Source organism: Toxotes jaculatrix, chromosome 20 (assembly GCF_017976425.1).
Source record: "Toxotes jaculatrix isolate fToxJac2 chromosome 20, fToxJac2.pri, whole genome shotgun sequence".
Lineage (NCBI taxonomy): Eukaryota > Metazoa > Chordata > Actinopteri > Toxotidae > Toxotes > Toxotes jaculatrix.
In genome coordinates this window covers 9,706,618-9,828,513 of record NC_054413.1, presented here as the reverse complement: position 1 = coordinate 9,828,513, position 121,896 = coordinate 9,706,618, and the positions used below count along the sequence as shown (strand labels likewise).

At 41.8% G+C, this 121,896-nt stretch overlaps 3 protein-coding genes across 4 annotated transcripts; 2 read left to right on the top strand and 1 right to left on the bottom strand.

Annotated features, from left to right (window-relative positions):
- Window positions 1–253: 253 nt before the first annotated feature.
- LOC121200755 (potassium voltage-gated channel subfamily B member 2-like) lies at window positions 254–72,767 on the bottom strand. The gene is made up of 2 exons (XM_041066237.1): window positions 72,186–72,767; window positions 254–2,242 (listed from the first exon to the last, which is right to left on the bottom strand). The coding sequence occupies exons 1-2, from the start codon at window positions 72,765–72,767 to the stop codon at window positions 254–256; spliced, it is 2,571 nt and encodes an 856-aa protein (XP_040922171.1).
- Window positions 72,768–92,122: 19,355 nt separating this feature from the next.
- Window positions 92,123–111,857, top strand: trpa1b (transient receptor potential cation channel, subfamily A, member 1b). The gene is made up of 28 exons (XM_041065923.1): window positions 92,123–92,176; window positions 94,241–94,396; window positions 94,924–95,086; window positions 95,300–95,475; window positions 96,204–96,311; window positions 96,515–96,623; window positions 97,191–97,336; window positions 98,129–98,265; window positions 100,120–100,168; window positions 101,713–101,812; window positions 101,919–102,019; window positions 102,515–102,690; window positions 103,934–104,098; window positions 104,222–104,336; window positions 104,515–104,681; window positions 105,002–105,092; window positions 105,219–105,278; window positions 105,418–105,510; window positions 106,655–106,725; window positions 106,851–107,007; window positions 107,150–107,239; window positions 107,588–107,757; window positions 107,840–107,969; window positions 108,791–108,973; window positions 109,169–109,237; window positions 109,978–110,079; window positions 110,218–110,336; window positions 110,742–111,857. Exons 2-28 carry the CDS (start codon window positions 94,301–94,303, stop codon window positions 110,953–110,955), a joined length of 3,357 nt encoding a protein of 1,118 aa, XP_040921857.1. The 5' UTR covers window positions 92,123–92,176; window positions 94,241–94,300; the 3' UTR covers window positions 110,956–111,857.
- A 2,727-nt stretch (window positions 111,858–114,584) lies between these two features.
- Window positions 114,585–116,142, top strand: LOC121200612 (musculin). 2 transcript variants are annotated; one of them, XM_041066000.1, is made up of 2 exons: window positions 114,585–115,260; window positions 115,461–116,142. In XM_041066000.1, exons 1-2 carry the CDS (start codon window positions 114,868–114,870, stop codon window positions 115,539–115,541), a joined length of 474 nt encoding a protein of 157 aa, XP_040921934.1. In that variant the 5' UTR covers window positions 114,585–114,867; the 3' UTR covers window positions 115,542–116,142. The 2 variants fall into 2 exon arrangements, with proteins under 2 accessions (XP_040921934.1, XP_040921933.1); XM_041065999.1 differs by having other exon boundaries at window positions 114,585–115,269.
- The last annotated feature ends 5,754 nt before the right edge of the window (window positions 116,143–121,896 follow it).

The following is a 121,896-nucleotide window of genomic DNA, read 5'->3' as shown; positions in this document are numbered from 1 at the left end:
AGTCGATGAAATCCCTCTGTTTTAAAAGAGCCTCCTCTTTGAGCCCACTGTTAGTCCCAAAGTCATTCTTGAATCTGCAGGAAATACTGCAGTTTCTTTTTCAGCAATACACAACAACACAAGTAAAAGGGACTTGTCATGCCATGCAAAAATATCTTTCACTACAACTGCACCCTTGTCTTTTCTTGCTGCTCTCCTACACACCAGGCTGAGGTTGCAGTGGGTCTATTGTCCCTAAATACTTCCCTTACAGTCACATGCTGGTTTCACAGGTCGGAGAAAGGCTGCCATCCCCAGGTATCAGGTGGATATCAGATGTAAACATGTGGTTCTCTACTTTGTGTCCACTTTGGTTGCTGTCAGCCTTGACTTCCTCGCCTGCTCCAACCACACCTTGGGTGCAATTTTGTGCTGTCTTGGGTGACAAGGGTGCAACTGCAGCACCCGCCACCTCCATCAGATGCTTCTCCTCGTGGTTCCCTGTGGATTGATCTTCATCACCGGGTGGGGTGTCTACCACCAGCCTCTTAGGGGTCAAGGGGCAGGTCTCCTCCTCTGTGATGGGGAACAGCTCTTCTGAACTGGGGATGAGCGGTGACATCTCTCCCTCCGGGGACTCGTCTTCCATGATGCTGGAGCTGATGTCTCCAGGAGAGGTAGTGCTGGGCGGTGTTAGTGGGCCTTCAGCAGAGGTTTTGGTGGAGTTGACCTTTAACCCCTTTATTTTAAGAGGGTTATTCCCTCTTGGAGAGCTATGGATATTTTCCACAGCACTGTTAAAGCTCTCCCCTTCTTCTATATGGAGCTCTGATCCATCCCCTGGATTGACGGATTCATAGAGGCCATCTTTGAGTATGATGTCAGGAGAGCTCTCATCATCAATGGCCTTCAGTTGGCTTAGATCAAGAGGTGGTGGCGCCCTGGGGTGTCTGATTTGACACTGCCCAGCATCTTCCTCACCTGAGTTGGAGCCCTGTTTCCTAAGGTCTGTTGAGCAGCCCGCAAAGTTATCTAGTGAGGAGGTTTGGACTTCCTTCATCTCCAGCTCCACCTGCTCTTTTAATGTAAGATCAGGGCTGTGAGATTTCTTCGGTGAGACGGGGGCAGTCATAGTTGTGCTCAGAGTGCTCATGGAGCTTGTGGTGTTGAGGTTAGTGAAGGACTGTGACTTGGTCATCTGGTTGTACATCTCCTCCAGTTTCTGAACATTAAGGTGCTGAGGGGTCTTGTTTGTCTGCTGTGGACTTCCAGTGGTAGTGATGGTTATACGATGAGGGGAGCTTTGCGGCACGGACTCTGGGTTTCTTTTATCAGGGGACTTTAGGTTGATTTCGGAGGTGGCGTGCCGGGTTGAGCCGCCCCAGCGGTTAGGTGACAGGTGGTTGTCAAGGGAGGTTTTGTCCTCTCCTTTCTCTACCACCACATCCATCAGTTCCATACTGCGGGCAAAGGCATCTTTTAGGTTCATTGACACAATGCTGCCATTCCTCTTGGCTCTCTCCAGTGCCTCCCTCCTCTTGATGGCCTTCTCCTGCCTCTTCTGCTCCTTATAGAACTCAGAGAAGTTGTTGACAATAATAGGAATGGGTAGAGCAATTACCAGCACTCCTGCAATGCAGCAAAGCCCACCCACAATTTTTCCAAGCAGAGTCTGTGGGTAAATGTCCCCATAGCCCACTGTAGTCATTGTAATGGTTGCCCACCAGAATGAGGCAGGGATACTGGTGAATTTGGTGGCATCTTCGTCTTTCTCAGCAAAGAACACCAAGCTGGAAAATATCATGATGCCCATGGCAAGAAATAGAATAAGCAGCCCTAGTTCATTGTAGCTCCTCCTCAGGGTAAACCCTAGAGACTGGAGCCCTGTGGAGTGCCGGGCTAACTTCAGGATCCTCAATATTCTCATGATCCTGAATATCTGCACCACACGGCGCACATTTTGGAACTGCAGCACGCTCTTATTGGACTCCGTTAGGAAGATGGTGACATAGTAGGGTAGGATGGCCAGCAAGTCAATGACGTTCAGTGGGCCTTTAAAGAACTTCCACTTATTAGGAGAGGAGAGGAAGCGAAGGAGGTACTCCATGGTGAACCAGGCAATACACACAGCTTCCACGTGGGCCAGCTGGGGGTTGTCATTGGCCTGGCCAAACTCGTCCGTGACCTGGAGCTCTGGTAAGGTGTTGAGAGACAGAGCAATGGTGGAGAGGACGATGAAGAGGATTGATATGATGGCTAGAATCTGAAAAGTAAGCACAGACAGGAATACTATATTAGCACACAAAAAAGTGTGTCCAAGTTAATGTGAAAAACTTTCATTGTCATTATTAAAACAAAGTTGATATAAAACATAGTATACATGTTGGTAATGCCAAATGGCCATAAAGTTTCAAAATGAGTAATTAAATCTCTAAATGAATGCAAAATTACATGAGAGATTATTAAACTAGGAGGAAATGTCAACTAACTAGACCAGAAATCTATTTTGGAAATACTGTAGAGGAGTGTGTTTGTGAGCGATCTCATCTGTGATAGATAAAAAGATAAAAGGATTTTGGCTCCACCTGTTGGCAACAGTCTAAAATTCCCTCTCCCTGCCTTAAACCTTTTTTAAATTGCTTTCAGTTCAAAAAGAAAAGTGACTGCACAAAAGTTTTTGAAAACTATTGTTTGTTCTTGTGAAATTTTCTATTTAAAATCAGAAAATATAATGCTTTGATAGTGTTTCCTGTGCCTTCTGCTCAGTGAGGGGATGGGTAAGAACATCCTGCATAATCCTATGAGGTCAGCACAGCATGAGGCAGCGTTTCAACTGTAGCTCTTTACCTTGACCAGGATTTATTGACCTCAGTAGATTAAATCTGTCCTTAGATGTTCTGACGGAGGTCTGGCATTTAGAAAATGAGTGCATGAGCAATATATGGCCAGGGGAAAGAGCGTGTTTGAATGTCTCCTCATGGTATGTGATGAATACGCGTGTTTTGCTGGTCCAGAGTGAAAAGAATTACATGGCATCGAATTGCATTACATCGTTCATCCCTTTACTCCTCTTCAATAGTACCACCTTGATATTTTATCTCTGCCTCTGCCTTTGCACTAGAGCCACAGATATAACTCCTTACAATGCTGCTGGGATTAGTTGATGTCCTTTTTCCACAGCTCAACTCAGTGTCTCAACCCACACAGGTGAAAAGTCTCTGTCCTACACTCTACAGCATTGTAGCACAACCTCAAATATCAACTGAAGTCCAGCGTAGAGAAAAATCAGTATTCTTTTGTGTAAAGTCCTCCATGACCTGTGCAATATAAAACCTACTGAAATCTAATGAACAAAGATTGAAGAGTCTTAGTCAAGAAAGGAAAACAAGGCACCTTGAATACTAATCACAGACCACTCTAAGTTGTAGAGAACACACTGATTATCTTACACAAATTTACACAGTGCAGTCCTGAGACACTCACTGTATCTCCTTGGTGACTTCATTAATTTAGCAAATATCACATACTAGCAAATATCATGTAGGGATGAAGCTCAAGGATTTTTGCGGTGTTCAGGGCTCAACCATTTCTATAGTCTATCCATTAGCCCGTAGATAGTGCTGACACACTGGAAAAAGTGGCTAATAGGTTAGCAACACTGCCTAAAAGACAAATATAAGTGAGGGTATGAAGAAATGCTTATGCTTATTATTTAGTGAGTAAGGCAGAAAAAAAACAAAACAAGAGACAGAGAGTGGAATAGAGACAGGGCGGTGTCATGGCTCAACAGAGGAAGTGTTATCACTAAATGAATGCTGGTGCTGATTAGGTTAAACCTATTAGCAGCTAAGTGAGGCAACCTGGGCGGGCCTGGCACTGAGCTGAAAGACTGTGGAGTCACAGTAAGGACGGAGATTGCTTCCATACCTCTGAACTTTTTGGCAAGCTCGTTTGAGGCTCACCCCTCTGGTGCCAAGTTACTCAATCAGAAGACCTTTGCTTGTGTCCCTGTTTGCTGAGCACCTTGGCACTAAGTCAGCTCCAAAGATAAAGGAGTAGATTAGAGCACGCGAGAATGATTTTGCTCAGTTTATAGGCTTATTGATGGTAAACTGCGCAGCTCATGCAGCTGATTTTTCAGACACACACAGTAGCATATACTCCATAGAAATACGGGCAAATAGTAATGGATTCTTTAGAGGTCAACTATTCTATATTTAGATTCACATTAACTGCCTCAGAGGAGACAGTTAATCTTCTACTGTTCCACACTTTGGAGCAAGAGAGTCCTTTAAAACTACACTATGAACAGCTGATTGAATGGACATGTGGGCACGCACACAAACACACTCACGCACAGACAGAGAGGCAGAGAAAGTGATTAATGGTTTCACTGATCCACACCCATGCGATTTCACCTTCCTACACACCCATGCACCCTTTGCTCACGGACACCAGCGAATGGCATTTGAGCGCGAGGATGAGCAATCCCGAGGTGAGGTGGCTTGCATTAACCTACTGTAACTGAGTAGGAGTAGTTAAGAAGATCAATTACTTGGGCTCACTCGTCTTTACCCCTGATTTGCATGTGCGGTGGCATTAAGTTTAGCATCGGATGCCGTGAGAGGTGGATTAAACAACTGAAAAAAGCGCAGCCAAGCCAGCTGACCTGGAAGTGACCCAGTGAAGAAAAGTTAGCAAGGAAAAGGAAGTGAAATAAGATATTCCACTACTTTCTAATCTGTGGAACAGTTCTTTGAATAGGAGTCCAAAGAGTAAGGAGAATGCAGCTGAAATCACTGTTACCCTGATCATTTTACTGAACTAATCAATGCTATATGTAGACCGAACTGCCTGCATACATGCATTAGCTAGAGAGCATCATTTTACTGTGATTTCTTTGGAATGTATGTAAAGGTTATTGATTCTGCTTTTATGAAAAGCAGTTTTAGTGAGACTTGAGTTGTCTCAAAGGTGAAGATGACACAGGTTTTGCTGTATGTAACCACTTTCTATCCACTTCCTCTATCTTTCTCCCTCCCTGTCTGTGTTCCTGTAAAGGTTTTGACCTCAGGATGCCAGTCAGGTCATGGTCAGGCTAGTCATGGGACCTGATTGGCTTAGACAGGACGGTAATGTCTTCAGATGATTAGGCAATGTGTGACATGCCTTAGTTGTCCATGGCTACTCCGGCTATGACTGTGCTGAAGAGCTACGTCGCTCTGAGATTTGCAAACAGATGAAAGACAGATGGAAAAAGAATTATTGAATGTCACGTGACTTTTATTTTTATACAATACTCAGAGGATTTCGTTTAATACTTTGCTCTTTACTCCTGAGCACATTATAAAAGACATTATGAAAACATAAATCACTTGACAAATGTCCTCACAAAAACAAAAACCAGCCGGCTCAGTTCCTTAGGGGACAGCTTAATAAACAGTGCCAGCGAAGGTTTGGGCAGCAGATTTGGAGAATATATCTCGTGTATCAAGGGAACAAATGTGCTTTTGCCACAAACTCCCGCACCCACCATCACAATTTCATTCCACTGCTCTTTTAAGGGTAGTATTAGATCCTGTGGGAGACCCGAGCGGGAAGTGTGAAGTTGATCCAGAGGAGAAAAGACGCAGCAGCCGCTGAGTTAAGAGCTCTCTTGAGCCTCTCGTGATTTCCATCTTCAGGCGCCTGTCATCTCAACCACCACTCTTGAAATTGCCATGCTGGCCTTTCCCCATCCTCTTTTAGTTCCCACAGGAAGCAGTCAATAGGGGCACTAACTCCTCTCTAAAAATCCTGTCATCAGTGACAGCCCTGTGGTTGCACGGTTACACCCTGCTTCTTGCATCACCTCCTCTGCCCGCATCCCCATCATTCCTTACTCTGAGGGAGGAAAGATGCTGTGGGGAAGAAAAACAACCCGCACCACACCAGTGGCCCATCTGACAGCTTGAGGGAGGCTATTGATTGTGGACACATCACATTATGGACACTGAGCCGGGCCCAGCGAGCCCCTATTGATCTCCCTGCTCAGAGCTCTTATGGACCATGATCCACCTCAGAGGTCCCCACTGACGCCCACCTCCTCCCACTTGTGTCATCAATTTGTGTGCCGGACAAATTGAACCATTCCTCAGGTATGATAATTTTTTGCTGTGGAATCAATCCGGGTGATTATGGCTATGGTAATGTGGATTGATCCCAGGACTTGTGTGGTATTTCATCTTCTGGGGCTGTATCTCTTTAGCATATGATGAGCCCATCAGAGAGTGCACGAGTGTTGGGTGTCACATGGTTACACAGCTTTGTGCAAGTATTAAAACATTACTTGTTAATTTAATGAATGACGTACATACACTTAGTCCTGAAATACTACGTGTACATGTACCAATGGGCGATTCTCCTTTATTATTCAGCCCAACGGCTCCATATGGGTTTAGGAGGACCCAAATGGCAAGGTGTGACTCCTAAATGTGAACAAATTCTGTTAGAGAGCAATTACCAGCCGTTAATGATGACACAGAGCAAATATGGCATTATTAAAAAACTTGGCTCAGGTACCTTAACAGAGATTTATAAGGCATGGATAGTTAGGGTATGACTTGAATACATGCACCCTTAGAGAGCCTCAACATTAATCAACAAAGGAGGAGAGACATCGTCCCACCCACTCTGTCAAGATTCTGCTGGTTGAGTGCCTTTTCTATGGCTGGTTTCCAAAGACTTCACAGCGAGAGAAAAGCAGAGAGGGGATTGTGATATTTGGTGGCCGTCCACTGTTTTGTCCCGCAGCTCCTCCAAGGTTCAGAGAGGTTTGGAGAAATGCCACAGTCATTATGATGTGGGCCTCAATTCTAAAGCCATTAGTCTGTGGACAAGATAAATGAGTTCGTAAAACATTGGAGAAAAAAAAAATGACAAAACTGATTCAGCTGAATTCCTTGAAACTGGTACAATATGTATTGCAACTGAAATGTGTCCCAAACCCTTTTTTTTCCTACTGCTTTGCAACAAAATTAGATAAAACTCCAATGTCCATCTGGTTAACTATCTCTGGCAACTCCACTGGGGGGTTTAGTGCATAATAATGAAGGCTTATTATTTCAAGAAAAACTATTGAGCTGTTCATATACCTTTGACAGCTTTCAGTGCAGTCAATAATTGCAGTGGATATAACCCATTTGTCTTGGCATAACGCAGCATCGCCATACCATGTCACTTACAATTTAATTTGTCATCAGTCAGTGAGACTATACAATGCGTCCCTCTGTGCTTGGCAGCCTTTGTCAGGAGTATTGGCATGATGTGATTATAGTCACAATTTCAGGGTCAATCTCAGTGAGATGCCTTTACAATCAGTGTGAGAGACAAACTCTGCATATAAATTATTTTTCTTGTTGATTTTTTTTTTTTTGGTGTCACATCCATAAGAGATGCAGAACCCTCTCTCTCACTTTCACGTTATCCTTGCCAGAGGCATGCAACAGCAGGTGTCCTGAGGGCTTCAGCCAGTGTTTTATGCTGAAGGTGTGAGGTTCGCTCAGCAGCACAAGAACTGCTTGAATGGGAATTGACAGCATATGCGAGAAACCTCTATCAATAATCCGTTCTTATATTCTTGCAGGTCACATGAACCTTTTGCTTGCTGAGTTCATTTTTTAGCCACAATATTAGAGGAGGTTAAAAACCTTTATTGTGTTTCCTTTTCATTCTTATATATATGTTGTTCATGTGCTTTTCACCCTCCCCCTCAAAGCCCTTCCACTTCTTTCCAGGCTTTATTTACACTGGAGTGATATTTGTTTGTGTGTTACTTTCTTTTGTGTGTGTGTGGTTTTTTTTTGGAGAACCCAGGAAGAGGAAAGTGGGCTAGTATGAAATATTTATAGAGTGCGTTCATCTGTCAGACCAGCAGTTGCACAAACACGCCTGCACAGAACAGGCAACACAGCCGTGTGTGTGTCAGCATGTGGCACAATTCATTACAGGTTAGAGAGGAGTTTGGGCTAAGAGACGCACCCACGATTAGCAAATTGAAATATCATACATCGAAAAATAACGTCTTAGCTGACACATTGTAATGACGGTTCTCCCTTTGGTGTTTGTTCAAATGACACATTACCAGAACCCCCGAATGCTGCCAATTCATTGCAACAATAATGCTGTCAGTGTATGAATCCCTGTGTGTCCTGAGAACTGGAGAACAGGATAAAGAAATCCGACTTAATTTTTGATGCTGGATTTTCATTGTGGTGATATAGAAGAGACAGAAAACCCAAAATTTGATGTTTTCAAGAGAAGAATGATTCTGGTAGAAAGTGCAAACAACAACCCGCAACTCTGAATTAATTTTCCGAACTTTTAGTAAAACTGTCCACAAGGGACTAAACGAAATGCGAACGTGAAGTTCTAAAGTTCAGGAAAATCAATACGACGCTATGTTTGTCCTGTCAAATAAACACCAGCTGAATGTTAAAAAGTCCAACTAATCCAACTGTTGTCAACCATTTTGTGGACAGAAGATGAAGCAGACAAAATTCGCAGTTGTTTCTTAAACACTGGGTCTTCAATTTTTTACAAAGAAGTAAAGAAAAGGAGGCTACACATTTCTAATTGATGACTATAAGGATAAGTTCAAGAAACACAACTCTCCAAAGCCTCTTACTTTATTAATTTTATGCAAATTATACAATGGGTTTATGCATTGTATAAACCCATTGTATAATTTGCATATTATTATTATTTTTTTAAAATTAGGCCATAACACAGCCCAGCACAACAGCACTCGGGTGAACTTAAACATTTATGGGCTTATAGTTGCCACGCGATAAATTGACAGTCATAATTATGACACTGATGCTTCACATGCTAAACTTTACATCACAGCTTAGTGAAGCCATTTGTGGACTCAACCTTGAGAGGAATTCAGTAACGCTCGCTCTCAATCAAGTGTATTGATGAATTTATTTAAAGCTCTGATCGGATCCTTGAGACATCCACTGACTGAAATAGATACCTAATGCTTGGTCCATGCTCCTGTATATCCTGTAACATAGCCCTCTGTGTCTGTTATCAGATTTCTACACCCAGTATAGTCTTCAGGACAGATATGATTGCAGTTCAACAATACTTCATCAGTGTATTAAAAAAAGACACACCCCCCCCGGTGTGGTGATGCTATTTCTGTGTACGACTCAGCAGTTTTGTGAATTAAGCGTTGGATGTGAAAGTGGTTTCCCACTGAGACCGAGCCTCCTTCCGCATGAAGGGCAGTGAGGAAAGTCATGCACACTGCTCCACAAAGCATTTAATGCAAAGAACAAACCGAGATTTAAGACAATGTCTTGTTTTGCTTGAGCGAGATTAACACTTTAAGATCTTTCCCTCTTTTGCCAAACCTGTCATCACACCAGTCTTTGTTGTGCTCTTTATCTGGCCCTCTCTGTAATCTGTCCATCACTATTGCTCCCTTGTCCTCCCGCTGTTGCAACCTTGCAGCCAATCAGGGCTTGTGACTTTCACGACACAAATGTCAGGGAAAAAAAGAGAGAGAGAGAGAGGGAATTAGAGGCAGACCTGGTGGTGCAGGGGAGAGCAGGTTGTACTAAATCTGAAAGGCAGACACAGAGCTGTATTTCCTATTACACTGTCAAAATTCCAAAGATACAGGAACAAAATTCATTTATGAAATAAAACTAATTTATAATAACTTTAAAACTTGCAGTGATAAACAAAAGACACAACTCCAAGTGGGAGAAAATCCAATAAATAATTCCTCTACTGGTAAAATATGTAAGAACTTGCCATGAGCTGTGCGAGAGCCAGAGCTGAAGGTTTGCCTGTGTCTAGGCCTTTGGCTTCTGTTAACATTACTTTGTTGTTGTGTAATTGCTTTGGCAATGTCTTAACATGACAGTAAATCTTTCTGATGATGATGATTTGGATATATATATATATATTTACATTAGAAACCAATTTAAACAGTGTCCTTCCTCCACGTCCTTTCACTGGCAGTAGAAATGGTAGAGGACATGGAAAAAAGTCTGTGTGTATGTATGTGCGCATGTTTCTGTGTGTATGGTGTGTGTATGCGTTTCGGGTGTTCGTGTGTGTGCGTTTCTGAGGAGAACAAGCCTTCGGCCCTTATGCCGTGACAACATTATTAACCTATATGCCTCTGACATCCCCCCCTGAGAGAAGAGAACAGCAGGCAGACCAGAGATACAGCCAGTACCCTCCAATTCACTCACACACTGATGCACATGTACACACACGAGGGCTTTTCCAGTATGCCTACATATGTGCAAAATTCAGCTACACACATGCTTGTTTTACTAGTTCTGCATATGCAAAAGATTAATCCATAATAGTGATGTAAAACTTCACAATTGCAGTAGATAACTTGCTTATGTTTTGAGTCATTTTCAGCTGAGCAGCTCTGTGTTCCCACAGGGGTGTGTGTTTCCATGTGTGACAGAGAAAGAGCCGGAGAGAACAGTCAACAGGGCTAAGTGTAATTACCGCTAAGTGCGCTAGCCCCTGCGCCTGAGTAGCGATCACTGTGTTAATCACCCGGCCAAGGCACCATAATCAACACTTCCTCAAGCCACAGACCAGAGGACGGAAGGAGAAACAAACACGCACCCGTGGACCATGTAACAGTTAATATTCATGATGCGCTGAGCGCTGCAAATAACTTGCTCCAGAGCTTCCCTGTACGTATGCAGATAACATATCTCCTGATAACATCATCCATCTCGGCTTGGAGGCTGAGGGAGGAAGGGAAGGCGGGGTAGAAGTGTTGAAGATGCGTAGGTGTGTGTGTGTGTGTGTGTGGTGCTTTCCAGAAATTTACTCAGAATAAGAATTACCCTCCTGCCACCTCTCCTGGGTGCTTTTCCTTCACAGAGAACACCAGGAAAACCTCCCAGGAAAAACTCAACTCTTCCCTTCACCTCCCACACACATATGCACACAAGCAAATATGCACGCACACACACACACACACACACAGATACCAAGACATACCGTACAAATGCTTGTATAATGCCCCCCTCCCTCCACATCCCTTTTCTCTCTTTCCAAAACACACACTGTCGCATTCAGCTGCACTCAGCAGGCTCTTATAGCTCTTGGCATCTTGGCACTACACCCTCACATGAAAAAGAGAATCCCCCCCCTCTTCCAGCCCTCAGCCCTCCCCTCGTACCTCTATCTGTTATCCTCAATGACTACGCGTCACCTTGCTGTCTGAGTCAAGGAGATGGAGATGTCTCCCAGCACTACTAACGCAAGTCGAGCAGAAAGCAGCTTTGTGACTTAAACATTGTTTTTTTCTGTGATGCAGAGCCTTTACCATTCAGCCGAACGATCCGCAGAAGCCCTTTGAGCAGCGGGATGACGGAGACAGATTTCAGGGTAAAGAGAGGTTACTTGGCGCATTGGAGTTCAAAGCAAAAACTGTCAGCCTCGATGAACGCTACCATGAATTCTAACGATATGAGATAACATTTGCCATTCAGGGGAAAGTTTTATTTAAGGTGGCTTACAGCGCTACAAGTAGGAACATTTTAGGATGTCACAAGCTGAAAAGAACCCCAGCATTACTCCAGTGGTCACTCACTGTGCTGTAAGTGACCTCAGGTACATTAGAGGGCGCAGTACTTTAGTGAAAACTGACTCATGAGTGCCTGATGCCCACAAGGGGGAGCTCCTCCTCCCTCTGAGGATGAATTCAACTAGTGAAAATGTCTGACTTTGTGATTTCCTTTTTTTTCTTTCTTTGCAAATAGGTCATTTGGAGGTCGAGAGGAAACTCCAGTTTCAAGCTAAGTTTTGATGCGCAAAAGGAGGAGTTGAGATAATCCCTTGGCTATTCCCTCTATCCTTCACGCAGAGAATGAGAAACACACCCTTCTTTCTCTCGCCGTCTCCTTCTCTGTCTCTCACTTGGGACTGCAAGAAGACTAGGGGGGTCACCAAGGAGCAGCTAATCCTAATCAAGTATAAAGAATAAAGAAGAAAGCACAACCCTGAGTCCTGAGTGGCCTTCCCCTTCATTTATATTCCCCACGACATCACCGTCCAGTATCTACCCCAGCACCATCACTCCAAAATGTGGACTGTTTGACTGTTGGCTTCAGATGTGCACATTGTGTCAATCTCAATTGTACCTCTCACAAAGTCTCTTTCAAGTTATGTGCTGGCGGTGCAAAACTCTCAATCGTGGCTTGGCGGATTTATTGTTATTCAGCTTCACTTCCAAGGACAGACCTGTGCCTCCATCACGGTCTGCCTTTAACACTTCTACCATACAAACACGTATCTACACTCACTCCTGCTTTTTTGAATTCCCTGCTTTTTTTTTTTTTCTGGGAATATGTTTTTCTGTCTCTCCTCTGGGAAACTGGGTTGAATATGAACCAAACTCTGTTTACCATGAGAAACACACCCAACTGACAACATGTTTCCCTCTCTAATGAGATTCACCCTGATGATTTTTGCATGAATATATTCATGAGTGAAACCGATGCGGGAGGAGAAACAAGACAGGAAGAAGAACAGCCAAGTAAATGAAGAGTCAAACAACAGACAAGCAAGTCCCACACACAGAAAGGAGGCCAATTTAAAAAAAAAAACAAATTAAGAAATACAAAAAGACACAAAAACCCATCTTTTGATGAAATTGTGTCATCCTGCTACATGTGAAGTGATAATTCAGAGTCTCTACATGACTGCCGTTGCTTCTTCTCTTGCACTAACTTGTTCCATTCACCATCTTGGTCCTATTTTATACCAGTTTCGGTTTCTCTTGATCCCAATTACGAAACAACACCTTGACATTGCTGTCTGCCTCTGGGGAAGGAGAGAAGGTTAGCGACCTTTGTGTCAACAACATATTGACGCTTGTCTCCGTAACCATAGAAACTTGTGAATGGAACCCCCCCCCCCTCAGTTTTCTGTCTGGAAGGCAGCAGTCATCACAGGAAAAACTGTAAAACTAGAGGAAATTTTGTGCCTTTGATATTAAATTTTTGCTTCTGAGCGTTTCTAACACACACTTAAAATCACACACAGGCTATACATGCATAAACACACACCGCACCTGTTTTAATAAAGCCATGGATCAGCAGAGTGATTTCAGCAATTATCTTAGCTGAGGCAACCCCTTGCTTAGAGCAACACATGCTGCTCTCTCCCTCGCAATGTGCCATGATGTTTACTTTAGTAATGACTCATGCTGGATCATAGTGGTCGTCAGCAACAAAAGAACAGTCAACATACCACAATAGAAATGTGACTTTGAAAAAAAAAAAAAAAAGCAGTATGAATGACTGAGCAACTGAGCTGAGTGCTGCTTCATGGCAGAGGCAAGGAGGGAGCGCTGATAAGGGAGCAGTGATAACAGACAAAATTTCACAGCCTTTGTTCCACGGCAAATGAGAGTGATGATTACCAGGCTTGGGAGCGGTGCTGGGTGACTGTTTCCATGGCGTTAGAATGATATATGCCTGTGTGTATGTGTGTGTACATCTGAGTGGGTGGTGGTATTGTGTGTAGGTTGGGGTGGAGGCTGGGGTATTATCGATAGGTTGTCTGTCCTTGAGAAGGCCAGATTGGGACGCCCCCACTCTTCACGGGAGATTTCCTTTAATTAATCCAAATGAGGACACACTTGCAATTCACACAGGCACACACACACAAAGAGATGACTGCAAGCAATCACCACAGTTGTGAGGGAGTGGATGAAAGTGTAGGACTGTGAGAACAAATCTTATAGACTTTAGCTGTGCTAGCTGCTCTGTCAGCCTGCACATCAACAACATGCTGCAGTGTGTTTATGGTGGACCAGGTCTACTGTCTTAGTTAGCGCTTTAGAATGCTAAGATTAGCTAATTGGCATTGAACATTAAGCTGAGCATCTGAGGATGACAAAATGGCTAATAGTTTCACTGGTATTTAGTCACAAACTAAATAGTTGGACAAATGTATTTGACATGTTGGAGTGGAGGAAATCAGTCAGGGGATCACCGAACTCATTAGGGTCCATCTTCAGGGAACCATGAATGTCCAAAATGTCAAACCAATGGCAACCCAGCCAATAGCTTTGATTTTGAAATGGCTTTTCTGTGTTTGTGTATGTGCGTGCTTGCTTGTGTCAGTTGTACTGGCAGATATTTCCATGAGATGTGTGTCAGTGTGGCCATCCGGCTTATGGCCCAGTCAGATCAGGTAATCAGCACAGCTGCGTCGGAGCAGGTATAGGATTAACAAATCTGCGTGTATAAGATGATAAGCTCCCACAACATTTCCACAAACACCAGGGGTGTTTCCATGCAGGTGGAGGGGAAACAGCTGAAAATGAACAGCTAGGTGTGAGGGAAAAAGTGAGTAACTACTTACAACCGTCTTTATATCCTTACTAAAGATAGACTTCAAATCCTATTACAATCATCCTGAATCATCCTCAGATTGAATGGTATGAATGCCCCTGCAGATTCAGCACCCAAAACCGAGGGTCCCCCGCTGGAAGCCGAGGACTGAAAGGAGACCCTCTGGTATTGCACCAACACGCAGATGGTGAATTATCAACACTTGAGATGTTTCCTTTGCTCAACATGGGTTAAGTACACTGCTGCACAGTTATTAAAGCCAAGTGTGTGGGCTGAGGGTGGGAGAAGAGAGAATTGTAGGGCTGAACACACATGAGCAGACACAGCAAGAAACAAAAATTACAGCTGAACATTTGCTGATAATAATATAGTCATCATGCCTTGGGGCTGAATCACTTGCAGATGCACAAATCAGAGCACATGAAAAATTCACATGTGCGGGTATATAGTGGTTTAGTGAGAAGAGATGCTGGCCTCCATGCAGAAAACCCATTTTAAGCCCACATGAATATGCTGAATATGCAAGACACCAAATCCCAACCAGCTCTGTGGCTGACCATGACCTTTGAACTCCTTATGGAGGGAAGTACTGGCAGTATTAGTACTAATAGTATCTCTTGTGTCTCGCACAGGCTGTGTAGTAATAAATCAAGATGAAATCCCATAACAGTGTACAAACAGAGTCTATAAACTGGGCAGATGAGAGCAGTAACTTGAAAGTGCATACTAACGTTCTGCTCTGAAAGCCCATTATCCAATTGGTCAATTGACAGAAGATCAACATCAACATGGACCACTGATTTATCATCCTTTTCAATGTTTCATCATCTTTTCATTGTAAAATGAATATGTTGATTGGAAGGAAAAAAATAGAAATATTTCACTATTTTCTAACATTTTGTAGGTTAAACAATTAATCAATCAGATAAATCAAAAAAGCAGAATCAATAATGGAACTGCTCGTTAGTTAGCAGCTCTTCTACAGTAATGAATTTCTATCTCGCTGCAACGCCGCATGTAAATTATTACATGCAGTGTTGCAAGACACTGCAGAACAGAATGCGGGATAAAAATGTGTAAATAACAAAATAATACAGGAACAGAGTAAATAGTAATCAGTGCTCATGCTGCTGGGATGACACAGTTGGAGGATGGGTGGCATATTGTGCTCATACCCAAATTCAGTGAAGAGTGAACAAACAATTAAACTGTTACACACTGACATTCCTGGATGTGTAATCCTATTACTGAGAGAACTCCTGTGCGACATTAATGTACTGTGAAGAGGATCATCTGTGAGACAAAGATGATATTGACTTAGGAAATGACTTTCGTTGTACAATTGTGTCAGTGACTCAAGATCACGCTCAACAGAATATAGATATACAGAAAACAGACGACGCTGCCTGTAGATGACACTGAGAAAATAAGAGTAGGCCGACTCTGCTCAAGCTACTTCTAATGTTCCTGAGAACCTAATACTATCAGGACTATCAGTATGACCCTGGCACTGACCCAAAATGATGTTGAAGTATGGCAGGAGGTCTTCTACTTTCATATCATCAAGGTGACAGTTGAGATCTCTTTTGCTGCCATCAAAACTTTTGGAATCCTTTCAAGATTTTATGAATCAGCAGCTCTTTCAAGTCTGTATCACTGCTTTTAGTTAGGACATTTTGTTGATCAAAACGTGTCACCAAGTAGTCAGTGATCAGCTAGCGTGCCTTTTTTTTCTCTATAGTTTAAAGCTTTGTGATATCATGACAAGCAAGCACAAATCTTTCATCACTGTCAAATGATAACATATTTTGTTGATGTAACAGAGCACTGGCAGGGTTCTGAGTGTCTATTAATCATTTTTATGACACAGACTAATAAAAAGCAAACACTGTCACCTTGTAGGGAAGTATTACATTTTTAAAAGTCTAATAATTCCTATGTACCATGGAGAGAAACACCATAAAACAGGCTAATGTGGAATCAGGGGTAAATTATGTCTTGATTAAGAAGGAAGCCGGGAGCATTTCTTCTTTGGCTTGCGTTAAGGTTGTAAAATACAGACCTTCTCCGGTGACCTAAAATTCCTTTTTAAATTTATAAGCATCTTTGAAAACAGTCCATCTCAAACAGCCGTATAAGTTATTCCAAACAGTAAGAAGTGCAGTCAAACTGAGGTTGACGTAGATAACAGGTGAATTTCTGTGCTTAACATTTAGATTTTTCAGATGTTGCACCTGATTCAGGTGATAAACCAATGACATCTTTGTATGGTTCATTGCTGCCAGACATATTTAAAAAAATAAATATATATTACCATATTGCACTGCAATGAGAGCTGGAAGGGTGCTGTGAGACCAGAGTTAGTCGTTCTTTTAAAAGATAGAAATCTTTGTACTCTCATGAAAAGTTTAATGGTTACGCTTAGTATGTATAATTTATAACTGTGGTTTTAGTTCTTACTGAGCATGTGAAAAGGCTGAAAATTATTAGCAAGAGTTTTCAAACTTTCAGGCTTGCAGTAATTGGCCTGCTTTTTGAACTTTTATTTTTCACTTATTCGCTCCAGCTCTGCAAATCTGAAAACAGCTGCACAACACTTCAGGATGTGATGCAGACTTAGCTGGAGAAACTCAAGGTCAAAATAATTGGCCGTGTCTCTTCTGCTGTCACTGATCCTATTCTTTTTTTTCCGCTATGTTGTCTCAGCTATGAAACAGCAGGTAAACAATTTATTATAGTTACCTCCCTCTAACAGCAGGGGAGCACTTCCTCTTCATAATTTAAGCCAGGGTACAAGAACAAGTCCCCTCTGTCTCGCCCTGCTAGTGATGCACATCGAGCTAACACCTCACAAAGTGATTCTTCGCTGAGTAAACAAACATAACCACTCTCCACAACACTTAGCTTAACACGATTGATACGCTTGGGGCAAGTCTTAGGAAGCTCTCTCTCTCTCTCACAGACACAAACACACACAAAACCTGAATAATGTACAATATAATGAGTGTAAACCTCTGCCCCCGGCTTACAAGGCTGAATACATTCACATTTCATTATGAGAAATAGCATGGCGAAAGAACTCCCGAATTACTGCAGTCATGATACCATAACAAATATTGTTACAGGATATTTGTACTTGGATTTGATGCTCTTTAAATCTGACTACATTGCATGACATTTAAAGTATGTCAGGTAGAGCTGACTAAATCAACAGGACCATCATTCTCTATGTGGGAATATAAATATCTGCGCATATGCTTTCGCATTAGGGTATGCGTGTGAGTGACAGTGAAAACCCTGCTGTAAATCACCCAGGTCTTAGTGACTGGCCCGTTAACAAGAAGTACTAATGAGCAGCATTAGAAGCCTCTTACTTCCTGTGTCAACCTCCGCTTACTGTTCAGCTTTGGCTAAAAAACTAAATATTATGCTCGTAGAATTGGCCATTGTGGCACAGCATACACCCAGAAAATCCCACAATCGATGCCAACTATTGATTCTTTTTCACTAAGGCCCATCATGTGACTTTTTCTCACAATTAACGGGCATTTGTTTGTAGAGAAATGTGGTCGCGTAAACTGCGAGGTGTATGCTTGTAATGATGGATTTAGGGCAGCGGAGTGACTGCTCAGGTGTACTACGGGGATTACCGGTCCAGTGAGTCAGATTTCTTTTCGTTCCGCAAATCACAATTTAATCCCTCAGTGCAACAACTTTCTTGCCAAGCAAACAAATCATTTCTTTATTTCTCTCAGTTTGTGTCGACACCACATTTACCCTCACTGAAGAAGGAACACCGACTGGACTGTGACATGACACCACTGTAACACAAATAACATCGACTGCAGTTGTAAAGATGATATTCCTGTAGGGATCCTGAATGCCTGTGTACTGGTGTATGTATGTGTGTGTGTGCATGTCTTTGGTTTAAAAGCTTTCCTGTGCAGCTGAGTGATGATGTCATTGCTGGCATCAGTGGTTCCTGCTTGACAAACAGGAACAGTGGATCCTATGGCTGCCAGCGCTTGTAGCTAAATTAGGCTCGGGGACAGCGGACCACACTCTGATGCCACTAGGGGTCTAAAGAACAGTTGCCACATGAACAACAGCGGCTTTAACCTTGGCACCCAGATTACATTGCATTCCATCACCGCATTCTCCTCAAACCATCCCCTCGCTTTCTCTGTCTCATTCAACTCCCATGCTACAACCTCTGTGACAAACAGAGGTTGTAGCACCAACTGTGTCTTTTCTTCTTCTTTCTCTCCATTGTAGAGCTCTTTGTGTCTTGACACCAGCTCGTAATAGACCTGAAGATTACTCAGTGTACTTTTTTTTTCTTCCACCAGGTTATCACACTCAGTATCAGCACTGCTTTCTAGGAAATCCTTGGCGCACATATCAAAGACAAACTGGAACTGAAACCCACAGAAACTAAACACTCCACTTGTGACCCCTGGAAATCCTGTCTTGAAACTGCTCTAATACATAATGCTGATGGCGCCTTGTTCATTTGTAAAAATAAAACATATTTAAAGTAATTTTAATAATAACAGCTGTTGGCAACACTATCAGAAGGCAAATGAGAATCATAGCACCACATACTATGATTTTTATCTCCTGACTATCAACACCATCTGGCAGAGACTTGATCCAGCTTAGTCTGATCAGTCGAGATGCCCGAAGCATAACTATAATAAGCTTAATATAGTTATGCTTTAGATATCACGAAATAGGCATCGCCTTATTAGTAGTGATGGTTGCTTCCCCCCCTCCCCCCTCTTCTTCTTCTCCTCCCACTTTTCCTCCCGATTCATCTCCTCATTTCAGTCCAGCTCCCAACAGTAGTGTCTTGTCTCCAACTAACAAATCATCACTTGTGATTGATTGACTGACTGAATGAAGAATCAACAAAGTCTGACACAGTCTTTTCTCTCTCTTGACGTCTCCTTTCAGGACAAGAAAAGAGACGAGTTGCCTGAGCCATCTGCAGGAGGATTGAGAGTAATCCTGCCTGACAAGCAAACCCCTAATGATTCTGTGTGGCACAGTCAAGTTTGTGTGCGAACAAGGCAGATATTGATGACAGTAAGTGGCACCACTCATATGCTGCATTGCGCCGGAGCATGTGGCTTCACTGTGGGCTGCTGGATAAACAAGCAATATTCTTTTTCATGTCTGTGTGATGATGTGTGAGGCTATGCGGGAGAAATGAGGCAAGGCAGAGAACACAGAACATGTGGATGCCTTTGGGGCAAAGGGGGTTGCAGCATTTTAGGCACTTGAAAGGCTATATACTGCATGTGGGTGCAAAAAAACACACAAAGAAAGCATGCACACACGCAAGGCACCATAAATATGCTGAAACGTTAATTTCTTCTGCTCTGCTCTTTCTAATTAGCTAACTTACTTTTTCACATAATGATCGTGAAGTCGACCCTTAGGACCTTTAGAGGACCAGACACTGATTATCAGAGACAAATGACCAATTAAAATAGAATGTATGACACAGATTGGTGAAGCCGTCCTTATTTAATGATCAATCTCTCTCAATTGTTAATTTGAGAAGAAACAGATGCAGCTTTCTGTCTTTGTATCCCAAGTGTACCATTACTTTGGTCTTAATGGATACACAGACATATAATGCTGATCCCTTTGTAAGGAAATGTTCGAAACACCCTCAACTAGCTTTATCTTTATTTGGAGCTGCCTGTTCTGGGTCAGCACTTTGGGCAGATGGGCTGTTTATGAGAGTGTAAATGTTCAAAGACTGCAGGGCTGTGAAAGGTAAATGGTGGATCAGGTGGATAGTGGAGGGACTAACACACAAAATGACCGTTACCTCAAACACTGCAATAGAGATGTATTTGAAAAGAAGGATCCTTGAGAGCTTGCATTTCATTTATTTCTTTGGCGGGTGTTTTTGAGTGACTGATTTATGAATGAAGAATGAAAATAAATCTTCAAAGAGAGTAAATCAGTCCTAACCTCTTGAATGCTCCTGTGAGCAAGACAAAAACATGAAGAATGAAAGACAGATGAGGGTAGACAAAAAAAAATAGGAAAGTAGAGGATTGAGACAGTGAATCAGAGAAAGATGTGAGGAAAGAGAAGGGAAGAAAAGAGTCGGGGTCACGTGTGTGACTGTCTGAGGACTGAGTATAAATATCCTTGGACACTCCTTCTTTCATGACTAATGAGCTACACACACACATTGACAAAAATAGGCACTACTTTTTAAGCAAATTTCTCCAGTCTCTCATTTCAGATTCACTTCCTGACACATTACATGACCAAACAGTGTAAGAGATCTGCAGCGGGCGTGAAAGTTTGGACGCTTTACTGCGCTGCATATGTGCATGCACTCACGTACACAAGTGTGTGTGTGAGTGTGCCGGTTTGGAGGAGTGAGGAGTCACACATTACCACAAAATACTGCAGATGAGAGTACATGTGGGAGGACCAAGGAATCTCCCCAAGAGTCTGTGCCGCATCCACGCCATATTTGGTGCTTCAGACTATCGCTGTCAGTCAAGCCAAGTTTCAAAGTACAGTGTGTACATTCAGTGGACCTTGGATAAAAAGCCTTTCCAAATAATTTGTAGTGTTTGTTTTACCCTGGTTGGACTGCCCGAAGGTTGGCATTTTCGGTATCAGCATTATTCTGATGTGCCAGATGTTATTGTTCACAGAAAAGTATAATAAATTGACTTTGAAATACTTTCCAGTGATAGCCTAAACTTTCTGCAACTCAGCCTGGTGCTAGTTGCCTATCTGACAAATCCAACCCATTTGGCACCTAAAATACAACAAAGTCAGCTCAAACAAACCATAACAACCTTTGTGTGACATTAAACCGCCCTCAGCAGTAAATAAGAGACCAGTCCGAGCGTGCTGGCCCTCCTGAAAGAGCCATTGTCCTCCCAGCTGCTTAAAGTATGCTCCAGGCATCCTGTAGCCTGGCTTATGATCCCTGACCAGAAACAAACTCAATCCATGGTATCTACTTTATGATCTACCCTCCCAAAGACACACACTGTCTCTCTCACTGTTTTTCTCTTTAGAGCAATAGCTCAGTGTAGGAGCACAAGTTAGTATCTGTATTTGTGCATCTGTGTGTGTTTGTGTGTGTGTGTGTGTGTGTGTGTGTGTGTGTATGTGTACTGCAGCTCCTCCTGCCTGCTGCTCTCTCCTCTGATCTGCAGCAGCGTTGGTGGGGCCGCCTACACGCCTTCCTCATCATCAGTTGCATCCTGACTCCTCTAAAGTAGTAAGTCCTGTGAGTGAGCCCATTACCGATGCCAACATTTTGCCACCATAAGCCTTCACAGTGGATGTTTGTAGGGTTGAGAGTAACTTGACATCAGGGGAACTGTTCCATTTTTAGACACTTGCATAGTCACAGGCCATTGCCGCTCCTCGGGATGTACTGAGTGAACTATCATTTCACATGGGGATACACCTATATAGATTGGAACCAGCCTATAACAGGAAATGCAAACTGTTCTCACACAACAGCAATGAAAGCCATCCGAAGATGCTGAGCTCTTGTTGCTGTGGGTTATAAAAGCCTGTTGGATGGAAAACAAATGAAATGAAGGGGAGAACCTATATAGTGCTGCAGCAGGAGGAGGACAGATTCCCCCATAGACATATTGCCTGTCTAGTGATGCATGGAGCAGTAAGGCCCAGGGAACCTCCTCTTAACTTCCCTCAATAAAGACGAAAAGAAATCCCCTCCAGATGACCTTCCCCCTGCTACCCTTCCATCCTCTACTCCTCCTTCTCCTTCCTTTGAAGAAGCCACCTTTAACCCAGCAACCAGAAGAAGATCCATTGTTTTCCTCCCTCTTCCCCCACACCTGTCACTGTCCGTGCTTACAAAAAGATCTTGTTGATGGGGAGATTGCTGCCTTTCATTTGTCTAGCCCACTGCACAGCTTACTGTGAAGCAGTAATTAGTGTCAAGAACAAATTTGTTGGTGCTAATAAGGCTGCAAGCTGTGGTGCTAGCAAACACAACATGGCTACACACAGAGTGGAGGGACCAGATGTGGCCATAGCTGGCTGATAGATAGGTAGGCTAGCATCTGAGCAAATGGCATGAAGTTTTTGGCCTTTCTAGAAGCGTTGGTCTAGGGACGGCAATGTCAGCTTGTCCAACCTGACATGGCTCAACAATTACTGGATGGGTTGCCTTGATATTTGTATGTTAGCATACTTGCATTGTCATTGTGGGCATGTTAGCTCACTGTCAACAGCTTTTAGCTCAAAGCACTGATGTGCTAAAGAACAATCTTACAGTACAGCTAGCACAATAGACTCTTATTCTGGTTATGAGAACACCTTCTTTCTCACATGACAAGACACTAAATCTGCAGCAGCCTCTACTAGTCACAGTGAGTTCACGAAGGTCTTATCATAACATGCATGTGTTGCTGATGTAGCCAGAATTGAAAATCAGTGATGAAAAATGTGTAGGTAAGGAAGAAAAAGCATATCAGAACTATCTAGAGTGATTTATTGGAACGCCCATGGGAATTTAACATAAAAAGCAAGTGAGAATGAGAAATAATAATGGTGCCATGCGGATGAATATGGCTGACGTACTTGATTTAAGATTACATTGTGACACAGAAAGGAAAGCCTTGATGAAAAGATTTATGTACACTGAGATTTTCTCTAATCCATACAATGATCCTTAATGAGAATGCAGCACATATAGGCTGGCTGAAACCCTTAATGGAAACCCTAACAGGAGAATTTTCCAGAGTCTGGGGCAGCAAAACACAATTTTATTTCCTATAAGATTTAATAGCCAAATCAATCATTTCCATTTGCAATGAGGAGAAACATACAGGTTTAATCTATCTTTCTCTGGAGTTGTAAGCTGTTTTTACTCAAGACACTTTTTTTCACACCCTAAATATAGTTTGTTGTGAGAAAACAGATCTATGAACATTTCCAGCCGAAGCAATACCAATGTCATGCCTAGGCCGCCTCACAGAGGTATGTTATCAAAGGGGTATTACTCCAGCGTATTCAGGAAGAGATAATCCAAATACGGTGAGCTCTCAGCAGATATATGCCTTAGGAAAAGCCATTTCATACACCTATCACAATTTTATTGCTTATGAAAGAAGAACTAAAATCCATTATTGTAGACTGAGGTATTAGGAAAGTTCCGGTGTGCTCGATTGAGCAAAAGCAACAGTGTTTATGCAGTTCAATTCACTTTGTTATTTGGAAGATGAGCATAATTCACAAATGGGAATATCCACTGTGATGTGTAGAGCAATTCTTTAAAACAAAACCCAGCTTATTGGTTGAAATAACTCCCATTAAAGTAAATAACACGGCATTTGTGCAATTCCTCAGTGTTCTCAAAGTCTATGTGCTCTCTGAATATTGGGCTTGGTTGTCTATTCTTTTTGCCTCCCTTCATCCCACCCACTTCCCCCTCCTGTCCTCCCTCCCTACCTATCTGATATCCCTGTCAGCACTGTCCACCTGAAATAAAGTTAGCCTGTTTATCAGATAGTGGAGAGGGTGTCAGAGCTGATTAAAGCTCTGCTGAACAATCTCTATTCTTCAGGAACACAAATTGAGTTGTAGATTACAGCCTTACCCCCCGCCTGAGAAGAAGGGGGTTCCTAGAAATATGAGAGACCACTGCTGTTTGTTAAATTGCATTGTGCATCGGAAAATAATGAGGATAGGAGTTTCCCGCGTCGACATGCAGAGTGGCTAATCATCTGGTATTCATCATTGCACGAACAGTTTTGCTTTCCCAGACCTGATTAAAGTCCGAGATGATCTCTGCTAGGTGAGGAAGTGGACTCTGCTTCTTTGTCTGTGCTGTTTAGTTAATTGGAAGGCTGAGTGCGCCTCAGGGTCTCTTGGTTAGAGAGAAGGAGGAAGACAGGGAAGGCCTTTTTCCTTTTTATTGACTGCAGGTACTGTAAAATTCAAGAGGTTACACTCTCTGTCTTCACCTGCTGTCATTCATGGATGTTCAGGAATACGACCTTCCCATCTTAGCACAAAGCAACCCACACCTTTGTCTTCTTATTAGGATTAGGAACCCATTGTGAGTTTTGGTGAAATATTGAAAAATGAGCCATTTCTTGTCTCATGCTTTAAATCATGAGACTGACTTTTTTGTGTATATGTTTATTATGAACACTTTGCAGCTTTGCCTATAAAAATGTTTCCTCATTATTTTTGTTAAAATTGTATTTAGGTTTGGATCATGTTTCTTTCAGAATCTACTGTTTTAGCTGTTTCAAATTTGAAGTATTTACCATATATACATGTAATTTTTTCAGGACAGGGTAGCAAATGTACCCATAACTAAATGAATGTTCTAATTTACCATCATAGCAAAGTAGGTGCAGGAGATTTGGACACAATCTTCTCAGGGTATATGTTATTTCCAAAACTGAAATATACCCGTTGCGATTTTATACATTGCCTGGAAATTGGTTTAGAAACCATTTAAAAAAAAACAGCACTGGGTGATACTGAGAAACTTAAATAGTGTGATATTTTAAAAGAAATACTTTGATATCAGTATATAACAGTCATTTGCCTCGGGAAACAAAAAAAAAAAAATGTAATGTGAATATTATATCCAGGCAATTAAAATGATTCACTGTTTATTTAACTTTACAGGTTCAGAGGTTCAAAAAAATTCATCAGAAAATAACTGTGAAGAAATATGTGATATTTGGAAGTATGACGACCAGCTCAAACTGACTCTGAGTCTTATATAATAACAATTATATTGCATTGATTCATTGCCCAGCTCCATGGAATAGTGGAATACATTACATTACACAATTATTTGGCATGTCTAGTGATCAGTGGTCAAGGATGAGTAATTTTCTAAGGCACAAAGACAGACTCTGAGCATTACTGGCATCAGTGGTGAGTTATTTGTGCCCCTCAGAGCCCAGATGGTTGGTGTGGATAGAAAAAGAAGAAACAGAAGAAAAGATTTAGACAAGGTGGCTGGAAGGGCAGAGAAGATTACGTAGAGGGTATGTAACAACACTGGGGCAGCGATGAAGTTCTGATTTCTTTTTTTTTCACTCTTTATTCCCCCTGTCTATTTATTTCTCTGACCTGTGCCCTGCTGCAGTCTCTCTAACATCTGCCCACAGGGAAGCTAAAGCAGATTAATTGAAAGATTTGGATTTCTCTTCATTTAGCTCGGCCGACTCCAAGACTTTCTCCTCCTTTCTCCCGCTCCTGCTCACAATCTCTCGACCTTTTCTCACACAGCCCCCTCCGCCTCCTCCGGCTACACGTATCACTGCTCAGACTGGAATGAAGAAACCCAAAAATACTGTCACAGGATTGTTTATAGCAACATATCCCGCTGCAGATTTGGAAATCCTCCTCTGCCTCGCGCTAGGAGTGGAGAATTATGTTTATCGTTTATAGAGGAGATAAAAACAAGCTGGCAGGAAAAATTACAGGCCTGTGTGTCTGGGTGTGTGAGATGAGGACACAATGGGCTAAATAAAAAATATCAGTCATATGGGACATAAACTTACAATCAATCCTTATGTCCCCACAGTACAATGAAATGCTAGTTTGCCACATTGCTAATGTGCTAATGAGACTTTAGACAACAGCATCACTGATTCTGTTACAGAGTAGTGATGCTGTGATTGCAAAAACAATGACACTATTCATATCTGTAAGGCTCTGGCATTTCACATGTACACAATGTACACGATGCAAATCTTAGGTGCATTTCCTGCTTTCGTTGATGTGATATTCCCAGACAGCAAGGTGACGGGTTTCGAGGACATGCATGAATTACAGCAGAGGTAGATGGAAAAACTGGGGAACAAGGAAATAAAGAGAGCTGAGGAAATCATAGGAGAGGGAAGAGGTAGGTACAACTTGTAATCTGGAGTTTTGAAGGTGAACCTTCAAGGTAGCTATTACTGGCTCTGGGCACTTGGCTGAACTCTATTCTTCCAGCTCACACGCAGTGCTGCATGTCCACACACACATACACAAATGCAAGTGCATGTAGACCTACACGCATGCGCGCACACACAGAAAAAACAAAATCTCACCAACGCACAAACTTTCCACTTTCCATGAAAAGGTCAAGTTGCTTGCTACCGTTTCTGAGGCAATTGATTGTCGTTCATTCAACATTAGAGGCCTTAGACTAAAATTTGCTGATGAACTAAAAGAATGGTCTCAAAGAATGTCAAATGTTATGGCTTGTAAAAATGACATTTTGCTTGAAAATCCTAATTTCATACCATATTAACAGCAGTGAACGTCTTGAAATGTCAACTGAGACAAATCCAGCTCAGCAAACCTTAAATTACGTTAATTTGATATGTCTTATGTGAGCTAATGTATGAGCAAATAATTGCCTTACCAAAGTGAGACCAGTACGCACATACAACCATATGCACACAAACACGCACAAACCTCAATACATACAATAATACAATGCAAAATGTTCTTATACGTAAAGTACACCCTTTACTAAATTAAATCCTGCATGACACACATGTACAGACACACACACACATGCCCATGGGTACCACAGTGAGACTGTCTGATTTAGTGTATCGATCAGGTGTGGTAAGCTGCAGAGGGTCCTTGGAGAGCGTGGCATCACATAAAAGACAACATTACAGCTTATCAGCTGGGGCCAAACACAAGGTGACCTTCCCTTTACTGCCTCATGGTCCAGTCTGTTACAATTAGTTGCATGGGTGGAGAGATAAGTGCATGTCCCAGGATTTTTTCTGTGTGCATGCAGTCTACGTGTGCATGGACACATATGTCAAGAATGCTTTTACAAACAGAAGTTGAAAAAAACAGGTTGAGCAGGTGTATATAATATTGAGAAAAAGCTATGAAATTGTTAACTATGTGTGTGTGTGTGTGTGTGTGTGTGTGTGTGTGTGTAATGAGGGCTACAGAGACTGTTAGCTTAGCTTAGCATAAAGACTGGGAGCAGGGTGAAACAGCTAGAGTGGTTCTGTCCAAAGTCTACCAGCATCTCTAGAGCTCTCTAATTAAGAACTTGTATCTAGTTTTATTTTATACAAACACCTAAGTTTACCATTTGATGTCTCCGCTGGTTGCCTGGCAACCTCGCATTGACAACAAGACTCTAGGAAGTAACTGATCCCAGCCAAGAAGCATTTGTACTCGTGTCGAGTGTCATGACTAGCCCCTAAGGGGGCTGTTTTCTGAGCCTTTTTGTTATGTTTTGAACTCTTTTGTGGACTTCTGGACCTTTTTGGACTCTCATTTAGTGTCTTAAGTTCTGTTAGTAGTTCCTGTTTTATTTTGAAATCATGGCCCTTGTGTATCTTGTCATAGTCTACTTCTTGTCTTTGTCTAGTTTCCCGCCACTTGTGATTGTGTGCCCTGCCCTAATTGGTGTCACCTGTTTCCCATTACCTTGTGTCTATATATTGTCTGCGCCTCCCTTTGTTCTGTGCCAGTTGGTCTTGTCTCTCGTCTTGTCTCCTGTCCAGTGGACTAATATTTTGTCTCTCGTCATCGTGTCTCAAGTCAGGTTGTGTATTTTTTGTTACTTTGTTTCTTGTGTCTTGACATGGAAATCATAAATTATGGCTGTGTGTGTGTTAAAAACACTAACAACAGGGTTGAAGCTGCATGCTGCAACCAACCAGCAGTCATTACAGGCTCAGAATTACCGTGCACATGCAGTTTCAACATCCAGTATCATCCCAACACAGCACCGTGCCTGCCCTGACATCATGCACAGACTGGGCCGAACAGTCTGTCCATATAACATCCTCGTACAACAAACAGCATAAAGCAGCATCATTAGCCTGCTGCTGCAGGAAAGCTGAACATTTTTGTTTTCACCCTTTTGCACTCTCTTGTACTTCCAAAGAACCATATGGCTTGTGCATACATTTTGAATGTATCACTCCTACAAAGCAATCTTGTTCCTCTCCCACACTGCGAGGCGTAGAGTCACTGTGGAATGAGATGTTTCCACTTACTCAACCAGCAACCATTTCATTCAGATTGTTGCTGTGTGTGTCACCACAAATGAATTCAATGTCAGGCACCAGAGAAGCCAAAAAAACAAAATCACTGATGTAAATAAATATAATCCTCCTTGTGTCATTTATCCATGCATCTCGACACATACAGCCCATTTCCAGATGAAAGGAAATATGGGGAGGAGAGGTATCTCTCTCTCTCTCCATGACCTATGCTCTGACAGGGGTTTAGATCTGCATCGCTTTATAATCCCTCCTGAGGAAATTACAGATCTGAGGGGTCATCAGGAGACAACATTTTGTCAGGGGACTGCAGTGTGTTGCCAGTGGGAGCTCTGAGTAATTTTATAGATTTTTTTTTACTATGCTAATACAGTATATTCTGTGTGGTTTGTGTTTGAGCTGGAGCTGCTGAATCCTTTTGTTTCCAACCTATGAATAAAATTTTGTTCTTCAGTAAAATTCCAGCGACATCCAGGTTAACACAGCTCTACTCAGAAGTCAGTTTATTTCCCAAGCTTATCTGTCAACTTTTCAGCAACAAAGAAAAATCGCCTTGTTTAAAGCTCCATGTCAGTGCAGTTCCTCTTTTTGGTGAATAGAGATATGGATATTAGAGATACCTAGTTTTACTGGGCAGTGACAATATGCTATATAAGAAGTAAACTTGTGTAGACTACTATGCCTTTGGAATACTTTAGGTATTGAAAACCTTGATGTAAATGGAAATGATACAGCTACAATACATGGTTATATGTTGCAGTTACATTACATGACCGTCTTTGCCACTTAGTTCATTAGGATTTTTTTTTTCAACAAATTTTGTTAAAAAGTTTTCCATTTCATATTCCCTAAAGGGGCTGATTAAAGTTTAATCAAATCTAACAATGGTGAGAAATATAGGCATTCCTTCAGCTTCATCCATCTTGATTTTTCCAAACCATTTCAATTATTTATTGGTTGTGGAGTATCTGTGCAGCAGGCTCATAAAATGTCGGATTTACATTACGGGCCACAGCTTTACATTAACATGTACCACCTGTACAACACGCTGATAGTAAGATTTATATCCATTACTAATATCAAAACCCCCAAAATGAAATGATATAATCATTTGACTGCAGGCTTCTTTTAGCCAGTCCAGTAGAGAGGATGAAGGCTGAGGGATGGTATATTTTGGGGGAACACTTTTTTTGAGTGCCCTGTCCTCCAGAGTTAGAGACCAGTACTCCTTGCCAAAAACCAAAGAGTACCATGATCGATACTGCCACAGCTATTCCAGGAACAATGACAAAGTGGGCATATTGAATTTTCCACATTTTGGTCCAAGACAGGTGATACTATTGGAGAAAAATACAAAGTATTTCCCAGGAACGTTCCAACAAGACTTTCTTTTGATAGGCTTGTGCAGGACACGCTCGCTTCTGCAAGCTCAATTCTAATAACACCAAACTGCACCTGTCGTATAGATCTAATATATTTGTTCAGTTACCAGCGGAAATATCCCTGACCCCAAGTCTCGCAATTGAGACACAGCGCTGACATCACACCTTTCAATACCTGTAAAGTACTTACTTAAAATAACTCGCATTTAATAGTGTGGCAGGTATTTATGAACTCACACGGTGCTTGTGAGTGTGTAGGTGCAGGCATGTGTGGTATTTTGTGGAGCTATAAGGCTGTCTCTTCTCTGCTATGATTTTCTTTTCTCTTCCTCTGCTACTTTAATGAGGTGACCATGGTTATGGTTTCCTCCGGTCCATGGAGTGAGAGGATGGATAAGGTGTCCATAGTAGAGTATAATCTATCATACCTTATGAACTGGTGGCTATAGTTGGGTATTACATCCTGTAAGAATGAGCAAGTAGCTAGAATATGGACTATGACAGTCATATTTCTTTAAATGGCCAACTTTTTATTGCCTTTTCTTATATCAAGCTGCTGGCAGGGTATCTATGACTATGAGGTAATCTACTCTAATATTAGGCTATAAGGTTGGGCGCTTTCTTCCCTCTTACTCTTACCTCTTTTCATTTCAAGAGAAAGGAGGAAACGTAAAATATGTCAACTCTAGTTTGAGGTGTCTTTTGGCTGAGAAGGGTGAGCCATTTGCTGGGTTACTGGAGTGCTTGCACATATTGTAGGTCTCGTAGTGGCAGCCCTCCATTTTGCTTGGCCCATTGAGCTTTATTTCCCACACATATCAAATATTACTTCAGTCCACAAAAAAGTGACATCACATCCTTTGTCCTACAGTCTAATGTTGATAGGAAATAGTGTAATATGTAATATGGAACATAAAATGCAAAATGTATTCTAGAGGCAAAGCAACAAACACTGACAATCACATTATAGTTAGATGAAACCTGCCACAGTGATTTATTAGTAACAAACATCACAGTTAAAGCCATGCTGACTTTTGCCTCCAGTATGCTAAGCCACTGTAAAACAGCACTGTGCAAGTTATTACAACTTGGCTATAGGACTGTTTTTTTTTTTTTTTGTTTGTCTGTTTGTTTTTAAATAACCTTCATGATGTTGTCAGAGTTATGTGGAATTTAGCTTGGGACATCACATCTATAACACAAAGCTTGCATCTCAAACTGTAGGTGTGGAGTCTGAAAGACATGGGTACTGGGGAATGCCTAACAAAAGGCTCTATTGAAATGCATTATGGGTATTGTAGGATCCAGTGTTTTTGGAATTTGACTATAGTTCAGGATTCTTTTATCAAATCAGTTTCTTATGAGTCTCTTAACTTTATAGAAGTTCAATACTAAATTGCTGGATTGCCTCTTTAATTGCACGTTCCTTGGTGCCATTACAGAGGACAACAAAATTTTGTAAAATGGCAACATGATATGATCACATCATCATGATACAATTCCACTGAAATACAATCATTGGTAGTATTGATTTCCTGTCCAGTCCTAAATTATGGCCTTTTAAATTTGGCAAATTTGATCTTGGAGTATAACACTCCATCAGTTTTGGTAAAAGCCAGATCAGAGTACAAAAGGAAGTGAATCTCATCAAAATTGAGCTTTTACTTTAAAAAAAAAAAAAAAAAACTTTCTCTATGATGTCCTCATTACTCTGTCAAGTATATATTTTTTAAGCTGCACCAAGCAATTTTTAATAAGTATAAGTCATAAAGATTCCACACACTCCCAAGTATAACCCTTATACACTCCATCAGTTTAGATGATGTTCAACCTATTTATATGAGCTGCTGCCCTGAGCTTTATAGGGCCTGGAACTGACTTGGTTTGTTGATTTTTACAGAGTCATTTGATCCAGTGTTGATTGCGACATATAGCTTAATGCAGCTTTAAATACCACAGCGCATTGCCAAGATACATCATCCTTCTAGGTTTTGTTAATATCAGAGCAGATAGACAGACAGACCAACACAGCTCAGCCCTCATATCCCAGCGCCAGAAGATCACAATATTAAACTGTAGCGATAACAGTCATAAATACAGATTTGTAGCACCACTGTTACTTGCTCCCCAGATAGTGCTTTTATCACCTGCTTATATCTGGATCAGTGTTTAACTCATGAGGCACCACACAGCAAAACAAAGCCCTCAAAGTGGTCTTACTGTTTATACTGAGAGGTCTTCATGCTTTACATAACGTTGTATCTCTCCATTTGGCACTGCATTGTTTCAGTTTAAATCAAAAGTGAAGGTTATAAATATTACACACCCAACCAGCAATATAAATAGAGTGAGTAGACGCAGCTATGACTCTTCATGCCAGCTTGATTTGCATAAAATGCTGCATAAAATTTTCTTGTTTTACGATGATAAGCTTGTCAAAAGCAGCTTGAAGCATGAATAGAAGATTAACATTAGTTCTAACTAAGGAAAACGCAATTCCAGTTCAAAACTTAATGTTTAGGTTGAGTGGAAATAAGTAGCAGAGGCCTTTTTTTTTTTTTTCTTTGAAGCTTGTGGGTGTTAAAGAAAAAGACTTGTTTGTCTTTAGGAAGACATTGCAGTGTGTGCTGTGTACGGTCTATTGGTGTTTACTCAAAAACATAACCACAAAGATGTAGCCACTGCATGTAGGAGCCCAGTCAGTGACATTTACAGAAAGATAAGGAGACTGCAGGAAGACAGATGGTAGCAGAGTAACTCAGAGATGCAATCGGGCCCGCAGGCCAGAGACTACATGACAAGGTAGGAGGTCGAGGCAGGTCAGATTGTCAGGGACATGACTGCAGGGTAGTGATTAAGAAGATACAGTCAGTGATATGGAAATGAGAGAAGGATTAGGACAAATTGAACTGTTTAGGTGAGGTGAGAGTAGGAAGTGAAGTGAGTGAGGGTGAATGTCTTGGACCACAGAGGGAAGAGGTATGGTTAATTAAAAGTTATGGTAGTTTTTGCACCCGTGGTGAAATACCAGGAGGAAGCGGTTTAGTCAGATAAGACATCTCCAGCCTTCTTTCTGATCATAGCAGAGTCACAGCAAATTTCATCTGTGTGTCTTGGTGAAATATTAGGTTCTGGAAACTTGGTGACATGGTCACTATTTGCAGTGCTGGCTGGTAAACCACTGTAGCTGGTGAGTTCCCCGAGCTTGTTTTTATTTCCTCTGTATTGGGTTGTTTACTTCCCCCCCCCGGCACTGTGATCTGAGGTTAGTACATGGTTTCATTCAATGAACAGTTATAAATGAAGGAAAAATGTGCCCCGGTCTAAGAGGCTTCCTAATAGAGGCTATACATATACTCTGACAAATGTTTATTTTAGGTTACACTATATCATCTCTCCCTCTCTTTGTCTAAAAACTCTATAAAGTGTAAAGTGCACAACCAGAGAGCACCTGACAAAAACCAACCATAATCTGCTGTGACACCCAGCACATTCCCTCCATCCTAACACAGCTTTTACGTGGTTACATTACAGCCTCTCATGTATGTGATTAAATGAAGAGAGTCGAACGCAGCCACTGTCACTTTGTGCTTGTTGAACTTTCATGCAGCATCCCACGAGACTTTGTTCAAACGGCTGGCGGGTGATTATTCGAGTATGTTTTTCTTTGTAGGGAGGGACAATGGATGCATACAGAAGTAAAGTAAAAGCAAACATTTTCCTCAGCTGCAGAATGACGGCAGGATTGCGGTGATTGCAATGCATTTACTAACTCACTTCTTTAAAATCTGAAAAATAAGTTTTATCTTTCAGTGTTTTTTAGTGATGCAGAGCATAAACAGCAAAACGTGAGGAAAAGGAAATTATGCCTCCTCCTCACCCTCCTCCTATCTTCCAAGTTCAGACAGCCTTCCGTCTTCTCTTAGCTCACACCCCATGAAATTGAAAGATAAGTAATTACATTGATTAGGAGCCAATCAATGAGTTTAAAAGCTGGCGGAGACGACTTGCCTTTGCTTCCCACACTGCCACCTCCTGTCAAACGCTGCTCCTGTGCTATGACGTGAAGAAGCAATGGGAACATCATGTTGACAGCAAGCACTGCAACACACACACATACATTTGTACACACACACACACACACACATCCAGACCAGAATTAATGAGGTAAGAATGCCAGCTTATGGCTTGCTTGGGATAAATCCATGTATAGATGGAAGCAAAGCTGAGGAAATTCAATCTGTTGTCCTAACCTTTGCCACCAGGGCTAACACACAGGCTTTCCTCTCCTCCCCTTTTCATTTGTGATCACTGTCCACTGGACATTGGAGGGTTTAGCCAATATAGTTTCCATCAAGTCCACTCTAGTTACTGAGGGCGAGCAACCAAGCAAAAAAAAACAAAAAAAACAAGACTACCTAAAGCCTAATGTAAAAGTCTTTAGACTGACTTACTGAGGCTTACACTGGAAACACCCCTCTACATCATCTTTCTAATAGTAATAATAGTATTATAGTTTCAAGAGGTTGAGTTGCCATTGAAACTAAGTGAGAGAAGCGAGGGAGTAAAAGTAGGACAAAAAAATAATCTTTCTGCCTTTTATATTCAAGACTGCAGTTCAAGCACACTTCAGGTCAGTTCCATAGCGAGGTCTTATGTAAGGCCCATGTTGTCAGAAGTCAACAAGTCCAACATTGATTTGTACTTGCAAGAGTACGAGCAGTCAGCTGAGGAAGTTTGGAACACAGAACTGAATCGTATAGTCGCAGGGTTTCTCTGATGATCCACTAACCTTAAGGAATGGAATCTATTTGAACTAGGTTCCTGAAATTGGATGACAAGGAAGAATGTGTAACAGAATAGCACTGGGATCAGGTTCGTGTCATGTTCTGTCAAGTGTTCAATGTCATTTCAGAGTTCAGTTTCAGATCGGAAAGGATGCGAACTAAGTGATCTTACATATCCTATTAAAGGAAATGTTAATGTACCAAGGAGTTTATTTCACACTGCAACTCTTACATCCTCGCTATCACAGGTTTCATCTTCAAACTGCAGTTAGAATTCACATTTAAGTTCCCCATCTCTGAAATGTGAACACTATTGAGATGATAGAATTTTGCTCAGCAGATGAATAAAAGTAAATTAAAGCCATGCGGGTCAAACACAGCTATGACATATAAGTCTGTAAGAAGCTTAAGGTATTGTTGAAATGTTTACATGAGAGAGCTTTCTTTTCTGGGAAGCTTTCCACAAACATCTGCCCACACCAGGCCAAGAGGAACAACTAAGCCGCTGCTTGATGTACTCACATGTGAACACGCACATGCACACACACGAGCGCTAACACAAGCCCAGGTACGCACTTGTGCACAAATGCACTGCTTGCACAATCCACAACCGCTGTCATAAATCTTTTCCTACGTCTTATATTTTTATTTCTAACTTTATTTCATGCTTTTGCACCCCACCAGGGACCCTTTCCATCGACCCGGCGACAATCCAAGCATTACTGTTAAACAATGGACATTTCATGGTTCCATACTCCATTGTGGAAACAAACTGCTATATCTTCCACCCTTCGGAAATCAATGATCCCCTGGGATCATTTCACCAATCACCTTCTTTTCGCCCTCCTTTACCACTGTGTTTCCCCACTGCTGAAAAAAAAAAAAGAAAAGAAAAGAAAAGCCTGCGCCACCAAGCGTATCTATGGATATGTATGCATGGCAACAGTTGCCCGGAGCTACCAAAGCTAAGAATAACTCGATTTTGGAGCAAGGGCTGGAGAAAAATCATTCACAAGAAACCTTTATAGTTCCACTTAATGAGTCTCTGCTCTCATGCTGACAGTTAATTTTAATGAAATGCAGTCCTTTCAATTTGCATAATGATACCTTCACAACAAAATTAATAACAATGATGCAGAGAATCAATCACTCCTAATTACGATATCAGAAAGTAATTTGACTCCTTATCTTTATGTAAATATTCTTATTTGAGCAGGAGGTGGTCCAGAGTAGCAGAGTAAAAAGGGCAAAAGGAAAGCTTCATTTATGGATAAAAATCTTAACACTCCTTGAAAACTTCATTTCACACGCATCTTAAATTGTATGTGAGAAGTTCAATGTGGAAGACAAGTGATAAGTAGGCACACATAAGCCTGACCCTGGACTTAGTATATATGCACACACACACACACATGCACAGCTGTCAAGAACTCACCGTGGCCTGCAGTCGGTAAATATGGTACACGACCATGGCAACAGCTAAATGCCACAGCACAAGTGGAGCACATTTACCCACTGGGAACTCACTCCACAAATCCAACTAAATGTCAAAAGAATATTCAAATAAAGTATCTCCCATCTCGGAGGAAATAAAACAAACACCAGTGTCCTTTTTAGCTGTCTTTAACAAATCTGGAATGTGAGAAAATCGATTTGGAGGGCCACATCACGTGCCAAAGACAGATGCTGGGCAAGTCTAACTCCAATCTGAGGTCATGGGAAGGTGATGGAAATATTGGAGAAACCATCTTTGTAGTAAATACTGATTCAATATATAAACACAACAGCAACTTATTGTAAACGGATGTGGTATGAACACCATAAGTCCCTGTAAGCATTGATGTCTTTCACCATCTGTCCCTTTCTCTTCCTCTCTTTCTCTTCCACCCTCTCTGTTCCTACATCTTTCTTTTCCATGCCTGTTTATTCACTGTTGCACTGTCTCCCCACATGGCCGGTTGCTGTCTACTCAGTGGGATGCTCAGTGAAGGTCCATGTAACCGTCGCTGGTGCTTTTGGACCCTCCTTGTCCTCTCATACACTAGTATGAGCAGACTAGGTGGGCACAAAGCTGTGTACCTGACTCTCCTTGTGTGTCCATGCTGCTATGATTAGCCAGTGCCTTTGTGTGAGAGCTGACCCTCATTTCCCTATGTCCCCCTCGTACCCAGCCCTCCTCTCCAATTCCCTATCATTCGCTCACCCACCTGGGAGCGACAATTAGGGAAGCATTAGACTGGTGAGCCAAACCACCTCTCTGCATGACCTCGCCCATGGGGAAGGCCAGTGAGCCAGGAGAGAACGGAGAGCTGAAGAGCTGCCAACACGCAGCTGTACCCCTTCCTCAAAGGCTGCAACCTCTAAAAAAAAAAAAAAAAAAACCACCCAGGTTGAACAGAGGGAGAAGCTGGCTGGAAAAAGATAGAGTGAGTTGCATGACACCGTCTAGTTGTCCAAGCGTATCCACAGTGGAAGGTGAGCGGGTACGTCAGGAGGGTGAAATAATCCTCTGAAGCCCCAGTCTACCTGACTGCACTTGTCTATGAGTACACCTGCTGCAGAAAACCTGACTACAGCCTAACCTGTCTCGTTGTGCATTTTTATAAACAACCCATGTTGTTTATGGCTTTGCCCTCAGGCATTCTGGCTTTCGCTAAGCAATAAACTGACAGAAAAACAAACCAAAATAAGATGAAAATTACTTGAAAACCTTCCTGTGAGCCTCTCTTATTAGTTTAGTTTTCTATTGCACCATTTACACTAAAAAACAAAGTGATGATTCACACTAAATAGGTTCATGTTGAACAAGCATACTTCCATTTATGTCACTGGCAAACCATCAAGGCCAATTGGTCTAGGCAAATTATTTTACCGGAGTTCCACTTATAAAAATTGTAATAGGTAATTTCCATTTTATTATGTAACCACATATATAGAGTGCAGGATTGTGTTGTAGTGTCACATATCTGTGCCTTGGAAGCAGATTAGACAGCACCTCACCAATCAACATCAACTTTTTTGGTGTAGAGCTGCAGCTAATGATTACAGTCATTATCGATCTGTTGCTGTGATTATTTTTTTCTTTTTTTGTTGATCATTTGTTCCGACAAGTGTCAGAAAAAAAGTGAAAAATAGCCATCTTGGGTTTCCCAGAGCGTACAGTGGCACCTTCACATTTCTTTGTTCTGTCTTAACACAAGCAGCTGTCAAGAAGCCAAAGATATTCACTTTAAAATGATATGATCCCTTTTGAGAAGCTAAAACCAGCAAATCACCCAGTTGTTTCCATACTGTGACCATGATAGTGCAGGTTCAGCATGAATCCCCAAAAATAAAGTGCAAGGCATTCTGTCAGGAGGAGGTGAGAAAACTACTTACTATTCTACAACCGAATGTGGCCCCAAGGCTCATTTTCCTTCTCTGCATGGCTCATCTCTTACTTGGGAAGAATTTGAACAGCATCAAAAGATAATTACAGGAGAAAGGTTTCTTTTGTCACAGCTTTGCTGTTACTTTCTCAGAGGAAGCAGTGACCAAAGGGATTTCCTTTTAATGTTAGTCTTAATTCTCCTCAGCAATTATTGCTTCAGCATTAATGGATTTCTGATATTAGCTCATTAGCTGCACAGGTTGTTATGTTATTCATGTTTCCATAATTCTTAACCTTGACATATCAAGCTTCCAGCTTACTCATGGACAACTGTAAATGCGTAAACTCTCGCTAGTCATGCATGTGACTGAACTCCCCCATGTCTTTCCAGAGCTGTGATGCACATGTAGTCATATACATAAACATGAGCATTTGTCTAGCCATGTGCAGTCATACCCGTACACACATCCCACATCCTACCATACAGATTTCACACCCTCTTTAAGCAAGGGACTCTAGTTTTTTTTCCACTGTTTTGAAAAACACTCAAATGCCTTCTGACTTGAGAGCAGGCGACGAAGACACAAATCAGCAATGAAGAGATATCGAAAGGCAAAGAAGAGTGAAAACTGACAGGTAAAGTGCAAAGAAAGATGACTGGCCAAGAAATTAAGGAGAGGAGAGAAGAGAAGAGGAGAGGAGAGGAGAGGAGAGGAGAGGAGAGGAGAGGACAGGAAGAGAGAAGTGGCAAAGAACATTGGAGAGTATAGAGAAGAGTAGAAGAGTGGGTACAGTAAAAGCTCTCCTCTATGCTGGCACACTGCCAGCCTCTGGACAGAGATGCAGCTCGCTGCTCTCCGCCTACTGACCGCCTCCTCATCTGAACGCTCACTCTGCATTAAGGGCCCCAATCAAATATTCATTCTCCAAAACCAGCACTTATATAACCAATACAACAAGCGTGTCTCCATGCTGACCCGACTGAAGAGAACAATGTGTTGCACCAAGCGAGGAGCAAACAATTATCCGTGCGGCAAGCAAAGGGTCAGCGGCGTTGGCCCACTCAGAATAGATGATATTCTTGCACAGCAGCTAACAAGCTCTGCCTCTAGAGTGCTCTGTTGCAGCTAATTAATGAATAAATCACTTCAGAGGAAAAGTAGGAGGCTCAGTTCATGAAACCGAGAAATGGGCAAACACGGAGATGCCTAAGTTTCCTTTACTGGCTTTGATAATGAGAGTAAAACAGCTCTAAATAAATGAAAACAATACACAGAGGAGAGAGTTGTTTTCTTTTTACAGGTGAGCTGAATGTTCTTTCTCAACCGTTCTTTCTCAAAAAGCTGAGAGTAGAGTTACTCACCAAAACACACTATGCGTATCCTTAAGGTCTCAACTTGTTGAAAGCCTTTCCTTAGCCATAAAAGATCTGCAAAGCCAACTCTTTTGAAGTACTTTGAATGCAGCAGTGGTTATACCTATGATACCTAGTGGTGGTTATACCTATGATGCCTTTGGTTGGCATATTCCTACATTTCTTGGCACCATCTAGGTCACATATAAACAATATTTTTTGTAGTATTTTTGGGGGGATTACTTGGCCACTAGGTTGCCCCATAATCAGTATTTTGACAGCATTTTAAGGACTTTATTTCAATGTGTATCAGGTCCTCACCACACTATTATCTGCACCCCTTATTATTATTTTTTTTAGAAGTTTCCAGATACAGATCAATCAATTACTTTTCAAACTTTAGCCAGTTTTAAACTTGTCTAGACTCTGTTTGACTTCCAAATCCAAAAGTCAGTGTGTCTTTCAAATGTCAAAAAAGTATATGTTCCATATACAGCCTTGCCCCTTTAACAATATACCTCTGCAGTAGATTTAATCTTATCACCATCCCAATCATTACAACAGTGCTAGGACTCATCAAGTATTCAGCCGGGGGCCACTACATTTTGTCGCCATGGTAACTAGCCTTATCAGCGAACACCATTGAACGTTTTTGTTATTTGTCAATTGACTTCTGTTCTTCTCAAGGATTCGACCTGAGCGCTGATGTCATCTCAGCAGAAAGGCACTAATCCAGGGCAAGAACCCCGACCCAAACCACAGATGCTTTTGTCTGCAGATTATTCCCGAGGAAGAAAAATCACTACCTCACTGAAAGGGGTATTACATTTGGGCTCGATAGAGTAAATTAGAACTGCCCTTAGCACAAATCAGTCGTCGCCAGAGCAGGAAAAGAAGAGTTTTATGCCGTCAGTGGGAAAGTTAGACATGAAGACCAAGACAAGTCATTTGATTGTTCATTTGTTTCAGTGATTTGTGGGTTATAGACATCGAGACATTAACTTTAAACTGACTGACAGGTGCCACTTAATGACACCCACCACTATCCTTTAAACATTAATTAACCACAAGCCATAGTTCTGATGCTTCCTAAGAACCTTCCTCCACGGCAATTAAGTTTGAATATGAATCAAACCTCAATCCTTTCCAATGCAATGTTTCCTGCAATTTTGAATTTAATGTTACATTAGAGAGTTTTAAGTCCCAACAGTAGACTCTGGCGGCTTGATGTGTTTCTTAATTTTCTGTCTCCAGGAAGTGGATGAAATAGAGTGCCTACCATCTAGACTTTCATAACCTAGATGTTACTGTGTGTATGGGGGGAGGGGAGGGACCAAAGTCTCCACTGTTAAGTGGTCAGTAATGGCAAAGTAATTCAATCCGAGTGGGTATTTCTCTATCTACTCAAAACTTCCGGTACAATCCCTTCTTGTTATGCGGGTGGGCAGCTTTCCGGAAAACACAACAAGACATCTAGTAGCTCTGCCAACAAGCCAGTGATGCAATAGCAATTAGAATACAATACGAGTTGCAATTGTTCATTAATTAAAGTGGGTTTTGGGCCTAGAGGGCTGTGAGAATAAAGCGTATAGGCCACATCTTAATCTTGAGACATAATGTGCGTGGTGCTGCCTACCGAGGCAGGACAGCGATGCCAAGCTTTAAGAACAGTCTGAATTTTGGGATAATCCCCATCAGAACACAAGATTAGGGTTGTGTTGGATGAGCTCCAAAGCATGGGCAGAGGAGGCGAGAGACAGGCAGACAATGAGAAAAAGCTCCAAGTTTAAGAGGAAACAGAGGCCTTTTATTGTTCTTGCACTCGTAAAGGTCACAGTGATTCTATCTCACAAATCACCTCTGCCTCTGGAGCACAAGAAGATTGTTTCTCTGTACCTGTAGATGCAGTCTTTCACACTGCCTGTCTGTTTTACACCCTATCTCAGAAGACTTTCACTTTTTACACCTGTGTTTTGATTTATGGAACTATCTTTAACTTTCCATTTATAGTTCTAAAAATGTCCACTCCATACCAACAACAAGTTGGATATTACCCTCCTCTAACTCCTACAAAAAACTGTTTGTAACAGAGAATCCCAGAGCGGCTAAGTGAGGAGTGTTGAGCGTGAAACAGAGGCGGTTGTTGCAGAGGTTGGACTCATTTGCTGGTTATAGTTCATAGTTCACAGGGCCCACATGGTTGTCATGAGAGAAGGTTTATTAGGTGGCAGAATGTCATAGCGGCACTGACACTTCCAACTCAGTGAGCTGAAGCATTCTGCAAATCTAGAAGAAGTGGTAGGATATCAAAGTCAGTGCCAAGAAGCGCACTGCCTCGTACCGACAAAGCATAGCTGCCGCTGGTGAGTTTCGAGGGACACCTGAGCTCGGTCTCTCTCTCTCTGTGGTGCATGGCTTCTATAATTGGAGACAGTCTCATCTGAGGTGTTGTTCCACAGAAGGAAGGAGACACAGACCTTTTTAATGGATGAAGTTACTGCTAGTAAACCAGGGAAGTTCCTTTATTGTGCTTTAAAAAGTGTGAGAGCCCCTAATTACACACTTCACAAGTTACTTGTCGTTCATAAATAGCTTCAGAAACAAACAAAAAACACTGTTTAAATCTGAACGTTCCTCACGAAAATTACTCAGCTTTGCAAAGTGTTTTTTTTTTTAATGCATCAAAACATATTCATGTTTTGAGCTCCTTTCTGTGCACATTCAACATTTATAAATAAAGCCCCGCGCTTCTGTCCTGCAGGCTGTTGCCTGTCAGACACATTTTGCACTTTCTCACCATCCCCTCATTTCTTTGAGAACTCTTCCACCGAACGGTGATGCAACAAACACTGCCGTGACCCACACATACACGGTACACACTGTGTGGTGCAATCGCATTTAACTGGATTAACCTCACTCAAACGCTTAGTGAACATGCAAAACTGACTCAGACAGGTTGTACAGCAACTCTGACCGTGCTGCCTGTTAAACATGACCCAGCTCTCCTTTCTCCTTCTCGTGCACAGATACGCGCGCACATGTGAAGAGAGAAATCAGAGTGAATATCCCTCTGTACATGTGTAATGATGTTATGAATTATGGATGTCCTGCACCATTGTCTGTGGTGAAGGTGGAAAAGGCAATGCAGTGCCAACTGATGTGTCATATCTCAGAAAAGGGTTCTTTAGTAAGTCTACATATTCTACATTTTGCTAGACACTTTCCTATATGTACGTCTGTACAGTATGTATGCGTGTGTGTGTGTGTGTTTTATTTTTTGAATCCTTGTGTAAATGTCGGTGAGTTAAGTACTATACATTAAGCGGTTGGATGACTTTGTCACGCAGTGTGCATATGTTTACATCAAGCCTCAGGAAAGTGACAGGTAGGCCGGGTGCCAACAGGCATCCTCTTATTAAATGTCATTGTTGTCTTTTCCAGTAGGGCACTCTGACAGTACACATGAGAGACACGATGAACTTGGAGACAGCGCGCTTCACTGCCCGTGCCTCAACTGTTGAGTCTGAGGGTCTTGTGCTCACGTAAAAAAGGTACGTCACGACATTTTTCTCTATAAACTGTTGAAAGCATCACTGAAGGAGGAACAATGTAAGCTCTCAAGTGTTTCTGAGACAGCCAGTCAAGTTAACAGGTGAGTGGTTTGGTAGTACTTCACATTATAGCACAGAAATTACAACAATAAGCAGGAAATGTCTTGAAAATGTTTCAATTTTTATCATAGGGGAAATACATTTCAAGGTGGATGGATGGTGTTTAGTTTAATGTCATATACCACTAAAAAGAACATAAAATCGTCCACCTCTGATGGTTGTTGCAGTAAGAAATCAGGGCATGTGAGTGGAAAAAATGTTTTTCAAGACATTATCTTTGTGTTCTGGTAACTTGTGTGAATCATTTTTTTAAAATTGTTTTTTGCCTTTTTAAATTATTATTGATTGTTCACTATTGTGCTCCAAATTATTAAGCTGTTGTCCTCTGTGTTTCTCTTCCAACAAGTGTATTTAGCTTTTGTACTGGAGAACACACTGTACAGTCATATGGGCGAGTGAAAAGGGCCATGCGTGGTAGGAAAGCTTTCCGCTGTGATGGCAGTGATCTCTAAGAGCTTTTACCATCTCTATTTCCCAGAACAGACTTTAGGGAGGCTCCAATATCTAACAATTAGCAGCTTCCGCACAGGGATACCAGGGTGTATTATTAATGTCCGCAAAAACATTTTGGCCGACCACTGCATATAACCTGATGCTAATGCACGTTTTCACATGTTGCACATTCCAGAGTGGCATTGTGTCCTGATACAAACCCCAAAACAACAACCCTTTACTTTTCCATTTTATAATTCTTCAAAATAAATAAGTATATAAATATCCCTACAAATAGGATTAATTAAAATTTTATATGCAACAAAAACAACAGAAAAAGCATCAGCATCTCTGCCAGTGTGCGGTGTTGCACATGCTACACTAAATCGTGAGATGTACAAACAATGTGAAGTTCTGCCATAAAAGCAAATCGATACATATTCAGAATATGATTTATAAATGCAGGCAGTTACGGGGTGTGGGCCAGACTGCACGCTGCATGGGTTTGGGTAAAGTAGAGCCATGAATCATTTTCACATGGCAAAAGCCACAGATAAATCACAATTGACTTGCACTGAGTCACGCGCTGGTGCTGGCTACTAGACTGGATCAGCAAATTGCTGTGGAGATGGACAATGGTGCCCTGTTATGATGATGGCTTGCTTCCCTAACTTCCTGAAATGGGTCTCATCATAGGACACAGACAAACTCTCTGTCTCAGTTAACAGATTCTTTCATGCAGTGTCACACCTGTTGCGCTGGGTGTTGAATGGGCGGGCGGATCCTATATGTCAGACCATGACAAGACCACACACACATACATGCACGCACTTTAGACACCTCAGATCTGGATAAGAGGAAAGTCATCAAGTCCTTGACAGTTGCAAAATGAATTTTCCCCATAGACCTTCACACACACACATCCATGCTCAATGTCCGTGCCATCCTGATAAGCATCGTCAGTGATAATGGCCTTGTTAATGAAGTGAGATGTGCTTGAGACCAGCGGCTGATGCAGCTGATGGCTATCAGTGGGTGGAGCCGTCAGTGGTGCAGTAATAAAGTCAATATTTCCTGGGACACGCTGCTGGGACAGGGATGAACCTCACTTTGCGCTCGCGCATCATCTTTGCAATCTGTGTCTTTGTGTGTGTGTGTGTGGTTTTGATTATGTGTCTGTGTACTGTGATAATCCTGTATGATAATGACCTAATGAACATATGGTGCATGTGGTGTATGTGTTTTCATGTGAATCTATAAAAAGCCTTCAAACTGTGATGCAGTACAACAGATCTCTCACTGCTTCCTGCCATCAGCAACAAAGCATCATTCAGCTGTTCACGTTAATGACGGCTTTCATGTAGTACAGCAAATTACAACATTCAATAGTGATAGGAGATCACAGCAGGGCCTCTTGACCATTAGTACGCTTGCCAAACACACATCACATATTTAAACCCCCCATCATTGAGGAACAACCACATAGTGTTACCTCTCTTTAAAGCCAGCAGTTTGATGGGATGAGGATTTGGGGAATGTTCTCTAATGTGTTGGTTATATCTGGCTCCATATTGAACCTCATTAAATCTCTCCACCTTTCATTCACTGGCAAGATTGCTAATAGCACTGGACCTCAAAAAGTGTTTACGGGCATTTGCTTTCATTAGAACCAAGCTATGGGCAGATCCCACAAATTCCGCTCACGTCCTTTTATCTGGCGATGAAACCCTTCAGGTGTGTCAGTGTGTCATATAATCAGCCCCCGTTAAATTAGACCAAGGCTAATGTCACCCCGATCTCAACAGGGTGGCTAATCACTGTCACCCACACTCTCATCCCCCAGAGACGTGAGGTCCCGGGGGAGGGTCAGGTCTAGCTGGTAAATGACAATCAATGTCACCTCTCAAGAGAAGGTTCTTCTTCCGAAACAACAAAGTTAAAGGCCAAAGAGTTTAAAAGAATGTAAACTGACTCATTTCATCATCCTACAAAATGAAATTGGAGGACGGACGATGGATCAGCCTTGGTCCACTTGACAACTGTAATATATTGTGTTAGGATTTTGCCAAACCTTGGGCACTACAACGTTCCCAAAATGTCGAATTACACTGATGAATTACACCGATAAGTCCAAAAAGGAGCATAGCACATAATTTATTTGCCCTTCTGTACATCATGCACAATATATCAGAGTGCTCTGAACTATCTATCTATCTATCTATCTATCTATCTATCTATCTATCTATCTATCTATCTATCTATCTATCTATCGGTCCGTCCATCCATCCATCCATCCATCCATCCACCCATGCTCTTCAAGGTGACTGACAGCCATCTGCTCACACCCACTCCTGATTCATATCAATCACAAATTCTTCAAGAATTATGCCTGTTACGTGTCATCCAAAAAGAAGAACACATCATTCACCAAATGCTCCGCTGTTCCAGTGCTACAGAACAAGTGTAGAGTGTGGGGAGGGGTATGGAAATAGGGAAGAGGAGAGGGATGAAATGAAGACAGGGATGTAAGGGGGAAAAGAAGGAGATGTTCACACCCACATAAAGCCCCCATTAATCACAGGGCCATCCTGCACGCCTCATGTGACAAATGAAACAGAATAATGGTTTCTGTGAGGAGGAAAATATAGGATAGAACAGCCCCTCGTACTGTAACGACTCCGCCACCCTTCTTCCAAGCCCGGATATCAGATTAATACCAGCTATAGGAGCCTACTTAGAGTCTGAACGACCCTTTGCCACGTGGGTCTTTCTTACTGGATTAGACAACTGCATCACATGTGTGACAGAATTTATATTAACTCATTAGCCGATTTTCTCCTGTAATTTTCAGCCTTCACTGATGACTGCAGTCGCTCCTCAAATCCAAGTAAACTGTTGAGCTTAATGATGATAACAGATCTTTTATCATGTGCACCTGGCTTTTCCAGAGAGGGCTGTGACATAAAACTATTACAGCACAGAGGCAGGTTGTACTTCATTTCATTGCAATTCAGTGAGTTCTGAGAGGTCTCAGGAGATACACAGTGGATCGCAGCATTAATGATGTTATGCCCTTAGGCATGAAACAAACAAAAAAAAAAAATCCACACCAAAGTAAGGGTTGCTTTCAAATACTGGAAGTCTAAAACCCAAGAAGAGATAATAGGATGTAAAGACCAGCTTTTAACTTAGTACCTTTGAACTTTACCTTTGAAGAGAGGGTAAAAATATAAATGTTTTATAATTTTATTTTGTTATTTGAAGAGATGTTGTGCGTTATAGCCGAATACAACCTTTACACTTGAATCAGTTCAAGCTACTTCTCAGAGTCTCTAAGTCGGATATGATTACACTGGTGAATACTATGAACAGAGGCAGTCAGCAAAGTATTAGTAACTTATTTCTGTGTTTATGATTATTTCACATTGCATAACATTGCATTATAATTCCAGTAACACTCATGTCAAACTAACAGAGCTATTAGCTGTCAGTGAAAGTGTCATTTTTAACAAGCAGCTAGCCTACAGCTATCCTCATTTTGAATATCTGTGTGTGTGTGTGTGTGTGTGTGTGTGTGTGTGTGTGTGTGTAGAATTTGGAATTGTTTGCAGGCCCCTTCAACTGAGCTGGATTGAGTAACAAAAGTATTGTAAGTGTTCATTTTTTTCTGTTGAATGATTGCTAAAGTAAACAATTTATCAATGAGTGTTTTTCAAGTAACGTGCACTCACTATGAATACATATGCATATAATTAGGGGTGCACATGACTGGTACGCAGGTACGCATGCGCGACAAAAATCAGGAATGCGTAACGCGCACTTGTGTTACTACGCGTACCTGCGTACCTTCGTACCTGACCGTCATGACATCACTATCTCATCTTACGTTACACGTGTTGCTTGTCAACTATTGTCGGAGTTGTCCAAAAAAACAACAGACATTAAGCAGCGCCTTTGGCGTTTTGCCACCTTCAAAGAAACGCCAACCGTAGCCAGAGCCGAGGAAAAGAGTTTTTTTCAGAAAAGTGGCTCCAAGATGTGCCGTGGCTTGAAGCTAACGATGAGCGCACTGAAATGTGGTGCAAGATTTGCCGCTCGCGTCCACAGCTAGCAGATAAAAACAGGTGCGTTTTATAAAGACTCAAAGAATTTCAACTATCCTTTATATTATAATATTTTTCTCCTCGCCTTCCATAAAGCAAAACACGCACGTCCCATGTCTTCCTATTCTGAGGATATTACTTTACTGAAGCGACTAGGAGTAAATGTCGGAGGTGCCTATCATCCACGTGAAGGGGGGCACACGGATCGTGCAGAGCATCGCTCACACCATCAGCAGGAAGTTACAAGCCAAGTTGCAGAATTTTTGGGACTGAGGACATCACAAAAACTGAGCAGGGAATCGTTTACATTGTGTCTGTGTCCTGCAACGGAGAGTTTACTTCGGACTTTCTTGGACTGATTGAACTGGGTGCTGACCGCACCGCGCAGGCCATAACAGACGGACTTGGCTTGGATGATTGGACAACAAAGTTGGTCGCTGTGTGCACAGACGGGGCAGCTGTCAACGTCGGTACGTACAACGGCGTTGTGCCAAAACTCCGTCAACTTGCTGAGGTTGGAGAATCCCTTGAGCACATTCTGTGCACTGCACACACACTGGAGAATTGTGCAAAATCAGCTGATCGCAACGTTTCTTACTGTGAGACATTTAATCGCGCTGTGGTCAAGCTGCTGCAGTTTTATTTACAAAAAGGTGGAGCAAAAAATAAATAAATAAACTGCTGCACTGAAGAAGCTGTGTGAAGAAAATGGGATCTCCTTTGTGAAACTGGGTGAGTTTCATAATATCAGATGGTCTGCATGGAGGCATGAAACACTGTTAAAAAATATCAAAACTATTGCCAGCCATTAAAATGCAACTGGCTAGGAGTGATAACAGTGACTTGCAGCATATCTGAGTGCTTTCTGTCAAACATCCTTGACATTGGCAACATTTTGAAGACCACGTTCATTCTGTTTCAGAAGGAAAAGCTGACCATTGGAGAATGTAAGGATGAACTTGTGGTGGCCATTGGACAGTTCACACTTCTGCTTGATGGTGAAGGCCACTACAGGGCACACACTGTTTCTAATGCTGATGCTGACAGAGACAAGACAAACTTACTCAGGGGGTTAACTGAACCTGACCTGTGCATGGAGACAGCTAATCGGAGGCTCAACCAAGGACAGGGAGGTGCATGTGTAGCATCTTCATCATCTGCTTCAGCAGGAAGCTGAAGCAGAGGACAGTGGGGGCGACACCGAGGAGGACAGTGAGGAAGACTGCACTTATTAAGACCACGTGACATATGGGGTGAGTACCAAACACCATCTCCTGGTACTCTCCAGGAGAGTAACTCACTAGAAAAGTTATATGCACCCCTGCATGTAGTGTATATCATGAATGGATGCAGTGTTACAGACAAATTCTAATATTTGGCATGGCCCTCCTCTACCTGCATGTGGTGAAGCAAGAAATTCAGAGGAGAATGAAGAGGGGGGCATAAATTCGCTCCACACGAATAACAAATTAGCCAGCTCTCTTTTCCACGTCTCATATCCAGCTGTTTAGCACCACATCCAACCCCCCCCCCCCCCCCTACGTTTGTTCATAATTGATGGTCTGCGGCATTGTGGGACTTGAAGAGGAGGATACAATGCTGTCTCATTGTTTGGTTAAAACATGAGGATGGCACACTCATTGTGTTTGAAGTGGTACATTACATGGGCTATCACTACGGAGAGATGGTGTGAGAGAGAGAGGGAGAGAAACAGTATACAGGCTGGACTTTGTACGGGATGAAAGTGAGAGATATTACTGAAGCTTCACTCGTATTTCACAGCTCCTGGTTCTGCCCTTCCTGGGGGTTTTAGATGAAATGTCAGGATATTATGAGGTTTGATGAGGTGAGGACATATGAGTGTGTCTGTTCACCTTGGTGTATGAACATAAAAGACAAAGACCAAAGGTAATAGGGACATGTGCACATTATGCATGGAGTACGGTTGTATGATCCGTTTAAATATATCACTGTGAATCTCTGTGGAGCGTACTGTGGGAGCTTTCATGTGTTTTTACATGGAGGTGTGGGCGTATATATCTGTTTAGATCCCTGTGTAGGTCTGTGTGTGTGGTGTGTGTGTGTGTGTGTGTGTGTCTGTGCGTGCCCCAGCTTTGGTCAGGTCATATAATATAGAGATATTGTTCTCTCTGAAGTAAATACAAGAGAAGGGAATAATCTAAGAGAGATTACTTTTCAAACTGCAAACACCATCTCACTGAAAACAGGTTAATGCTCTCAGTCACATAGAGTATAGGAGAAAAATATAGATCCCTTTTCTCTTTCTCTGTCACTGCTCCCGTGTTATTTGGACAAGCTCGCTGATCCGCGCACAAAAAGAAAATAAAACAATCTAATAATGAGCCACGATGATGTTGCAAATGTCACCAAGTAAACAGTGTGCACATCTACACAGCTTCCCTCAGAGTGCTTCCTCGCACTCCCACAGAAGTCCATTAGCTTGTCATTCGCTTTCTTTACAGTCATTCAGCTTTTGCACATGGCCCATGGCAGTGTGGAGCAGCCGGCTCCACATGAATAACAACATCTGATTATTCAGACAGAAGCTAAGTGACTCAGCTGTCTCTACTGTATTCTATCATCTCATCACTTCCTTCCTTTCTTTGCTTTCTTTCTTTATCCTGCATATTTGTTCAACTACTTTGCTTCTTTCTTTTATCTTCATGCTTTCTTTCCTTTGTCTTTCGCCTTTATTAATCTTCCAGGTTATGGTTCACGTCGTTCACTTCGCTACATCGTCTCGCTCTCCTTCTCTCCCTTCCTTCCTTTGTGTGTGTGTGTGTGTGTGTACGTTCTCCCATGAATGCGGAAAAGCTAACTTTGCCAAGGGCCATGTTGGCTTGCTGTTGTGTGGGCGGGATCACAGAAGGTTGAGGGGGAGTCTGCCACATTCATAGGACAGGTAGAGCACAGTAAAGTCAGTCCTGCTGTCGAGACATAAAAATAAAGCCTGGGACAGTGCGCCCACTGGGACAGCCTTGTCTCTTTCCACCTTAGAATACACTTAACCTCCAACTGGATATATTTAGACCAAACAGACTTTTTCATTTTTCCCTTTCTTTTATTTCTGCTTTAAACTATGAATGGCTGACCAAACAAACACAAGACAAATGCTCTGGAGAAAAAAAAATGCAAGCTAATAATTAATTAAGTAATTAAGTATTCAGCCACTGAATACAGAGCAGGGCTCGACATCAATAAAGTGAGACATCTCAGCTTTTCGGAAAATCCATATTTATCATGCTTGAGATTTAAGTCCCGATTGACCCTTCATCTGACAGTTCACCGCGGCTATTCTTTATTGTTCCACTACTCCATATACGCCATATCTAAAGCTTCTTACGAGGCCTAATATTCCTCAAAAAAATGCAAAGTGTGTCTGTTGTCTTGTTTTGCAGACAGATTTTTGATGAACGACTGCTGTCATTGCCAACTGCAGTGACAAATACATTATATTTCACAGTGTTTCACGAGTCAAGTGCTTTAAATGTGAACTAGCAGCAGAAGGAAATGTTCGGTGCAAATCAGCAGTAACTAAATGCAGCTCTGATACGGCTGTAGACAGTGAATAGTAAACAATGAGGTATCATATATTATTGAGATAAAATTAAAAACACGATTGCTAGATTTGAAGCATTTTTTATTGTCAATATCTTGTGCGTATGATTCCAGCTCGGGAACGGAGGACTTGGCAACTAACCATGAAAACTACTGTACAGAGAGATAATTACTGAATAAAATTACATTTAATAAAAAATGATAGCCATAAATTATATTACAATAAAACAAATCGGATCTGATTTTCTGAAAATTTTGACTATTGTAACTTTAAGAAGAGTGTTTAGCTATGTAAGTGAATATTCTGATTGCAAAAAAAAACAAAAAAACAAATGCTTCACTGCCAGGCATATCAACAAATCAGCTAGAGCAGAGTGAGGCGGTCCTCCATTGCTAAGACAGAACTGGAAATGTATGAAACGCCTGCCCTGTTCTCCTGACTAGCTTGCATAAAAGCTGGATTCATTTAAATAAACTGACAGGGCAAACGGTAAGCCAGCCCCACAGTCATGGTTTCTAAGAGGTAGCGCTCTTTGATAAGGAAATAAGCCTCAGAGAACTCTAAAGAGCCATCCGAGTCAGCCCGTTTCAGATCTGGGCAAAGTGCACCTGAACAATAAAGGTGGGCCTCTCACCAGAGCCAAACCAACTCTACATCAAAAGGCCTCTGTCCTTTCCTTTGCCTTTCACTGTCCCTTTTTCTCCTTTCTTCCCTCCCTCGTCTCCTATTGTCTGAGAAGTAACTTTTCTACCCTTTTTTCCTTTTCCCTTCATCAGCCATTTTTCCTGTCAAATACTGTGAAGCAGGAAACGTCTTTATTAGCATAAATGCAAGGACAGATAATCCCCCTACCCTTTCCATGCATACCCACCCTCCCTCCCTCCATTTCTCCCTCCATTTCTCCCTCCATTTTTCCCTCTTTGCCCGCTTTCCCTTGAGCCCCCTTTAACATGAAGTGCCTTTCATTTCACCTCTTCCAGAGCAGGAGACCTGGTGACCTGAAACATAAAGCCTTAATTGTGGTGATGGAGTGCCGACCTGTGATGATAGGGGCCACAGGAATCACTCTTGCAGCAGGGTCGCTGTGTTATTAGCAAATGAGGGGATGCGGGGGACACTGATAGCCCGGCAGCAGAGACTAAGCTCTGCAGGTGTACGGAGTTTTCTGATCCTACTTGAGACTCAGACAACAAACAGAGCAGTTAACAAATGCTGAGTCAGGATGTGTCTAATTAAGAGGTACGATAACAGAGCTATCCTGCTCTACCAAATGTTGTGCTCCAGCTCTGTGTCTTGGGGCTCTGTTTGATAATTACCCTTGCTAATGAGAAAGCAGGCTAAGAGGGGGACCAGATCAAATCAGTGTAGATAACGGGGGTTAAATGAATTGTAAAGACCACAATGTCCCTCTGTATTCTTCCGACGCACTAATTACTGCTCACCATAACCGACGCAAAGTTTATGGTTGTTCCTGTCTCTTTCCACAAAAGACGACAGCAACACAAAGATGAGGATTAGGATCTGTCTACAGATATCGAATGTCAGGCAGGAACAAGAGATTAAAGGGAATGTTTCACTGTAGGCTCGGTGAAATTTGAAAAATGACACACAGGACATGCACTGCCTTCTGCTGTGAAGGATAGTTGGACCTCCTGTGCAAAGCTTTCCCTCTAAAGGAGACGTATGATCTATGACTGTCACTCATGGATCAAGACCAGCTGGCTGAAATCAGTAGCAGCACAATTCCTCTGGAAAAGCCATCAATAATGGAAAGGGACCGAGAGATGAGACGAGTAGACAACGTAGTTCTGTTGCATTAACCATGAGAGGGTCTCCCTTCTTTGTCTTCCCCATCTTACTTTTCATAGGAAATTCAAAAAAGAACAGATGGAAATAAATCTGGTTAAGAACAGACAGCAGGTGCTCTGGCTTCGTAGAAGGGCCGGGGATTGATCGGGGGGAAATGGAGGAGAGGCTGTGGGCACAAACCAAGGCCTGGGCCAGCGGCCAGAAAGAATGCAGCTGCACAGTTCCCACTGTCCTGGCCAGGGCTGCGACGAGGCGCCTCCATCTTATGCTCTGTGTGTCTAACACGCTTGATCTGCCAAGTGCTCCTTTTAATTAACCACTCCATACAGCTGCATAATTACTCCTCTAACCTCCCATAATCAGTCGCTCTCTGGTGCATACCATATTTTTCTACCCTTGTTCATTGTTCAGTACCTGACTGTTGCTCCTCCTAATGCAAAAGCCAACAGACCGTTCAGCATCAGCTGTTTTGGCTGTTTGGGAGAGCAGGCTAACGCCAATGGCAGCACTGCTTCAGATGAATTTGGCACTAATTCGACACACGAGTAGTTTTGAGACTGAGACAAACGCCAGTGGAATCATTTTACGAGATGTTATTGTCCGAAAGGTGTTTACATGCTGCACACTCTGTTCCACAGTCGCTTCTGTTTGGATGTGTTCACCAGCTTGTGCATGTTGTGTCTCTATAATCAGGCAGCTGTATCACAGTAAGGGAAGAGACATAATTGTATGCTTTCTTTTTCCATTCAGCCCAATCCAGTGTGAAGTGTGAAAGTATCCACTGTTGTCTTGGTTACATCTTCCTTCTTGTCTTTTCTGCCTCTATAAATAACGCTGAGGGGTCTGAACTCAGAGGAAGCCCCCGTTGGTATGAGTCAACAGTTGGAACACAGTGGGAAGCATCAAGTAGCAAAAATGAATGGCGGAATGTAAAAAATGATATTTGAAACCAGGTATGATGAACATCATCATATTAACTGTATCGATCCAGTTTAAGAGGCGAGGTGGGACACGAGATTACTTTAAACCACACAGTCTGTCACCATATCAATAATGAGGCCTATTTAATCAACATAAACAAATAGTGTATTAAAGTACAAATACACAAAGCAACATGACACAATGGCATGTGATTCCCATACTTGTGGTAGCGTGACCTTCTCTTAAGCCAGTGCATGAGCAATCCGACACTGGAACGGAGCCGATGTGGATTCCAGTGTGCTGCTGTTGATCCGAGGTGGCAGGTAGGATTTAGCTCAGAATTTTAACTGCATTTTGTGTTCAGTGGCTCTGCTTTTAGTGTAGGTGTTGATGGTTGAATGTGTTGTACAGAAAGCAGCACCTGTTTTTTTTTCTCTGAAACACAGAAGCTAGTGTTTACCGTATGTTCGTCCAGATAAGGTGACAAGGTGACACAAAAACACGATTGCACACAAGGTGGCCCGTCGTACAGTCTTATACATGCGGTTTAAGTCAGTATTAGAATATCAGTAAGATTATTTTTCCAATAGTCAGAAATTCATTGATTTGTTGATTGATTGATTGTTGATTTGTTTGAATATTATGAATCGTTTTTGACATTTATAGACCTAAGAAATATTCTATTCAAGAACATAGTTGTTAGATTTATCAGTAAAGAAAACAATTGTCAGTTGCAGCCCTAATATGATCACAAATACTACACTGAAAGTTGATAACTGACTTTGAATGACTGAATTGTTGATATACAACCCAACAGCAAATGTACTGTGTGTTTCATACTCTTTAAATCTGAATTTACTGAATTTGAATATTTGCAAATAGCTTTGACCCAGCAGGTGATCTTTCCTCTAAAGACACACACACACAACCAAGTGCTTGAGGGCTAATATGTTCACGTAGTGCAGTACACACACACACACACACACGCCACATGCATTTAAAAAGTCAAATATTCACATATGCCTGCATGTTTCAATGCAAGTGAACCTCCACCAGCATGTTAAAAATGCACTGATTGTCATGATCAGCCCCTAAGGGGGCTGTTTTTCTGAATCCTTTGGCTTGTTTTTTGAACTCATTATGGACATTTGGAGCTTCTGCACTCTTGTTTAGTTTAGTTAGTTAGTAGTTCCAGTTGTTTTCTTTAGTCAAGTTACTCTTGTTTTGGGTGTTTGAGTTTTGGTTGTGTATTTTCTTAGTTTACTTCCTGTCTTTGTCTAGTTTCCCTCCTTTTGTGATTGTCTGCCTCGCCCTAATTGGTTTCACCTGTTACCTATTACCTCGTGTAGATAAGTCTCATTGCTTCCCTGTGTTCTGGTCAGTTTGTCTGTGTTTGTACCTGAATCTGCACCTGTGTCTGTTCCTGAGTCTGTATCTGTATTGCCTTTGTTCACTCCTGTGGAGTTCCTGTGGGTTTTTGCATATGGGTCCTCTCTTCCCGTGTGTTCCTGGCTGCCCAACCTTGACACTGATGGGTGCGCTCCTCCATAGGAACCACTTGTATTTGTTGTACAGTTACTTGTTTTACTGTGTCTGTTGGCTCAGAAAGCTTGTAGCAAATTATCTTACATGTTGCCCTCCCCTAGAGTCACGTGTAAAACATGCAAAGCAGCAGTAAACACGCCTAAACCACAGCGGTTGCTGCATCCTGCAGATAGGCTTCTCCCATCCCCATCCATTCCCTCTGAGAGTTGTAAATGCCTGTCTGGGATGGGTTGGTGATGTCACTGATGCTTTCCGGTGCACTGCTCCTGTAATGGAGTCAATTTAGCTCCACGCTGAGCCATTTCTGTCCAGCCTCACCCCATGAAGGACACATTAGTCCCCCCACCCTCCATCCTACCATCTCTCGTTTCCTTCACTCATCTCTGTTTCACTTCCTGCTGCTCCCTCTGATCTCTTTCCACGCCTCTCCTCCTCCATATCTTACATCCCACATTTACATTTTGCTTTCTGTGCTACACTTCATCAGTTTTTCCAATATATACCTCCTCACCACCGCGCCATTCTCTGCACTACAATAAATATGTTCCACCAGTTAATATGGCCCCTGAATGAGGATATGTACATAATTATATTAAAGTCAAATGAAACCTGCAGCAAAAACAAAACAGTCTTGATTAATGCTAATCACTGGCACTGTGAGTAGGGACAGGGCTTAGAGAAACCTGTATGCTGCACTCACATATAGACATAAACTCATACACATATCCCCTGTAGCTTGAGAGAGTATTTTGGAGTAAAGTAAACATCACTTTCACTGGGTTGTTCAGTTTCTTGGAAGCAGTTGTGTGGGAGTGCGTTGTGTTTAAACACCCCACTATCTGAGGCGAGCACTCCCGCTGTCTCCTTTGAAGCTGCTTCAACTTTAACCCCAGACAAGTTTCACATTCTCTCTAAACATTTTTTGAAAAACTCTGTTTCAAGCAGAAGCATAAACACAACTTGCCATCCATCACTATCAAAGCCCGTCACAGTCATTCTCTCTCCATCACCTTCCCGTATATCTCCAGGAGTATGCGGGTATTTTCCTTTTGGTCCGCTCCAAACAGAGTTCCGTGAGCTTATTAATATACACTCACACCCGTCCAACCTCCAACTCCATCCCCTCCATCTCTGCCTCTTGCATGACTACACAAAGAAGGGATTAAGTTATCAGGATGATAAAGTGATATCCATACACTTCTGTAGCTGCGCTAAATTTGACTTGTCGCAGTGGAAACTGAACTTTAAATAGCTCTGTCTATGTTTATGCCAGATTAGTAGCGGCGCATGCACGGCTCACTTGCTAATTTGCCTAAGTTGTCTCACGCGGTAGCGTCAGATTAGGTGGTGTGATGACTTGCACTCTTAATGCGTGGTCCTGTGGGTTTGTCATTTAGAGTTGACTCAGGTGTAGAGGATGCACAGACACAAACGGGGTCACATTTTGGCCTGAAGTTGTTGAGAAAATGGTTGGATACAATTCCACGAAATATTAATTAAGTACAAAGGTAACATATTATTTGGGATGATAATAGGTTACTGGTAACGTCCTTCACGGGGGAGAAGTAAAATGCAGGGCAGTTTTCTCTGCTGGATAGACGAGCAGAAGATAGTAGGTGGGCGTGTGGGTGGAAGCAAATAGAGGCCAGGAAAAAGGGATTGGCATCAAGGGAGGAAAAAGAGGAGAAAGACAGATAAAGTAGCAGGCTGGAAAGAGATGAAGAACGTGAATGAGGGGTATAAAAAAGGGAGGTAAACAATCAATGTTCTGTTGCTTCCTGGCATCAATAAAGTGATGGACTAGGCTCAGGTATAGCGGATCACTGCCCCACATTCCAGATGATATATTGCCTGATGTGTAGACAGCTCAGTATCCCAGTCCCAAACTGAACCTGACACCTTGACATGGCTCTGTGGATCTGTTATGCCCTGTCACGCTTTCTGCCTGGTCAGCTAAATGCAAATATGTCTCACGATGGTGAAGATCCATAAAATGGGAGATTACCGCATAGCCACTCGTGGTTGGGGGAAAGCACTAGGCTTTTTATTGAAGAGCGGAACATGTGCAATGCAAAGAGTGGTACACTTCAAGGCACGGACTGAACACACATTGTCATTAAACATTTATTTATTTCAACCCGCAGTGGCCAAAGAGAGAGAGAGTCACAACATGGCCAAATACAACATTACTTCATCTGACAGCTATAATGATGAAATTCTTGGATCGAACCGAACATAAAATAAATTAGGAGTTAGGAAATAATTTAGGAACTATTGATTGTACTTCAGTAGTGTGTTTTTCTTCCATGTTCAGTCTTCTATGTGGCCTAGCAACAAACACACTCTGAGGCAGTCTGGCTGCTGTTGTAAGCAAAAGTAGAGGAGAGAAGACGAGCCCTGAAGCTATCAGTAAAATCTTGTGGACAGGAGCCACCTCCCTGTTATGGTCACAGAGTCATAACCTTAACCAAAGCACCATCCCTGTGAAGCTGTGTCTACCGCACTTCTTCATAATAGGCTTTTATCCCTCCAACTGTTACAGTCTGTCGCTCTCTGCCTCTGCCTATGGTGTTTCCCTGTCCTTGCTCAATGTTTCAATTTTTCCTTTAGCCAAAACTCCCTGTTTCTGTCTGCGAGCACTTTGTAGCAATTCAAGTAAACGTCCAGGCTATCAATATTTCATATCAAAGTACATCTCCCTTACTAACTCGTCCTTTAGAATAGCACTTCATTGGTGCTATCAGATACGAAGGAATGCTTTGTCAGAGAAGAGAGCAGATATCTGTGGCTGATAAGATTGGAGATTTCATTATCGTAGCATTCAAGTTCAGGAAAAAAAAAAAACTGTCTCAGCAAAACGTTACCTCATCCATGGTTAATCTAAAGGACAAAGAACTAAAAGGAAATGTGTTTGACATGTACTATTCAGACTGTATATCAGACATTCTTGTGAATGGAACTCTACGTTTACTGCAGAGCGCATGATGCTGTCTATGCAATGTTCTACATGACTTGCTACAGAGTGCTGCATTTGCACTCCTACACAGTCATGCACAAACATACACGCATGCACTGTGCACTAATGTAATCTGCAGGCTTTGTACACTGCGTCTTTCGGTACAGGGCTCTGTGGGGACCAATGGGACTATCTATTTGTGCATGCAGGGTCTCTCCTACCTGAAACCAGGCAGAAACCAGGCAAACATGCATGTAAATACTCACATAGACATACACATACTCAAATACAAATGGGCATGCATGTACACATGTCTCAAATAAGTATGTTTATTTGGTGTTTGTACAGTAATAACGCCAGAAAGGATTTTGCATGATGAAAATGATTTATATTCATTCTCTTAGTTCCTTGGCTCTGTTTTTGGTCTCCACCAACTCCTGAGGGAAATATTTGCCTTTTTACCCGCTAAATGCTCGACGAGCTAGTTGCAAACTTTGTCTCTTTTGTTCGGTGCTGGGCAGACGGTGCACAGTAGGCTTTTAGAACTTTTTCATTGTAACTGTTACCTGCTGCAAATAAACAGTGCTGATGAGAGAAGCCAGAGTGAACCAAAACAGCTGTGGGCCATATAACCAAAATAATGAGCTGAAAGATGCTAAAAAGCTCAGTAGAGTTGAGGGGAAACTACAGAGTTGCATGATAATTCGTTTTTACTCTACACGAGTGATGCAAAATCTTTCACATTATACGGAAAACATTATATGCAAAACTATTTCCACCTCTACCTGTACCTCCCCCCTTTCCTGATTGTTGCTCAGCTTGGACACAGAAAAAAGCCAAATGCTCCAGATTAGGCTGTGACCCCCCCCCCCCCCCTGCAATCCCCAGTGTCCCTTAGTAACTCCAGCCCTCCCCCATTAAGCCTCTCCCTGGCCTTGTATTAGACAAGCCAAACACACAGCCGTTTTAATGAGCCTGCCTTTGGCCCTGTTTAGCCTTAATCTGATATAATTGATTCGCCCTCATCATGGGCACGTGATCGTAGCGATGACAGACAGGAAGACGTCGGAGTTGACGGTATGCAACAAGGCTGTTAATTTCTGTCCTTAGACTCTGTGTCGTCAGAGGGGATTAGGGTAGCAGCACATCAGGTTGGGGGTGTGTCTGCCTGTCAGTCAGTCAGACAGGAGGCTGGATTTATACATCTCTACACCAGCGTTAATCCTTGCAAGAAGCCAGACTAGGGCTTTCAATTAGGAAAGAGTAATTTGTGGAATTATTTTGTGTTCAATAAGACAAATTACACCGCCGTGATTAAATCGGCGCCCCTCTTAAACATGCCAAAATGGTAAACATTTTTAAATTAATATTTATCAGACTTTTAAACTATTAAACATAAACAGCATTCCTTGGTCACAACTTTCCACTGCCCAAGTGTGTGCTGTTTCTCCAGACACATTCCTCCGAGGAGATCCATCAGCTGTGTAAACCTGTAAATCGGAGGATAAACTTGCAGATATAAGAGGAAAGCGAAGGAGGGGATCTCAAGTACAGAAATGACACACAAACAAAAAATAAATAAATGTTGTAATGTCAAATAAATTGCCATGTCAAACAAAATACAGATAAATGTTAATCTTTTGATGAATACATCCCCGCACTCTACTCCTGTCTGAGAGTTACGTGATCTTTCAAGTGAACTAAACTGTCGTCTGTGAAATGGAAACGAAAGAGACACCATGTTATCTTTTTTGTCTTTCATCTGTCTTGTTTGAATAATCCTCAGCCTGTGCCTGTGTGTATATGCACTCCTGTACACTTCAGACGACTTAAAAATTAAATTCATACGTCTTCTGCGACATACATGCCCGTACATACACAGCCAAAAAGGTCACCCTGGAAGTGCGTCACTTTATAAACTTCCACACTGTCCTGACTGAATTTAACAAAGATTAAAGACCTGGGTTCCATCAGCTGTGACATGTGAAGAAAGGGAATAAATACATATTGAAGTAATAACAGAGGAGATGAATCATCCGTCCAAGGGTGGATGAATCACTGCCTTAACCGATTTAATGCTTCACATCATAATCCGCATTAGCCTTTACCCATTCACAATGCAGCTATATGTTTAAATGAGACCTCTTAATCTCTCTCTGTATTCCCCAAGACTAACCAGAAAAGAGAAAATCTAGATTTTCAGGTTTTATTCTCCGCATGATTACACACTGGTGTTTACTCTCGCTTAATGTGTTGTAATGTGGCAGCACTGGCTGCCTTGTGGGTATTTTTAGAGGTGAGCTTTCCTTTACATCTGCCTCCAAGTAATGCAAGTCTTAGGTACTTTTAATACTAAGCTTTATAATGTCTATCTGTGACATAAGATGACTTTTATGGCAACATTAATACAGTTTTAAAGTGGTATTAGTGTGATTCAAATAGAGCAGAACTAAACTCTCAGTGTAGCGGCAGAAAGCAACCACTCAAAAAGGCGAGAATAGCAACACTGGAAACGTGACAAAGGCCGGTGCTACTTTGCCTTGTATCAACAGTCATCCATCAACATTAGTGTTGTTATTCGCTTTCAGACACCTTATTCATTACGTTGGAACAGGACGCGAAAACTAGGGATGCTTAAGAGTGCTAGGTGGCCTTTAGATACTGTCACGCTACTTAAGGGGGATTTATTGCAAAACAAGTATACTTTAAAAATCTTTAGTTGGGCTAGTGCCAGAAACAGTCGCCAGCGCCGGTGAGTCCAGATGCAGGGCAGATCATTATGGCAGCACACATGGCAAATTAAATGAAAATAGTTGGAGAAGTCCTGTTTGAAAGAGCATCTGAAAAGGAGGAGAGGAGGCTGAAGAGGAAACAAGTGATTTGGGAGCAGGGGTGAATGATTGGAGGACACTAAGCTAAAATGAAGGGCAGAGAAGAGGTGAACAAGCAGATTTCACACAAGAGATGTGGATAATCAAAGATGGGCATAAAGCGAGTCAGCTCAACAGTGAGTCACTGAAGGTGAATCACAAACAAGCATCAAGAAAAGAGCTGAGGGGCTGAAAAAGTAGCATCAAGTTCAGGAAAAATAAACAAAAGAATCCAGACATAAATACACAATATGTACTGCAGCCGAGGGAGTGAAACAGGAAATATCAGAAACGCGCAGGCATGTAAAAGCACCAGCGCAACCGTGGCGTGCACTGTCACTGATGTATGACACTTGCACTGTACATACAACACAACTTGTACTGTGCAATAAAATGAGACAGGTGGGCCTTCCAGCACACCAGTCAATACCTGAGAGTCATCCTATTGATTGGCAAGGCCTCGACAAAATGTCAACACTCAAAAGACCCAAATCTTCCTTGATCCTGCGGTGATGGAGGACGGATCCTTCTTGAGCTGGCCGTACCCCATAAAAACACAAAGAAAATTTGTGCTTTCAAGACACGTACACTCACACTTGTTTTATATGTTTTGCGACAAAAAGTTGACCAGCACATCCACACACATACACCGGAAAAAAACAGAAGTCAGTGTGACCTTTCTGGTATGTCAGACGCTGATCTTTTGGCCCCGCTCCTTGGCTTCCTGACACTGAGACGGGACACATGGTTGGAGTGTGTGTCTTGGTCCTTATGTGCCCTTGGGATAGCCAGGTCCTTGTCTCCAGTGGCAGTAAGCTGATTACAATCATACTAGGGAACTAAAGGACTGTATCAATGCCTCTTGTCACCTCGCCTGACTAGACACACAGATGGACAGTTCCGGTTGAGGGCACATTTAGTGATGTGTTTGACTGATTCACTAATTTCATGAATGGCATGAATGGAAACTGAATGGCAGGAAGACTGAGGCAAATAGAACATATAAAGCTAATGATTTTTGTCTCGTATTTGTCAGTTTAGCTGTTGCATGCATTAAAAGTAATGGTTACAGAAATGAAAAAAGGTTCACATGAACTTTGTGCAGAATGGATGCCAGATAAAGAACAATTGAAATTTAAGGTGCATTAAAGCATTTGAAGCAAGGCAGAATTATTGTGGTCAGCAATGAGGAACTCAGCAGAAGATGTGGGAGGCCAACATACACAAAGAGAAGGAGATATAATATTTTTTTCTGTCACTTCCTGGGGTGCTAGGAGACAGCAAACAGCTGGCAGCACAGCCCACAGTGACGGCAACAGCATGATGACACAAGAGAAAAGCGAAGTGAGAAAGAGGAGAAGATGGTGTATGAAAATGGAGGGGGTCCAACAGAGGAGCTAAAAAAGGAAAAAAGACAGGAAGAGCTCAAGACTAGGGAGGAGGAGAAGGAGGAGGTGGTATTATCCTGCAAAACTAAGTCCCCCATACTGCTGCTGACTCTCTGGAGACTCTCTGATTGGCCTGGAGAGCCGAACCACAAGAAAGACAGCGGCACCATTCTTCTTCCTTCTTTCACATAAACACAAACCAAGTTTGCTTGCTGCTCTCTTCTCTTTCGATTCTTCAAAACAGATTATTACGTTTTGGTGCAATTAAAGTTAAAGGTATTTTACACTCGTCATATCACGGCAGCCGCTGCACCGTATATGTCTGCGTGAACTTATTTTATACACTCTACCAGACAACTGCTGGACAATTGCTAGAAATGACCAAAGACACTTTATCACCGGGGACAAAAAAAAAAACATCCCGATGGAGAAGCATTCAATCTGAGGGCAGGTTCAAGTCAGAGAGACCTGAACCATGTTGATAATGTAGAGCACAAACGTTTCCCTTACATTTGCATGAGGGGTTGGTTGTGGGGGCTGAGGTACCAGCTGCTCTGCCTCTCACACAGCCTGTATAGAGATGAATTGCTCCCTGGGTGTCAATAAGTCACCATGGCACACCACGGTCACCATGGAAACTACGCAAACACAGCATTTCAGAGGAAACAAGTAAAATGAAGGTGATTACACATTCTTTTTTTTTTTCCCTTTCAAGAGGTCCTTAGAGGGTTTTTCTTGGTCTCGGAGAAGACTGCCAGGACACTGCCTCCAAAGGATAGCCCTTTTTGTTTGTGAGGATTCTCAATATGCATCACTTGGTTTTGTTTCTCCACTAGTCATTTTTTCACAGTGTCTGGATTGTTTGCGCATTTGCAGCATGTTAAGTCCACTCACACAGTAATCCACTCTTTTTTTTTTTTTTTTTTTTTAATAGTATCAAAAAGCAGGAGAGCACCTCAGAGTGAGCTGCAGCTCTGGTAGCACACAGGAAGCGGAGACACCTCAAGAGGTAATTTTTCTGACCGCTGATTCTAAATCACAAATATGATTGATAAAGAGCCAAATGTAAAAACACCACAATGAATACCAATGCACTCGCATGTCACTGCTCCCAAGATGGAACGGTGAGCAGGATCACAATTCAACTTTCACCCTGCGAGGAAATAAAGACAGAAATGGGAAGGGGACAGGGGAAGACAGAGCAGAGAAATGAAAAGGTGCAGAAAGTCTGAGTTATAAGAGGAAATGGAGAATTGTAGGGCAATGGTGATAAAAAAAGAAAATATAAAGGGAGGCTATGAAAGCAGCTGGTGTGGAATAGGAGAGGAGGTTAAGGATATTGAAAAGAGATGGCATGGAGAGAATGAGGGAGACAACAGTGTGGCACTGACTGTGTTGAGGCACCCGCAGATAGCTGGCTCAGCAGTATTGGAAGGTTTTGAGATTAAGAGGTATGTGTATAAGTGTGTGTGTGTGTGTCGCATATGAGAATGCTTGCCTGTGTGCTGTACTTACCAAGGGTATAATGTGTATATTATTGTGTGTCCTGTATGTGCAGAGATGTGGAAGACTGGCTGTGAGCTGTGAGTACATAGTGTGTTGTTTGTGCGTTTGGGGGGGGGGGGATCACTGAAGCACGTAATAGAGACCTGGTGTTCATTGCATTTAGAATGATGACTCTCTTCCAGCCCCTGTCCTCTCTCCATCTCCCCCTATTTTCTGATTCCTTCTGGGATGAGAAAAACTGCAAAAGACAGGGTGAGGAAACCTCACAAGAGGCAGCGGTGGAGGCAAAGAGCAGGACAACAGGGAGGAAATCAGGAAGAGGAAGGAACACATTAGCCTCTTACCCACAGTGTCACTCAGGCTGGCAGTGCCAGCCAGCCAGCCAGCGCAACCGCTCGCTACTGGTCCACAGCCACTCCCAGCCTTCAGTGGGATTTATGTCTCGCTTTGATGGTGCTCAGACCTGGGGCTTTTTGCCAATTTACATCTCCTGGACATTTTGCAGACTGAACAGGCATGATGACGAGTGCCTGTTCAGGCAAAAAAAAAAAACTGGAGGCAAAAGAAAATGAATAATCCTTACCTAAAGCTGCTGTAGTCGATATTTTAAGATTAACAATGGATCACATGATCACTGTAATGTGAAGTGGTTGCTTGTAGTGATTAAGGTAATTATTAACTGACTCTGCTCTTTTGCTTATCTCTACTGAGCTTTTAGCGTCTTTTCACTCATTGTTTTAGTTGTCCACCCCACAACTTCACTGTACTGGTTCTGTCTCTGATCTCATAGTATTGATTTTGGTCACAGCAGGCAGCTGTTTTCAGCATAAAAGCTCTAAAAACCTAATACACTACTTACCCAGCAACAAACGGCAGAGACTTAGTGGCTAGCTAGTGGTCATAGTGAAGCATTTAGTAGCTATAGAGCCAGATATTTCCCTCAGGCACTGGTGGAGAACAAATTAGAGCTAAAAAGAGGGTGACTATTAAGACTTACATTCATCAGTTGGACAGAAATGCAATTCCAAAGATATACTAATGTTCCTCTACTGGATGTGTAAATAGCCAAATGTTTGATAACACGTTTGGTAGCTTAAAATGTGATATGTCAGTGTTGTGTTCACAGCTTGTTTCCACTGCAGCTGAGTGAGTCATTTATCGTAACAAGATGCCAAACGTTCACTAGTTTCAATTTTTAAAGTTTGTGTGCTTTTCTGTTTTATTTTTTGGTTGTAAACTGAATATTTTTGGGTTTCGTACTTTTGTTTGGACGACCTCTTGCTTTTCTAACCTCTTACAGTCTAAATCATTAACTGCGAAAGTCACTGATAGATTGAAAACAATCCTTATTTCACAGTCATAACAGGTTTGTTCAGTTAGAAAATGTGAGGGTGTATTCTGGGGATGACAGTAGAATTACTAATGAGACTTCAGCCATCCGGCTTCTCACACCATCTGGCCTCTCATTAGCCTTGGCTTGTACTGGGCATGTTGTTTATACTAGACTTGCAGTAAAGTGTGTGTTTCTTGTTCCACTGAAGTTCCACTGAATCCAGATTTGCCCGTTGTCCTCTCCCTTCTCTATTACTGAAACTGTGCAGATAACATAGTGTTGTGCTGTTGTGCTTAGTTGTGCTCCACGAGTTTTACTTAATGGTCTTCATTCATGAATCTCTATGTGCATGGTCAAGCACAATAAGCCCTAAGACAGGCCAGGGGGGCTCTTTTGGGACACCACTGCCACTGAGCCGCACCCGGACTGTAATTCCTCTGCATGCAAGTTCCCACTGGTAATCATGTAAATGGAATGAAGCAGCAGTGGGTTATTTGTGCAAGGCAAAGCAAAAAGAGAGAAAAGGATGGATGTGTGCTTTGCAATTACAGCACACACCGATCAATGACTACTTCTGAAATAATTAAAAATGCACAACAACATGATTTCAGCGGATCAGTTTCGAGGATCAGCAGCATCAATAGCTTTCTCTTGCTTTGTCTTCAACAACTTCCTCTGCTTCATTTCAAATATTCCTTTTCAACCCTGCAGGTGAAACTCACAGACACAGTGCTTTAGCTAGATCAATAAAGGGCTGCAGCATCCTAACTTTCTCTTCATTTTAAATATGACCCTGGGATACCTCTGCTGTAAAACCCAAATGAGATCTGGTCAGCCTCTTACCAGTGGGAGATAATCTCACAAGTGCAATTTCCAGAGCATTTAAAATTAAAAATAGCTTTTGTGTGATGAACTGCTGATTTAATGTTCCTCTTGTGTATTGTTTGCCACATACGTTTCTATTTTTGCCCATACAGTAGTCCATCAAGATTATCAGCAGAAACCAAATGCACCTGCAGCATGAGTGTAAACTCACTAAACATCATGTAAACAGACCCAGTGCTGCATCTTGGGCTGCAGGACATAATTTCATAGATCTGAAAGTGATTTTAGTATTTCACAGTCATGTTAAATCACCACATCAACAAATGCCGTAATCCTGGTACACGTGCATTGCTGCTGTTATGAAAGTTGATATTTGCTGCTTAGTAACATAACTATAAATTCCAACAACACTAACAAAACTGTGGAGAGTGGAAAGTGCTCTATCCACTGCTTACAACACTAGTGCCGGTTGTTGGCCATATGAGGAAATTCATGTTTAGAGTGAGTAAATAGCAGAACAAACTAGTGAGTATTCACTGTATATACAACAAATCCCACACTTTTTATGAAAACAATAGACGGCACGGCTACAAATGCTTTAAACACATGAAAAGGCTGGAGAATATGAGGTGGTAGATGGTTATCGCTACTGTTTGTAGTCGAAGCTGATGACAGAGTGCATTTAGAAGGAGTGGAATTCATGAGAAGTGCTGCTTGTTAGTCTCTGTGCCCTTACCAAGCTTTCATTATCCTTTCAACTCCAATGTCTTGTAATAACCCTTTCTGAGCTGAACCAAATCATTATAAAACTAAACTTAAGATAATCCTTATGTTGCAGGTGACTTATGGAGAGAATAGAAAGACAGCGGTGGATAGGGGGACTGGGTTAAAGTGTGTCGTGGTGCGTCCAGATGATGCTGCTGCCTCTGCCCATGCAGGCACTATAAGAACTCATGCCACCTATAATCTAGGAGGTTCTCTCTTATCTGATTATGATTGCGGGGTAAAGAGGATTTAGGTGCTGGTGCCTAAATGCTAGGCTGTACTGATTAGAGGGCTAGTGGAAGGCTTATGTAACTAGGAGACTGCAGGAGGGGAGAAGGTGTGCTCTACCTAAATGATAAAATCCACTCCTGTAATACATCCTGATAATTTGCTAAAGGCCAAATAGGACAATGTAGTACAATAATAACTCCTACAGTTTGGAGTTATTATCATCCGCTCTGCCTCTTGCACAGAGGCATCACGTTGAGAGAAAAAATTGACTTGGGAAAAAAACGTTAAATAAGCTTCTGAATTATGATTGAAGACACACAGACAACCAAAATTTGATTTCATAGGGCTATAACGGTCAAGGTCAGCATCCAGTGGTCAGGCTTTTCACAAAATAAGCAAAACGTAACTCCGATCCATTTGCCCAACAGGCTGAGGACGTTTCTTCCATAAAATGCCAGTGCCCATCGATTTAACCTTCTGAAGACTGACCACAATTCATGCAGAGATGAAAGGATGATAATGAAACACAAGGTAGCGGACCTGCTGCTTGAATTTTGCCCAGAGGGAACAAACTGTACAGAACTTTTGACTTAATGCCGCTCACTCATTTATTCTGTCGCCACCTCTCTTTTTCTTTGACTCTCCCTTCAGTGATCTGACATGACAGGCAGCTCCAAGTGCAGCGTGCTAACCGAATTTGCTCTTGTCACATTTAAAGTCATGCATTAATATTGTCACTTCTGCTGTCTCACATACCCATGATCCTATAAATTAATCAACAAAACAAAATCAACAGTGTGTATTGTGCATTGGCTGCTGCTGCACTGCATTAAGACAGATGATTATGACAACACTGACATTCACAAAGATTGGCATTTGAGGTGTCTGTTACAGCGTCTTATTATGCTACAGCTTCCTCACATTGTGTCATCATCGTCAACAGTGTCTGTGGTGGACTGACTTTGGCTGCTTCCAAGCGTGGGAAGACCAAACAGCACAAGTCTGCACCCATGCAGGCCCCACTGCTTAGCATTCCCACTAGCTAGACTAGCTTATTAGATAAAGGAGAGAGTAATGGTGCACATCCACATTAAGAGCAAGCACAGGGCTGGACATGGCTGATGTAGGGAAAAGGGAGAGAGGGAGAGAGAGAGAAAGAGAGATAGAAAACCCAACTTGAAATGTCTGGCAAGTAGAAACATTGATCTTTTTAAAATGCTCTGAATCCTCAGCCATTATTTTCCCGGGGCTGTGCAGACTGAATGGCTTCTAAAGCGAAGAAAACCTAAACAGGGGAATGATTTCTGTCTTGGAGTGATTGGTGTATAACATCTTTAATATTCCACATTGCATTGTTTATATTCTGAAAAGCTTATCTAAGAGCTTTGCGTGAACACAAATCAAGATGAAAAGATGCTTCTCTTGCAAACTATACTATACATATATAAAAACAGAGCACTGTAGGCATCTTTGGAACAACTAAAAGCTTTACTTTATGATACCAGGAACACAGCCTGACTCGTGTGTTAATGTTGGAGCTCTCACTAAATCACTGTTGTGTGGTAACATTTGGTGGGGTCCCGATATTTATTACACACTTTGTGCATACCGCTCTGTTTATCCGAACACGCATCTGAGGAATCTAATCACATTTCCCGTCACGCTGACAAAACACACTTCCAGTGGAAAAACATAGGCAGGTTACAAACACTTTTACAAGTTACATGCACCAAAATCATGCTTCGCAGGAATGGTGACTGGTAACAGTAATGCAGTTCCAAAAAAATCACTCACGGTAATTCAGACTCCTCAAAGCAATCCAGTAATTTGGATATTGCTTCCTTGTATGAGCTTGTGGTATGCGTATTGGCTGTACAACTACACCCGTGACTCATTGTAAACAAAAGAGGGTCAGGGCAGCACAAATCCTTCTGGCTCAATATCAAGGATGACACGTTCTACTGGATTAATAGAAATTATAGCCTAAAGTAGGGAAACAATGGACACATCAATCTGATGTTTTCTCTAAACACTCAATCCTTATATAATTTAGTAGCACATTACAGTCTTTTACCAGTGGCTATAAGCCGTGCAGACACTTATAAACAGAATAGAGATTTACCACTTTATGATTTCCATATGGATTTCATCTTTTTCAGAGATAAACTTCGACAATTTTTATAATGAATTTTTCATCAAAAAAAAAAAAATCCAAAACACATGTGTGATGGAAATTCCATTAACAACATTGTACAGTGTGAGAGCTTTGTTGTGACATGAACTTCTCACTGTTCCCCCCTGGGACATTCACCTGTGACAAGCCAGATAGAAGTAGACACAAAGTAACCCTCCACTCCACCTCCACCTCACTTGACGGGGCACTCAACCAATAGTCACGCAGTAGCGCAGAGAGGCCGCTGCATTAGCCCGTGCCCTCTTTGTTTTGACCATTTCATTCATTATTCATGGGGAAAGGTTTGCAAAGATCCAGCTCAGCATCCTGAGGCGTAACTTACATGACTGCACCTCTTACATCACTCTCTCCCTCCCTCTCTCAGGGCTTTCCTCTGTCACTATCTGTTCCACCACCTTTCCTCACTCGTGGCTCAACACCTCTCCACTGCATTCTACAAACGTTTTTTGGTGCAGTGTCTGCTTCGTTTCCGTCTTTTCTCCTCTGCAAAGGGCTTGTACTCCCTAAGCATGTGCCACTGTTATCGTTGATGAATGTAATCCTAGCTTGATTGACCCTGCTAAAAAGGTCAGTCCTCTCATGCTTAACCTTTATTTAAGGGCAGAGAGGGCCAATGGTGCCATAAAGCACTGCATTTGGGCTCTAACATCTAATTAAGGCTGTGTAAGAGAAAAAGCAAGACACAGAAAAACAGAAAAAAGAGGCAGAGAGGGAAAGAGAACATATGATTGCATTTGACAAAGGGCTCAGGTTGCCTTGTATAAAAGCACACAGTTATGTGCCAGCCTAGTAGTGGCATTTCCTTGGTCAAGGGCTTTGAAGCGTTCTCACTGCACGGTGCGTGCCCCATAAAAGGCTTCCCTGACCTCGGGAAGCCATCTGACAGTCGAGCAGCCTCAGCAGTCTATTTCCAAATCTACTTTCAGCAGTGGATAACCTTAGTGCGATGGCAAGGCTGAGCCATTAGAGTCACGTTCAAGTTCTCCTCGTAGAGCACTCAGCAGAATATCAATGCAGTATGAATAAGGGTGGGATTTCCCTTTAAGGTTTCACAGGCTTCCCCCACACGATAGTGCACAGGTCAGCAATACGGAGATGTGTCTGGAGAACAAGGGACTGTATTGAGAGGGTAAATCATTTTAAACATCGTATCAAATTACCGCACTGCCGTCACCTGAGTTTGCCTTAGATTAGATATTGGCAGCCTCCTTATAACTGATTCATGTGATATGCAGCTTTCTCTGTGGAGCCTGAATACAATTATTAAGCTGGAGACGGGATCCTTGTCAATCACAAATCACTGTTTGATTCAGGGACAACAAGCCAGTCAGGAAAAGCACAGGGAGGAAGAGCAAGCACGAATAGTAGCCCTATGAAATCATCTATGTATTCAGTTTCATTAGAATATTTTAGCAATTTTCAAAGCTTAATACTGTGCTATAAATTTAGCACAAGGCATCAGGGGTCTGTAATTAAATCTACCATGGTTTTCAAACTGTCTCAGCCTTTGCTTCAAGGGGAAAAGGCTCACAACAATGCACCACCCAGCACATACGTCAGGAGCTGCATTTCTCACACAGAGGGGATGATGTTGCTGTGGTCTCTCTCACACACACACACACACACACACAGGACCACTGTGTTTATGATCCCCTGACATGGAATATAATCCCGACCGGCACTGCCCTGCACTGCCCGTTGATGAGATCAGGATACTGGAGACCCAACGTAAATTACCAGTGATTGGATTTCATCAAGGTTGACCTACCTAATTGAGGACTGAGTCAGAGTGGGGATGGAAGACGGAGGTGGCGGAGGAGTTGTCATCAGTTTAGAAGGGACAGCCTTGACATTGCTACAGAGTCATCGGACTTCTGTAGGATTTATCATGTCCAAATGAAAACTGTAGTGTATGTGACTGATGCAGCAGTCTTCCAAACATGTGGTACGTGGGAAGGGAAAAACACTCATGACTACCTCGGCCCTCCATCAAATTGAATAATTGTGGTCAAAGTAAATATAGTAAACAGCGGAAGAAACTGTATTCATGCAAGCAACTTTTGACATCGCCCTGTCATTTCGCTGACTCACAGTCAGATCCAGAAAGAAGCAACATCCAATCAGGGAGAAAGACTGACACATAATAGCGCTGCATGAGAACAGAGACTTGTACCTCTCCCTCCAAGAGATGTGCCGTGTCACTAGAGCCATTGACAGGTCTGGTCTAAACTGACATACTTTATCCCAGCAAAGAAAGCAACACTGGAAGCTGACGCACCTACCAATTATTTTGTCAAAGCAAATGGAGTGTAAATCTAGCTCCTGCAGTGATTCCACGATTAATTTATCAGTGCCAGAACTATAAATTGACTTTCCCATGATGTTTATATGCATGTCACACGTCTACTTCCGCTCCTCATCTGTCTGCCTCTTTTCTTCCATTACATCCACACAAATTGTTACCCAAAAGACTCCAACTTCCTCTATATTTAATTTATCCCTAACAACTGTTGCTACTTACAGGGATGGAAAACAAGCAGATGGCAAAAGAAAGCACCTGATGAGAGTACAGTACACGGCTGTTTAAGACTCAAATTGATGAACTCGTGATTATTTTTTTACAGGTGGGAGTAGGTCTCTAATAAGTGCGCCTGTAATGTGTTATGATCCAGGCACAGTGTTCGTTTTTTTTTTTTAATGTGAACGGGAAATGTGATACGGGGGCGGTGTAATCACACTATAAGTTTCAGTTCCCTACCTTGGCAGCCACCGAGGAGCTGGGCTTCTCCAGGAGATCCCACAGCTTCTTCCTTTTGTCTGGGCAGCAGGTGTTATCAAACTCTCCCTCTCCCTCCCTCTCCCTCATTGTCTCTGCTTCCCTCCGCAGCTCCTCATTCATCTGCTCTTTTTTCTGGTGGTAGCGGGCCTGGCAGCAGGACTCCAGGTAGATTTCGTCAATCCCCCAGTAGTCTAACTCCTGACCAAATGAAAGGGCACACATCTCCTCCATCATGTGTAACTTGCCTGTGCGGTAGAAGTTCAGAATAGAGGTGAATGCCCCCGGGTGCCGGTCAAAGAAGTATTCATTTTCATTCAGGCTGTAGTCATCGCAGACTTCCATCAGGGACTCGTGGGTGTTGCAGTCTCGGAGCTTGCCGAGCCGGGTCCTGGGCAGCCGGTCCAGTGTCCGCCACAAGACCTCATGGTTGAGACCCCCAACATTAAGGCGGACTCTGCGGGAGCGGGCTTTGGTGCGGATAATGTCGATGGGCTCGGGGGGCAATGAGGGAGTGGTTCGGGTGTTGGGCTTAAGCCCTGCTGGTCCAATCTTCTCAGCCATGGCAATGGAAAAGGAGACTTATATGGGGAAGATGTTACAATGACACAAAAAAAGGAAAATGGAAAAAAAAAGTCTAAAACTTGGGAATTATGTAGGATCCTCTTTAGGCAAGTCCCTCCATGGCTGAGAAAATGAAGGGAGACAGTTTGTGAGATGACAGAATGACTGTAGATACATAATTTATATCAATTTCAGTATCAACAATTGAATATATATCAATATTATGCATCTGCACATTTACAAAATTGAACAATAAATCAGCTGTCGTCAAGTGGCAGACAATAGTCACCTGTTACTTTGTATTGTCAGTCAGAAATAGTAACAGCTGCACAGTGTTATTGATCCTTTCATCACATTTCTAAGAAGGTGTTAGGCAGAATCAATGACTTTGTTTTAACAGTCAATATGGCTGCTTTGCTTTGCACTCCACTCCAGCACTGTTATGGCTGTAGTGAGGCAATGAACTCCTGCTGGAGCACTACTCTCTATGCAGCCCATTGGTCCAAATGGGTAGGTCAGGGAACAAATGAACTGTAAAGAGCCTTGAAATTCATTCATGTGTAATTTGGATGGAGGAGGCGCATGTGACAGCAGTTTCTGGAATCTTATTTAATTCCTCATTAACAAATATCTTTTCCCTTGTCAGGTTTAATCACCATCATCACATTTTCTGACAAGTAGAAGTTCCTGCACATGAAACAGCCTCTGTATATAAATTATAATTTAACACAAAGACTGAAATGCTCTTTACACTTAGATAAGTCCTAAAAATTTAAAAAGTAAGTTGTAAATATTATAATTTTTGATCATTAAATTAAGCAGGTTTTTTTTTTTTTTTTTTTTTTTAAGGAATAAAGCTTCAATTTCCGTGTAGAGAAGGGGGTTAGAGATCCTTCCTAAATGCAACAGTTGTATATAGATGTATATTTTCCACTGTCTGTTAACTTGGACCACAAATTTGCCATATTATTGTTAATCCAAATGGAATAATGCGAGTCGATGTGTTCAGTATGGGACGTAAAGAGGCATCACATGAATATTCTCTCTACTTCCGTACTGCAGTTCAACAAATTCATCATACCTGTTACGCTACAACGTATTTTGTGTTCAGTACGGGTTTGATGCCTTCACAACGCTGCACCTCCAATCTAAATCAGTCTATACAGCCTGTACTGGCAATGCACAAATTCTGTTTTCGACTCAGTTCAAAGTAGTGTTAAAACGAGAATATAACATCACAGAAAAAAATAATCAGCCTCACCTTGCCGGGATAAACCACCTTTTGCATGCAAACTCCTCTTGTTCCTAAGGGAGCAGAGGATGAAAAGGGGAGCCGGGATCCCCCTTTAGTCAAGCGGCCACGACTGAGGAGAGCACTCCGCGGACGCTGCGCAGAGAACGCGCGTCCCACATTGTGTTGAAAATGAGTCGGGAGGAAAAAGAACAAAAGGAGAAAAACAAAAAGGCTCAATCTCTTCCTCTAAAAATGTTCAGCGGAACAGAAGCAGCGCTGTTTCGCCATCGGATCACTGCTTAAAAGAGTCCTGCCTTCATCCAAAAAAGCTTGGAGCATGCGGAGATGACGGGGCTCACTGAATCACTGTGTGGCTGCAGACGTCGTGCGCGTAAAAGGCAACGGGGAAGGAACGGGATAAGCGAACTGCGGAGTGTCCCGCTGTACACTAGCCTACTTAAGGAGGAGCAGGCAGAGCGGGACTCGGGCTGCACCACATCCCAGAGGTGAAAACCCAAATGCAACTGGGCAGCAGACTGTATTTCTAAACACAACAAAATGAAAGCAGCTCGTCTCATTCCGAGCTTTGACTGGGGAGTTTATAGGAGCGTGGGCGCAAAGAGAGTAGATGTTAGATTTTTTTTTAACTGTTTCAGCCATTATAACTGGTGTTATAGTATAAACTCACACAAGGATCATAACCTTCATCTAATATCTTTATAATATCTATAAAATCAAATCAGTTGAGAATTCAATATCAATGCCCCCTTAAATGTTGGGTTTAAAGTGTTGTTGGCAAAATGTTGTTAGGTGCACACTTTGCCATAGGCAACTTTTAGTGAAATGACCATGAAGTGTTGTGTTGCCGCTGACTGTAAATGCATATTAAACTCTTGGCCTTTCATTTGCAACACAGCAAAAACATTAAAAAAAAAAATCTCCTCTAAAACTCACAGAAAATATTTAATTAAGCTTCCTTTTGGAACATAAGCACAACAAACTTCCTCTATCTCCCCCCTCTCACTCTCACACACTTGTAGTGCTGTCACCCACTACGAGTAAAACAGCCAAAACCTCAAAGGTATAGCAACTAACCAACCATTTGTGATGCTCCATTTGACCCACAGTCAGCAACCTGATCCGCAGAAGACAAGAAAATGACCTGACCCTTTTTCTTCTTGACCACTTGAGAGAGCAGTCAGCTGTAAGCCAGTGATAAACCCAGGCTGTTACACCTTATGCTTCTTCCAAGTAATCAAAACCCATCTTCTCTATTAGCTATCAATATATAATGATCTCCCTGCTCCCCTGTCTTAAATGAATAAATAGAGATATTAAATTATGTATCCCTTATTATCCCTCAGATCGTTACCTACACTGCTGGAGTGTTCTCTCTCCTTCTTCCCTCTTCTCTTACTATCCCTCACACTCAGTTCATATGAATAGCGTTCAATACAGCAATGATATTTCCCCGTAGAGCTTATGTGTCAGTTGAACATTTCCCCTTAGCCAAGCGCTTTTCCAGAAATTTGATTATACACTGCATATGTGTAATTGATTTCCCTGCCATGTTCCTTCCTTCCAGTGACAAGTGATCAATAATGCTGCATTGACTTAACACAGCCTTTGTGTGCACGTATACTATGTCTTAACTGTGTGGACAACCGCTACTTGAAGGTCAGAGACTTTGCCACTGTCTAGATGTCACATGTAGGTCTGCAAGACATACACATTACATAGATTCTGTACATCCCCACAGCATGTTCCTAGCACTCACATATGGATCTAATTCATTATTTTAAAGTGACCTCAGCACCCTTGCTGTCTATAGCACTCAGGCTGCCGCTTTGCTTCTGTGGCAAGAGGGATTTTTTTCATCTAAATAGCAAAAAATTCAGTTAAAGTTAAGCTTAAAAAAACCCCAAAAACACAATGTTTACCACTGAGTTAAAAACATGGTTTGCAGATCAAATTTTTTTTCCTTGAACCCTTGACTCTGTGATGACATTCATTTGGCTGTACTCAGGTCTGGACCAGTGAAGCATCACCCTGACCCCTAATTGACTGACGTAAATCATTCTCTTGAAGACAACAAAACTGCTGATGCCACAGTCGTTAATTACTTAGGGTACAGAGAAATGATTAAGGGCAATTGACTGTGTCCCCTTTAATTAATTATTATCAAACTGGCAACCAGTCAGCTATCCTACGGCTCAGGATGTGCTAGGGAACAGCGATGTTGATTCAAGACGATCAGCCGAGCAGGACTGTGCACTACAGCTTCTGCAGCAGACAAATGTGTTGTGAGGAGTAATGTGATACTTTGTGCACTAACTGCTTCCAGCTCTATACTAACACCACCTGCATGCACGGGTACTCCGGGGAGTTGAAACCAGCCCTCGTCCCACCATGTGGGTGGAATAACTCTAGTTAGCAGCTTGATATCTGTAATTACTAACTTACCATTTAGAAATGCGTCGATGCAGTGCAGGTTGTAAAGACTGGGAAATGTTTTTGGTTTTTTTGTTTTGTTGTGCGTGAGGTTGTGCAGGGTTTTTGTTTTTTTAATTCCTGGGTACAATGTGGGCATGTGTGTCTGTGTGGGCTGTTGCTATAGCAACCCAAATTGTAGCATCATGCTGAAGAAAAGCTTTGGGCCATGGAGCCAGATAGATTTGCAAGCTAGCGTGGCCACTCTTTGTGACAGTGACTGAATCAACTGTTTGGTCAATTAACCTTCGATGTCTGTATTTATCAGAATATATTACGCAGTCTGACAGTGACGATGTGACGTGATAATAGAGACTACGCAGAAGTTTTATACTGTAAATTCTATGCATGAAGAAAAAGGAAAGTAAGTTATGAAGAAGAACTCACAGGTGAGGACACCGCCACCGTTTGGTGTCGCATCCCACCTCCAGCTTCTCCTTTTGTACACGTATTCTCATCAATCCCAGACCAAAAAGAGTTGACTGACTGCACTGGCTGCCTCATCCCTGAGCCGTCACCGCCTGCTGTATTTTCCCTTTCCAATTTGTCATAAAATGTGTCCACTCCATCATCCAAACAACACCGTGGACACACTTGCACCCCACAGCTCCTGCTTCTGACGCTGTCAGCACATAAGAGAGAGGCACATCATCATCTGTTCATAACGCACTCATTAGACAGATACACTGAGGAGCAACGTGCAGATCATTTTGAGCTTCCCTATGAGTAGCTGAATGCACTTGTTTAGGTAAAGAACATGCTGCTGTATTAGGCTATTAAAGCACTCCTAAACATATTCCTCTTTAATTTATAACAGATTTATGCTAACAAGCCATGTTGAGTTGCATGTGAAATAGGCTTGTGTATGTGGCAGAAGAGATAGAGGGAGGAGAAAGGAATGTGGATGGCTGTAATTTACTGCAGGAGAGGGAGAGCAAAATCACATTCACTTAAATTACAATAATAAGTATTCAATCAATGTGCGACACCTTTCTCTTTCTATTAACAGAGAGCAGCAATGGATTTGAATACTTGTAAAGAAAAACAAAGATTACATGGGTGGGCAAGGTTAAAACATGCATCCATTCTTTCTCTCCCGCTTTACTTCTCTGCTACCAGCTCCCAGTGAATGATATTTTGAGGGCTTGGACATAATGTAATTTTCAAAGGTGTCATTTATTATTCTGTGAAATTCAAATTTTTGGAAGGTCCGTGACTGGCTTGATGTGAGGCCACCGACTGTAAGCTTGAAGACTTTGCACCACAGTACAGTACAATATGCACAAATGGGTGTGTGTGGCTGCATCTGTGCGTGCCTGTGTGTGTGTATGTGTGTGTGTTTTTGTCAATAAGAGGGCGGAAACACGCCATAGCAGCAGCCTGTTTATTCTCTTTGGCTATTTTTAGCTGCTGGCCATGTCAAGGTCCACACAACCACCCACCCACAGTGGGCAGCAGTGGCCTTCAATATAATGGTCCACCGCAGACCGGAGTCATTAATCTATGTCATCTTTTCATTCATCCCTTAAAACACACCTGTTCACCTCTGATGCTGCCAACAATACCTAACATGTCAAAAATACACACCACACAATGAACATGACCATGCTTTGGTATTTGGTTGTGCAAAATAGAACTTTAGTACGTGGGGTGTCCTGGAGACTTATCCGTCTAAGTCTGTAACATGTAACCTTACAACTACTAAATCCTAGTTCAAATCCACCCAAGGACCTTTGCTATATGTCATCTCCCTCTCTATCTCCTCATGTTTATTGTCACTTCTAGCTGCCATCAATCAAAGTAAGACAACAAATGTCCTAAAAACAATCTTTAAAAAAAAAAAAAAAAAAAAAGACACCCTGTTTTTTTATATGTGTATGTCCAAGGCTCTCTGGTCTCAGTATTCCATCGGATGATGCTGTTAGCATGGGACAAACAAACATGATTGATTACTACTCCATCCTGCTGGTTGTGTTTGCATAATACACCCAGGGCCATGGATCACTAACTGACTGGGTGTTTTTTTTTAATATAGTTTTATTTAAGAGAAACACAAAGAGATGACTCTACACCTCAGCATCACTGTTTGCTAAGTAAAGAACGCCCCATCCTTTGCAGCACGACTTCGATGTAACCTCCAAATTTCGGGAGTTTGCGCTTTACTTATCAGCATTCATCAGTGTGAATAATGCTGCCTTGCAGGGTAGACAAGATGCTCAGTGCTGCACCTTAACCCAAAGTGCTTGTGGCAGCATGATAATGTGAATATAATGCACTTGGTCTAATTACTGTGAAAACACCCAGGCTGGCAATTTGACCTGCTACCACTGTCAAGAGTCTTCTTATGAGAGTAAGCGTTTATGCAATCAGGGCAGGTGTGGCACCTCCAGCATGTTCCTGTGATCACTGTGTGTTGTACAGCGGAGTGAAATACAGGGAGGACAGAACATGGTATGAATAGCAATGAAGTCACTTGTGGTGTGGCTGGCAGATTAGCAGGGTGGGGGTGGTGTGGGGGGGTATGGGGTGGGGGTGAACCATTTAGTATTTTCAGTCCGCACCTGACTTGTTTTAATGTTTTCATGCTGATTGTGCCATTTTATGTTCCATTTTCAATTTTCCCCAAAACGCAACACCCTTTCAATATCACTGCCTGTGATATTGAAGGGATTTTAGAAAAGCTTTAACATCAGAGAGCACATGCTTTGTGCTGTCTTGCCGCAAGTATCAGAAACAAACCAGTTAGTAAGGGATTTTTATGTCACAGGACGCAGTGATGCTTATGTGTCATTATTATTAGCTTTCTCTCCCTCTTTCATCTTTAACAGGAAAGGCTAGCTTTACCAAAAATACATCTTTATGCATCCATGTCAGGCTGTTAATCTATGCAGCTAATTTCTGTAAATCACTTATGCTGATGTAGCGCAAAGGTTGCCGTGTTTATGCTGCCATAAGTCAGAGAGTTGCATTGATACTCTTGTCAGTTGTGTAATTGGGTCCACAGGTAGTGTTATGGTGTTATGAGTCCCTCTGCGAAATAATGTGAAAGATTAATCATTTGGACAGGAAACCAAAACTTGCCCACTCCTGGGAGGGTTACTGTGATGGGGAAATTCTTTCTTCCTCTCACAAATGAACACAGAAGAAAGAGGAGGGAAGTCTATTCAAATATGTGGGTAAGGCTGACTGTGTTTTTATCTCCTTTTTTTTCTTTTAATACAAATGATCTCATCTTTAAAACTGGAAGCATGATGTGGATTTTATTAAGAAAATCTAAACTCCAGAACACAGTAAAATTAGGCATTTTCCAACATAAAAGCAATAATGGGAAAAGGAACAGCATCTTGTCAAGATACTTGCCAAATATCGAAGAGAGGTGCTACAGCCCCCTCAATTATTGATATTGTAACCACTAATGGGTTGCAAGTTCAATTAGGTAGCCTTTTGAGGGAGTACACTGTCTTAAATGGCACTGGCTTGCAGAAAACAACATTTAATATGTTGTGTGCCCAGTCTGGGGTTTAGTATAATGACAAAGAGCAAAGTCACATTAAAACCTTAAAGGAGTTCTTTTGGGACTTTCTTTTTACATTTGTTTTCTGCCTACATTATTTTTTTTTTTCTTTTTCTTTTGCTCATGCTTGATCGATGTCTAATTTACTTGATTTAGGTATTTATTTCTGCATTTTGTGTCCTGTTGTGAACAGACCAGTAGGTGACAAATGTTTACAAATGGGGCTAACTATAGGCATGTGCTGACATGCAGTGTCTGTGTGTCGAGGTCAAACTGGAGCAGGTGATGTCGCCCTATCCTGTTTCCTTGTCCGGGCTGTTGTTTACCTGCTGACGTAGGTCCGCGGTCACGTTGAGGAGATTGGGCAACAGCGAGCTGTTTCTAGGCTTAAAGTATGGGAGATGGCATTGCACTGACATCCAATCCCCCCATCCCCTCAGCCAGCTGGACTTTGTGTGTCTGTGTGTGTGTGTGTGTGCATGAGTGAGTGATAACCTTGGATATTTGCATTAACCAATTCATCAAGTCACTTGACGTGCAGCAATCCAATGTACACAATTGATATGTTCTATCACTATCAGCATCCAGTGGTGCAATGATATCATTTCATCTCACTCGTGTCCTTCAAGGTTACACATATTGGACTTTAAAGATAATGCTAACTGCTGGAGATGTCAAGGCTCTTGATGGACTCAGGTACATGCTCTCTGGAAGTACCTTCTAATTCAAACCAGTCTATTAAAGAGGTCACTGGTGCTGATCTTGATTCCTGTCCTTGACTCGAGGTGATCCCCTGAGAGGGTCCCACAATGATTGACCCAGGCATGTGTCATGGTATAGGAAGATGTAACATGTGGGACAGGGGACCAAGCATGGCTCACCAATCTGGAAAACCCACGGACCTAAAGAACACCAGGTATACTTTATGCCAGCTGCTTTGTCCCAGTTTAATTGAAAATGTATTGGAGAATGCGCACCACTAAAGCTCAGTATTATATTGTCATGCTTTATCTTGACACTCTGTCTTGAATCAAAATTCAATTTTAAAACCTTCATTAAGTCAGTCTTGTGCTTATATGTTGAATAATTCTCAAATAATGTGTTTCAAATTAGAAAATTATGCTCTGGCAGTACTCCAGTTTTTATAGAAAAACTATACACATTGCACAGGAAGTGTGAGGGGGGCAGTGGATTGACAAAGGCCCCGCAGTTCAGTTTTGCTTTTGGGCCATGTGGTTAGGTTCATGCAGCCAGATTATAGCTTAAAAAGAAAACCATCAATTTGGGCATTGCTCCAGCTGGACATTTACTGTAAGAGCCATTACTTCAGTTGCACCAACTGATTCTGCTACTGTCAGTTTCGTCTTCTTCACTTTTTCTGAACTCTTTGTACAAGTACTGTCTCACTCCAAATAGCATAGTCCAGGGAATCCTTTTGCTTTCTTCTGTGACATATATAAATTGCTCCTGTCCTCTCTGGGTTTCTCTCTGTGCCCTCCTCTTTCTCTGTCTCACTACAGACAAACATAAGCAAAGATTTTTTCGGATTCAGTGTGTCGGAGCACGGTGCATATGTTCATCTCCTATTATCTCTGGATACCACTGTTGGGATTCAGACTAGGAGGCAGAAGCAGTAGTCAGTAAGTAAGCCCGAGATCTCTCTAAGGAGCTGACTCTAGAACTAGATTTCATTTCTTTACAGAAGAAGAAAAGGTTGTACCCCAACTTTTTACCCTTATTGAGTAGCCATGTAGTCTACATGGCTACTCATGTAGACTACATGAGACTACTGAGAACATTTTTATTGTCAGCGATGGGATGAGTTCCAGGGAGAGAAACATTTTTCCATTATGGCCACAGGCTTCTTGCCGTTCGCACCATTTGGGGGATCAGCACCTTAAGGTCATAAACAGCAAAGCTGCAGTGGAGGGGAAAGGTATCATTTGTTCACTTCCCTAACATCCATTGCAGTTCCCTCACTAGTATGTAGCAGTTCAAAATACTGATCCAATGAAGTCATCTGTGACACTGTTAATGTGTCTGAATACTCATGTAAAAATAGATCTGACAACCAGGCTCATGTCTGCGAACACACAATGCCGATACACAAGCCTTTTTGCTATACTATGCCAGTACATGTGCTGAGAGTCCGACACGTGCATTTGTCTTGTAGGGTGGTTTATCACTCGGTCTGCTTGTGTGGTGCATGTCATGAGTTTTACACACAGTTCTTTATAGCCTTTTACTTCAATACACTTAGCCATCAGAGGAACTCAATTGAGTTTTTTCTATCACTATAAATCTGAGGCAAACCGCTTAAGTGTTTCCTGTCTTACTTTTACTTATTCTTTGACTATGCTTAGGTGAATCTTAAAGTTTTAATGCAATCAAGGTGAGCCACCCCTTTTCACATACCACATCCCGCCTGTACCGGTTCGGTACCACCACAGACTCCCGTTGGGCCAAGGGAAACCCCAGTTGGATAGATTCCTCTGGATGTCTAAAAGGCAAGGCAGTCTTATTTGTTCTTGTGAAGTGATGATGGCAAAGTATGTATCAGGTGAAGAAGTGCGCCTCATCTCTCAAGAACATCTAAGGGTAAAGATGTGAAGTGTTTGGGCCAAGATCGTTGTAGCCTTGAGACCTTTTTTTTTTTTTTAAGGAAAATAGTGTTGTGATTTATTTGTACTGCACTTCTGACATGATTCCAGCACTTCCAAATCTCCAGTGACGAGACAGGCTGAATGGATCCTGACTTTCTTCCCCTCATCCATCATGTGGTCTGCCTGGCAACCCTGCGCAGCTCAACACGCCCTCTGCCCAGCACACAGGTCCAAACCCTTGTCCAAAAGCAGAGCCATGATGAGAAGTATCACAATGAGTTATTGCTGTCACCATAAAGGAGAACCCCTGAGGACAGATGGCAGTCCTTGGATCATCGCACCCACATTAACCTTCCAGTGAAAGGATCAGGCGCAAGCTCACTTTCACAAGGGAGTTGGGTCATTGTTCTAAGAATACTTTTTTTGGTTTTTGGAAGGCACTGATACAGCCCCCGCCTTCAGGAGCTCCTGTGGCAGAGAATCCTTCCGGGCCTGGCAGATAGACAGAAAAGGAATGAAGCCCTCAAAAGAAACGACACACAGGCCCTTGGCAGAGGTGGTAATGTTATCCCTCGGGTGCTCTGTAACTCACACCTGAGGGAAAGGTTAGCGCACAGCTGAACTCTATCCATTTGATTACCGTGACAGAGGCAGAGGTAATTAACTTAATACAGTTTAATTATGTTGAGTAGGATTCAATGAATGTTTCATTGTCATCCGTGGCTCCTGGCAGCTCAGTGCAGTGTGAGGTAGCCATGCCACTAACAAGCATCACCGGATGGTGGTTTGGACACGGTTCGCGCAGTAAACACTGCCACAGCCGGCGTACTTGGCCATTTAACATGCACAGAGAAAAGTCACTTAAGAACGGAGGGTGATCCGTTTGATAATTCATCTGGAAAATGTGTTGTTTCTTCACTTATTATAAAAGACATCAAGGCAGCATTTTTTGTGATGTATATTGCGTCTGCTTTACAAAATATTTGAATTAAGCTTAAAAAAACCATAGCAGTTTGATTTGATTTGAACCAAGCAATTTAAAAGCCATCATCCTTCATGCTGACAGTAGATGGGTCCCATTACTGGGCTGAATTAGAGTGTTTGTGCAGCACAGTGACTATGTTGTCAAGAATACCGGAGATGCATTTTTCAGTCATGCATTATGCACAAATTGAGAGCTTTCAACATGTGAAAGGATGAAGAATCTAAATCAAAAGTGAACATCAACACTTTTTGTCTGCGTTAAGTAATGTACTCTTTATATAACAGCTTTATCCTGAGTATACATTACTGTGATTTCTGATTCTTCACTCTGGCCCAATCTGCTTCAAGGTTGGCTCTGTGTTTACTTTCCATTGTTGAAACGGTATTGAGTGCTGTCTTTTTTAATGACTGCATTCATCAGTATAAGCTTTCAGTCATTTGAAATACAGCTGGACTGCGTTCTATGTAAGGTGTTTAATTGTCTGCTCTCTAAGTGCCCTCTTGGTATTTTATTGATCTAATTTATTCTGAATGGAAATCCTAGAGGGTATAAAGCCATCTGTTTGACATTGCCAGCTGGACCCTGTCCGATAAGAGACATTTTTACAGCGAGGTTAAGCTTCAGGGTATAAAAATACACAATGCTGTGAGACTGGCAAGTGTGGACTTCTGAAATCGGAAATAGTATAAAACTGATTCCAAACTATCAAGGAGAAACTACTGAAAGCACACTGATTAGATCATAAATTATGATCTCAATCTTGATGTCCTAAACTAAAGACTAAAGAGTATTTGGAGAAATCAATACTGCTCAGAGTGCAGGAAGAGACGCTTTAAAACAGCTGAGATAACAGTTGAACATCTAATAGAAGATAGAGAGAAATTTGTGCAATGCCAATGAATAAATTATTGTCTTTTTTTTTTACTGCAAGGTCAGCTCTGTTGCTCGGCTTCTCCAGGGAAACCTCCGCCAACACATATGAGCTCACACACAAACACACACACACACACACACAAATGTAGTCCCACACACTGGTCAATCGCAGGCACCCCACCAACACATGCATCACTGCAAATGTCTTCCTACACAGAGGTGCATCTTATGAGAGCGTGCTCATGCACCTGCAGCACATGTTGTGCATTTTAACACATCCATGCCACATGCAGCTATAGAGAAGAGATATATTTGTGCATCAACACGCACGTACAGTCTCCGAGCCCAGTGTGTTATAATGAATACCGAGTTATACAAAGGGCACCTTTACAGTGAGTCTCTTGACCTGTGCATGTGGGAAGCTGTTTGCTGTGGGAGAGGAGGAGGTTCAAGGGTGAACACGGTTCTCAGCAAATACACTGAAATTACTGCACAGAGGAGACAGCCAATAGAATTTCAGTTGCAGTAACAAAAACCCTTTTTTCTAGGGCTGGTTTCTCACAATCTTGCCAGCACAACATTTTTACTTTAATATACAACTTCAATAAAATCTTACAGATTTGAAGGTGACACATGGAGTGAGATAGAAAGATAGTGTAAACCTCTGCCGTGGCTGTATGTACTTTACAGTATGTATAGGCTTACATAAATATCCCTAAAATAAATCGGAGGCATTGAGAATGATTAAACTTTTTAGGATTATTTATTGTGTGCTGAGCAGACATGCTGGGAGTTATTTATTTGTGGACCATCAAAAACATTTATGAGTCTGTTTCAGCAGTATGCTCTGAACAAGAAGTCATAAATCTACCAGTGTATCCTCACTCCTCTGCTCTCCCTCTCTCTCTGTTGAGCTGTCTCCACCTCGCTATCTCTCCCTCCACCTCTTCTCCCTCTCATTTCTCATTTTTCAGTTGCTCTCATCACACGAGTAAGTGCCTGCGCTCATAAAGATTTGCCTTCAATTTTGAATTCATCAGCCCTGATTGGATTTTGGGGGGTGGAAGGGGTGGGTGAAAGGAGGTGGCTCGGTTTGATTTGGTGTTACCTCTTAAACAGTGAAGTGGAACACATTTCAAAACTAATGTCCTTGATACAGCAATTCTGGAAAAAGAGGTAGGATAGACTGTGGCCACAAGGTAAAACTAGACTGATAAGAGTTGCCTCAATTTTCAGGATGTTGCTGCACTCCGCAAACATATTCGTACATTTGTCTAATAAGCATTTCCCCTCCAATTAAAAATTTCACAGCTTGCCTGTCACAGTACAGGGCGATGTTCCTGAATGGTGTCTGAAACACTGAAAGAGTTGTAGCAGTCCCTCAGCACTCGTGCTCCAGTCAGAAGTCTGTGTTGTCTCCACAAGGTGGTGTCATGCTCATTAGCTGAATGTTGCTGCTCATTTTCACAGCCCGCCGGCCTCTTAGTTGTGTGGGTGATACTGCCTCTCTCTTTCCCTACATCTACATGACCTGCTGAAAGAAACAGTGTGAAGTAGTGAAAAGCAGAAATGTAATTAACTCTGATTTATCAAAAAAAAAAGGCAAGAAAGGTTTGTATAAATGTTCATGTGGGTTTAAAAAGAAGGAAGGAAGTGCTGCATGGCTGCGGCTGATCCGACAGGTGCTTTGTGCGTGTGCTTTTTATTGTTGTAGTCATTACAGTCAGTTAAAACAGTCTGTGGACCTTTGTTATCCTGTTGTGTGAAGTGTCAAGTGCGACTGTACGAAACCGTTTCTCCGCTGAGAGCAGTTCAGTGAAGTGAGACGTTGATGCTGTCATTACCACGGTTTGGAGGGTATCGGTCTGTAGAGCTGGCTGTCTTGACCCATCCCCTGACCTTCAAAATAATGGTCGCAGTGGAGTGGAGGCAGTTCATTACCCACAACGCCTGTCAGTCCACTAGCTCATAGCTCCTCAATCACTAAATAAGGCCGACTAAAAAGGGCATCCTGGAGTGGTGACTCTCATCTCTATCTCCCGCGTGTCCTTTTTTTTTCTATCCACTGAGCTTTCCAATCTAATCTCTTCTTCCATCTCTCCCTGTATTTTATCCTCACGCTTTATCATCACCTAAACTCTCCCTTGGTCTAGTTCTAATTTTTTTTTTAACTCAGAAAACAGTCACTTATTGATTTTCTAAACCTGCAATTCCCTGCTGTGTGCAAAGACAAATGATGAGTGATTATGCAATACAATTACGTGTAAACCACTTTTCTGTCTCTGGTGACCCATTGCCTGGTGGTCAGCTCTGGTTGCTGCAGTCTTTACCCAGGCATAACCCCCTTTGATGTCAGGGTTAACAAGCTTTGTCTGGGCCAAGCAAGTGGAACTAACCATGACTCATGATCGGCTTACTGATCCACAACCAGCATTGGTGGTTTCTGAGAATAGAAACATTAAACTATAAACTCTGACCAGCCCAGATCTATGTTGCCATGGAACTGTTGCGAGAACTTCAAGAACCAGTGGTTCTAAAATCTCCTTTTACTTTAAGATGCTACAAAAACACATAAGGCCTTTTGTTACTGAGTAGCTCGCTATTATCCAGTTGCAAACCATTGTTACTTCCATTACTTGAGCATTGTTTTTCCAAATTTTTATCATCATCTGTATTTTGTTTCATGTTTTAAATATATGGATTGTAGTATTGACTGTTGATCAAAATGCTGTTTGATAGGATGTAAACTACAAAGCTCTTAAATTGCATTTCAGAAAAATAACACTAAATGTTCCAAATTTCAAGATATGCTAATGTCAAACTGACTAAAGTGCATCTGTTAGGTTAGCATGATAGGCTATTTTCCAATCTGAGCTAAATGAACACTACTGATACCAAACCATACATATTTTTTTATGTGTAGACTATTTAAATAAAGCAAAGTAATGTCTACATTTGTAGAGAATAGTCAGTTAAGTGTAGCTTAGATTATTGCTAAAGCTCCTAAAACTGCTACTTTTGGCAGTAATGTTACAGCTCGTGATGCTACAGTGACTTCCTATTTACATAGTTAATTGCTTTTGATTTTATGGTGCTGCAAATGTTTCCTAGCAACTTTACTACCTAAAAATGTTTTATTGTTGTGAGCTTTGCTGTTGAAACCCGATTCAGCAAGCCACTATTTTGAAAATAGCTAGTCATTGAGAACTTTCACTCATACGTTTGCTTCTAATGCTGAGTTATCTCAGTTTTCTGACATTGCTGACATTGTATAGATGAGAGGATCCACCAGGTGGGTCGCCGAAGTGTAAATGTAGAGATAATGATCGGCACAGGGCACAGCATTGACAGATGGAGGAATACTTTTAAAGAGGATTAAAGGTTGGCTCAAAGGAAGTGGTCCCCCTCGAGAGAAGCACGTGAAGTGCATTGATCGCTTTCCGGAAGCAGCTGCAACACACACACACTATTCTTCTCTCTTCTTCAGTCCTGCTCTGGACTTATTGCTGATCAGAGTGATTTGGTGAAGGTTAAAAACAAATCATTGACTTTAAAGGTCACAAAGAAACAGGTTAGGGAACAGATCAGTTTATATTATACACAAAACAATTGCAGAATGTGTTATACGTAATTATACTATAAATGAATTTATCCTGCAGTGTATTTGTCACAAACATAGCTGCAATAAATAATAGTGATATATGGACCTGTAGCGCACTTGCTCAAGCACAATTCAAGTCAACAACTTTTTTTTTTTAAATTTGAGAAAAAAATTGGAATACTGACAAATACAATGCTCCACTGAGGGCACGGCCTTACAAACTGAACAGATGGTGTAGCTGGGATGGGATGGAAATGATACCGTCTCTGACCTAACAAGCAGCAGCAGCAGCCTGCGTAGCTCATGATTGTTTTTCCAATTTGACCTGTGCGAATCCACACAGATAATCACAGGCACTAGGATCAAGGATTAAGACCTCGGGGGGTTCCAGCAGTCATAATGCTCACAGTAGTCTCAAGACAATGCAGTAGAGCTCACCTCAGCTTAGCTCAGACCAGCTGGGGCTTGGTGAGATAGAAAACAAAAGACCGAGACGGGGAGAGAAAGAGGGAGGAGAGAGGGAGACCAAGTGATCCAACTACAGCACAGAACTTTTAAGTCTCCCGGAGATAGGGACCATCATCTCTCCTTATGTTAGCTGTGACCTCTCAAACTGTCACTCAGCAGTAAATTTTCAAATTATTGTGTTATGCTGTCAAAACTTCATTTTTTTGCCTCACAAGAGAAACATTTCAAAAGGTTAGGCTCATAAATGAAACAGGATCCCCTGGCACACAGGAGCCGAGAATCAAAGTTTAAAAGCAAACTGTGAAGCTTTCTCCCAAACACCAACGTAGTGTCCCGCCAAAAGCATTTGTTTGCTGTCGAACTCACAACCTTTGTTGAATCTTTAATGATTGTTTTTTTTTTTTTTTTTAGCCTTTAACCATACAAATGCAAGCAAAACACTTTTTTTTTCATTCAAAAGAGGAAATTATTCAAATATGTCTCTCTGGCATAACTCAGTTTTCAGTAAAGCCTGAAAAGCATGCCTTTGAGCTCTTAATTACATGCTTAGAAAGAATCTAATCCCCAGTATGACTGAAGAGATTCCATGTGCAAACATATTTATGATGAAATTTGCATCCCCGTTTCCAAGTGATTTACTCTGTCTGAGAGGCTCGTCGCTGTCAGGCAGGAGAATCCGCACCGCGAGCATAACCATTACAAAAGTTTTGTTGGCTCACGCTGGTTTAATTGATGGGGCGGTGACTTTTGTTTGACCATAATTCAGTGAATGGTGCATGTAAGAAGTCAAACATGCTGAGTGCCTTTTCAGCAGGGGACAAATAAAGTGTCAAAAAGCAGTCTGGCAGCAAGGTCTGCTGCACCGTCCCCAAGGACACCACCACTCTTAAGAGGTAACCTCATTTATAAGTGATGGAACACCAACGCAGTGCCACATGTCACCACGACCACACACACCCACACACACTAACACCACTTAGCTGCTGTTTTGAACTTCTGATTGACAGCTCAGCGGTTAATGCACTCTGCATATTGCTGTTCTCAGCCACTTTTGCGTACAGCAACAAGTTAACCTGTCCTTTTTACACTCTGTAAACCAATAAGAGGCTTTTCTACTGCAAGCAAGGCACTTTAAATAGCTCTTATGGGTAACATAATTCACAAATATTCCCCCATGTTGCCCAAGGATGTTCTGTTGACAACAAAACACTCAGCATGCAAATCAGGGCAAATGTGTGAAGCTGGAAATAAAGTTTTTAGTATTAGTAATAAGGGGTATCGAATGCATGAGTTAGCATGTGGGGGAGCATGTACGAAATTGCATTTTTCATGCAGAAGTGATTTTTACAGTGTGCAGTATGCCCTCTGCATAATGGTATGAATGTATAATTCAGTCCCCCAGTAACCCTTCCAGCACCAGAGCACGGTAACCGACTCGTCAGCAGTTGTGGCATCATTTGACAGATGCAGTGGAGCATCCTGACACAGGAGTCACTGCACTGCTAAATACACATTTCCTCTGTCAGACAGACAGAATATTCAAATCTTCTTTCCATTTCATAGCCTTTACACGTGCAGGAACACTCCGAGCCAATCCCTGAAACAAATTTAGTCAAAACACACACATGCTCATCACTTAGGCTTTCTTACCCTCTCTTGCATCTCCGCCTTTGTGTATTAAATTAGTCCCCACCGCAAATTTCCAAGACAAACACAACCATATTATTCTGCAGGTATTAGTCATGTTTATTTATGTAATGCAGCCGGATCCACGCAATTCATCAAGCTCAGCTTGAGAGATAATGCTCGCTTTGTGACACTGGCTCCGCTTCTGCTGCATGTGTGGCTTTTCCGCAAATATTGCTTGGACAACAACACATCTCAAAGATAACCTGTGAGAACAATAACCGGGCAAATATTAGTTTTGAGCTATTAGACATGTGGTAGATCTGGACACTAGTTCTGAGTAAAGTATGCATGGTGACATTTATTGTGATGAATAATTGTGTTGTTTGGCAGCAAAATAGAGCTCAAAGATCTTTAATAAAATTGGAAAGTGATTTGCTTGTTTGCAGATGCACTGATTCATTAAGTATAATACAGCTGCTATAAATCAGACTAGCATCAATAGTTGCATTATAAGTCAGGCATGTTGTCAGCTGGAAAATATATGCAATAAATATTCTATAGTTTTGTGAAGTCTCTAAAATTTTAAAGACAAATCCCAAAAATCCACTGACCAGAAGCAGCCTAGTGCTGGAATGTTCAAGTGATTTTTTTCCCCCTCTGTATATACCAGGTGCGAAAGAATAATGTATAAAGTATTTCAAGAATTTGGGGTATTCTGAATATTTCAAGTTTTCTATTGCTGCTCTTGACTGGAAGTAAAACAATATTCTTTCTTATTCTCCCAAAATATAATAATAATCATACTTTCTTCACTTTTCTTCGGAAGCTGAAAAAAAGTTTGATTAACCCCCCAATTTTTATCAATCATTAACAATTATAGGGGAAGCAATTAATAGAAAAAAGGATCCAAGTTGAATTATAGTGAAACAAAGGTCAGCATGATAGCCTCAGCAAACTATTGTTTGTTTATTTTCCCTGCATAAATCAAATTCTTTTAATTTAGTTTCACTCCATATTTTTTCCCCTGGTCGTCCATGCCCCACTTGCAGTGTCTCTCTGCCCGCCCCCAAGTTCTAGGACCACTGACTTAAAGTATCAAAATTACTTAAAGTACTTGTTGGGCAGAGTGACTGATTTTTTTAGTGGAGTAGACTTATTATTTCAGCATGAAGTCGAAATACTCAAAGAAAGCACAAAATGAAGAATCTCAGAAGATATTTATTCCCTTGATGATGATGCTGGTAGAAATGCTAGTATAATCCTTAGATAATGATATACCTTATCTGATAATCCTGCCTGATAAAGATTCCCTGAGGAACATTCCTTAATCCCCACGATCAACAAGCAGGTCTTAGAGGTTATCTTCAGTCTGTCTTGTCAAGAGTCACTTGCTTTACGAGTGTGTGCAGCAGAACAGGAGGCCTCGTCCCAAACACAGGTGGTAAAGCAATTTCTCTTACAGACTAACCGTTTGATTAATGGTATACAGTATGTCATGTGCAGCTGGGTGGTCAAGATGCTTCTTTGGTTTGTTATAAATGTCAGAGGAGCCTTGGCTGACATCAAATCAAATGCTCACAATAATAAGGAAAGGCCTGGAAACCTGAAATGATGGAAAATGAACATATGCTCTGTTTCCTCCAGTGAGAAAGGAAGTGTCAAATTTGTAAATAAACATGAACTTTTACTGTGTAAAAGGATTAAAAATCACATTTCTCCTAGATACCCTGTGAAGCATCCAGGCACATTAACTTACTGTGAGGGAGACAGCAAGTGGCGCTGGCTGCTTAATGTATTGCTGCCAGCCAACTTTCCTATCACATTACAACATGGGCTTGCCTTCTTCTCTGTGAAAACATCATGAGAGTCATTTGGTCACAAGGGGCAGCGTCTTGCCTGCATTAGGAGACAGACTGGGAAATAGCTCGCTCCCCACACTATTTAAAGCCCTATGGCAGTGGTGAGGAGAGCATCCAGTTTGTTCAGCTATACAAGAGCATCACACAAATACAGTAAGTACGCCTTGTCTTCAGCTTTGTCTTTACCGCTTGAACTTTGCCTCATCTTTCTCAAAAACAATGAGGCTAAATGAAAATATTAGGGGTATTTCGGATGCTGACAGATGTTTTTATTGAGGTAAATGTGTTTCGGTTTCAAGTTTAAGCAGGTGTTTCGCTTAAAACGTCAACTTGACTAAATATCTTTGATGCAGGGTGTGAGTTACATCCAACAAGTGCGCACACTGAGCACGGCAACACACGTCCTCAGTAAATATGTACTTCATTCATTGGAGTTTATCATTTATTCATTTTATTTCGTTTTATAATCACTTTTGACTTTTATGTTCCATGATTGTAAGCATGATTTGTAATCTAATAGTCAGCTGTGCCACTTTAAATTTGATTTTAGTTATTTTGCTGCAAAAACCTTTTCTTAATTAAGTTAATCCATCTATTATTAAGATCTGACTGCACTGTATTCTAAGTAAATTAGGTTTTTCAACTGCAAACATCATTCACACATATAGTATCCCATACTGTGAGTGTGAGCAATACTGTTTAATATGAACAATGTGAGACTAAACTGAAAGAAAACCACTTGCATGCAAGGATGTTTCTTTTAAATGCAATTTTATCCTCTAATTCATTTTCATGTGTCTGACAAATGTGTGTTTACCCGAGTTCATTAGTGCACTTCCTGCACACTTGGCTTCTGCAAAGCGGTCAGGCTCAATTACAAAAAACCAGTGACACTTATTTACCGCTGATGCTCGGAAATGATGGGAAATATGACATACAGTCGGTCAATTAGAGGAGAAAATGAAGCCGCACTGTCCACTTTGTACCGTAATATGAAATTCTGTCTAGACCAAAAAGTATGTGAAGTAAGTTAAAGACAACTGGCGCAGTAGAGGCATAATTTACTGTATGAATTTATTGGTCAGAACTTAAGCACAAGCCTGATCCAACTATCTGAGAAGTACTAAAACATTTCTCAGGTTGAAATGTTTTGCAATTTCTTATTGCAAACATGGGGAAACTATACCGTATTGCATTTCTGGGTCTTCCTCAGCAGTAATACTACATCTGTGACAATAGTCTACCTACTGTATGTGTCTACCTACCTCAGAATTGGTGCAAAAAAACAGGTAAATCCTTACCTGAAGACCACATGTTCCAGTAAAAGCTACTTTTACTTTTATGTTTCTTTTTCTTCATTTACTGCTCAGAACAATCCATTACTAATCTGCAGGGCTGCCTGAAGAGAAGTGAATTAAATTGATTGCCATGGCGACCACAGGTCGCAGAGGTTAGAGTTAATTATTGATCTCTCATCTGGAGAGAGTCTTTCTGTTCACCTTAAAGGAGCCAGTAAAGGCTTGTTTAGAACCTCCATCCAGGTGAACTGACCCATGTGCAGAAATGCGCCGTAAATCAAGTGAGGGACAGAAACAAAATATTTTATAAAATAACTTTCTCAAAATCACTCCCGTCCACAATAGGTGAAACATCGCCACTGCTTTCACCTGAGAAAAAAAGAAAAAAAAAAAACTTCGATCAGTCAGAGAATACACCAAAGGAATGCTACTGCATTAGGCTGAGGGGATTTCCAAAGAGAATTCTCCATTATGGTTTGCCCACCAAAAATGTAATTTGCGGTTTGGCCTTTTGATGTGACTGAGGGGCCTCATACAATACAGTTACAAGGTCTTTCTCAATCTTGCTCACCCTGGATCAGGCAAGGACACCTGGGACAGATTCAAACAAGCTGCCCCCCGGCTGTGAAGAACATACTGTAATTGCTTTCTCCAACAGAAGGGCTTCAACCCTGGGGTAAAGACAAAGTCATCCGTGCCCACATCCCCTCATGGCAAGGGGAGCTTAAGGCGTTATCTGCCCTCTCCGTCACATAGCGTTATGTGTTTTTAGCTTGTAAAGAAGGCTTTATGTGCTCAGTTGTATGACTTGATTGAAACTGTGATGGATTTGTTTTCTATTTTGGCATTTTGCTGTTGCTTTCATACAGATATTTGTGTCCATGTATGTGTGTGTGTGTGTGTGTGTGGTTATGTCTAGACACGTGTCATTGCCGTCACTCTTTGTGAGGGCTCGTCTCCCCTGAGAGTCTGTTGAGCGATGAACTTCAGCAGGGAAGTGGCCCGACAGACCAGCTGTTACACATATGTGATAGAAGATGAGGATCCAGCCCTGGCAAGCCTCAATGTGTTCGAGGTGAGGCTGATACTAAACTGCATGAACAAACAAACAAATTTATACGGAGTAAAAAAAAAAAAAAAAGTGTTTCATGTAGTAAAGGGACAAACTGCACAAACCGCAAATGTCTACAAAAAGGCATTTTAAGAAGTGATTTCTTTCCTCTACAAGTATTTACTATATGGGGATTTTTTATGTAACACTCCATCACTAATCCCAACCCTGTGCAACCTTAAAAAAAAAGTCATTGTGAAGAGCAGAATAGAGGCCTGACAACAACTCTGGTATTGTATAATAATGTTACGTGAGTTGTAGTATTTAATTCTAATTGAAATTTAGATTATAATGGCCTGTGGATTGGAAAAATGACTAATGTCTGTTATATCATATTTCAACTATTACTGCAGAAAACACACACAAGGATAATTATTAATGTCTTTTAGCATTTACAAGTGTTATTCTTGCTATCATATAATCTGTGGTGAAGCATATGAGGACAGACATCTTCTCTTCTTTGTCCTATTACATAAAATATTACCGTGCAGCTGGCCGAGAAGGGCGACCTAACCCTCCTGGAAAACCTGGTGAGGAAGAGCCCAGAGGTCCTGAGTGAGAAAGATGAATGTGGAGCGAGTCCCCTTCATCACGCCGCCGCAGGGGGCTACGTCACCCTCATCCAATACATCAGCGCTGTCATAGACCCACAGGGTAAGCACGCCTCAGTCATCGATCATAAGATGCACTCCAGCACAGGTAAAATATGTGTATTGTGAAGCACCATAATTCTGTCATTAAGTTACTGTATGGATCAGTATGTTTGATTTTTTTTTTAATTATATCTGGTACAAGGGTGAGTTGGTGGTAGAGGTGGCAGTGCACACATCTTTATGTATTTGCATGTGTTTTCGTGTCCTGTCTCAGAGCTAAACAGCTGTGATGAGCAGGGCAATGTACCCCTTCACTGGGCAGTGGAGAGGAACAAGGCGGAGAGCTGCAGGGCCCTTATGGACCTGGGGGCCAACCCCAACATCCTCAACGCTGCCCTCCTGTCCCCTCTGCACCTGGCTGTCAACCGCGGACACAACGACCTGGTGGAGGTGAGCTGGCTGAAAGTGTCCAGCTGAGTTAACAGTTTATATGAAGCGTGTTTCCTCATGCATTCTTGTGTTTTGTCAGTGATAGCTAGATTTATTTAAGCACAAATGGCACACCTCATACCCTGGTAAATATTTTAAGATAAGCAAATATACACAGTACACTTACACAGCTCAAAGCATAGATATTAATGACACAGAAATCCTTTTGTTGTCCTGATTATAAAGTAACACGTCTAACAGGGAAAAGGTGTTACTTACCCCACATTCCTATTTTATTTCATACATTTTATATTTTATTTTTGTGGGATTTGTTATATGAAAACAGATCAAATCATAGTATTTTGTCACTTTTTTTTTCTCTAACCAAGATTTGGTCACTCTGATAGAGCCATTATTCCAAAAGGCATCCTCATCTTAACTTCCTTCTCAGGAGAAAGCTGGTAGTCTTACAGTCTTCATCATGAAGACATTATCACATCACATCGTTATACTACATGAACTTGTCACTGTGCACAGCCACAACTCTTTACATATCTGACAAAACCTGATTTAACAGTCTACTCGCAAAGACCTTGTTATGTCATCTCCATAGCATTTGGCTGTTGTCCACAAACTGACAAAGTTGCAATATGGTGGAAGTAAAGGACACAGGTGTATAGGTAGCAGAGCTGAGGACAGTAAGGACAGCCTGGAGCTCACCGTTAAGTTTTTATCTCTGCTCCCTACAGCTTCTGCTGTCTTACGGTGCTACAGACAGTAATCTGGAGGGAGACCTCGGGAACAGCCCGTTGATGCTGGCCTGTTCTATCAATAACTTTGAGGCTCTCAGCATATTGGTATGTAGAAAGTTTTCAGATTCATGTCTATATTCAGTCATACTCTGTACGTGCAAAAGGCCTGTAAAGGATATGTGTCCATCTGCACAGAACAGATTGCGTAGCTTTGCTTCAAAATGACAGCCACCCCGCTGCAGCTTTGTCTCTGACAATAAACTGTCTCCGTTTGTCTTCCTCTCCATCAATTCTCCAATCTGTCAAAGATAAAGCATGGAGCGCGGCTCTGCAAACAGAACAAGCTCGGCCATTTTCCCATTCACGCAGCTGCCTTCGCAGGTGCAAAGAAAGCCATGGAAGTGATCCTGAAGGCCGGTATGACGAAAGGAATGATCTATCATCAAAAATTGGAAGTGCTGACAATAAAGAAAAAGTTTTTACAAGGCCAAACAGCACATAGAGCTGACAGATAACAAGAGAGTTCACCTCAGCACCCCCAGAGTCATTTTGCAGAAAAATGCTCGTGCTACTTCATCCACAAGCCAGATGCCACAGACTGACAGTGTGTTTATCCACAGTGGGAGGTCTGCTTGGTAAATCCTGTGCCGTTGGAGGAAGGTTTAGTCGGAGCACAAAATATTTATGATATTTCTGTGATTGCTCAGCAAGGAAATTAATGGGTTCCTGTGCTGTTTGGGAATTTACATAGACAGCCCACCATGAATGGGCACGATTACTCATTACTTCCTTTCACTAAAAAAAAACAAAAAACAAATAACCTAAATATTAAAGTCAAAGAAGGAAGGAAGTTAAAACAGCAGTCAGCAGTAAAAACAAACACACTCATACCAACAAGCATTAACTAAGAAGCCTTCATCAAGAGTCTTACATTAATTCAGTATTTTATTCACAATTAAGGAACAGCTTATTTATTCTCTGCAGGAGAGGAGTTTGGCCATGTAGCTGGGTCCCACATCAACTATTTAGACAAATCCAAGAGCAGTCCCCTCCATCTGGCCGTTCGCGGCGGAAACATCGAAGCCATCCGCCTCTGCATTGCTACCGGGGCCAAAATTGACCAGCAACAGGTACCGACGGCGACAAAACAAACAGAAAAGCATGCAGACAAGTTCGTGCATGTACACGTACTTGTAAATCTCTATGTTGGGTTTACACTTGCATAAGTCTGCACCTCTCATAAACCTTCAAATTGGCCGTCAAGAAGGGCAGACATTAATTTGATTGTCAAAGCGTTGGCTGTTTTCCATATCACTCTGCATCACATAGTCAAAAATATTTTTTAACACCTGGGAGCTCCAGATTACAAATGCTGCTATTCGCCTTTCATCTGTCCACTCCATGCTTTGCCGGATTTGCATTGTTTTTAAATACAGATCTCATTTGCCTACACCTGTAAAGCATTTCCCTGGCAAAAGGTTTCAGTCTTTGTACTGTTAGAGCACGTCAGTCTTATCACACCCATCTGGGAGTGATCATTATGTCTAGCCCTGGGGTAGTGGCCAGAGCCACAGCAGGAATAGTGAGTACAGTAATAGCTTCGGTTGGCTAAATTGATACAAATTACCTCCATTTACACTGTGGAGCTGAGTGGAGCGATCACTGGCCTCCTCCTGCCAGTCCTGGTTATCTCATTAAAGGCTTGTGTTACAGCCTCCAATGTTCAGCCAGCAAGATACTTTGCTACTGTTACACTGGGTGTACATGTGAGAGCCTGTGGGCATCCTAATTCCTGTGTGAGTGTTTATGTTCTGCTCTGTCTAACTCAGTATGTCACTGTGTCTCTGTGTGGAGCAGACACAAGAAAGTTTGAATATTTATAATTCATTACCAATAATATGTCCTTATTTGTTGCTGTCCAGAATGACAAATGCACACCCCTACACCTGGCCTGCACCCAGGGTGCTACTGAGATAGTCAAACTGATGCTCTCCTCCTTTGACCGAGTGGAAGACATCATCAACCTGACTGACGGGGCGTGCCAGACTCCTCTACACAGGTGGGCTTAATCCGTCTCAGCTGCTTGTTCACGTTATGTAAAGATCAGTCCATCTGCATAATCTCACCACTATAACACTGTGACAAACAAGTGGAACATGGATATAAAAACCTCAGGCATGGCTGGCAGAATAATGAGCTTTAAATGGGGACAATAACAATGATATGTAAACATAATAAAGAAATGCTTCCCACATTGATTTTATCTAAAAGCTATTTGTGTTGGCACAGATGGGAGCAGAGGAAACCCTGATACAAGGACAAGCAGTTGGGGTGGAGGTGGGCAGGAACAGATTGCTGGGAGCATTGTATAATGCCCCCCCCCCCCCCCTTTTTTTTTAGATCTGGAAACTAAAGTCCTCACCTTGATTATTTCTGTAGTGTGCTCTACAAAATACTCCAACCAAACTGACTAATGGCTGGTATTTTGTCGAGTAATTCTAACCAATGACTGTTGGTGGTGAAATTAGGGGTGGGGAAAAAAACGATTATTGATTAATCGCAATTATATTATGGACGATTATGAAATTTATAAAGATCAATTTTTTTTAAGAAAAAAAATCTATATATCTATCAGTGACTCTCCAGTTACTGGCTGTCATACAGGATTTAACCGCAAGGGGGAGCTGTTGACTAACAGTCATAACAAAACACCTTGTAACAGAGCCAGCGAGCGAGCTTACTATGCTAGCGAGGCAAGAGGCGCGTGAAATGGACGAAGAAAAAGCGTTAACCGGTAACCAGCCAATCCGTCCGGCTCCATATGGGCTAAAAGCGAGCGTGTGGATGGATTTTGGTTTTCGTGGCAGGAGTTTTAAACACCTCGACAGGACGTACGTTGTTTGCAAACTTTTCCGCACGAAGCTAAAGTACTGTGGCAATACTAGCAACATGAGGGCTTCAGGTACGAAACCCGGTCTGAGCTCTTCTGCGCGGAGTTTGCAGGTTAACTGGCTACTTTACATTGCTCCTAGTTGAGTGTGTGCGTGTGTAGTTATCTGTATTTGCGTGTCGGCCCTGCGATTGACTGGCGACCAGTCCAGGGTGTACCCCGCCTCTCGCCCGGAGTCAGCTGGGATAGCATCCAGCTCCTCCGGCTCACATGTCGCGCTTCAATCCAGAAGAGCCTGCGTGGGCCAAAGACAACCGCCTGAAGCCCGTCGCTCCACTGAATCAACGTACTCTCCACGAGGTGACGACAAAATTAGCCCCAGTGAAAGACTACATCTAATACGAGTTAAAAAAAAAAAAAAAAAAAAACTAATTTGGAAGTTACAGCTATAATGCACAATACTGAAGTTGCTTTAAGATGTTTCTCAATAAAAGAGAAGTTGAGTACTTCAGCAGCTGACTGTTTTTTTTTAATGGTGCAGTGCGTTTATGGTGTATTTGGGGTTACTGTTGTCATATGGAAACTCAGTAATCGATTGGTAATCGAATCGAGACCTCAATAATCATAATTGAATCGAATCAGGAAATTGTACCAGTTAACCACCCCTTGCAGCCATCGTTCCCCAGACAAAGCATCATCTGTGGTTTGCAGATTTCTGGATGCTCTCTGCAGACCATTATTCAGTCGTGGAAATCATCCTTCCTGTACTTAAGTTTCTCTCCTGAGACTGTCACCGGAATACCAGGAACTAGTTATTAAAGTGCGTTATTGAAGTGAACCATTCCTATCCTGGAGATAAAAGATGTAAGTACGAAGGGAAATCTGGTTGTTATATCATGCTTTGACAAAGCAGAATTAGAATGAGATTGTCCTTATTTGACATGCAACAGTATTAGCAGGACATTGACTCACAAAGTCATATGTTGTGTGGCTGGTTTACAACAACTGTGTTTACTTTTCCAGGGCTACAATATTTGACCACATAGAGCTGGCAGAGTACCTCATTTCTTTGGTAAATAAAGCACACACACACACACACACAAATACACGCGACCCCACCCCACAGCTGTTACGCACAGGATGTTCCCATCCTCAGTATCAAGGGTTGTGTCATTAATCTTTTGCCTTAAGTGAAAGAAATTGCATCAAGGACAGGAAAACTGCATTTTTTTTCTGTAGTAAATACTGCAATTGTGCTAATTGTCAGATTTTGCATCTGTACTCAGGACTGTTTTCTCTGATACTTGTAGAGATCTGGCCATACCCTCAATAATTTGAACTACACCTCTTAGCTTAGTAAAGGTTAATAGTGCTACCCGTTGCTTGTAGACCATCTGTCACCACCTGTTACACTCTATAGATCATTTAAACAAAACTGTGTTGCTAGGGGGGAAAAAAAACTGGGGTCTTTACAAGAGTTTATCTCCTGTAAACTCATTCTGTTGGCAAACACTGCAACAGGAAACAGACTTGTACACACTGAGTGTGTTTGTCTTTGAAACTCTCAAATGGTCCACAGAGGATGACCTCACCTGGTACCAAAGATAAATTCAGTATCAACTGTTTACCACTAGATCCACCAAGGTTTTGGGCTTGGTGTATTTTTAATTTGTTTCACTATACAGGATATATGTAAGCTATATATATATATATATATAGCTTTCTGCTCTGGCATGGCACCATGCAGTGATAAGGGTGGCTGTTGTACCCTAAAAATTCTTAGTACCTTTTTTAAACACTATGTCCTTGTTTCCAGACTAGAGTATAAATCCAGCAAAGAACAGGACAGAGCTGCTAATGTTTAGCTTCACTTTGACAGCAGCCAGGATCGGCTGGTGAAATACTACATAGAATGTGTTAGTTGTGAATGGGGCTATTTTTTAAAGGAGTTTAACTTGTAAGCCTCCACACTGTAGTAGGTTAATGATGTGCTCCTTTGTTCTCCTTTTTACTGTTGGTAGTAAACTTGCCAGGTGGGCATGCTGATGATTGTAGCTCACATTAGAGCAGATAAACACACTGTTTAATCAATTCCTCACACTTTTGCTCTTGTGTTTTTGATTCCAAGGCAGTATTTCTGCATCCTGAGTACTAAAATAATAATACCGTTTTCTGTTTTAATTTCCCATTTTGCCTTTTTAATTTGAATTCTGGGTAAAATAATCCTCCATACCTATGCACACTGATTCCATATGTGGGCAGATCCAAAGCTTAACAGACGTGCGTTGCCTAGCTAAGGTCATGAAGCTATGATTTGACAATCGCTGTTAGGGGTTTAGGGTTTGGTCAGTTGACACCTTCACCTGAAGAACTTCTTTTAAACAAATCTTCACAATCAAAATGTATCTAAAATGCGTCCATTTCATATATAAGGTCCATTTAATGTCATCATCAGTACGCTACACATCTGACATTATGCAGTGTAGAATTAAACACGATCATTGTTCATTTCCCCGCAGTGGTCTTGTTTGCCTGCAGTACTTACAGCAGTGTGTGTTAAAATGAATGTGGTAATTAAAGAGGTAATGGTAAAGCTTTGGTACCCTCTCTTCTCAGGGCGCAGACCTAAACAGCACAGATTGTAAAGGAAACTCTCCCTTGCTGCTGGCTACGAGCTGCGGAGCATGGAGAACTGTCTCTCTGCTGCTGTCAAAAGGTGAGCAGCTGTATTGTATTTCACCGCAAGCGACGCTCACGTAGTTTGTAAGAACTCGTAATAATGCAGGTGGTGCACGCTCATGCACATGTTTATATCTTTTTAGGGGCAAATGTAAATGTGAAAGACAGATGCGGTTGTAACTTCCTCCACCTGGCCATTCTGCAGCCCAAGGGTTTGAAGAATCTTCCAGAAGAAGTACTGCAGGTACTATTAATCAAGGCAACCTGTTGCTTATCAAATGCACTGTACGCTGCTTAGACAAGTTATCAAGAGATTGGAATCTAATTACTGTACCATCCTTGATCAATTTGCCTTGAGCTTTAGCTGCGTGTATTCCAGGCCGGCTCCTCTCACTAAGCCAGATGATGGTCCTTTAAAACACTGTGAGCTTTACCTTAGGCTACATTAATGTCAAAGAGCCACAGAGGAAAGCTGATGTATTTACATTTAACAGTTGTTTACACACAGTGTGTGAATGGGATCTCGCTTTATCTCTGCCTCTCTTTATCTCTATCATTACAATGCATTATTATCAGTATATGTGTATGGGTGTGTATGTCTATGTAACAGTAGCCATGGTAGAACTTATATAATATGGGACAATTTGTGCTGCATGACTGCGGCAGCTTAATACGCGTTACTGTACGATGTACATTATATTGTATCAATGCAATGTGTCTGTAACGTATTCAACTTCAGCACAACAGTGTGAAGGAGTTGCTGAACTGCGAGGACAGTGAGGGCTGCACCCCACTCCACTACGCTTGCAGACTGGGTATCCATGACTCAGTGAAGAACATGCTGGGCCTCTCGGGGCAGGTCGGCCTCTCGTGCAAGTCCAAGGACAAGAAGTCTGCCTTGCACTTTGCCGCTCAGTGAGTTCAATTGGTCCCAGAGGGCATGGCTTTCCATACCACTGAACTAAACAACACTGATTTGACCCGATTTTCTCTCAGATTTGCTTAAATTTAGCAAATTTGATCAACAAAATACCAGCGATATCACTGCCGTTGACACTGATCAGCACGGGATGCAGTGTCTATATGGGGCTCCTTTTATATTGTTTCAGTTGTATTATTTTAAAGCTACAAGAATCATTTTACACCACAGATATGTATCTCATGTCAACTCTGAAGCCATAACTTTATACATTACAGGATTTCATTGTGCTTTTGAACATTGCTTTATTAACAGGAAGAAAAGCTTGGCTTCCAGTTTCACATGCAGCTTAAGCTCATATTCTGACATTGTTCTTCTAGTTACTCCGTGACAAGTGTTGTGTATTGATCAATGAGCTCACAAGAGTATTAAATGGTTATGAAAAATGGCTCTTCCAAGGACTTTGACTTACGATCTTCCTAAAACCAAGACTTATCCATGTAATTGAACAGCAGTGGTCAGATGAAAAATGAACAATGTAACTGCGTTTAAAACATTTACCTCCCTGCTCGGTTGTTTTAATCCTGTGAGAAATTTCAAAAGCTCTCCTCCTCCTCCTTTTGAAGATGAATTGCCTTGGCATTCCTATTATACTGTGACCTATAGGAATTGTCACAAGAATAGAATTCAATTAGCGAGGCACATGTGAAGAAATGCTGCTAATAGTGTGAAATGAACGGACGTTCAACATTATTGTTATTGATTTTTCGATCATGTACACCCATTTCATTAGAGCTAGAGGGCAAATGAAGGCCTCGCTATGATATCATTCTTTAACTCTTGTAGGCACCTCGTTCCCTTTCTGCACCGACACAAAGTGCTGCTGACCTTCTTAAAAAGGTTGGGAGACGAAGAAAGATCAGCGTGCAAGCTAATATGTCACTTCTGTTTATCTCTTCTCACAGTTTGTTGCACCATTAGTCACTAACGCCCCCCTACATATTTTTACCTATATTTTACCTACAGGTTCAAGTCCTGTAACAGTAGATTTAAGTGCCTTTCAGCAAGATACTAAATCACCAGCAGAAGCTGTACTGTAACTGCCCCCAACCTCTGGCTTCGCTGTGCTGTGGGCCTTGCACAAGGAGCATTTCCATTTTAGAGACCAACAGAGCATAACTCTGAAAAAAAGGTTCTTCAGCGACCTAATGCTTCTCCTCGTCCCTTGTCTCTTTTCAGGTATGGCCGCATCAATACGTGTCACCGATTGCTAGAGACCATCACAGACTCCCGTTTGTTAAATGAGGGTGATGAACGAGGCCTGACTCCGCTTCATTTGGCTTCAAGAGGGGGGCACACCAAGGTGGTGCAGCTGTTGCTGCGCAAAGGAGCTCTCTTTCACTGGTAAATCCAAACACGTGCACAAGCAAAATAAAAACAAAGCCTATATATACTGCACATACAAAAGCATGGTGTTCAATAATATCTATGTACTCTTTACCTGGGTTGGGTATGTCTTGTTTCCAGCGATTATAAGGGCTGGACTTGTCTGCACCATGCTGCATCTGAAGGATACACACAAACTATGGACATTCTCCTGTCAGCCAATCCCAAGTTACTGGATAAAACAGATGAAGATGGGGTATGAATTATTATTATTGCAAAAACTTCTATTTTGTCCAAATCCATTTGTCTATTTGTGATCATTTTGAGACTGTACGCATCATCGTCATCTGGTTCAAGTAGCACTGAATAAAACAGATGTCGCTGTTCTACAATAAATGCATCTTGCTGTCTCCTGTTATGTGTTGTTGTACCAGAACACAGCACTTCATATCTCAGCAAGAGCGGGACATGTGGCTGCAGTCAGGCTCATTCTGGCTCGGGGAGCAGAGCTCATCTTAAACAAGAATGACACATCGTTCCTCCATGAAGCTCTGCAGAATGGGAGAAAAGATGTGGTCAATGCTATAATTGACAGCGACAGGTGCGTTATTAACACGAGTGTCTGTGCTGTAGAGAAATAAAATACAACAGAAAAAAAAACGCTTTTATACAACATGTTTTTATGTGCTGTTTTTATCTGTTATTTCAGTGCTGTGCTGTGATAACTATGTTTCTCGCAGACTTTTCATTAACTTTTCATTAAAGAAACATTTGAAAAATTCTAAGTTACATGGCTTTCAGTAGTATGAATTGATGCCATTAAAAAAAAAAAAGCGCTCCTGAGGGCATCACACATTTGTTCATTTCTGCAGGTATGACCAGGTTTGGGTTTAAGATTCATTTGTGTATTTCTTCTTCCAGATGTGCTGAGGCTTTGGTGCTGTTCATACCAGGCTCAAGCCAGCGATGTCCCATACTAGACATGATTGAGTTTCTGCCTGAGACCTGCAAGGTTTGCCACTGGCAAAGAAAACAAAAAACACATCATAAATCTATGTGTACAGTAGCCATCATAACTTAGCACTCTCTGTAGCTTGCTACACTGTCTCTCAACGTGTTTTTCTATTTTCTTAAATAGCATCTATTGGACCGCTGCGTCAGGGAATCTGATGATGACCACAACAGTCATGACTACCATGTAATTCAGCCACAACTTGCACAGTCAAAATATCACAACGCTCCATAACACATCTACATGATATACATTTTGTATAACATACTCTATATGCCAGGCAAAAAAAAGCATTAAAATAATAAGAATAATTTTTGTGGTGTAGATTGAATACAATTTCAGATGGCTCCAAGCTCCCCTTGCTGCGAAGAAGTCAACTGACAAGGCCATAAGGTTTCAGCCACTAGCCGCCCTCAATGTAAGCAACTTTTTTTTTTCTAGAATATAATTTTGGTGCAGCAGAATGCAAATAATCTACTCCCCCATGACTGATAAGTAGTAAAGTTTTATTGTAGTCACGTATCACCCGCTAATGAAAGTCTGGAGACTCACCTTTATGTAACCGTAGGGTCAAATTTCGCCTGTACAGGCTTATCTGAACAGGATTAGCCTATTCATCTATAACTGGCACGTTTCTCTGTCTACTTTTCTGCTGTGATAGTGATAACAACATAGCTAAGGTTTGTGGCTTTGTCATTGGTTTTTACTTTCCCTTCACTGGTTAGTGAGGTGCAGTGGCGTGGCTCTCCTAAGCCCTGTGTGTGACTTGCTAACAGCTGATGACAAAGAAGATGGTGACACTTTGTCAGACTGTGGGTCAATCTTTCTAGCTCGACCCCAAAGAGTGACCAGGTGGGAATAAGCTGTAAGGTGAAGTTGCTGCTGGCCACTATGTGTGTACACGTTCATGGACAAGCTGTTAAATGTGTTCTGAGTTCCACCTGTTTCTCCCGTTGCGGTTTGTCACCTGGGTCAACGCCTCTTAGCGTGCAGTGCTGTTGGTTGTCAGCAGTGGATTCATCAGGGGGACAGGTCATGGGAAGAGGAGTCATGGCCACAATGCCAATCAAGGCAGTTTTGTTTTTGGGCCATTTGTCGATCATTTGGCATCTGAAAAGGCAAAGATTTAAGACATGTTACCACTTCATTAACCTACCAAAAAAAAAGGGCAACTCATTAGCACATAAATTTATATGTGAAATTGTATATTCCCATTTCACAGTGAGTACAAAACCAGACTCAGTTTGCATGCAAATTTCCTTTAGTGAGTGATTAAATCATTGAACTATAAGTACATTATGGGATCTTTATAAATCTTTGCAACCCCGACAGCAATCAGCACAGTGGCCCTGTATTGTTTGATCTGATATAAACAGTCTCATCTTCCACCAAATGTTAGAAATACTTTCTGCCTGCTGATGTAATCCCACATTATTCCCGCAGAGATCAATAACATGCACGCACCTTTAAATCCTGCAGGCTTTCAGGCTGTTCTCTCCTGTCTCATAGAAAATGTGCCATTAACAGTGGGCTACTTTTTTTTTTTCTTACTCCTTCTGCAGGCGATGGTGCAGTACAACCGCATTGAGCTCCTCAACCACCCTGTCTGCAAAAAGTACCTGGCAATGAAGTGGTGTGTGTGTGTTCAGTGTGATTTAACCCCTGAGACTCTGGATATTTTCCCCTGATATGTTGCGATATCAGTCTTCTGATGTTATAATGGTTCTAAGTGTCTTCCTTCTTTGTTTTAATCCGCAGGGTTGCGTACGGGAGCACAGCTCATGTGCTCAACATGTTTTTGTACCTGTTGGGCCTGCTGCCCCTGACTCACCTGATAGTAACTCTGAGGCCCACGATGAACACCACTGACACAGGCGAGCACAGTATCATCATGGTGCCCATCTCTTTCACACAGGTACTGATGACAGTGGTGATGAGGACAATTAATAATTTATGTGCCTAAATAATGCAGTAGTAGTAGACTCACCATAATAAACATATGTGATTGTGATGCGTTCTCCCTAGATAAAGTAAATCTCAATTCTGCCATTTCACAGCAAAGTCTCTTCTTGTCGTTCTGTATGGTGATGGTCTTGGCCATGAACGTCTACTGCATAGCGAAGGAAGTGGTGCAGATATCACAACAGGTACCGTTACTCAAGTGTCATTACCTCACATAACGCATGTGCTCATAAATCCGGTCAGCACCAGGTCTGAGTGGACACACCAGCGATCCGGTGTGATGGATGAGCGCTCTCCGATTTAGATCTGCAGGATAACTCGATGACCACTGTCAGAATGTCACCTCCACATTTCACCTCAGTCATTTTCATTATAGAGCTGTAAGAAACACTGCCACATCACATTACAGGTCCAGTAATAAACAGTTTAAACAAGCTGAACTCAAGCCAGAAGAACATTTGAGTAAGACACATTTTTTTTTGTCTTATTATTTTATATTTTTTGCTGATTTTTCTTTTCTTGTTACTTAAAAGCGCTGGAATTACTTCAAGGACTATTCCAACCAGTGTGACTGGTTTTCAGCCATCTTCTCTCTTCTGTTCATCATCCCCGTCATTCTCAATGTGGAGGGTTCTCTACACTGGCAAGCGGGGGCAATGGCAGTTTTAAATTCCTGGGTTGGATTTCTCCTTTATCTCCAGAGGTAGTGTTAACTCTGACACCAATATGATGTGTTTTTCATGGTACAAAAGCAAATAACTGGTATGATCTTGCTTTTTCTTCAGATTTGAGGGAGTTGGCATCTATGTTGTGATGTTTGGAGAGATCCTGAAGACACTGGTCCGTATCGTAATGCTGTTCATGTACCTGATGTTAGCATTTGGACTGGCATTCCATGCTTTAATGCTCAACCAGGTAGGAGAAGAAAGCAGTAAGAGTGTAAAAAATCAGTAAGACTAAAACTCTAAAGCCTTTTCAGTGGGTTCAAGAATGATTTGATATTTCCACTTCCTACTTCTAGCCTCATTTCAGTATTTATTATGTTTAGAGTAATTTTTTTTTATATGAAGTCTGATTTTGTATCACTTTGTCTGTAGCTTTTTTATGATTCCATCTTTTCCATCCTCAACGGGGCTTACTTGCTTAAAGAGCATTTGAAAGAGTGAAAGAATGGACAATTTTTGCCATTATCAGTACTGGAGTTAAAAAAAAAAACGATTTTATACTGTAGGTGGATAAAATGCCATGTGGTCATTAATAACAAAAGGCTTTATCCTCAGCAGCCATTCATTTTCATGCTGTTGTCACCGGCCAAAATGGGTAAAAACTGTATGTGATTGTGGGAACTGTTCTAGCTGATACCGTTCTCATGTCTGTATAGTAAATATGAAGCTGCAGGCAGCAGCCAATTAGCTCAGTTTAGCACATGGATTGGATACAGGGGAAACAACAAGCCCGACAAAATCCACCTACCAACACCTGTAGAGCTTATTAATGAACATGGTATGTTTTGTTTATTTAATCTGTACCAAAAAACAAAGTGTAAAAATTACAAGTTGTAGTTTTACACGGTGATGGAGCTGTTTTACTTTACTTTACGCATTTTATTACAGATTACTGTTTTCTGTGTAAGATCATTTACAGCACCCATCAGGGCAAGTGGGCACCAATACGTGTTTTGTTATAATGCATTGTCATGTACCTCTTTCGAATTTGACGTTCTTTTTCGCCCTTAGAGAGAGTTTGACAGCGTGCCGCTCTCAGTGATGCAGACCTTTGTGATGATGGTCGGGGAACTGAACTACCAGAACAACTTCCTGGAAGCTTATCTGAACGATAAGCTTCCTTTTGGTTTCCTGACTTACTTAATTTTTGTCAGCTTTGTGCTGCTCATGCCGATACTGCTGGTGAACCTGATGGTAAGCACGTGAGAGTCCCCACTTACATTTCACAGAAGTTTATTTGCATCACTTAAGGTATTAGGGAAATCAGTGTCAGCTCTTTGACACCATTATCATTGACTCCAAGGCCTCTACTTTCATATAGATTATTACAAGCTGTTATTTTTTATATTTCATTTATATATTAGATGGCTCTTATTTGTCTTTGGTTAGATTGGTTTAGCAGTTGGAGACATTGCTGAAGTCCAAAGAAATGCTGCCTTAAAAAGAATAGCCATGCAGGTATGTATGAGATTTATTTATTTTTTTTTTAAATATGTGTTGCCGTTGCTAAACAAAGAGGACATTACATGTTTCATTCTGCCTTCTCTGTGCTTGCTCAGTCTGCCATGGCTGTCCATGATGGACAAACAAGCAAACACGAAAGAAGAATCGAAAAAAACAAGCACAGTAGATGATGGTGTTTAGTTCTTGATGCCTTTTTACGTGTAGGTTTTGAAAATATGATGCAAGATCAGACTATTCAAAATATGAGGAACCCAAATATATCTTTACAGCTATTTAGATTTTAATACGAATATAGCCTGTATGATTAAGGCAGTGCTATTGTGACATGTGCCTACTGTAACTGCGGTGGAGTCGGTCGTCCACTAATCAAAAGGTTGGTGGTTTGAGTCCTGGCTCCTCCTATCCGCATGTGGAGGTGCCCATGACAGAAGATTCTGAACCCCAAATTGTGTGAATGTGTGTGTGTTAGTTAAACCACTGTATGCTTACATAAATGCTGCTGTATGAATGTGAGTGTGTGAGGGTGAATGGGTGAATGTCACTTGTAGTGTAAAAGCACTTTGAGTGTTCAACTTTATATATATATATATATATATATATATATATATATATATATACACACACACACACACAGTCCATTTACATTTCAAATTATAATTAATAATATATGTTTGAGAATGTAGAACTTTAGATTTCTCTCCAAAATGACTGAAACTCTCACTTACTGCCCCAAGATTGACCTCCACACCGCTCTGGAAGACAAGCTCCCTTATTGGTTTATGAAACGAGTCGACAAACCGTCCATAACCATCTACCCCAACCGCAAGTGCTCCAGGGTATGCTCATTGTTTGCTATGAACAGATTCTGTCCAACACATCACTTTATCTCTGTAACTTATGTCAGATAGATATTTTCCCTTTATTAATCCCGCCTTTTTTTCTTTCTTTTTTCTTTCTTTTTTTTTTTTTTACAGCACTATATAAGGCAATTAATTTCAGGCGAAGAGGAAGGAAATGAAATCTGGAGTCGTGTGCAGGCCAAATCACAGAGCTGCACTGTGCTAGAGAATGAGCTCATAAAGCAGAAGGGCAGGTAAAGCACACAATGGTACACCTGGTGAATATATGAGAGTCTAGAATCATAAAAGCAAAGCAAGTAAGCAAAATTATCTTTGAGATTATAGGCAATAAATATAGCAGAGACAATAAGAAATTACTGTACGGTATGCAACAATTAAAATTAGTTTATGAGCTCATGCATAGTGCAAACTAAATAGTGTGGAAAGTCAAAGTTGTAAAGAACAATTTGATACTTGTTTCTGATGCATGAGCAGCCCCTAGTGGAAAGAAAGAAATAAAGACTGTGACCAGTCTCACTTTCATCCCTTAGTAAGCTCATGGAACAACACATCAGCACCACCCCCGGATAGCTTGATTATAAATCTGTTCAAATAAAGGTCTGCCACCGAGTTACATCACCTGATGTTCTCCCCTCCAGGCTGAAAGAGATGTCAAGCATGCTGGAGAAGCAGCACTGCCTCCTGAAGCTCATCATCCAGAAGATGGAGATCAGCTCAGAGGCCGACGAGTACGATGGCCCCGTGAACGTCAAAGGTAGCATGTGGCCGAGCCTGAGTCAGGCTAAGCCACGGAGACAGGTTGTGTCTCGGTGGGTCCCACTGATGAAGGCCATCGAGTCCAAGAGAAAATAAAGAGGACGAGATGAATAACCTCTAAACATAGCCGCAATTTAAAATATAATTTTACTAAGTGAATAAACAAACACATCATACAGCTATTTGTAATCACAGAATAATTATATGACTACTGCACAACGTAGTTCATTAAATTAAGAGGTAGACTTTGTCTTTCTAATGCGTAACGCTTTAATGTATCTACTGTTTACATATATTCAAGCAGTTCATTTCAATTAAGTGCTATTAACTGAGTTACTATTATGTGGCTTTAAATAATTATACCCTGAACATTGAATATTGTTGCATACAGAATTTAAGCCATTAGAATTAGTGGTATTGCTGTCGAATGTTTAATTGTTGGCTGAAACCGTACCATAACTCCACCTGTGACATATTGATTAATGAAAGTCATTTCGTGGTGTGCATGCAGTCGTGCCATACGTCTACTACATACACACATGCCGTTTCTTGTATTGTGTCTCTCTCTGTAATATGTACTCCATCTATCAAATCCGACGTATGACCTCTCCTTTTCTTCCACCTTATTATTAAAAATATCTTTAAACGTTAAAAAAAAAAAAAAAAAGAAAAAAGTAAAGGTACATGTTTTTACATTTTATATATAAAGCTGAGGTTGTACATCAGTTTTCATCAAATTAAAGTTTGTTAGTTGAGCCACGCTTGAGATACAGATAGACGTTTAGCTGCAGTAACAGCTTAAAAAAACTCTCCCATGTGTGGCATGTTATTTGCAACTAAGATTTCTATTTAAAAAAAAAAAAACTCAAAGCAAAATTATGATTTTCCTCAGTGTATATCATATCTACACAAATACAGTGATTGGTCATACAGTGATGTCTCCCAGAAATTTGTTGCGTTTGCAGATGTTTTGGTATTCACATATTTATTTCTTTTGTTTGCATAGGAACAAAACAAAAAAAAGAAGAAGAAAAAAGTCAAACTTATTGGCACCTTGTCAAAATTGTAAGAAATAATTGCTTTTCAAGCATACAATGCTCCTGTTATTTGTATTTAGACGCACCTGTGGCAAGTAACAGGTGCGGGCAGTATAGTAATCATACTTGCAACCAGTTAAAATGGAGGAAAGTTGACTTTGTGTTGTGTGTCACACTGAGCATGGAGAAAGGAAAGAAGAGTCAAGAGTTGTCTGTGGATTTGAGAGACAGAATTGTGGGGGAAAACATGGACAATCTCAAGGCTACAAGTCCATCTCCAGAGATCTTAATGTCCCTGTGTCCACTGTGCGCAATGTCATCAAGGCTTTTACAGCTCTGTCTTCTTCTCTGGTGTCACACACCAGCTTGTTGTTGCGTCTTGCGAGCTGCTTCAGTAGCGATTAATGGGAATCATAAGAATCAGAGAAAGGCCTCTGAGATCATGAGCCTGCACCTGTCCCTCCGCTTCTCTAGCATTGGGCCCCAGCTGGGGTCGTGACCTCTGAAAGTCTTTGCTGATAGACAAACGTTAGCTCTCCCTTCAAGTCAAGCTTCGAGTGATATTTATTACTGTTGGCCCTGAATTTAATTATTCCCAGGGCAAATACAAAAAACCATGTAACCATCAATTACACTGATGTTTTGGACAATATTTTCTGCTTTTACTTGAAAAGCTACATCTACAGAATAACAAATGAGCAGGGTGTTTTATGCCGACCTGCCTCTAGTTGACAGTGAATGAAGCAGCAACTTGAAATATGTGTCACCTAGCCAATACCTTTTCATGTTACGTAAAAAAAAAAAAAAAAAAAAAAAAAGACAGTTTATCAACTGAGGAGTAAATCTGACAGCAGAATCCCTTAGCTTGCACCTTCAAGGGTGTCACTTGGGCCGTTCACCTCACTGACTGATGCAGTGGAAAGGGATGAGATGGCACTCTGCCTGAAGCTCTGACTGTCTTACCGGCACAACTCAATATCTCAGCTTCATGACATATCCAAGGCTAAGCTATGAGCAGGGGTCCGTCAAAGGTCCAGCTGATGTTGGGTCTTGCGAAGACTGCGTGGAAGAGCAGGGATTGTGGGAAGCATAGGAATGTGTCCTTGGATTAAGGAGCATTCTTGGTCTGGGAGAGAGGGAAATCTGAGCAGAGGAAAACAACAGAGCACTTCAACATTGAAGTAAAACGCATTCCTGGCTCTAAAATAACGGAATTGGAACATCGATATAAACCACTAATAAGTGTTTAAAGTCTGGACTTATTAGCAGCTTAATAAAGTGAGATTGAAGCTAGTGTGTTGCTTTAAGTTGCACACCATCCTGGGAAATGTTGGGAGTACAGTGCAGCATTCAGTCCATTGCAGAGTACAGTACAGTAATTCCTCCCTCTAGTGACCCTGGCATGGCCAGCTACCAAAAATCAAGCATGCATCTCAGCTGCAGTTAGGTAATCCTTGGCAGAGTCTTGCTATTGTCATAAAAAAAAAAAAAAAATCTAAATTTCACACATATTATATGGAGTAATAGCTAACAGGGACCTGGGATTTTCTGGGAATATCTTGAGAACGTAGAGGAGGGATTTCTTTAAGTGCTATATGGACACAGAACTTTCCGTTCATTCTGAGAAGTCGTGCTCCCACACCTCCAAACTCGTTTCAATTTTCCCCAAAGCTTGACTTGCATTGTTGAATTTGTTTTGCAATGTGCTCCCTGCATTGTGTCTCATGATGTTTACAACTCTGACAGACTGCAACAGATATTCTGTCTGAAGGGCAGCGTTGGGTAAAGCAAATACAGTATTTCTTTCTCTGAAACGTTTCAGGCAGTTTGGCATCTCTGCAAACACATTTTGCAATCCTGTAGCCTCTGGAGGTCTGAAGCAATCTCACCCTCTTCTTCTCTTTCCCCCCTTCCGTTAGCGCTTGATCTCTGTCCACAGTAAAATATGCTACCCTGTCTCATCTCTATACGTCGATGCTCTCTGAAATGTCTGGAGGACCCAAAACAAATGCAAAAATGCCCAAGAAGTGCTGCGGAAAAAAAAAAAAAACATTTGTGATACTATGGGAATGAGGATGGTGCTTCCTCGCCCCTGCCACACCCTTGTCATGCCAACGCTCCAGATGTCATGGGAACCGATAACAGCTGGGGCTGGTGCTCTCGGGCTGCGTGTGAAAGGCTTCTCCATCTGCAGAAACCCAATCCCTCTGTGAAACCAGCAAAGGATTAGGCACTTTTGATAAGGTCCTCAAGACATTTCTATTACCAAAACACATCTGTGGGACCGACAAACCTGGGAAATGTTTATTCTACATGTGCATTTCCAAAATGTTGCTATGGGTTGTCTGTATTATTATCAGTAAAATTGTGGCCCCTTTGTAGTTCAACATTTGAGGGATTATGCTTGTTTGGTATAATCAATCCTCAGACTTCCTTAGAGTCGTTTTGCACTTCCATTACAGACACCCCCCACTAGATTTACCAATAATAAGCCATTCATTTACAGGGCTTAATGTCATTATCAAGTTGCAGATGAGCAAGTTAAGTCTTTAACAGTTTACGGGGGGGCAGTGTGGTGGTCTAACTGAGGTCATGGTGGCTTGGAGAAAAAAAGGGGAGGAGAAATGTTCCGAAAAAACTCTGTACAGATGCCAAGTCCAGGACACTTAAATTAGAGGGGTAGCTAAGCAAGGAGGCATGTTTGAGTTTCAGAGAGAGCTGCAATTTTCAGACTTGACCTCATGCAGTTGGCATTGTAGTCCAATCAACTGGTGACATTATAGGGTTTCAGGCTGGCCTAAATTGTCGCTTTACCAAATGGGAATATTTGAAAAGTTCTGATAGGCTGCTGATTTCAAAGCTTTTGTAAGTTACTAAAACCGCATCAAGCTGAGAATCTAGTTATTTTTCAATCACTTCCGTGCCCAAAGCGTCCACTCCTGTCCGCCTCCGAGGCACAGGTGGAGCAGCCATGTCCACTGGCTCCGCAGCAAGCGATGCTGAGGACTATGAGACTTGTTACAGAAGGACGGCGCGGAAAATGAGATGCTATGATCCCAACCCATATTCGGACGAGGAGCTGGAGGACGAAGGTGTGGACGGAAGGATCAAGCAGGAGCGCAGACTCTCCAGGGCGCAGCAGAAGGAGGCGCGACAGTCGCAGAGAAATGCGGCCAACGCCAGGGAGAGGGCGCGGATGAGAGTGCTGAGCAAAGCTTTTTCCAGACTAAAAACCAGCCTGCCCTGGGTACCAGCGGACACCAAGCTGTCCAAACTGGACACGCTTCGACTCGCTTCGAGCTACATATCTCACCTGAGACAGCTTCTGCAGGATGACCGGTTCGAAAACAGCTTTGCGCATCCGGTCAGTCTGGTACGAAGATGCAACTTTGTTTACTTTTGTTTGTTTAGGATTTCTACAGCATGTAAATTATAATATGTTTTAAAGTAGAAGAAAAAAACGAAATGGACATTTCTAAAGACAAATGTAACTCATGGTGTCTCTGGAAAGATGTGCTGGGTGTGTCTCTTTACTGATGAACCTGTTGTCCTCTGCTTTAACAGACCTGGCCCTTTATGATGACGGGACGATCAGAGGACCAAGACATCTCAGCCACTGTAAGACTTTGTGGAGCTACAGCATAGAAACCAGTTCTAGTTCTTCTGCTAGAACCTGAAGACAATGAGAGAAGTTGACACAGAAACCTTCCTCTCTAGTTCTCATCTTTGAAAAAAACTGTTTGCATTTGTGGCCCCCATGTCCTAAACAGTGACTTTGAACTATATTTTGTTGCGTGCATGTTTGCTAAACTCAATATGATGGCATGTTAACATTGAGTGTAACCTCCTGTCTTCATTTATATTTGACTTTAAAATTCTGGATTTGGGTTTTTACAAATTTTGTCACTTGCCGTACTGTTGCACAGTGTTTCATTAAACATTACAGCTGATCTCAAAACCTTATTGATGTACAATATGGTTTTGTGAGCGCAGTCTGTGTGTGTAACATACAATAGCAGTCTGTTTAGTATTCGTATCTGTATGTATTCAGGTACTTCTTACAGGTATTAGAGTGCAGTCAAGTGTTATCTATTTTGCACAGATCACAGGGCACACGTGCACAGCAGGATTACTCTATAACAAGATCTATTTATTGCGTTTGTGGTGTGTTTGTGCTTTAAAATATTTGCATTTCTGATAAATGTTTGGTAACGGTCATCTTTTTTTTCCAGGTGTTAAACTAAACTTCAGAATCATTATTATTCCACTGATTTAGCAGCAAGAAATTCATGCATAGATCAAGCGGTCTAAGACAGAGCACGGGATGTCACATGACTTGAAATGTGCAAAAAGCAGGTCCGTGAACTTTGATGGTTTAAAGAGATATGGCCAGTAGTTGCAGCATTCATATGCAGTGAAAAGCCAATAAAAACAATATGATTTGTATCATTTGTGCATGTAACCCGACACAAAGTGTGAGTCTTGGAAAGGCTGAGATCACTTTTTTTTTCCTTTTATTCCAGGCTGCATTACATATTTCTGCACATCTTATATTCATTTTTCTTTGCTGAAAAATGAACTGACACAGCGCAGGTGTTACTGCATCTCTGCTGTAAAGCTCATTCTGTGGACAACTAGCTACCCACCACACACACCACATATGTAAATGTGCAAATCTCCTTTGGAGTTATAAAATGGATTCATTTAATGAGCCACAAAAGTTTTAATATGTTAAAAAAAAAAAAAGTCATAATCAGTCATTGGTTAAAATCAGCTGATTCTGCATTTAGATTTGTACCACATCATCACACCTGTCAAATACCATCTATAAGAGTTTGGAGATCTTGAGCTTCACAAAAAACTGGTCAAAAGTTCAGGGAGAAGCTGCAGTTCACTTACAGACAGACCATCCCCCTTATCACTTACACACTTGTCCAATCACACATTCGCACATAGCTGACACCGAGGGAATGTCTGACAGTGATCTCTTGATCTATAGGAGTCCCTTTTATTCGGTTAAACCCCAAAATGATGTGACTACAGATGGATGGAGATCCAGGCCCGGGCAGTCTGAGGGGGACGGACGAACAAAGTACTTTAGATGAAGAAACAGACAAAGAGAGGAGAGGAAGAGATTTCATCAGGTTCATGCAGAGTTGCAGCTGTTGGCGTGTTGGTAAGTTTCCCAGAACTCTGAACTACTCTCCTGGGACAAACCAGTCACTCTGCTGGATTCGGGCAGCTAATGAGCTGCCTTCTCACTCTCAGAGTGTCTCTCTTTCTTGCCCCATCCGCTTCAAATGTGGCACCCAGGGAAAACTACTTGTAAATGTCCAATGTGTATCTTGACTGCCCCGAAAATGAGGTGCCATCAATCAGAACCTGTCGACAAACTGATGGTGTTTGGGACTTGTTTTTCTCGCCGTGAGCTGATCTCAGTTCTCTGGGAATCAAGCTTTTGAATTTAACGAATAAAACAAGTAGTTTGTGCAAGTGTTGGCTGGCGCAACAGACACTGCCGCTGAGATCACACCACTGCAGCAGCAACCAGCAGTTCAGCCAGTGCAGCTGGCAATGTTACATGAGTGGCATCTAGTGGTGAGGAATGTGAACATAGAGCAGCAAACCCACAGTACTCCTCACATTCAGCTGAGCAGAACAATAATTTTAACATGATGTACAATACTTTATGTCTCTTCCTCTTTATGTTGGAATAGACACTTTACAGGGTGGGTATGAAGTACAACCTAATATCCACACATAAATTAAAGCTAATATGAATCTTGTGGTAAAGTCCTTGTCCTTAAATTCTTTAAAATGACACTGTTTTTATGAAAGATTTCTATCTAAGATGCATTTTCTTCACGCTAGCACAGTGATCTACAAGCTGCAGCTGCTTGGCAAAAAGTGGGAGAATCTTACATCAGTGGCAGAATTTGCACTTTTTTTTTTTTTAAAGAAAAATGAGTCTTTAAGTTTAAACAGAAGACAGAATGACTAGTTGTACAAGATACTGTAGGTGGAGACATCAGAGGACATTTTGACATGTCACAGCAGGAAAAGTCATGATTATTCATCATCATTATTATTATCATCATTATCATATTATTGTTTATATTATTGTATTGCTGTGGAAAAAGTCTGTAGGTTTTGATTTTGAAATGTTTCAACTAACAAAGTGGCAAAATATGAAGATTTGCACAAGCACAGTGTTTATGGGAGAAAACGCTAGAGGACACAGGTTTAGAGTTTGTGGCCTCTGTCATAGAGTACCTTGATTTTCAAGAACCATGAACCCTTGTGTCCAGCAGAGGTCACCATATCTTCACAGTGGATGATGGTCAACATGGTCAGGCACTGCTTTCCTGGCATTACAAGGTATATTTGGATGTGAGAAAACTCTGCATTTAATTCCTTCTCCTAAGGTTTCTCCTCTACACATGACCTCCAAACATCACTTGTTAAACAAACCTTTTTTTTTTTTTTTAACAAATGCGTGATTATTTAAATGATCATCCAACAACAGAACTTTGCTCTCTTTTGCTCTACCTATGTGCTTTTCTCACGGAAATATTGTCTTTTTAAATTACCATGATCCTTTTTTCAACTCTTTTTTGAACCAACCTTTTCAGATAGTAAATGAATTCAGGCTGAACACATTGCTTTGATATAAAATTGCATCGTCAGCCATCAAAGCTCAGCACAATCCAGCTTTTTTTTTCTTTTTTTTTTTTATTTTCCTGCACAACTGAAACATTTTTCATTTGTGTAAGAATTTCCATGAACAGGAAGGAACTATAGGTCCAAAGCCAACATCAGGGATTCAGTGAGACTGCCTTTGTAACTGACACAAAAGTACTAACTTTAGGCCTTCCAGCCAGCAAGAATCCAACTTGGATGCTTTGAGCTTCCCAAACCCACTTTCAGCATGTTTGTTATTCAATATCCAGTCACTCAATACCACTAATGAGAAAAGGGATATGTAAATCCCAAACTATTTCAATCATGTTTGCCTAATGTATACACTTCCTCTTGGGGAGATTAGTTCCCCTCGTGTGTCCAGGCTTTGTTTAGAAAATACATTCTTTCCAGGTATGAAAATGTTGACCCTTGAACCTGTAGCTGTCATCTAAAAACAGAAATTCAAGGTAACAGTTGGGCTATTGCTTTTCTAAAAAATTGCTGTAATTACGATTATTGCAATGGGATAGTCGTGCAACATGCTGTTTTTTTGTTTTTAATCTAATCACACGTTTACTTTGTTAACACAGTGTTGCCAGAAGGGAGCATCTCCAAGAATTTGCCCATGAACTCGCTGGACTTGGACTGACGGCAAAGCATCCATCCCTCCATCTATAAGCTCTACTGTTGATCCTTTTTAGGGTGAAAGCAGGAAGAAACCCGCACAGGCACAGGGGAGGTACGTGCAGACTCCACACAGAAAGCATGTAGTAGTAGTAGTGCCAACCACTGCACCACCATGCCACCAGATTGAAAGAAGCAATGGGAGAAAATGTGTATCTTGCTGAAGGTCACTGTATGATACTCACTCATTTGCGTGTGTGTGTGTACTGGTGCATCTGTGCAAGCATTTATACGCTTTTTTAAAACATATGCATGGAATCTGTAAATGTTACTGACACATGACTCTTTGAATTTTTGAGTTTTTGAATTGAACAGATGATACTTAATACAGATGATACTCAGGATTAATTCATTGTTTTCTTTCTTTTCCTTGGATTGAACAAAAAAATCTAGAATACTGTCAAGCTTATTCTTTAAAGAGCACAATCATTGCAATGTAAATCTCCAAAATCAAAGTGTCATGTTGTTTTTGTTCAAGACATTGGCGATTTGTGTTTGAAAGTGGCACTAATGCCCTCCGGTGTGTAAGTGTGAATGAGAGAAAGACAGAGGCAGAGAGACGGAGATCTGTCTTGTGTGCGAGACTTCCTGTTACTCTGTGGAGATGACACACTCTTCTGTTAGATAGGTGATTGGGTTACAGTGCGGGACTGGCAGCCTCCTCTCGGGAGAGAATGGAGGCTCTTTGTGGCAGGATGAACTGGACACTCTGAAAGGGAAGGTTGAGCCAAATGGAGACAGGGAGGAGAAGAAGAACACTGGAGGGAAGATGCATAAATTGGTGTGCAGGGGTAAGGAGGGCGCAAGGTGAGGAGGGTTGACAAAACAACATCCACACAAGCCTCCACCCCGCCGGCCCTCTCTCGGGCCTCATCCTCCATTGTCTCACAAAATAGGTGAAAGTAAAGGAGGGGAATATAAGCTCTGCGCTGCTTGTTTGTTGGCTGAGGCAGTCGCTGTACTGCTTGGGTGATGTCCTGCAGTGTTGTTGCCAATGGGAGTCCGGGAGAAACAGATATTTGTGTTTGCTCTAAGGGCATGAGGAGCTATCCGGGCCCTGTTTACAAAGACTGGGCGGTGCCCCCTGGCCTATTATCTTGTCCTCGCCTTTCTGTCGCTGTCACAAAGACATTAACACCAACAGGTACTTTGATTGGGTTTGTTTTACGCACACACTGACTGCATATTTCCCTTTTGTCTCTGAGTTTCTGTAAGGTCTGCTTCATGGTGTGCTCTTGTAGGTATGTTGTGTAGACACAGACACACACAAATTTATTGCTCAAAACTTTGAGGAGGAATTAACTGAATTTAATGTCCAGTTTTTTGTTGAATGCTCATTTAGTTTTAATTACATCAATAATATTAGTTGAAATATCAAGAAATTTAGTAGTGGAATGAAAAAGGGATACCAATAAAATCAATGGAAACGTCAATACAAATCAGTACATTTGGAGACTGGCTCTTTTGTGTAACCCTAATGAGGTCAGGAGAATTTGTTGTGAGACAAGGTTTCAAACTAAAAAAAAAACCTTAACCTGGCTGAACAGCATTCACACAGTCTGAGCTGGTTCCACTGTCATTCCAAGCCACCCCGCCCACCCTCCGGTGGCACATTCTCCCCAAGTTCATCTTCTGACATTACAAAGACAGCCACAACCTGACAATGGAGATAATATTTTCCCTTTACAATGGCTCCCAGTCTCTGCTCTGGGGCGAAGGCTCAGTCGCTGTAAGTAGCCTGGGTTTTCCCATCCCTGTCAGACAGCAGCCCAGCCCAGCGGAGAAATGAGTCCCCAGGTTGCTTAAAGGCGCAACCTGTCAGCGGTCCAGAGGGATTAGCCATTCACAGCCTCCGTATTGTTCTCCAGGCCACAATAGGCTGCATGGGGGCCCGGCCCTTTGTCATCAACTCTGTTGTGAACTTCTGCTGGGGCAACAAAAGTGTAACACACCTGCAACTATGGATTAGAACTTTTTTTTTTTTTTTACCCTTTTTTCTTCTCTCTTGTCTTTTTCTCTTTCTTTTCTGACACATTGCCCATGGCAGAGTTGGCCACATCAAAAGTGGTTTTTCAAATGGAAAAAAAAAAAACTTTCCTGGGCAACGCCCAGAGCAATGGTGGACAAGATGTGTAGTGCATACAGAGGTTTTTGTTGACTTTTCATCATGTCGATTTGCTAGATGTACAGACAATTATCTAAAACAAAAGGTAAACAAAAGGTTTATTCAGGGAACTTTTATTCTGGAATGTTGAGAAAATTGTTTCAGAAGGAATCCATCATTTCAATCAAGCTAATTACTTGTTCTGAAAGTTTTTACAAGTCCAAATAAATATCAGGAAGGATTGCTTTTCTAGGCATCAGTCTTATTTTGACAGACTCTTGCATCACCTTTGACCTCATGGAGAAAATATTCTGTCAAGGGTCTCTGATGGCCACATCCAAGCAACTAAATCCCAAATCCAACCGTTTTTCTAAGAGGCCTGAACTTTGCATGACCACATCAGAAATCAAAGTGATTTCATGGTAATCATGTAGAACGTGATGTCCTAAAAAATTTCAGTGGAAGGGAGAAATTTATTGAGATGTGGTCACTTTTCTTGTTTATTGCCTCTGACAACGGCATAGTCTGCAC

Excerpts from the sequence above, each read along its gene's own strand:
- LOC121200755 (XM_041066237.1), bottom strand. The coding sequence starts at position 72,767 with ATGGCTGAGAAGATTGGACCAGCAGGGCTTAAGCCCAACACCCGAACC. Across the intron at positions 2,243-72,185 it reads GCTCCTCGGTGGCTGCCAAG|ATTCTAGCCATCATATCAAT; the intron begins GTAGGGAACTGA and ends CTTACTTTTCAG.
- trpa1b (XM_041065923.1), top strand. The coding sequence starts at position 94,301 with ATGAACTTCAGCAGGGAAGTGGCCCGACAGACCAGCTGTTACACATAT. Across the intron at positions 109,238-109,977 it reads TAAAAAGAATAGCCATGCAG|ATTGACCTCCACACCGCTCT; the intron begins GTATGTATGAGA and ends TACTGCCCCAAG. Across the intron at positions 110,080-110,217 it reads CCAACCGCAAGTGCTCCAGG|CACTATATAAGGCAATTAAT; the intron begins GTATGCTCATTG and ends TTTTTTTTACAG.
- LOC121200612 (XM_041065999.1), top strand. The coding sequence starts at position 114,868 with ATGTCCACTGGCTCCGCAGCAAGCGATGCTGAGGACTATGAGACTTGT. Across the intron at positions 115,270-115,460 it reads TTGCGCATCCGGTCAGTCTG|ACCTGGCCCTTTATGATGAC; the intron begins GTACGAAGATGC and ends CTGCTTTAACAG.